Source organism: Peromyscus maniculatus, chromosome 21, assembly GCF_049852395.1.
Source record: "Peromyscus maniculatus bairdii isolate BWxNUB_F1_BW_parent chromosome 21, HU_Pman_BW_mat_3.1, whole genome shotgun sequence".
Taxonomy (NCBI): Eukaryota; Metazoa; Chordata; class Mammalia; order Rodentia; family Cricetidae; genus Peromyscus; species Peromyscus maniculatus.
The window spans coordinates 35877901-36007828 of NC_134872.1; the positions used below are offsets into that span (position 1 = coordinate 35877901).

General features: G+C 42.3%; 2 protein-coding genes across 18 annotated transcripts; both read right to left on the reverse strand.

Annotated features, from left to right (window-relative positions):
- Nucleotides 1-8164: 8164 nt before the first annotated feature.
- Nucleotides 8165-43060, reverse strand: Il18r1 (interleukin 18 receptor 1). 4 transcript variants are annotated; one of them, XM_015998921.3, is made up of 12 exons: nucleotides 42535-43058; nucleotides 42061-42172; nucleotides 36125-36210; nucleotides 33122-33368; nucleotides 29479-29644; nucleotides 26866-27010; nucleotides 22594-22656; nucleotides 20054-20171; nucleotides 18465-18604; nucleotides 16492-16650; nucleotides 11964-12122; nucleotides 8165-10477 (listed from the first exon to the last, which is right to left on the reverse strand). In XM_015998921.3, the coding sequence occupies exons 3-12, from the start codon at nucleotides 36180-36182 to the stop codon at nucleotides 10122-10124; spliced, it is 1611 nt and encodes a 536-aa protein (XP_015854407.1). In that variant the 5' UTR covers nucleotides 36183-36210; nucleotides 42061-42172; nucleotides 42535-43058; the 3' UTR covers nucleotides 8165-10121. The 4 variants fall into 4 exon arrangements, with proteins under 4 accessions (XP_015854407.1, XP_042122095.1, XP_076413474.1 ...); XM_042266161.2 differs by lacking the exon at nucleotides 42061-42172 and having other exon boundaries at nucleotides 42535-43060; XM_076557359.1 differs by lacking the exons at nucleotides 42061-42172; nucleotides 42535-43058 and adding an exon at nucleotides 36893-37382.
- A 2665-nt stretch (nucleotides 43061-45725) lies between these two features.
- Nucleotides 45726-95537, reverse strand: Il1rl1 (interleukin 1 receptor like 1). Of its 14 annotated transcripts, none has more exons than XM_076557349.1 (13): nucleotides 95346-95537; nucleotides 82053-82102; nucleotides 77863-78081; nucleotides 61441-61644; nucleotides 60716-60926; nucleotides 59562-59736; nucleotides 59289-59451; nucleotides 57749-57817; nucleotides 56274-56415; nucleotides 55457-55602; nucleotides 51991-52137; nucleotides 50400-50567; nucleotides 45726-46739 (listed from the first exon to the last, which is right to left on the reverse strand). In XM_076557349.1, exons 4-13 carry the CDS (start codon nucleotides 61499-61501, stop codon nucleotides 46336-46338), a joined length of 1686 nt encoding a protein of 561 aa, XP_076413464.1. In that variant the 5' UTR covers nucleotides 61502-61644; nucleotides 77863-78081; nucleotides 82053-82102; nucleotides 95346-95537; the 3' UTR covers nucleotides 45726-46335. The 14 variants fall into 14 exon arrangements, with proteins under 14 accessions (XP_076413464.1, XP_076413463.1, XP_076413466.1 ...); XM_076557348.1 differs by having other exon boundaries at nucleotides 82053-82163; XM_076557351.1 differs by lacking the exon at nucleotides 95346-95537 and adding an exon at nucleotides 85434-85586.
- Nucleotides 95538-129928: the final 34391 nt, after the last annotated feature.

The following is a 129928-nucleotide window of genomic DNA, read 5'->3' on the forward strand; positions in this document are numbered from 1 at the left end:
TTTACTTTCAAACCTAAAGGCTTTCTTCTAACTTTTTAAGTGTCCATCTCACCAATATCACTTATATGAAGTAACAATTCATTGATTAAAAAAAAGTGAAATAATCTTAAAATTGAAAGTCATTGGAGCTAATTTATGTACTTGTGCATTAAAAGGAAACCTTGGAATGCATAATTAAGAACTCCACTGTAATTAGAACAATGTGGAGCACCAAGAGACCACACTAGTCACAAGGAACACTATCTGTAACGCATCTTAATTAACCGCATTATCATTCTCCCTCAAGAGACTACTATCGCCATGAAGATAAAGCTGAAGCAGCCGAGCACAGCAAGGCACAAGGGTTATTTCTGTACGAGACTGGAGAAGAGCACTGAATATAAACAGAGACAAAGCTCATGTCAGAGTGAGAGCAAAGGGAGTGCTGACCTGCAGTGAGAGTGCAAGGCCTCAAGAGGAATCAGCAACTGAAAACAGGTCTAAGCCTCCAAAGACATGTGTCCTTGTTAGTCATGGACCTATCTAGAATTCCATGAGGATGTGAGATTTTCACGCAGCCTACTGCAGTGTGTAACAGTTTCAGCAGAAAAAAGACAGGAGGGCACATGAGCTCTAGGCTCACAGGGTTCTGCAGAGACAGTACCAGGAATAAAAACCTAGAAGGGCTTGAAAGAGGAATGGAGAGGATAAAGGGAAGAGGAAAAAATAGGACATTGTTCATGATGGGTGTTTAGTAAATGTTGAAGTACATTAGAGATACCCGGGGATCAGGGAGTGTCCTCATCAAATCTCAGAGACCCTGACATAGACCTTAAAGTTGAGTCTGAAGTTATTGTCCGAAGGGTCTTCTAAAGTGAATCTATCAACAGCTCTTTTCCCAAAGTTTAACATATCATTCATAAATTGCATTTGGAAGAGAAAAGCAGGAAATCACTGACAATAGGAGATTTGAGAAGAGATGAAGGGTTAGTCACTACAGGAAATTCAAATATGTTTAACACGTTGTACAATTGAAACACTGTGGTGCTATCTCATGGGTAGAAAAATGCCCATGGAACAGAAGAGATGGTGCAGAAACACGAACTATACATGGAAATTTAGTAAAAATAGAAAAGGGCATCACAAATTAGATGACCTTTGATAGCTATAGTGTGGGTAATGGGGCAGCATTATGGAAAACTAAGCAATGAATCTTTTCCTCACACTACACAACAGACTGTGTTCCAAATGGACTGGGATTTAAAGTGTGAAAAAGTTAATCTACACAACTATTAGAAGCATAGTTTAATTCTTTATGACCTGGGAATAAGTAAATACAAAAATAAAGTAAAAGGATAAATGATAAACTCTGGGAAATAATTGTAACTTACATTACAAAACCTTGACATCTCTAATGTGGTAAGATCTTCCAGCAGTGGAAATAAGATGAAACCTCTCCACAAAATGTTGGCAGAAGGCAAAGAACATGTTCCTTACATTGTTGTTGGGAATGGGAGATGGCACAGTCTCTGTGGGGAGAAATAAGGCAATATTGACCAAAATCACATATGTGTGTTTGCTGGCACAGCAATGCTGCATCTTGGACATGACTTCAAAAAATATTCAAGCAAAAAATGCAAAGAGGTGTTTGAATAATATTGTCTTCATAATGTCACACGTAAGAGCAAAATACTAGGAACCCTTAGGACTGGTTGAATAAACAATAACATAAGAATGTTTCAGGTACTTGCATGAAGTAGTGAAAACTAGTTTCATATATAATTATGGAGTAGTTACTAAAATAGTTTCAAGAATATTAAGTTGGAAAACTGGTTGTTATCATTACCATTTATCTGAAAAAGATAAAAGATATGAATATCCATACATATTTATTTATATTAAAATACAGAAATGTAAGTCAATGTCAATTTTTTAAATGTTTACTATCAGGTACAGCATAAACAGGTAATGGAGAGAGGAATAAAAAGTGGACTTTATTTTGCAGATTTTCTCTTAAAAGAATGCAAGTATTTTTTCATACAAAATAAAATTTTAAGAAACAATCCCTACAAATAAAAATATAAAGAATGAAACTAACACATTGAGTCAACAAAACACTATCTAAAGGTAATTTCAAATGACTTGAGAACACAATGCTTGACTTTATCTTTTAATGAAATATTCTCAAGGGGGAAAACATCTTTAAAAAAATCTCAAATTGCTTTTAGTTAAAAAAACTATTGTTGAATTATTAAGTTGAAGTATTGAAATTATTCTGAGGCTATTATATCTACTCTACATTAAAGGAAATTAATAATTATATTAAGATCATCAAGAACTGGAATCTTCTGCATGCAAATGATACAATATAAAATTGATGACTAAAACTTTCAGTCTTGAATGAAATTGTCCTTTCAGTGTTGATTCAAGATTCAAAAATTAATTTCTCTCTCTCTCTCTCTCTCTCTCTCTCTCTCTCTCTCTCTCTCTCTCTCGTGTGTCCTTGCTCTGTCTACTTTAGAAAAAATTTGGTGAACTAAGACTCACTAAATCTAAGGCTGGTTTAAATCTAAGGCTGGTTCCTGGACTCTGAATATGATTTTCCCCCTGGAAAGAGATACAGCTTCAGAGAGAGCTGTCTAAGAAAAAGGCTAGAACAACGTAAGCCCAGAGCATCTTCTGGTGTCAGTAAACTACAATAACAGAAAAAGGAAGTGATCGAAATACCAAAGGACACAGACATCAACTTGAAAATGGCCGAAGATGGACAATTTGAGTGTCAGCAGACTATTGTCAATTTGTAAAGTGTTGTGTGTTGACAAACACTCATTTCTTATGATGATGTTGTGATGTGCATGGTGATATCATAATATAAAAAGACAGAGCAAAAACAGCCCAGGATACACTGGGAGACAGGCTAAGCACAGGAAGTTATTTACATTTTGAATCTGGATTTTAGATATTTGGGTATTTGTTGCATGTTCCTCCTGCTATTTATATTTGAACTGTTTTGTAATCAGCCTTTAATAAATAAAGGTAAAAGCTAGGTTCCTTTTGTTGCTCTTCTCTAACCTAAGTATGGGTTTCATTTTTGCCATATTTTACTTTGCTAATTTCATGATTTGAATGAATTGCAGTAACCGTGAATACAAAGAGAAACACTTTAGAAACTGTAACAGGCTTTTTCCTTTTTGGGCTACCAAACAGCTCCCAAATCATGACATGGAGACTTCTTATTAGTTAGGAATGTTTGGCTTTATCGTATGTTTGTCCCAGCAGCTCTTACAAGTTAACTGGTTTCTCTTCATCTACATTTTGCCTCAAGGCTGTTCACCTTTCTTTCCGTCCATATACCTTGCTTCACTGCTTCTTGAATCCGGCTAGACAGCAGCTGCCTGGCTTCTCACCCTGGGCATGTCCCTTCCTTTCTCCCTTGTTCTCTCTTCTCCTCTCATCCTCTCCTATTTATTTTCTCCGCCCACCAGCCCCGCCTATCCCTCTCCTGCCTAGCTATTGGTCATCCAGCTTTTTATTAGACCAATCAGGTGCCTTAAGCAAGGAGGTTAAAAACAAATGCAGGACGTCTTTACATAACAAATGCAACACAAACAAGTGTAACACATCTTTACCTCGTGAACCAAGGCAACAGAAATAAATGGCACGCCCTCCCATCGTTAAAGTAATATTCCACAGCACAAACCAATGTAACACATCTTTGCCTAGTTAAAGTAATAGTCCACACCAAGAAACCATTTTAGAAAGTGGGTGATCTGCTTAGGCAGGTAGTTTGAATGAGACAGCCCCTACCCCAAAATACATTTTGTGTGTGTTTGTCAAAAACTCAGCTTAGGATGTCCACATGAAGGTGGCTGGAGCAGCAGCTGCCTTTACGAGCACGGAACTTCATGTGGTGATGTTGTGTCCCCAATATACTGTGCACCTTAAGAAACTTATCTGGGGTCAGAGAAGAGACCAGCCGCTAGATAGACACAGAGGCCAGAAAAATGGTGGCACACACACCTTTAATCCTAGCATTCTGGAGGCAGAGATCCATCCAGATCTCTGAGTCCAAAGCCACACTGGAAATAGCCAGGCATGGTGACACACACCTCTAATCCCAGGAAGTAATTACAGGAAGCAGAAAAGCAGAAAGGCATATAAGGCATGGAAGCCAGGAACTAGAGTCTGTTAAGCTTTTAGGCTTTTGAGCAGCAGTTCAGCTGAGATCCATTCTGATGAGGACACCGAGGCTTCCAGTTTGAGGAAACGAAATCAGCTGAGGAATTGGCGAGGTGAGGTTAGCTGTGGCTGGTTCTGCTTCTCTGATCTTTTCAGCATTCACCCCTATACCTGGCTCTGGGTTTGTTTTTTTTTTATTAATAATACCTTTTAAGATTCATGCTACAACTTCAGCTTTTCCTGGTGATGGTATTCAGGTTGGTCCACAGTGAGGACTCTGCAGGCCTGCTGGCATGCAGAGCAAGAAATTAAAGCTACAGAGTACCACAGGGCTGCTGCTCAGCTTTCAGACTTTGTACATCCTGAGGGTATTGGCAGGTGTTTTAGGAGTTCATCCCGGTTACTGGTCAGTGTTATTTAGATATCTACATTGAAGGAAAGGACTACCTTTCCTTCATCCAATGTACAACAGCATGGTCTCTTCCCAATCAATCTTCAAACTAGTGTTAATAGGCTTGATCATTGTTGTCTAAGATCCCTTTGCTTTCTCCAGCATGGAAGCTCCCAGCATCTGGCAGTGGGTCCAAGCAAATAAGGTCTGGGCCTTTATATGATACTTTTCTTTCTGAGTAACACAATTAAGAATCAGTGTAATGTCATCAGGTGCAAATTGAGAACACTATAAATGATGTACCCATGTGGCTTTAGGTGGCTGTAGGTGGAGTCTGGTCATCTTTCATCATGGAACAATGGTTTAACTAGCATGTGGTGCACTTGCATGAGTGAGTGTGTGTGTGTGTTTTCACAGATACCAATGCATGTGTATATGGCTAACATCAGGTGTCTTTTACAAAGCCTATTGACATGTATATGATCCATTACTGAGCTCACACACACCACGTTGTAGCAATTACATAAGCAAGGAGCAGTATTCTCTGAGTATACATGTCAGCCACAAGAGACAGCAGAAATATATTACAAAAAAACACAGGTGTTGCCTGGAAGCTCCCAGCCCAGGTGTTTTGATTGCTATCACTGTGGCATGCAGATGCAGCAGAAGGGGCCCCTGTCCTTCACACAGAACACACGTATATCATTTCCTGTTAGCTCTGTGGCTTGGTCACTCTGAAGAGTCCCCCTCCCCCAGCCTGCCCTGCTGCACTAGAGATCTCACACTCAGGGAAGTTTCTCCCTGAAAATATGACTTTTTCTGGCTTTGGTCTCTTCTTCAGAGACACACTTCAGGAGATAGCGATAGGTCCTCCTTACCACCCTCTGCACTGGAACATTAAAAAGTACAATTCAACTCAGCTTTGTTAACGTTCCTGTTCTGACATGTCACTGCCTGCCCCTTCTCACACTTTTTCAAAGCACCTTGGCCAGTCCACCTGGCTTGCCACTGAGCATCTGTACAGAACCTCTCTGGTCTTCCCTCCTTGTATATTGGAGAAGATATATATACGGTCATGCCTCAGCCAAAGGTGTGCTTCCATCTGGCTTTGTATTTGTGCCCCAGTCTGAATGCCTTAGAAGGCATCCTGAATACGCCTTTGCTCTTTCCCAACTCTGAGCCGTTCCTAAGCAGCCAGCTTCCTATTTGTGAAGCCTGCTTTGTGCATTTGTGGCATATGCTGCCTTCCCAGAAAAGTGCCCAAAGCCTTCAAAATGTTCACCTACAGCCTCACTTTCCAACAAGCAATGCTGAAGAGTAAACATGTCCCTTTCTGTCTTGGCCTCATGGGAGAGTCGGGCATGGTACTGTGATAATGTTCCTGGACGTAACAGGTCTCAAGTTCCATGAAATATGTGGGTCATGGAACTTCAGGATTCTTTGAGTGACTGTCATTCTAATTTAATAAATACTTCTAACAGCAATAGGTGCTCCTTGAAAGAGAGGGTCATTCTGATAGTTTAAAATTGATTTCTCAGATTAAGGACATCAGAAATTATGGAAGAGAAAGACGCTCAAATACCTAAATTAATTTTAAAAGATGAACATTTCTTAACTGGCATGTGAGGGCCAACTATGTTTAAGTTCTTGAATTTAATATTGTGTGGCCTAGGGAGGAATGGGATAGAATTCTGTCCTTACTCTGCATGAAAGTTAAAAGTTAAAGTTACACACTCATATTCCACATTATAGGTATAGAAATGTCAAAGATTTGAATCCGAGATCTGTATATGAGAAAAAACACAAAGCATTTATCTTTCTAGATCTGAGTTATTCTTCCTCCCTACTGACCAGTGTTCATGGTGAATGGTGCTATGCAGACTGATGTAAAAGAAAAAACATAAATACTCTTACCCAGTACTGGAGCCTACATGCTAAAATACTGACATACCATGCAAAGTCTGACTACTGGTGCATTAGTGGTGTAAGTGTATGGAGTAACCAACCACTTTCAGAATGTATGTGAAGATCACTCCACAAGAGGGAATTCATACCTGGTATTACCAACATGGTCAAAAGCCCATGGCTGGGGAGGGCATAGTACTTGAGTGGAACCAATTATTGTTGTGGTGACATTTTATTTGTACTGAAATGTGATTTCATTTGTATGTTAATAAATAAAGTTGCCTGGGGGTCAGAGCTAATAGCAAGCCATAGCAAAGAACTGGGCGGTGGTGGTGGTGGTGGTGGTGGTGGTGGTGGTGGTGGTGGTGGTGCACACCTTTAATCCCAGCTCTTGGGAGGCAGAGCTAGGCAGATCTCTGTGTGTTCAAGGATACAGCCAGCATGGAGACACGCCTTTAACCTCAATACCAACAATAGAAGACCTGGAGGTCTGTACAGACAGGCAGTGGCGAGGAGGTCATGTGATTGGGTTTACAACCAATGAGAAGGCAGAATAGAAAGTCTATAAAAAAGACAGACAGGAAGTAGCTCTCTCTTGCTGAAGAAGACAATAGCAGCAGTGAAGGGTAAAGTTTTTAGCTCTGACCTCTTGGGCTTTTATTTCTGCATTGGCTCTATGTTTCTTATTTAACAAGACCGTTCATCTACATATTGTCATTGCTAAATGGCTATATTGTCAAAATTTCTTCTAAATATCTATGTTTATGCATATAGATCTGGGCTTCTCTCAACCTTGATCAAAGACGCTTGTTTTGTTGTTGTTGTTGTTGTTTGTTTTTTGTTTTAGTGAGTGACAATCAATTCAAAGACTCATAATGGTCCTTACAATAGATGACTAAAAGTGCTCAGCCCTAAATAAGACATCTTTAACTCCTCCCTGCCTCCTGCCAAGGCCCAGGAGACATACTGGAAGAGGAAGCAGAAATAACGTAAGAGGTGGAGGATGGGAGAGAGGCCAGACATGACATGGCCATTGCACTCTGAATTCACTGCAGCTGTGGATACCTGCACAAGACATGCATAAGATCGAACCAGCGAAAATTCCAGCATGGATCATGGAGGAGGTTGTGAGGATTTAGCCCTAAGTGAAGAGCTGTTGGCAGTTGATAGCTGCTAGATGAGAAAGGATTGTTCTTCTTTGGGGATGTGCTTACTAGTAAGCTTGCACACTTTCTAGTGGATGGCCCAATTCATGTGTAGCACTGACTGAACTTCGTGGGTTATTTTTAAAATGAGGACAAGTATTGCATGGGAAATGTGCTGGAGAATAGGAGGAGGTAGAAGAAGCAAATGATATTTCATTGTGTACACATATGAAACATTTAAAGAATAAATTTTTCAAAAACATACACACAACATAACTGGCATTAAAACATGATAGCCGGCCAGGTGGTGGTGGTGGTGGTGCACAGCTTTAATCCTAGCACTCGGGAGGGAGAGGCTGGAAGATTTCTCTGAGTTTGAGGCCAACCTGGTCTACAGAGTGAGTTCCAAGACAGCCAGGACTACACAGAGAAACCTTGTGTGAAAAAAAAGATAGCTGTGGGAGGGCCATGTTGAATTTCCCTTGCCGCCTTAAAACCAGGGGGAATCTATGTTGTGAATGAAGGAGTGGAGTCTTAAAATAAATGAAAAGGAGTCAAGAGACAGTTCACATCTAATGAATGTATTTAGCAAATTTAATGTAAAATATATTTCATATGAAATAAACTTCATGTGTCAGAGCATGAGTAATAAAAAAAATGAAACAATGCAATTTTATTTACCAAACATTCTCAAAACAACAAAATTTCTTCTGATTCTGTACTTTAACACATAGGACATAAAGCATTTGTTGAATCTATCTTTTTTTTTTTGCCAGCCAATTAGCATGTGAAGTCATGAGATACAAAAATTACTTGAGAATCCCCATTCTTTTTGTTTTTTTTTTCCTTTCTTTCAAAATCTACTATATCTGTTCTAAACAGTCTTTGCTCTAGACTTTTCTAGAACATTCCTGCTGTACTCTGGCATTAGCAAGCTTGCAAACAGACAGCTTTGGACTTCCCTGAATCTTCTTTGTATCTTCCCATGCAAGGTCAGCATCCACACACAAATACACACACACACACACACACACAGAGAGAGAGAGAGAGAGAGAGAGAGAGAGAGAGAGAGAGAGAGAGAGAGAAATAATTCCCACAGACCCATTGTTTTGAACCATGAGAAGGCCCCAAGATGACAGGTCCCTTTAGAGAGAAGTGTCTTTCAGTGCCCAAGAGATGTGCATTCCAATAGAGAGATGGTGTGTGTGTGTGTGTGTGTGTGTGTTGTTTTGCTATGCTTCTCCTGTGCCCTTCTCTCAATTTGCTACTGAAGCCAAAGAAGCTTCCCTCCTCAGTCCTGTTTTCCCACCTTAACTCTGGCTCCCAGTTGCTCCAATGTTAAATCTTGAAGCCAAGCATGAATGAGGGCAGTTACTGCCACCAACAAGAAGAGCCACATTTACAGAGTGCTTGGTAGTCCCCTTGTGAAGTAGGAATACTTACTTTCAACTCTGATTTTAGAGATGAGGAAACTCCAGTATGAGAAGTTGGGTAAAAGTCCAGAACTCATAAAAGAAGCAGAAAACCCAAGATTGTCACTCAAGTTTGGCTGAAAAGGCCAGGTCACACTCTCACCCACCATGCTGAACTGCCCCCCACTTGAAAGAGCTGATAAACAACAAGCAATTATTGTTTGTTTGTTGCAGCTTCATAGCTTATATGATCCTATATATGAATACCTACATAAAGTCAACAGAAGCCTTAGGCCACTAACGTTGGACGTGCCACTGAGTTCCCTGAATTGAAATCTTTGTCTGACACGGATGATAAAAAGGTGTTTAAGGTTCCCCTTTCAAAGGTTTCATAAAAGGTCTAAATAAGAAGTGAGACATCTTGACTGATGTCTCACTGAACTTCTAAGAAATACCTTGAAACACTAAACTTGTCCTGAAGCCAAGTCCACCTTGTTTACCTGTGTCTGCATACGGCTCTCCCACCACCTCCATCCACCTCCCAAGCCTGGTAGGGAGCTGTGTAGCCTTGAGCTGTAATAAAGGCTGGTTCATAGAAAATGCCTTGTTCTGGGCATAAATCAGTTTGGGTGTCTAGCCCCCACCCTTGCTGAATATGGGGTTAAGTGTGTAGGTAGCTCTAGGGCAGTGGTTCTTAACCTTCCTAAAGCTGCGACCTTTTAATATAGTTCCTCATCTGTGGCGACCTCGAACCATAAAATTATTTTCATTGCTACTTCATAACTGAAAATTTGCCACTGCTATGAATCATTAATGTAAATAGTTTTGAAGACAGAGGTTTGCTAAAGGGTTCTGGACCCACAGGTTGAGAACCACTGCTCTAAGGGAAGGAAGAATAATAGAATGATTTCGTGCGAATCCCACGGTCTTCTGGGAGCTTAGGTTTTGTTTCATCTATTATGACCCAATGACAAATCTTATCTTCTAACTGCAAATGGGAGGGATGATCATGGAATTCAGTATTTCGCACAACAGCCCCTGTTGTGAAAAGGCACATGCTCGGCCTCAAATGGTGCCTCAGTTCCTTTTGACACTCAGCTTTGCTGAAGATCAAGGTTCCGAAAGAACTGGCAATGCTTCAGATTCTTCTCTCCATGGCTTGATGGCCTTGGCCGGCATCAAGTAAAGAAGATTCTTCCAGAACCTCGAGTTGTAAGAACGGGACTTGTCAGCTTTCCATTTCAGAACTCTGTAAGGCTTTAGGAGCTTCAGTGATGGGGGCAGGAAAGTGCAGCTGTTGGTTGGAGTAAATTCGATTAAGATGATTTTAATCTTCCTCTCCACCAGCGCTTCGTGGAGTCCACTCTCAAGTTCGAGCCTGGTCTGGTTAGTCAGGTAGCTTTGGCTGAGGATGATGATGAGCCTCCGGCTTTTCTCTATCAGTGAATGGATCTCATCAACAACAGCTGGAAGAGCAAGATTGGCGTCAGTTCAGCCAACTATAGGGTGGGCATGGAGGAAAAACTATTACACACTCTTATTTAGCAATGTTTATCTTTTGGCTGCACTAACAAGGTTTTCTTTAAAATAAGCCATTTTTTGGTCTGTTATAGACACCCAGCAAAATAATCATCTAAATAGCAATAATTATGAGCACCCGATTAGCACTTACTGACACTATAACGTCTTTAAAGTTTTGTCTATGTTGATTCATTTCACCATGACAACCACCTCATAGAAAGGTATTGTTGTGGCCCCCATTTTGCCAAAGCACAGAACAGTGAAGAATTTGCTGGCATCACACAGCTGGTGAGTGACAGGCAGACTTAACCCAGATGAAAACAAAACAATAACCTAAGCTAGCCAAAAACACCCATTATTTTAGACCAGAGGCAGGTCTTCCCCCTAAAGGGGTGGGAAGCAAACACTCAGGCACATTCTTCTTTCCTACCCCAACAGCTCACAGAGACAATGCACAAATGGCTTTATGTGGCTGCGACTAGGTAAATATGGCTAACCATACATGCCAAAGCTTGCTCTAGACCCCAGGGAGTTCAACCAAGCCTCATGACAGTTCACCATAAAAACAAAACAAACAAAAATTTGTATTTTTCTTTCCTTAGGAACTTAAAAGAAATCAAAAGAAATACAATAAAATGCTAGTAAAACTATGGGCCCATACTTTTGAAATAATGATGTACCTTCTAGATCCCAACACATCAGTGTGGCCTGTGTCTCACCTAGGAAGAAGTCGTTTACCACTACACTCATCTAACCTGTGCCTACACTTCTCACTTAAAGACATTTTCCCTTTCCGAGTTGTGGTGTGAGGGGAAAGGAAAGCTATTTCTTATTTACTGCCCTATTTTCTTCCTGGTCTAACTGAATATAGGCATGGCACACAATAAATATGGGATGGATAGTGACATAATGACATTTGTGTTCTCCTTCCCTCTTCCTCCTCCTCCTTGTGGCCCCCCTGCTTCTCCTTCTTTTCTTCCTCCTCCTTTCCTCTACTTCCTGTCTTCCTCATCATCATCATCATCAGTTAATGTTTTAACATGCATATGTGCCACACATGTATGTGTGTACATGTACATGGAGGTCAGAGTTGGACACTGGGTGCCTTCCTCCATTGCCTTCTACTTTGTTTATTGAGGCAGGGTCTCAGAAAAGGAGATGCCTGTGCCTTTCCTCGGGTGTCAGACCTGCGACGCAAAATGAAATGGGTCCAAAAGGAAAGGCTAGAGTTATTTTCTCAATATTTCTTACTGTGACAGTGAAAAGTTGGTTAACCAGACTGACACAATTAACTAATAACTAGCCATCGACTGACTGGCCTCTGCTGCCTTAACAGACTTTGGCCATTTGTACATTTTTAAGGCAAAATGATCAATCATCTCATTAAAAACTTCTCTTCATTAAATGTCTGTCCAGGATTCCCTTTCTTACCTCCACCAGGCACCACATCTCTTTCAAATATGCATAACTTATACCCAAATTGTTTCTCGAGGACCCTGGGTAACGTCTCCACAGCAAAAGTGTATTCTTCTCCATTCTTGGGATGGCACTCTTTCAGGTAAGACACAAAAGCATCGTATGTTTTGCCATCTAGGAGATAAGGTAGACTCTTAATTCATGATTGAGAAAAAAATTTTAAGTAAAAATTTGTGTCAAAGTCATATATAAAGAGAGTGAAATTATTGGTTTTCAAATCTCAGATGCACACCAAGCAAACAATTTTCTCAACATCTATTCTAAGCATCGGCTTTGAGATTCTCACCATGGAGAGGGGTGGGGGATAGTGATCAGTACATTGAGGGATATAAACACAATAAGATATTACAGAGCCCAGAAGACCCTCATTCCAGGATTGGGAAGTAAGTCATACTTTGGATCGTTCATTTCATTCAACTCTATCACACCACAACCTTGGGTTTTACTCTTTAAAGACCTTTAAAAAGTAAAGTCAAAACAAAGTAAAGTAAAGCAAGAGACACAAATAAAACAGAGACCATACCCCAGAGAGGGGAAGAAATCATAAGGATCCTTGGAACAAGATGCTAGCAACAATGAAAAAAGAGACTATGGATTTAAAAGAGAGCATTGAGAAGTATATGGGAGAGTCTGAAATTGTAATTATATCAAAGTCTAACACACACACACACACACACACACACACATACACACACACCCTAGGGTATCAAATATCAAAAGGAAAACCTATGATACATTGAAAGCTTGGCAGTGATCCTCAAACACACACACACAAACATACACACACACACACACACACACACACACACACACACACACACACGCCCCTAGGGTATCACATGTCAAAAGGAAAACCTATGATCCATTGAAAGCTTGGCAGTGATCCTCAAGTGTGCTCCCATCGAATTCTTGATACAGGAGAAATATTTAGATGGCTGAGAGAACAACAAAGAAGAAAACAAGTTGCCTAGCTAACAAAGACAATTCCTTCTCCCCACTGGGTAACCAAAATATGTATGTGACATCCTTTTAGCTTCATGCAATCCGTTGAGGAGACAGGAAACAAATACAACTTGAGAAGAATTGAAAGCGACACATTAACAGATGAAAAATCCTACCATGCAGACAAAGATGGACGAAATAGCCTGGCTAGTGGAAGGGGAGGGACCTCAATGGTTATACTTTCTGAACGAGGGAAGTTTTGAGTGATGTCTTCAATAATGCAGTTGTTATAGATGGGGGAGCAGGGTGGTGGTAGTGGATGGTTTATCTCTATCACATGAAAACTTAGTAGTTGGCCAAGGAGTTGGAGCTGTAGTGACTGAATTGAAGGGTAGACATAGTTGGGTCTTTTATTTAAATGAGATGGGATGGAACAGCTCTGGGTCTATGCTCTTATATGCCATGCCCAGTGGCCCAGTCCTATTTCTTCACGTTCAAGTTCTCAAAACAATGCTTTCTCTTTGTGGCAAAAGCTTTCTCAACTCTTTTCACAGTACCCTGCTCCACCGATTTAAGTCAGGACCTATAGCTGATATAAAGCAATTGTTTGTGCAGAAATGCATGAATTACATGGATGAGAAAACCTGATAAAGACTACAGAATCATATGCTCATCAAAGATATCTTACTGTGTTTATATGCCTCAGTGTCCTGATCACTAAACCCCCCCGCCCCCACGCCTCTGTATGGTGAGAGTCTCAAAGCAGATGCTTAAAATAAATGTTTAGAAAATTTCCCTTTTCCCTGCAGGTATCAATTGCAAGCAGCACCTTGGTTAGGGGTGGGACTTTGTGTCCACTTCCCCTTCTCAGTGCTGGGATTTTGCCTGTTTTGAGCCCATGCAGGTCTTATGTGTGCTGTTGCAGTCTCTGTGAACTCATATATGGGACAGTCCTATTATGTCTGGAAGACACTAATAATGGAATAGTATTTTTGATCTCTAATTAATGAAACTATCATTATGTAAATGGCTATTTAGAATAATAATGAGTCAGCTGGACAAACTATGTCCATCAACTGGCTGTGTTTTACACTCTTCAGCTGATGGGTTCTTTCCATGTCTGTTCCCTTAGAGACCAACACCAAGCATACTCTGGCAACTACAGTGCTGTAACTGCTAAAAGGTTTTATTTTCTAGACACTTCTTCATGTCCATCCTTGCCATGGACTGTACCTCTTCATGGACTTCATTCTGAGTAAAACTGCTTAGAGCATGTTCCTGAATGTTTCTGTGTGCTGCCACACTAACTGTTAAGAGCATGATTTGAAAAAATTACTGGGGCTGAAAAGATGGCTTAGTGACTGTGAGTTCTCATTGTTCTTGGTGAAAACCCGGGTTCAAGTCCCAGCACTCAAATGGTGATTTACAACCATCTATAGCTCCAGTTCCAAGGGATCTGATGCCCTCTTCTGACTTCTGCAGGCTCTTGCACACATGTGGTGCACATATATACACCCAGGAGCACACATATAAAACAAAACCAATGAGCTTGAGCAATTAAAAAAAGAATGTGTAAGCTGGGTCAAAATATTACAGAAAATCAAAAGGAAAAGGGGTATTCAATGTCCAATCAAATACAAATATTAGTCTTTCTGAGCAAAGACCATTCAGAAAATACCGCATACAGACTTTCCACTTCTCTGCCTCATGTCTTCTCAAAGCAAGTTGATACACCCAGACGGACAGCCAAATTCCCTGTGCCTGCTAGCTATTAATATTAAAAGCTGTAAGCATAAAAATGATGATGTAATTCTATTATGATCTAAAAACTAAATAAATAAGTTTTAAAAATCCCAGAAGAACTGATGTGAGAATCACTTTGTATCATGAGATTAATGGGGGAGTCATTTGTATTTACAATCCCAAAATTAGGTACCAAAAAAATAAAGATATATTCGGCTCTCCCACATGAGCACACCACACCAAAGACAGAAGACAACATGGGGATACTTACCTTTCACATTATAGATACTAGGGTAATCCCACCTAAGACATAAATAATGCCAGCAAATGAGAAGGAAAAAAAGAAAGCCCAGTGACAAAATGGACCAAGAGTGGATGTGTTGAAAAAGGAGACACAAATAAATTTTAAATGAATGGAAAGGTTGCTTGTGTTTTGCAACATCACAAAATGAAATACAAATTAAAACCACTCAAATCCTCATCTATCAAACTGGCAGGAATCCAAAAGTGTGAGGGTGAGGCTATGAGGAAAAGTCTATGTTGTCTTTCGTAGGTGGCATGGAATATAGCAGTGTGGACGGCAAAAAACAGCAACACCTATGGAAGCAGCAGCTGCACCGCCCCGCTGTGCATTACCAAAATTCCATTGAGAAAAACTTCCCTCTGGCAATACAGCATGAGTAGGAATCCATGAATGGTTGGCTTCATTCATCACAGCATCCCCATAAAAGCAAAATAAGCAAGATTCCCCAACACCCATCGGAAGGAGGGCAAATAAAGAGTAACGCTTACACAGACATGAGTTACTGAGGACCACTGAGTGTGAGAGCACATACCTGGAACCTCTGCACTTGGGAGACGGAGGAAGGATGATAACACAATTATAGAGAGGCCAGCTGGGACAACATGAGACTCTGCCTCAAAGACAGACAGGCAGGCAGGCAGGCAGATGACATGGACAGACACACAAGAAATCATAAAGCAAACCTGAAAACAGTGACATAGGGAAACTAAACCAAGATCTGTTTTTTGAAGGCAATATGAAGGAAGAATCCATGTCAAGAGTCTATTGGATGTAGTAGTAGGTGGGGACATTATGGGAATCAGAGACATGGACAGGATGGGAGAAGGTCTCCCGCTATATATTTATAAGTTTTGAATTTTATCACTATAAAGGTTGTTATTTTCCCCCTATAAACACTCACAACACATGCACACATAAACAAAAGCAATGATTTAGGTTAACCTTTTAAGGACATAAGTTTATCTTGAAATTTGGAGATTTCTCATCACATTTCTCATCAAAATATTGATAAAAAAAATCCCAATAGACACAGTAGCAGCTAATAGCTGGTGGGCCTAGCAGACTAAAATTGAGATTATTTGGCTTCCAGAGTTCTGCCAGGTACAGTATACGGCCTCATTTTCCCAGTTAAAATAATGAACAAGGATGACAGAAAATTCAATGTAAACCAACTTTATTGAGTGTGTGGGGGATATAAAGTATGCAGCAGTGTGTGTATAAACACAACCAGATCGATAGCACCGGGTGTTTAGGAGAAGACAGTGCACAAACACGAAACACCAAAAGAAAAACATCTGGAACATCACAAACAAGCACAAGATTGCACAGCACCCATGTTACCTACAGAGTAACCCCCGCCCCCAGACTGGGAGCCTATCCCACAGATTGTTAGCAGTGTGTCGTCAAAATTAGACGAAGATTCATGTTTCCTTTATTGGATTTAGGCATGAACACGTAACACAGGATGGATGCCCCAGTTTCACAGTATGTTACCTGTTAATGTCTCGTCTCTTTCCACCAAGCGTCTATAGAATAGAACCAAGTCGACTTTATAAATGACACACAAAATCACCCCACAGACAACTGCCACAGAGATGAAAACTGCCACGAATATTCCTCTCCTGAAGACATGGCCAGGGATATCAACCATTTCTGCAGGGAAAAAGAGAGGAGGGAGAGAGAAATAGGAAATCATGAATCAAAGCAATGTGGCTAGCATTTCCCACTATCGCTTTGTCAGTTTTGCCCTGAACTCCAATTTGAATATCTGTCTCCCCATGTGCTTCCATATTCCCCCTAGTCCCCCACACTCCTTCTGGTAGTCTGCAGTGGGGGTCTTTCTACTCCAACTTATAAATGTATGCAAGGATACCCAGAGACATGAAGTAAAAGCATGGCCACTCAGCCCAGCTGTATCTGCAGAATTTCGATTTCTGAAGCAATAAGATGCTAGGGTAGGACACAAAGGACTTCAACATGAATCACAGTTCGTGGAATGAGCAAACAGTACATGATCTTCAGCTGGGATGCACTGGACAGAGATGTCTGGGTTTCCACTGGCTCCATCAGATCTTTGAGGCTTCTAATTCCTAATATCTTCATGTGCAAAGTGAAAATAATAAATGAACCTCCTGCTTCATTTACAGTTGCTGATGAAAAAGACACTCCACAGAGTGCTTACCAGTGCCTTGTACACAGCAATCAGGGTTTTAGAAAAATTCTAGGCAATATGCCCTTCAAGACAAGTATATCTATCCCCTGGATTGATTCAGTTTGTATTCACCATAGATAAACATGAAAGACCACAGAAGAGTGTAAAGAATAAAATAGTTCTTAGCAGCCCTCCAAGAAGGTGGTAATGGCCTTACAGTATCAAAACTTTCTGGGGAGGCTGGAGAGCTGACTCAGTGGTTAAGGGGACTTGGTACTCTTGCAGAAGACCTGGATTTGGTTCCCAACGTCTCCATGGAGGCTCACAACCATCTGTAACTCTAGTTCCAGGTAATCTGACTCCCTTGTCTGGCTTCTGTGGACACCAGGCTCAGGTATGGTGAACATGTTTACCACTCATACACATAAAAAAAAAATCAATCAATCAATTTTGACCCTGAAATTTTTATTTAACTGAGATTATATAGTAATCACACTTTATTTCCTCATTAGATCAAAATCATTTTACTGATTCACAATATACATCTTTATAATGATTCTAAGTATTTACGTTTACACAATGCTACAGTGACTATCTATATATACATTACCTTATTACCTTTTTTCCTTTTTCTCTTTCTTTTCTTTCTTTGCTTCTTCTCAAGAAGGGATACCAACAATGTGGGAATTTCCACACCAGACAGTATAAGCATGACTGAAGCTTTTGCCCTCTTATGTAGTATACTTTTTAAGAGATCATTTTTTTTCCAGTAAAACCAGCCATTCTATTAAGTATGCAATTATGTATATTTAATTAGCTAACTCTCGGAAGCCATGCACTGGGGGTCCTCCATCTTTGAAAGATCTATGGATTCCTGATGCACCAGACATAGGGAGATCTCATTTTCCAGGTGACATTTGTGAATTAAGAGGGACAATGCGGGGGGGGGGGGGGGGGGGGGGGGGGGCAGAAGCTTCAGAGGCGGGACAGACTGGTCACAAGGATGTCTGGTGTTGAGCAGTGCCCAGGAAATACAAACATAGCATCAGATAACCAAAGCAGCAGGTTGGAGTGCCTCTGCTTCATAAACACACAGACCAAATAATTGATGCTCAGGTGACTAGAGGGAAAACGGAGGCAATCCCCATGAAAAGGAAGCACGTGGGTCCAGACCTACAAGCTGAGAGATTCATCACCTTCTCTTGCTTTGTGACCTTGGATGGGTTTCTTCACCCATGAAAGCTTCTTGTGGAGACTGGGTGACATCCAAGAGAGAGCTAGCAGAAGCTGCCAAGAAGAGCAATGTATTCCTTACCTTTCCTCACCAACCTGAAGCTTTTGGTGTCTGTGGCTTCTTCATTAGCCACTGTGCAATTATATAAAACACTGAGATATTTTTCAGTAATATTCCCAATTCTCAATATTTTATAAGCATGCAGTTTGCCTTCAAAAGTCCTGTAATGTAAGCAAATAATTGATCAACAGGCTTAGTTTGTGACTGCAAATCTACTGAGGAGATTTATATGTCTAAAATAGTTAAAGGAAGCATCAGCTGTTTCTTCTGCTTCTGGTATGAATTAGAATTAGCTTTCCCAGTCCCCCTAGGAGCAACAGAACTCACAGGAGCAACAGAACTCACAGGAAGGCACTCCCCCCTCCCCCGCCTCTTCTGTTTCTCCCTCCTAACTACTTGGAATTCATTCCACACTGTCACCTCTTCTAACTATGGCCAGCCAGTTTTGTATTCAGAATCTTTCATTGTTATAAGTGAATTCTTGGACAGCCAGACTCTATGAAAAAAAGAGGTTTATGACATAGGCTTTGGCAGGGCCCCTGAGCTACACCATATCATAGCAGCAGCAACTATGTATTTGTGGATGGTCTCTCTCTCTCTCCCATGCTATAAAGCCATCAGAATTCAATCACAGGAACTCCACTGTTGTGGTGGTTTGAATAAGAATGGTCCCAATGGGCTCATAGATTTGAATAGTTGGTCACCAGGTAGTGGCACTATTTGAAAGGATTAGGAGGTGTGGCCTTGTGGGAGGAAGTGTGTCATTGGGGATGGGTTTTTAGGTTTCAAAGAGCCCATTCCAAACCCAGAGTTTCTCTCTTCCTGCTGCCTGAGGATCCAGATGTAGAACTTTCAACTACTTCTCCAAAACTATGTCTCCCTGTATGCCCCTGTACTCCCTGCCATGGAGATAATTGCCTAAGCCTTTGAAACTGTAAGCAAGCCTCAATTAAATGCTGGTTTTTTTTATATGAGTTTTCATGATCATAGTGTCTTTTCACATCAATAAAACACTAAGACAACTATATAACCCAATCAAACTACATTTTGAAGGACTCACCCTCTTAATGACACAGTTGGTTTAATCCTCCATTCTCAATACATTTGAAAGACACTGGGGGTCACACTCCTGAAGGAGTTCAAGTTATAACAAATCACATCCAAACAGCACCAACTGTGCATTGCTCGGTGGTTAGGAGAAGGGACTGCTCTTACAGATGACCTGAGTTTGATCATGTGTGCCATTTGTACTTTTGTGACACATTAATAAGAATAAAGCACTTGACATCATTTTCAAAACTCAAGAAACGATGGCCCCATTTGATTGCCCTTTTAGAAGAAGCTTGGTGACTTAGATCATGACTAAGCAGTACCTTGATAAAGTGATGCTAAAAATTTTCACTAACATTCGCATGAGTCTTCTTTTTCAAGCTTAGATCCTAACAGTAAATGTCTGCATGCTCTGTCACCTTGTAACATGGTGATGATAATGATAAGCTAACTGAAATATCCCAGCAGCCACACAGAATCCCAGCCTCTCTTCTGTTGTATGCACACGAGAGTTTTTACAGCATGCACCACCACATCTCTTACATGTCACATACACATACCAAGCTGTCTTGTTCACATCTTCATGCACATTAGGGTCTGAATTGTTGCTCAGGAAGTTCCAATAAAACATATCATTTTCATTCAGTAAAGCGGTGCAGTTAAGTGCCACATCTTTTCCTAGGTAGAAATGGACAATCTCAGTTTCGAATTTAGAAATACAATAAAAGTTTCAAATACAGTCAATGTATGATAATTGAGTGTAAAAATAACACCACATCCAGAAAAAATGGAAGAGATGCTTCATTTTAGATTTTTAAAAATTACAATTAAGGAGAAGAATTATGTAGCAATGACAAGTCTTCATCAAGCAATAAACTAACTTCTATTTAAATATTCACTATTAGATCAATGATTAAAATTTAGGGGGTCAGTAGATTTTTTTCAATCTTCAATTTAGTAGACAGTGTCAAACTAATGTCTCTCTTGAACTACTAAGAAAACAAAATGGGTATAGCATCCAAACCAACTACTTAAAAAAGGAAAGGGATTGCAGCCCAGGGAAAAGAATGAGAAATGTCGAAACTAAAAGTGTGGTTAGGAAGGATCCCTTCCATGTCAGTAAACATGAGCAGTCATCGTATTTCCACGGAGTATCCTGGAATTGAAATGAGGAGCAGTCTCATAAAGCATAGTCCAGTCCTGGAGGGTCTGGGGGCAGCTGCCCAGCTCACAGGAATATCAGGAAGAGCTTGGCTAGCATGAAGCTGCAGAGACTTGGTGACATTTCCCATGGGCCCATAGACCACATGAGAGCAAGCATTGCTCTATCAGGATGTCCTAAACTTCCTCCATTCACTGCTCCCTTGCAGCCAACACATTTTTGTGGTGACTTGAGTGTACAAGTCTAGTATATAAATTAAGCATTGACTGAAAGTAAGACATGAGGAAATTTATTTTAAAGTGATTCTTTGTTATGCACATAATTTTACCATTTATTAAAGACAAAAGCATGCTAATGAATGGTATGCTTGTTTTGTTTTTATGTAAGGAATTAAATATTGGCTGAATGATTGGTAATTTGTGATGTGAAAAATCTTCAACATTATTTTGAAATGTTCAAATTTTGATTTTATAACCATCAAAGCTGAGACCATTTTACATAAATATGTAATACAAATGACAGAAGTATATTTAGGGTCATTCCAGCAATTCTATCCTGATCCTAAACTAAAATTTAAAATTCCTCCGACAATTTTTTTAAAATAAAATTCAAGTCTGCAACTCAAACAGCCAATTTTAAAACAAAACACTCTGACACAATATACCCCAAAGGTTCAGCAGTGTGATACAAGCTGAGAAATATCAAGAGGGAAACACTAAAGACTTTTGTCTTCTGTAATTAAGACCAGAAACTTTTATATGCACAGTAAAAAGATTGTGCCTCCTAACACATGCAAGGCTTGAACCTGGGACAAGGTATTTCAGTCCTCTTCCATGCGGTCATGCACAGTGTGCACATTGTGTGTTCAGAGCTGAGGCTGCAGTGGAGTTGTACAAAACAACTCTGGTGATCGCTCCTGGAAACGATTGGCTCCTTCATGCCTTTGATTTCAAATTTTCTTCCATTGTGTATTCAGAAACCTATTACTTTTGTCAAGATTTTCAGGGGCCCTACATTCCCTTATACAGTCTCATATGTGGTCTCAACTCATGTGTTCTAGCAGCAAAGCAAGTCTGCATTCAACATAACTGCAGTATTCTCTCCAAGCCCAGTTATTTAAATGCAAGGTGCATTGGATATAGCACATCCAGCCACCCCAGCTAAGTTCTCAGCAGACTGAGATAATTATGGGTACTTGACCTGTGTGACAGTTATTCCACCCATACCATGGAGACACTATCCCTCTACCTTGGTTGGAGAATGCATCTCAAAATTCTCAAACCACTTAGCTCAATATCTGGTTTAGAATATGCAAATTTATTTCATTCCTTTTTGCTTTTATTTTTGAAAGAAATTACCTAATTGTGCACACTGATTCTTAAGATCTGTCTAGACCAGTGGTTCTCAATCTATGGGTCATGACTCCTTCGGACCATCCTGTACATTAGATAACAGTAGAAAAATTGTAGTTATGAAGCAACAATGAAAGCAGTTTTATGGTTCAGTGGTAACCACAACATGAGGAACTGTATTAAAGGGTCATGGCATTAGGAAGGTTGAGAACCAGTTGCCTAGACAAATCCTAAAAGTACAGCCAATTCCATCCATGGCCAAATATTCAAACTATGGAACAAGTTTGAATCATACCTCCACAAAATTTTCCTACCTTGAAAGGTCAATAAAGAAAATTAGAAAAGACACGGCAGAGACCCTAGTCTACAAACCACAGACAGTCCCACTGACTTTTGAACGGAAATGTAATTTAACTAGTCTAAAAGTAGCAATAGTCAAACAATGACATGCTTTTCCTCATTTTGTAATATTCTCCAATAGGTATATAATGGGCTGTATCAAACAACCCAGGGAGCAGATTCAGTCCTTGAAAATTCAATAATGGCTCCATTTACAAATTCAGAAAACACACATTGTAAAACATACCTAGTTCTACTTCCACAGTCTCAAACTTTCGTCCCAAAATAGCCGGAGTTATTTTACTGTTCCCTAAAATCAAAGCAAAGCAAACAAATGAACAAAACATTACAATTACCTTGAGTTTATCTAGGACACACATACATTGTAACATGGTCATTTCATGTGATAAAGATTCCAACATAGCACCTCTCACTTACCCATGATTATATTTTCTTCAGTTTAAGTTACTGTAAGCCAACTGTGGCCCCAAAATGTTAAATAGGAAAATAAACTTTAAAATAATCAACTTGTAATTTTTAAATTGCACACTATTCTTAAGTTTTTACATCCCACTCCATCCAAACCAGGCCATGAATTACCCCCTTGCTCACTGCATTCATTCATTATATACTACCAGCCCAATTATCATGGTATTGTGATATTTAGGTTCAAGTATCAGTTACTCTTTCATCATGGCCACAAAGCAAGTAGTGATACTGACAATTTTGTTGCAGCATATTGTTAAGTTTTATTATTAATTATTGTTGCTAATGTCTTGTTGTGTCTAATTATAAACTGAATTTTACTATAGGCATGTATGTATACAGAAACAGAGCACACATCAGGTTTGGTTGCACTCATGATGGCAAGTACCCGCCAAGTCGAGTTGTATCTGTGGGCAACTGCAGTCTTTGCTATATATTTACTTGTGGCATGCTTTGATTAACCCAGCTTCATTTTCCGTGACTTGTATCTTCACAGCACTGTTGAAAGCCCCTTCCATCTAGTATCTTTTGAAGTCGAACATTGACTTCTGCCCAGTGAAGATGAAGTCAGAAAAACATGCTCATCCAGGGAGACTGCTGCCAGGTACTGAGAGGACCAAATGTTTAGGACATTGAAGAGGGACAGGCACTGAGATGGACCTTCCTACTCTACATCACTTCCCTCCATCTGCCTTCCTCGATCTCTCACTGATGGATTTAACAGAATATGGTAAGACTAGGATGAGTGATGTGAGGCATCTCTCCCAGGCACCAGTCCTACCCTTGAGGATGTAGGAGTCTCTAGCCATAACCATGCCCTGGATGCTTTACCTGACTCTATCCGCCCCTGCTGTACAAACCTGTAGGCCCAGAACCATTACTATTCCTAGTGATTTCTGGTCCTAACCAAAAGTATACAAGCTTCTCCTTAGTCTCCTTACTTAGGAAGGAAAGCTTTTCCCAGAAGCTTACACACTTGTCAGGAGCATTGCATGAAATCCTTGTACCCACTGATCTCCAGAGAAACTAGGAATGTTAAGCATACAGGATTGTCTTTCCAATAGGAAAGATGAAAAAAATAAAATAAAATAAAATAAAATAAAAAAAATAAAAAAAAACATGTTCTTCTATTCAGAAAGCTGAGAATTTTAAGTGATTAACAGCCTAGTGATATATGTTATCTGTTGGGCCAGGCCATATCAAGCTCTTACAACCAAGACCGGAGGTGGCTAGTAACCTAACTGGCCCTGAGAGCCAGAGGCTTAAATACATTGGGGAAAAAAAAACAAAAAAAGCAAAAAACAAAAAATGCCTGTTATTAACCTCTCTGAAGAACTGAAGAAGTTTGATACAGGTTGAAGTCAATCTGCACCAAGTTTTCATTCTTATCTCTTCCTGGGGTTCACTTCCCTGTATGACACTTGCAGGAGCCCCCTCATACATTGTGTTAATGTGCACAGCCTACTGCAGATGATAACCAGAGAGCACCAAAAGCCACCATTGACCCATGGACTGAGGGAACCCAAGGCAGAAAGAAGCTAGATAATAATTTGCCCAAGGTCAAAACATCACAGAAACAATGAGGAAGAATGTATGAGATGTTCCTACTAGAGCAGAAAGAAGGTGCCGTCCCTGGAGAGTGTGTATGTTAATGATGAAGATTCTTATCATTTCTTCAAGGAACAAAAGTGAGTGGGAGAACTTAATGCACTAGAATAGGACCTGGGTTTGAATCTCTAAAACCCATGTAGCAAGCTGAGCATGAGTGTAGATACCTGTAACCCCAGCACTTGGGGAAGAGACAGGCAGATCTTAGAAGCTCCCCAGCCAGTTAGTCTAGCCATATTAGTAAACTCCTTGTTTGGCTAAAGATCCTATCTCAAAGCAATGGGCAGGGTAATAGAGAAAGACATCCAGTGTCCTGAACCACACAGCACATCATAGATATACACTCATGGGTGGCCCTTTGATCTGAGATTTTCCAGAATGGCCAGCCAAATAAACTTCTATGGTTTCTAATTTACTCAGTCCATGACACTCTATTCTAGCAGAAGAATATGGCCAAAAGAATTTTGTAGCTGTGATTACTTAAGGACTTGGAGAAAGGGAAATTATCTTGTACTATATAAGTGGGCTGTTAATGTGTTCTCAAAGAAAGTCAGAAAGGTCAGACTCAGGGAAATGCATGTAATGATGGAATGGGTGTGGGGATTTGGGGGAGAAGAAGAATGAGAAGAAGGAAAAAAAGAGAAAGGCTGGCAGAGAGTGTGTGTTTGGTTTTGAAGATGAAGTATCAAAAACCATCTTGGGATGGTTTGCTGTAATCACAGCACATGGGCAGCAATGCAAGCTTAAGGTGAAGTGCTGAAGAAAGACGTCACTGGAGTAGACGTGTTGGAGCATCTGTGAGCCTCTGGATCTGGTTAAATGTGTCATCGACACTGGTTTTCTGGTTTAGGGGGGTGATGGTGGAGAAGGTCATAATTATGGTCATGGTCATACCACAGATCTTCGAACAACTGGAGGAACTTTCATACAGGAAGGGAACAGATAATCTGTGAAGTTTTTGACAGTAAATGAAAAGCAGTCAGTAAAAGCTAAAGAAGGCAAAATGGACTCTAGGGAAAAAAACAAATATTGTCCCACGCTCATATATTGAAATCTGTACTTAGCTGTGTTGTGATTTTGATACTTTCCCTGTAAGTTCCCAAGAAGGGACTGATGTTGAGTTATTGTCTGTGCCATTGAAGGATATCTCCATGGGGTGTGGTTCAATTAAACTACCTCTCGGGTCACTACTACAATAGAATTCTAGCTCTTTCTTTGGTCTCTGGGCTCAGGGCAAATCAGGCTACATACAATACTCCCCCTCCAACTACCACTCTGTGACCTTGCTTTGCCACTGGGACAGCTGTTCTGTCTGTGTGCTCTGCCCCTTCATGATGCTGTCCCTCCCAGATCCAGATCTGACAAAGTCTTCACCATTTGTCTTTCTTTCAACTACACATCACATCCTAAGCTTCTCTGACAATCTCATTCATATAGTTGCAGCTTTTGTGCTTACTGTCTCTCCAGATCCTTATAAAACTTCTTGAGTACACTGTATTCCTCACTGTAGGACATTTCTTGTGTCCTTTGCCCCTGGATACTAAGTACAGCTTATTGAATATAGCCACCAATAAATATTTGTAATCACAATAAATATTTGTTAAGCGAAAATGTAAGCTTAACAAGACTCTACAGTTTACTCTAATTCTAAACAAGAACAAGCTGACTTATGAAAGGTTCACCCATGTAAATTTTCATCTGCTCCTAAAGAGAATATGTTTTTAGCCAGTTTGGTGGGAGCCCAATAAAGATTTTAAACCTAAGATTTGAAGTAGTGTTGTATTCTGCCGGGAGATATTCAACCACACTGTGAACCCTGAGTTTGTATTTGCATTAATTAAATAAAATTAATCTTGGGTCAAGAGGCTTCATTAGCAACTAGTTGATAGAGAGTAATCATAGAGCCTCAGAGGGCATCTGGGAGAGACAGAGAGACACAGGAAATAGTAGGATGGGATTTGGAGTGGTATAGGTTTTTCTGGTTTGGTAAAATGGAAGGAAGGGTCTTCTGTGGATACCAGCAAGCAGAGAGGGTTAGCTAGCTAGTTGTAACTCAGCCTCTCTGAGCTCACAGGTTTTCACCCCAGCCTTCAAATCTCAAGTCTTATTCGTAAGAAGAATGAAAGAGATTTAGTTAAAGCTACCTTTAGCAGCAGCGATAGGGTCGGTACCTGCAGGAGCAGAATTCTTGCCAGGTTGCCACCTGAGCAGCCAGGCCACTGCTAGAGAAGCAGGCTGGTAACTGCGGAGTTGCAATTGCTGACTGAGATAGCAATAGATTAGGACACAGCCACTGTGCCAAAGTTAAAACAACGATATTCTCAACCCCAAGGAGATACCCTCTCCATCCCCAAGTAACTTCACAATGAAAGAAAGCTTCTGCTTTTCTCATATGCACTTATCTCTTCCAAAAACTTTCTCTTACCTTGAATAACTGTTATATTGGTGGTCTTGGTGATGTTGTACTGTTTCCCATTATGAAGGACAGAAAACACACAAGAGTAATAACCCGCATCTCCAAATTCAGCATCCTTCTGGATCATTGGGGGATTGATGACTTCCTTGCAGTTCTGGTTTTTTAAAGGCAAGTGAAAAATACTTTAAGTTAGGAAGGGCAGTATTCTTATCAAAATCATTCACATTTCCAAGATCTTTAGAGATAAAGGGAAACAAAACAGAAAACCAGAGACCCAGAAGCACATGTCCCAGCAACTCGTCCTCCTTCTACTGGAGCAGTGATGTGCTCTGTTATCATCATTACCACTAATGAAGAGAGGGGCCTTACCACCGCTATTATCATTTTATCTTGATCTATTGTTCACACACATACAAAGAGAGAGACAGACAAACAGAAACAGAGACAGAGACTCGAATAACAAAGTCCTGCTTAGGTGAAAGGTGTTCTATGAAATGCAACTATACTGCATGATCACTCTGGGTCCAATTCTGTATTGAAGGGGTTGGACCATGGAAACGTGGACAGAATGACCCAGAGGGCTGAGTAGAAGTTGCCCACTCTGGATTCTTGATGTCCTGTACCAAAGGGCATAGATGACCAAATCCTTAGGCATACTTCAATCTTTCCACATTTCTTTCCACATATATCACAGGAATCAATAATAACAATAGTAAAGCCACTGTCTACAAACTAGCCTTCAGTCATCCACTGGTAGATTCTGACAAGTGTAGACGCTGTGAGAAAAGGAAATCTAACTGGCTAACTTTGACCATGTGACACTGTTCCTCCACATGCCTAACAAGGAGAATCTAATGCCCACAGACTTTGCCTCATGCTGACCACTGCTGGTGGCCTCTGAAGCTAGGCCCAAGCCATCAGCCAAATGTCATGCAAAGTGCTCATGTGTACCTCATATCAGCAAAGTGTTTCTGAATATAAGTAGAATCCTTTAAACCTAAGCAAATTGTTTCCAATGTAGACAAAACGCCAGAAGGTCTTCATTTGCAGTCCCAACCAGACCTTTTCTGATTCGCCTGTCCTGCACCATTCCCCTCAATAAGGTCAGGGACAGCCCACAAGCTGAGCATGCTTGGTCTTGTGGTCAGCTCTTCAGCCGTAAATAGACCCAGAACATACATCTTCTAAATTTAGGTATCTGTATATTGGGGTTTCCTAAAACCCAGCAATCAAGCCTCCCTAATTTACATGTACCGCAAAGTGTGTATATTTGACAGGAAAAGAAGGCAAGTCAACCCAAGACTGAATTGTATGTTTAGAAAACATTTCAGATAAGAAGTCTGCTTGACAACTCACACATTAACACTGTTACGGCAAGAGCTACCAGCACACTTCAAGGAAATCATCAATGGCTCAGCTTGCTGGAGTTCCCCTGTCCAGATTTTTGATGGGGTCAGCAGCTCAGATTTGCTCTTCTACACACACAATATAGATCATGTTGCATGTGTTCATGTATGTGAATACATACACAATTTTATATGTGATATATATGAGACACAAGTATGAATAGCTCCCCCATGGCACCTTTTCAAAGAGCTCTTACAACCCAATAAGGAAAAGGCCCATCAATTAAGCAAACAGAAAACACACAGGCTATCCACAAAAGAAGTCCTACTATAATTTAGTTCACACACTTATCATTTCTAAGAGAATGACAGGAATAAATGCTGAGTTTCTGAAACGTTTGCTGTCAGATTTTTAACTTTCTGAAAGTATTGTTTCCCATGTTGGGATAGTGTAAGGGAGAGGGGAAGCAGAGTTAGGTAATGTATATCAAAAGCCAATCAATTAACTTCTCCCTGGTCCTGTAATCCTACATCTAGTGATTTTCATGAAGGGTTAATCAAATAAGCACCCAAAAATTTATATAAATATCATTCATTGTGATATGCAAATAACAGTAGGACACAGGAAACTTGCACATGTCTATAACAATAAGATCAGTTAGTTTAAATCAAATCCATACAAAATGCAGTTCCCTGTTTGAAAGGTATGGGTGAATAACCACATCATTTCAATCAGGAAAAAAAAAAGACCATCAAACAAGTCACTTTTACAGAAAGATGTTTATCTAGGTCACGAAACAAATACAGCTGTGGGACTAGGGGTGATTTTTCACTTTTTTTTTCATTTTCTGTCTTCCAGCTTTATAAAATGAACTCATATATTCAGAAAACATGCAATTGTGTTTGAATGGATGTAGCAAAACAAAATGAAAAACGCTAAACTAACATTCCCAGAAATGTTTTGGGTTTTTTTTGTTTTTGTTTTTGTTTTTGTTTTTTTAATAGAAGGAAAATGAAGGAAGAGCCGTAGAGAAGAAGCTGTCGTCGTCGTGTACTGAAGACCTACTACAATACGGGGTGGCTACCATGCTACACACATTGCACAAATCGGCACTTTACAGCAAACTTATGGGACAGTTTCTCCCACAGGTAAAGCCATGGGGAGTTGGACCACTTGCTTTTGATGAGGGCAAAGTGGTCCACAGTCTTCCTATCCTCTGTGTGGATTGCTATATTTCCTATGGAGTCTTAAGTGGAAGTGCTTTCAACTTGTTACCTTATATAGTGATGTGTGGTTGATCAGCTCACTGTAGTTAGGATTTTCACATGTTACTTTCAAAGCTTTCTTGACTTCCACTTTTTTATTTGTCACAAGTTTTTCAGAAAAACAGCTGTGTTCTTTTCTTTGGATGACAGTTAGGGTCCAACTTTGATTATCATTTCTATGAAACAAAGGTACAGAGAGACTTGATAATTACTAGAGAAGTTTTGCAACTACTTCCAATCTTCTAGTTTTACCCTAATTTCTATATGAAGAGATTTATTCACTGATGTATAAACTTTTCTCTGCCACCCCTTAGCTCAGATCAGAAAGTTTACAATTGGCACGGAGTGAAAGATTACACTCCAGAGCAGTCTAGACATACACTCACCATCACAACACACACACACACATATGCATATGACATACACACACCACACATACATACCAAACATACTACATACAGCCATCCATATGACATGGATAGTAGAGCAACAAATGATTTAAACTTTATATTCAGTGGACAAATTCAGAGAATCACAGACCAGGCTAGAAGGGTAACCTGAGTTTCAACAGAACTGCTGACCTGGTCTCCTCAATGTGTGTGCATAGGCACTGTGTGTTCCTTTTCTCAGGGTAGTATATTCTGTGGTCTTTCTCCTTACCATTGAATAAACTGGAGGCTGGCACAGCCCTTGCCCAACTGAGCAAGGTGAACTTCAGTTTCTCTTTTGCCTCTGATTTCTCATCTCAGAAATCAGCCATCTTGAAGATGGTAATAAATGGCATATTTTTAAACAACAGTCTTAAAAAGTTAAAACATTGGCAATTTTGTGTTCGTTCACACCATGCATAGGATATATCAGTGCACATCCTAAAAACAGCAATCACGCTGTTAAAGTGTCCTGTGACCTGGAAAACATGTACCCCTGGGCTTTCCCAGGTCCCCTTTACAACTATGACAAGCTGGATAGAAGAGAATGAAGTAGTCTGTTACTCACCGACTCCCAGATATTTTACAATGTGTGTATGCAGGGGAGACTGACCATTTCCCTCATGTTCAGATGAGAAAGGCAAGTCTTCAAGGAACCAAGTAACTTGCCCATGGTCATACAGGTGTGTGTGTGTGTGTGTGTGTGTGTGTGTGTGTGTGTGTGTGTGTGTGTGTGTGTTGTACTGGATGGGACAAGGATGTAAAATGCACATTGGTTTAACCCTAAGAGGCAGGAGAGGTTGGCATAATACTACATTTTCCCACTCCATGAAGACTTAGTCTTTACCTTATGTTGAACATAGAGGAAACCAGCCAGGGCTAGAGAGGGTAACTGACTGGCATATGCTGAAAAGCAGTGAGTGAGTGGGTGGCCATAGAGCACAACAGAGCTTGGCCTTTAAAGGGGTTCACATTCCCCTTGGCAGAGTCCTCTTCTTAAGATTCCTCTTGGCAGACCACATTGTTTTCTACCTCTGTGATTCTCAATTCCTAACACTCAGCAAACCTTGACAGTACCTGCTGGGCTCAGGAAGCCCTTAGTAATGCAGAACCAAGCAACACTCTGCACTTGCTGGCAAAGAGTGAGCACAAAGACCAGCGGGCGTGAAGTTGAGACCAGGGGAGTCAAAATCTAGGATCCCCGCTTCCCTGTAGCCATTCTGATTACAGTGGCCCCTCTGTTTGAGTGCTGTGTGGGTAAAAAAAGCTTAAAGACTGATTGCTTAGTTGTAGAACACTTGCCTAACGTACATAATATTGAGTACCCACAGCAGCAAGCTAAAACAAGATGAAAGAAGAAAATAAAGGAGAGGGAGAGATAAAAGAGAGGAGAGAGAGAGAGAGAGAGAGAGAGAGAGAGAGAGAGAGAGAGAGAGAGAGAGAGAGAGAGAGACTGCTATTTTCTTCTCTCTGGCTCCAAGATAGGCTTTTTGTGCCTCAGTCTCAGGCTCCTTCCTTCATTTACCCACCTCTATCACAGAAAATTGTCTCTTCCGTATGACCTTCCTTCTTAGTTGATTTTCTTCCCTTTTTAAAAGCTTTCAATTTTTAAAATTCTATGTGTAGGCAAGCATGTATGCCTGTGCATATAGAGGTATCAGTGCCTGCACAGCCCAGAAGAGGGTGTTGGTGCCTAGATCTGGAGTTACAGGTGGTTAGGAGTCACCCAACATGGGTGCTGGAAACTGAACTCAGGTCTTCTCCAACAGCAATGCATTTTCTTAACCACTAAGCTCCCTCTCTCCAGCCTCCAGTGCTCTCAAACACACCGGGCCATCTCGTCTGCACTGATTTCCTTCTTTGATTGTCGCACAGACATGGGGTTCGTCTTCTTCTTGCATTGTATCTGAAGATGCTCAAGGCTTCTGCTTGCACGTGGAAGCTCGATTACCCTCAAAGCCATTGTCAAAGCCTCTTCCTTGTCATGAGGTCGTGCTCATCTGACTCACCACCTTCCAACATACTTCAGGGGTTGTCTCTCAACTCTTCTTGTGTCTCCATGATGCTCTCTCATCCTTCTGTTGCTTCCTAGCCCAGACTGTGCTCTCTGCCCTCCACATCAGAAAAATGGAGAGCAAACTCCCTCTGTCTCAATCTACTCCCCATGATGACCATAGATGCCTCTTCCCCTCAAATGGCTCCTTCCACCTTATCCAGGATACCTGTGTCTTTAAGTCATGTTTATGCAACTAAAACAGGGAGGACATGAGTTGTTTTGCTTCTCCGTTCATCTTTTTAGCTTGCTCTAGAAAGATCCAGTTGCAACCAATTTATTGTAATTATCTCTCTTAAAATGTCATATGAACTGCACTGTTTAAAAAACAACAATTCTACAACTTATTTCTGAGGCTAGGAGGCTTCTGTGTCTAATAAACATCTATGACCTCATTTTGTGAAAAACCACAGGAGTGAAAAAGAGACTTTGCTGTGAAATCTCACTTCTCTCTAAGGAGCACTGATAATGATCAGGACTCACCCTAGACTAAAGAGAGCTTTCTCGAAGAAATCTTCGACATCTCACAGCACAGTGGGTACCACCCAGCTAGCCCTCAGTGAGTTTTTACAGGACAATGTCACATCTTTATAAATAAAAGATGTTTACCTACCCATGTGTGCATGTGTCTCTACATGCATAAATATGTACAGGCATTCTCTCTCTCTCTCTCTCTCTCTCTCTCTCTCTCTCTCTCTCTCTCTCTCTCTCTCTCTCTCACTGACTTTGGCTATTAGCTTGTGGCTGGGTAACAATGATACCTTTTCCCCAATAACCCTGCTTCTTTTTTCCCAGTAACCTCTGAAAACTAGACAAGGGTTATTCCATAAATCCTGCCCTTTCTCTAAAGTCTCATGAGCCCATGTGGGAGGCTGCCCCTGCTGCTCCTTTCTTAAGTGCCGTATCATCCTGAAATCCTTGCTACAGAACTTTAAAACATGCCTGAATCCCACCTCTACTTATCATTAATTGGGATCCCCTAAAAGGATTAATCATTAATATAATCATTCACTAAGGTCACTAAGAAGATAAATGCAAAGTGATTGGCTCAATTTTTCTACAATGAAATGTTTGTTTCCTGTTGAAGTAAGAGCAGAGCAATGTGTGTTTGGGTTGCTGAGCCAAAGCCAAGAGTGCTAGAAAATAATGTTGAAACAAAATGGTTTACTCACCTCACTTGGGAACTGTATGTTCCCTTGTCCTCCAGCTCAACTGGCCAGAATTCCAAATCATAACCATTGAAAGTAATTCTGGATGAACTTTCAGTGTTCAGCTCCACACGTTGATGGAAAGCATCATGTTTGAACCATCTTATAGTGGCTGTTTCATTCTTGTACACGGGTGAAGATGTTTCACAGAACTTCAAATAAAAAGGTTCTCCCTCCATTGCATGAACTTGGGGGCGGCTAATGCAATCTTCTACAGCAGGTTAGTCAAGGAAAGGGAGACAAAACAGGACAGATGTGATTTTTTCACCCTTCCAGGAAATGTAAGATGAGTGAGAAAGCTACAAGGAATCTCAGCATCACATGCCTGTGCTGGCATTTGTCTGAAAGAAGACTTCCTAGAGATAAGACACTTTCAGAAGAGGAATGAAGATAAAACAGATGCCTCCCTAGACAGCAAGCTAGCTGTGAGATCGTAGCCAGCCTTCCTCCCTCAAGACAATGCGCTGTGGCCACATCTTAAAAGCATGATGCTTTACAACTTACTGTTAAAGAAAGACACAGAAGTCAGCGTCACCACATTGCCCCCAAATGTCACCACTGGGGACTCTCCATGGAAAAGACAAGAAATCTATGTGTGCATTCTTCATCTATGTCACAACAAGTCTCATGTCCCTTGTGCCCAACCAGTCTGTCTACTCGATTTTAGGAAGGTTCGGGAGACATAACAAGAGCTCTTGGGTAGCGGAGTCCCTGTAACATGTTTCCATGTAACTAACCAAGAACTGATTAATGTAGACCGCTCCTGATACTGGATCTCTTTCTCTTTCCATCACCCTGTTTCTCAGCTCAGATACGGTCTTTAAAATTTTAACTATTTTTTTTCCATCTACACAGAATGGACCTCCATTCTAAATTGGAATTAATAAACAGTTCTCAAGCCTGTACCCTTGTGGCTTGGAATGCCCTTAATCTTCATTTAGAAAATTACAATCTCTTAAGTAAATGGACTATTTCCTTCAGACCATATACAAAATGTTGTCTCAGTAGTTAGAGTTTATTGCTCTGAGCAACATTCTGGCTTTAACACGACACTAACCACAGTAGAAGGAGGAAGTGTCTCAAATGTCAGATCTACTTCAAAGCACATGAACAACACAGAACAGCTTCTTGCTGGTGGTTGTAACATCATCTATTTTACATTTCAATTCCCCAATGCAGTTTTTCCTTGACAGTCAAAACAAGAGTAAGTCCTTAACACGTCAGTAACTTTCCTGCTTTACAGAGTCATGTGTAATCAAGTGTACAGCTCATACAGTACTCTCCTGTGCTTCTCTCCTTTTTCACGGCAACTCTACATTGGCCATTCAGTTTCCTACATGTAGCAGTAATGTGTTCTTTCCTCATTCTTATGTGGTGCTCAGCCATACTGTGGTCTAACTATTCATTGTATGCATGTTGGGAATTTGGATTATTGTAAAAGAATCTATTGGATATCTGAAGCTACTTTAGGTGTCCAAGTGTTGATTCACTAAAAGAAAAAAAAAACTTCTATAAACATAAATACTTGTGCTTAGATTGATAAATTCATGAATTCCTCTTTCAGATGAACTTGATTTGAAAAACAAAATAATGGGTGGTGGGGAGTTGAAAATCTATAATTACAAGGAACCTCATGTCTTTAAGATGCCTTTTCTTACGTTTAGCATTACAGACTTGCCTTGTTGATTAATATGATGCTCTTTAGAAATGGTCTTTGGTTATATAAATGGACAGAGGTCAAAGTATGTGGACTGTGAACAGACAGTTCAGTTCTTCCATGGCCAAAGTCAGTGGTTTATAGTGTCCGAAGTGGACAACTGTGTAAGGCCAGCACCAACAAGTCAGATGAATTACACATATAAATATTGCTGCATATGGCTACAATTCCCATTCCTGAAAGGTGTTCTCTAAGCCCCCAGAGGAACAGGGAGCTAGAACCTGAGCTCCAGACCAGACCGGCTGCAGAGCTGGTTTTGTGCCAAGGTTGTTTCATGGCAATTAGCATTAAATGACATTTATCTATGGAGCATGGAATACATGACACATATCTTCCTGTACTTGGCCGTTTTTCTCAGTACTCCCCAACAAATCATTTCATACTGAAAAAAAGAAGGATGAACAGTCTTCAACATCTGGGTAGCACTGCACTGGGTGGTAGGTAGCATTCCAACAATGCTTGGGTCCATTCACAAGCACACCTCCAGAATAGACTTGTAGTATGTGACAGCATCAAAAGCTAATCTCTGTTTTCTTTTCACAGTGGTTCCCAAAGTAAGGGATATGAGCCCCAGTGTTCCCTTTGGTGGGTAACATTCTGAAATAAATTAACTGGCTTGCTCCCTTTCTCCTCCAAGTCCTGTGCAAATGGTCCTCAGCTGTGGAACTTCTCTCTAAGAATAGGACCTTCAAGCCCTTCACCATGAGGAGAAGAGCACCAAATGACTACAGCTAATAAATGAAAGTTGACATTTGGTCTGCTCTCAGGCCTGCTGTAGCTTCTAATCCAGCCTGTCTATTTCTTATATTTTCTAGCACTTGGTGAAGGATTTTTCTATTTACTTTCTTTTGAATTTCCTTTTAAAGATGAATGAATCCTTGCTATCCTCTCCGGAAAGAGAAAATGTGTAAAATTGCCCAAAACCCATAAAAAAGACAATTGTTTTCTTCTTCTATTTCAAATGAAATGAAGCAATTTTCTTCTAAAGAGTCGTTGATACGCCCCTGCCTCTCTGTAGTGTGCTCTGCACACCTTTAGTTGGCCCATTCCTGACACTCTTCCATTCTCTAGCCCAGGAACACCAAATATTTCCCAATCTTCTAAAGTAAAATTTGAAGTCATGAAATGTTAAATAAATTCAACATTTTCAGTAACCGTATCAGCTATAAAGGAAAAAAAAAAAAAAAACTCCACAATTTCCCTCTAGCTTTCTAATGGAGTCTATTTGCAAATGTTTATAAATCACTTACTTGAGGCACTTGTAACAGTGAGAACAAAGAATACTAAGAGTAATTCTCCACGATGCATGGTTAGGTTTCTGCTTCAACTGGTGTCCCTAGACAAAGAATAATACAAATTTAAACTTAAGCCCTCAAACAAACCAATTCCACCTTTCAAAGAAAGTTTTAAAACTCTCCTACACATAAACAAAAAGCAGACTAGCCATGTTTCATATCTCTTAAAATAGTCACCAATTTGCCAAACTTCAATGCCATATAATGAATAAATTTTAAGGCAACAAATTTTAGCTCCCATAAAACATAATTATTTAACATTTGTAATAGAATAGAGCCCTTGACATTTAGCTTGATGCACCAAATCTTGCCCATGGAGTCAAAGTCAAAGTCTGGGGGGGAAAAATCTATGATTCTACAGATTAAACAATCCATGGCGTATAGAGGAATTCAGTTCCACCTATGCCAGCACATGTACATTCGTGCATGCGTGCATGCATCTGTGTTTGTTCATGTGTGCTTATGTGTGCGTGTATGAGAGAGAGAGAGAGAGAGAGAGAGAGAGAGAGAGAGAGAGAGAGAGAGAGAGAGAGAGAGATTCCATAACTGTTCTAAGTAGGTGAGATAGTTACCACATAAAGAGAAAATCCTCACTTTGACTCAGTTTCAGAGATTTCTGGCAAGTCTCACAAGTCTAAGAACTATATTTTCCTGCCCGTCAGTAAAGCTTGCACAATGCCCGGCACACAGTAACCACTGTCATCGAAAAAGAGGTGTACGTACCTGCGGCATGAGTCAGCATCGGCTACCCTGGTGCTGTGTTTCCGTTAGGGAAATGGAGAAAGTGAGTGGCAGGTCCCCTAGTTACTCTGACCCTCCTTACACTGACTGTGACCCCAGGTCCCTGGTCTTGCTGCTTTGAATTCCGATGCTAGAACATCCCAACCTTTACTTTTCTGATTACGAGCAACAAGAGTGGAGTGGACGAAGCCTCTTCCTTGGTGGAGTCCTGCATTAAGTCCAGACATTTCGCAAACAATCCCACATCTCTTGTTTACTGAAAAGCCTACTGCCCCCACCCTACTGCCTCAAAGGAACACCGATCACACAGAACTCAGCTGGACATGAAGAGGTTGGTTTCTTTTCAGAGACACACAAAACTGACTAGAATCCCAGTCAGGGAGCTGTGGTCCTTGGGCAAATAAAATAAGTAGCTCATTGCCAAAACATCAAGGGCAAACCAGTTTCCTCCAGAATCTTGAGGAGTCACAGTACTTAATGCTTACAAAGATTTCTGAGGGCATGAAAGACTTGGAACCTAGGGCAATACCCCAAGTGCCACTCACCTCCCATCCTAACTAGCCAACCTGGGAGAAGGCTTTTATGATACAGCTACCAAAAACCACCTACCAATCTGCAAGAGATGATACCGCATAGTCTAAAAACCAAAAGGATGTCTGTTCATGGAAAGTACCAACCATTCAGAGTCAAATTCAAACCTCCAGTCACCCACTCCCACGCCTTCTATCACTGTCTAATATTTCTGTCTCGAACGAAATGTGATGTGTGATTTCCTCTGTACCGTTTCTGCAACTAAGGCTATCACAGACTTGCAAGAGGAACGAATTTTTCTTTTTCTTTTTCAATTTTAAGCCCTCACAAGAAATAAAATCACTGGCCGGGCGGTGGTGGCGCACGCCTTTAATCCCAGCACTCGGGAGGCAGAGCCAGGCGGATCTCTGTGAGTTCGAGGCCAGCCTGGGCTACTAAGTGAGTTCCAGGAAAGGCGCAAAGCTACACAGAGAAACCCTGTCTCAAAAAAACAAAAAACAAAAAAAAAAAAAAAAAAAAAAGAAATAAAATCACATAGTTATTCAGCATTCCAATAAGGTATGATTTTTCAATGTGAGTCAAGTTAAGATCTCAGTATTAAAAAAAAAAGATGCTATCCACACAGTTGTATGAGTGGAGGAGTGTATAATACTTTAATATTCTACTGTACTTTTTTTTTTTTAGATACAGGGTTTCTCTGTGTAGTTTTGATGCCTGTCCTAGCTCGGTAGACCTAGTCTTGAACTCACAGAGATCCACCTGGCTCTACTTCCCAAGTGCTGGGATTAAAGGCATGTGCCACAACCACACAGCTTCTTAAATTGCATATGTAAATTGAAGAAAGTGGTGTTTTACTACTAAATTCATTTGCAAATAAAGAGCTATTGTTGTGAGAAGTGTTGTTATGACCTGTCACAAGCCAGCTAGCAGAGCAATGATAAAGCAGATGTGGGAGGAAAGGGACATTACAATCCTTGCGTGTAAGGGTTGTTCGCTTTTGTGTCCCTTGTTCCTGAGTTTTTTGTTTTGTTTTGCTTTTGCTTCCCAGTAACCTTGAAGCATCTTCCCTTCCTTCTTCAATCTGTTTCTTTTTTTTTCTAATTTGCAAAGCAATGTCTGTCCAACATAGACTATTTCCAAAACAAAGACTGAGGAAAAAGAAGCTATTCTCAACATGCCTAATATTTTCACATTCTTCTGGTACTTTTTGTACTACATTTACAATCATGGAATGATGTCTAATTAGTTTCGCATCTTGTCCTTCCTCTTGATAATTAAGCCCTGAAGGTTTTTCTACCTTACACTTTTCTCTGTTCTTGCTGTTCTCATTGCTACCTCAGACTCCCTCCTGTGCCTGTCCTATCACTTCCAGAACGAACTGTATGACGCAATAACCTGTGGCCGTCTTCGTTCATAAGGCAGTATAGCTCAGTTTTACAGAGCCCAACTGCTGGCACCAGCTTGGCTGGATCCGAATCTCCACTCTTCCCTTTGCCAGCTTAGCAAGCATGGGCACCACCTAGAGAGCTGTGCTCTGAGTCCTTGATCCACAGAAGGGAATGGCAGTTCTACCTCCCAGAGCTGATAGGGTGCTACCCAAAATGGTAACCCAAGTGGTCCTACCCAAAATGTCCAGAGAATAGTAAGTGTCATCTACATATTGGCTATTACCATTGTTTTTATTTCTTGTCGTTTTATTGGTGTTGTGATATGGCGAGACAGGGGAGGAGTCTAAGGCAAGAGGAGTGCATGCTGCCCAACCACATTCCAGAAACCTCTCAGCAGCTTCTATTTCCTCACTCACGGGTACAAAGCACTTTCTACCACACCTAGGACAGCACACCTGGCCTTGATTTTTCAAATCTGTTTAAGTGGGACAGGGCCTCTTATTTATTTGAATCCATGTTTTCTTTATTTTTATAAACAAAGCAAATAATCACATGATGCTAGCTGTTTTTATTTCATGCTTATAAATCTTTTCATAGCAAAATATTTGGAATTTTATCCAACTTGTTTAGTTTATTTTTAATTTCTCCTTTACTACATGAGCATTTGGAAATTTTTATATCAATACACTCAAGCCAAGACTCTTTTGTGTGTGTGTGTGTGTGTGTGTGTGTGTGTGTGTGTGTATGTTTTCCATTACTTTTTAAGTAGAGATCATTCTGGGTTTTTCTCAGAGGTAAACAAATGCTTACTGATATTTTCTTCACTTTTATGGCTTCATTATTATTTTTACATTTGACTTACTTTTAAATTTACAAGTATTAATTTAGCTTACCATGAAAACAGAACCTAAATAAATTTCCACTTCCAAAATAACTATGAATTATTTCTCTGTCTAGTCAAGTAGTTCCCACATTCTCTTGAAGTTTGTTGATATCTACTTACAATGTACAGGCTCTCTCAGAGTATCTGTGGAAAATCCAGCACAGGATGCTTGCCCAGGGGCAAATGTGTGCAAGCATGCACATACCCACTTTCTCTCTGCTCTTACTTTGCTTATCTATCCCTAGTAATTGCTACTAACTGGCCACTTTATGTCTGCTTGCTGGGTTATTTGCTAAATTGATGAATGAACCAAATCCATAAAATACAGACAGATGGGAGTCCTGAGTGATCATTCAGCTCATTCCATACCTGAACCATCTTCTATATTTTAAAGTATGACATCTTCAAAAGCTGGTTTTGACAAGTGATGCCCAATAAGCATAGCATGGAGCTTTTAAAAAAATAAAGAAGCCTGGGCTCCACACAACTGTCAGGGGACAGCCTGGGTCCCTGGATCTTCCACACACCCTGCTGATTCCAGTGTGCAAACAAATGGAAAGCCACCAATCTAGAGGACTTACTTGTTCACTCAGAAAAGTACATTTCATAATAGATACATTCATTTCAAAGTTAATGTAATATGAAAATATAAAATTAATACATGTGCAAGTATGTTTGTGTGTACCCATGAATACAAAGTGTAGTTACCAACTCAATTACCCAATGATATAAAATTTTCATTCTAGACTAAAGAGATTCTCTTCCAAAAGTTATTCAACCTGGTGGCATAGATGAAGGCCAGATGCAAGGTGACCAGTATCTTTGTCCCCCGCACCCCTCCCAGGCAAGGGTGCGCTTTCAGAATAACCATTTAAGGGTTTCAAAATGGTCATGTCCTAAGTTCCTGATTCTGTCCCATCCCCTTTTGGGGCCTCACCATGAGGAAACAGACCATATTCTAGAAAAATGGTCCATCCAAATACCTAGATGTTAAGCCCCTTCAAAACCTCCCAGTGAGGAACCTGTTTTCCAGAGTAGAAAACAGCCAAGCTCGTGACAGTGAGTTTCACTGACTCACAGGTAAACAAACATATTGCCTCAATGTCGCCCATTCATTAGCAGAACCTAGCACCGACGGATCCCTAACACAGAGTGCCTTGACGAAAGTTGCAACACCCCATGAAGTTTTTCTTTTTCTCCACGCTGAGAACTGGAGATAGGCTAGGCAAGCCCTCCAGCACTGAGCTGGGCTATGCGTGATTTAAACACACACACACACACACACACACACACACACACACACACACACACTCCTTTTTCTATAGCTTCAAATGCTTAAGTGTTTGACTTCCTCTGCAAAGAGGCGAAACAGCCAGGTGTAACTAGCAAACGTGATCTTGAACACACCCAGAAAATCACTGCCACCTCACAGTGCTTGACCTAAAAATTATCTGCTCCTATTATCTCCACACTTTTCCCAAGTGTGGATCCAGACACACAGACCATGTTCCTTACCCCTCCTCTTCTCCAGGACCCCTGTAGTCCTTGCAAAGTGTTTGGCTTCCCCAGGAATTTGCCAGTCCAAGCCTACCCTCCCTCATGACATATCCATCCCTCCCTCCCGGACCAACTTCCACTTTCCTCTTTCTGCAGAGGTCCCTGGTGTGTGTGTGTGTGTGTGTGTGTGTGTGTGTGTGTGTGTGTGTGCAAATACACATGAATGCATTCATGGGCTTGCTATCCCCAAGGCCTGCATACATCAGCTCTCCCCCTCACCTCCCTACCCCCTCCCATCCCGTCATTAATTGATGTGATAACTGTGATGTAACCTGCTAGGACTTCTCACCTCTGGAAGGCCCTTGATTAAACACAAAGATTTGGGAATCAAGAAAATATAATGTGTATCTCCAATCTATTATTAGATGGATGTCCTTTAGGTAAATTCCTGAATCTCTCTACCGCCCTGCCCTCATTTTTTAAGCCTGATGATACTGCCTATTTTATTCCTTTCCTACAAGGATTAAGCAACTGTAATACAGCCTAAGAAAGGCTTTGTACACTGTCAGTAGGGGGTAAACACTAAGTAAAATCAACTGTTGCTGTATTTCAGCTCTTCACATCTCTCTGCAAAGGAACTATAAACCCGTACTCTAATTATCCGTGTACACACACACACACACACACACACACACACACACACACACACACACACACACACACACACACACACACACACGGCTCACAATTGATCTTGTTTTCAGGATCCTTGCCCCCTGAGAGTGGGCGGCCCCTTCCCCTTGCTCCAGGCAGCAGCAAGGAGTGAGGAAGGGCATCAGAGTCGTCCTTACCTTCAGAGAGGTGTCTCACAGGCAGGGCTGGGCAGTGGTAGGTCCTTCACTTACATTTGAGAAGCAGAATTCACACAGCAGGTGAGAAAGAGTGATCCCTCCCCGTCTACAACTGTGAAACCAAAAAGAGATGGGGGGTTGCGGGTGTGCAGTGAGGCTGGGCTAGGAGAGCTTGACTAAAGAGATCAAACAACCGGGATGGCTGGGGGTTGGGGGGGAGCCAAAGATACGGGGGTGGGGAAGAACAGAACAGTGAAAAGAAAAGAAAAGCTAAGGCCGTAGGTGGGCACCGCCCGGGGTGGAAGGTGCTCCAGGCTCCGAGTTGTGAGCTGGAGACTGAAGTCCAGGGCGCTCCCAAAAGTGGGCTGCTCCACTCAGGAGCTCTTGAGGTTTCCAGTCTGGGATGCCCTGCGCCCACCCGCTCCCCGCTCCCCGCCCAAGCCTGTGCTGATTTCTCCCCTCGCCCCCGCTCACCTGCCTATAAGCTCCCCAGTTCCCGGAGCTCAAGCCCTCAAGGCGATAGACCGTGCCGTGCCGTGGGAAAGCCCGTGGAGCGTCCTGGTCTCCGCGGACTCTCCGCCGTCCCGGACCTCCCGAAGACGCATGGCTTCCAGCTTCCTGGGACCTGCGCAGCTCCATCTACTCTCTACCGGTGGTAGAGCCCATAGCAGGGCGGTGACCACTCCTTTAATCCCAGCACTCGGGAGGTAGAGGCAGGTGGATCTCTGTGAGTTCGAGGTCAGCCTGGTCTACAGAGTGAGTTCCAGGATAACCTGAGCTATTACACAGAAAAACCCTGTCTTGTAAAACAAAACAAAAACAAAACAAAACAAACAAAAAAGAACCACCTGTGCACACCGCACCCTTCTGGTAGAGGGCGCTAAGAACCCAGGACTCCTGCACTGAGGGAGGGAGGTGAGGGCTGGAGAGAAGAGAGGGAGGAGGCCCTTGGAAGAGAGTCCTTAAGACTGCCAGGCTCCCAGAGCCAACAGGGAACCAGTACCAGCCCAGGATGCCCAGCCTCTGGAATGAGTCGGAATTCACAATTGGGACGTAATGGAGAAATTTTAAATTGGTCAAAAAAAAAAAAAAAAGGAAAACGAACGGTATTTCTAGATTTTTATAGTTACCCTAGAACTCTTCAAACACACACGAAGAGAATGCTCACAGAGTCAATGACACAATTATTTTTGCCCAATCAAAAATAATTCAGCATATCATAAATAGGAAAAGCATAATTTTGCTGGGATAAATGGAAAACATGTCTTTAACAAACTTTAACACTCCTACGACACACAAATTGGACACAGAAAGGTTCATTATTCTCTTTCTAATCTGATAAAGAATGTTTACAAGCAGCCGCATGGAGAAATGTTTTGTTTTCCTGTGACTGGTAACCAGAAAATGATGTCTGCTCTCACCTGCACAAGCACTTTGAAGAAAAAGTTTGTAATTATAAGGGTAGGAAAGGGTAAAATGGAAGTAATGGCTTCCACAAAAGCTATTTTTAGGTGGGTCACCCTTTAAACCTATCAAAACAAGGCAATGAAACTACTATCTTGAGTTTAGCAAAATCGTCAGATACAGGTTCACCTCAGAAATATCAATTATAGGTTTCTATATTAGTGATACAGCTGAAGCAGGAAATCTGGCAAGGGAGCCAATTACAGTAGCATTAAACAAAAGCATTAATCCTTTGAAAGACTCATGCTCTGTACTTGGGCAACTGAAGAGCATGCGAGAGCAATGAAAAAGCCACACAGATGGAGGTGGATACCAAGCGCATGGACTGAAAGGCATTTCTGTCTGGTTATCTACTTTTCAATGCTGTGGGATAATCCTTCTGTACAATATGAAGATGTGTTGCTCTCATTGTTAGTAAAGAAGTGACTGGCCAATAGCTAGGCAGGATTTTCAGGGCAGAGAGAATGCTGGGAAGAAGAGTGGAGTCCTTGAAGATGAACTTGCCTTACTGAGATAAGATGCCAAGTCACGTGGTAGAACACAGAATTATGGGTTAATTAAAGTTGTAAGAGATAGTTAGTAACAAGCCCAAGCTATTGGTCAAGCATTTATAATTAATAATAAGTCTCAGTGTGGTTATTTAGGAGCTGGCTGATGGTACAGAGCTGACTGCCTGGACACAGAGAAACTCTGCCCACACAGCTCAATTGGTAGAGAACATACTTTAGACTCTATATTATGGGTTCTATATACATTAATATCCAAATCTTAGGTGGAATTTTCTAAGAAACTAAGAGTATGTCTCTAAAACGTATATATGAAAATGCAAATAGTTTAAAATTGTCAGAATAGTCTTGAAAAGAAACAAACAATAGTTTTCTTGGGTCATTTTAGGTGGGTGAGGTAGCAGGGATAATGAATCATCTATTCCCAGAGAGGAGACTGGAGAGAATTTTATTTTTAGAGGTCTTCATTAAGATAAATCATGAAATACAGTCAACTCACATGGTATACAATGAGATTTTATAATTCCAAATATGAGTATTTACTGAATTGTTTCTGAAGTCCAAATTCTTCTATTTTCTATTAGCAAAAGAATCTAGTGTGGTATTGCATTTCATCTGAGCTAAGAAAACTTTTAATAGAGGGCATTAAGGAACTTACTCACAGTCATGGAGCTGGTTATCCAAAGCAAGGATTCCTTCCTGGTCCCACATTCTACTGTATGAACTAGTTATATACACAGCATGCCTTTCATGGGTCAGTTTTGGGCAAGTCAATAAAAGTAGATAATGCTATGTAAGAACACAACACTCTACTACAATAGGGCAAGTGGTTATAGCATGGGCAACCACAGCATAGATGCAGGGTAAATTTGAATTCCAGATCATCTTCAGCTAAAACTTCAGCCTTTATAATTGAACTTTATGAAATGTTTACCTAGCAAGCCAACTTAAGGTTACAGATTAAGAGTATGGGATCCCTAGAAAGAAGGGTTTCTAGATCCTTTACACAGACTTCTGGGTATATGATTTCTCTGCAGCCAGGACTCTGAAATATATGTTGACTGTGAGTTCAAAATTGTTCTCCATTTCAAGAGTCTATATATTCTGTTTCCATTGTCATTTCAGTGTGGAATCCCATCACTTAGTGAGTAACCCAACTAAGGAAGGCCTCATCTCCATCAGCATAACTCGAGGTACCAATAAGATATCTGCCTTGGCTCTGGATCCACTCCTGGGTGTCTATGACCCCGAAGTATGTGTGTTCTCCTGAAGAAGACTTTCCAGAGGACCTTTGACTACAGATTGTTCTGTCCAAATTCCCTACACGTGTCATAGAAATATCACAAAAAGTAAGTTGTCTCATGGTGAAAAATGTATTTGAGTTGTTAGGTAGAAGATGTGATCATGTAGCATGGCAGACTTGTTTCTCATAGTGGCCACTTTAGCTGGAGTTTGCAGCACAAGCTAAGATGAGACATTCTGAATATCTGTGATGTTAAAGAAACTCAGTGATGCGCCACAGATTTTCATTATGGTGAGAAATAGGAAAAATGCAAAGTCAGTATTGTACAATCCCAGCTATACAAATCATATATATATATATATATATATATATATATATATATATATATATATATTTTAATCATATTCTAAAATACAGACTTACTTGCCAAAATTAATCTTAAGATGACAGGGTTATAATTGCTTTTTATTATATTTTCTTTCATACCTTCTGTTTTCAAATATACCTTTATTACTTTTTTAGTGAGAAAATATTTCTAAAGAGAATAAAAACAGATGAAAGACATTTAGAACTGAAAAAAAAAAACATGATTTTAATGGTGATTTGGACGAGGTATTCTAACAAATTTGGCGATATTGACATGACAAAACTGTGTAACTGCCAAAAAAGATAAGACAGAAATTCTGGTGTGTTGGGAATGTGATTTCCTACTGGTGTTCTCCATCTGGACATGAGAATGCTCTTTGAAATGAATCAGAATTCTATGCAAGAACATCAGCTTGATACTCAGAAAGTAGATTACTGATGGGGATTAAAAAGAAGGAATAAAGAGAGAAATGGAAAAAAAGGCACAGGGGATGATGTTGTGCCACAAACGGATGACATGGACAAAGGAAAGCACAGAGAAGGGAGGTATGGCCCCATCCACAAATAGGAAAATGAGCTAGCATAGTTTGTTAGCTGGGACCTGAGGCTGCGACCCTTGACATTCCAAGTCTTCACAGCTCTACTCCACTGCCTGCTCCTGGGACACACCCAGCTCTGGCTGGTCAGGCCCACAACTCAGAAGTGTTTCAGGTCCAAGCATGTCTTGTCACTCAGAGGAGCCGCACCAGATGCCAACTTGGGGAGTCTGTTTGGCACTGGCATTTGGTACCTCACATGCTTCCAAAATTTGGAGCTTAGAGACTGCTTGTTGGCCACGTGGTCTTCCCTCCACTTGATGGTCCCCTGCATTTTCACAAGGTGCTGGAGTGAATCTTGAAGGTCCCCAACCTGCAGTCGGCTGGCTTTACCCAGAGGCTCCATTTCAATAAGAATCACCTTGGAGTTGTTCTGGATGAGGGCGCTGTGCAGGGCAACCTCCTGTTCATAAGCAAACTCTTTGCTGTGCATCATGCGAGGGGCCAGGACAAACATCTGTCTTCTGCTGCTCTGGATACTGCTTTCCACTACAGTGGCTGCATCTACAGTCAGGAGATGGATAGAGACCTCCTATCATTCCTTTTGTACATTTAATGTCTGAATCGTGAACATTCTGGATATTTAAAAGTTCTTTTTGTTGTAATCTGATGGGAGATTCTAAGCTGATGGAGTCATATTCAGAAATTAGAAATGACATTACTGATTTTTACTACAAGAATATCTGTCCAAGGGCCTTTCATGGGGGGCTTAGAATTCATTCATTAGAATTTAATTCTTAGTCTCTTATCATCTTAAGCTGACTATTGGCATGTATTCAAGATGGTCAACATTTTAATTCATACACCGTAGGGTGCAAACTCTGCAAGTATTGATCCTCTCAACTGACCAATGCTACAAGAGAAGTCCTGGGTCCCTTTACCCCACAATGATCTCTGTTTGGAGAGCTGATTCAATTCATGCTTTAAAAAATAATCCTAAGAAAAGTCATATCCCCTTTCAAAGTCAATCTTTGTGCCTGTGCCAAAGCCAAGGTGATGGATGCAATTAGCTCTGAGTAGACTTTAAAAAAAAAAAAAAAGTCCCGCCTAGCACTCACTGCAGAGGGTGAAAGTACATGAAAGCAGTGAAGCTGTGAACAACTCAAGATCTTCTTAGAGAGCTGTGGTTACTTCTAATCAGCTGGAATGAGAAAATATTGTGAAATGGTGACAGATGGATCCTTGTGTTGGTTGGAATTTTTTGGATGGAAAGAGATGCAGAGTGGACATCAAAGGAGAGTGGAAGATATCTAGCAAGAACCTAAGCACAGTGCACTGGACAGCTACCAACTTTCTCTAAGGGACGAGTGGTGTTCTGTGGGCTTTGCTGTCCCTGGGTTGAGGAAAGATCAGGGTTCATGCACTGAGGGAGGGGAAGAGGAAACCATCCAAAGGACAGTGCTGCCATCCGACAAGAACAATACAAGCTGGATCCCCAGAGAGCATCCATCCAAGCTTCTGAGTTTGGTTGATAAGAAAGTGTTAATAGAAATTAGCTGGATGAAGAGGAAAGAAGAGATGAAGATCGGGCAGCTAGGCATACCGCCATAGACAGGTAGAGGTCCTACAGGTCCTTGAACAGATGTGAGACATGGAAAGGACACCAGTGGCCATTGCCCACTATTTTCTATCCATGCAACAGTCTGCAGCAGAGCTGGCAAAGCAGGGAGGAGCCCCTAAGAAGATTGAGATTGCACCCTCATAACTTCAGGTCTCTTATAACAGTGTCAGCATTGATCAGATATTTGAGAAGAAATCAGATTGCTCTGTGCACGTGCCTGTTAATCTACTCTACTTAAGCTCCTCTCCTTTAGTAGACACCGTAATTTAAAAAGTTAGTAAATGTGAATTTCACTAGGCAATATGCTTACGATTTTCTGTCCCCATTCTCACTCCAAACCATGGTGGACCTCTGAGGAATCAAAGAAAAGTTGTCAGGGAAAATTAGAAAACTCTTGGCCTAAACCTATAGAGGGAGGGGAAAAACAGTCTGTTGAAATGGCTGGCATTGTGATAAAACAATCAAAAGTATGTGAGATTTCGCTAAGAACACTAAGAAACAGAAGCCATTGTTCCGCTGCCCTGAGAATACAAATTTGCAAACTGTTTCATCAGCTTAAGGAAAACCAGCAGGACTTTCTCAGCTCTTTCAAATATCTTCGCTATAGGCTATGGATATCAGAGTCAAAATCTTTCCCTTGATTTTTTTGTTAGGTCTCTTGGAGAGAGCAGAAAGTTTCAGAGATGGCTGTGCCCAACAGTAAAAGACTGTGACCTTCTCCCCACCTCATAACTCTCGAGACTCCAGACCCTTCCTGCCAGAGACCCTCTAGCTAGCCCATGGGACACAGAAACGTAGTTGGAGACTATTATAGGAAATTACAACTAGTCAAAAAAACAGAGAGCAAACAAGTGTGGGGCACCAAGCCACAGTTGGGAGTCTACATCAAGACTCTTTCCCCTAAGGCTCAGAGGATATAAGGGAAGAGGGGTGGAAAGATTGTAAGAGCCCGAAGACCAGGTCAGCTGCTGTGAGGTGTGTCTTCTAGAAATGACAGGACAGCTTCTTCACCCATGATACCTCAACAATATGTCTGCCTAAACAAGACCTGAAAATGTACAACGTGAATAGATATACTAGCACAGAAGGGGAAATCTCATGGGGTCCCAGCCATAGACAAAAACAAAAACAAAAAACAAACAAACAAAAAGAAAAACCCAAATGGCAACTAAGGAATGTTGAGAGTAGAAAAGCTCTTTGGGATGAGCCCTCTGATTGATTACACTATACCAAGTGGTCAACCCTGAAATTATTTACATACAAGTAACATGAAATGAGACGAGACGAGTTATTCTCTCTCTCTCTCTCTCTCTCTCTCTCTCTCTCTCTCTCTCTCTCTCTCTCTCTCTCTGTGTGTGTGTGTGTGTGTGTGTGTGTGTGTGTGTGTGTGTGTGTGTGTGTGTGTATAAGTATTTATGGGTGTGTGTGCAGCAATAACAAAGAAAAAAAGGCCATGATTTCAAGAAAGAGCAAGGGGGAAGGATTGGAAGGCAGGCGGAAAGGGAGGATGATGTAATGTTTCAATTGTGAAAGTTTCAGTGTTATTCTAGTGGAATGCAAAGGAACGAAGCTGGGGCAATGACAGCTAGTGTACCGGTGAGGGCCCTGACTGATCCCACCATGTTCCATCCACACTGCTGTGAACATCTCACTGTCAGGAGAGGGCTGGGATGAGAAGAGTAAATGATGAGCATCTCCCAAAAAACAGTCTAAAAGCTCTGGTCTTGGCCCAGCAAGGTAGCTCAGTAAGTAAAAGTGCTTGACATCAAGTTTCAGGACCCGAGTTTGATCCCCAAGACCCACATGGTAGGAGGGAGAACTGGCCCTTTGCAAGTTGACCTCTGGCTGTCATACACATGTGTGGCACACACAAAATTAATGTAATTAATAAATATCTCTGGTCTTAGCCAAGTATGGTAGTTCATAAGTCATAACACATGTCATGTATTTGAAGCCAGCCTGTGCTACATGGTGAGTTCTAGGCCAGCCAGGGGAACCAGGAAAGACCCTGTCTTAAAATAATTCATCAATCAATGAAAGTCCTTCACCAATCACCAAGAAGGACAAGTCTCTTTGTGTGAATTCTTTTTGTTCATGTATTTGTTTATTACAAAGTAAATAGTCTAAGCTAAATTCCCTATTACAACTCACACATTATGAAAATGAGAATTACCTCTGCTTGTTACTATGAAATGATCTTCAAAACAGAATGCTAAGTATAAAAATGCAGCGTAGGAAATGGTGCATATAGTTCACCTGATAAATTAAAATGCTAATGCAAACATATAACTCTCACTACATACATCATATAAAGTTTTTTATACTTAAAATTTTTAAACTGTTGTGTAATATGTCAGATGCCATAACAACATTTTTTAACGAAGTGTGTTTCTGTGGCTCTCTCTCTTTTCCTCATCTCTCCCACCCCTTTGTGTCCTCACACCCCTTATATCTGTCCCAGGTTCTTCTCCTCTTTTCCATTCCATGTGCCCTTTCCCCCACCCCCATCCTTCCTCACTACCTAACATTACCCTCTCTTGGTCTCCTTTCCAGAATTTTATTTTCAGTGAGTTTCAATCCTTGACCTGTGGTGGCAGCTTTACCTTGTCCGGGCAGCAGGTCTCTCCCATAAATGCATAACTTGTAGCCACATTTATTTTCAAGAACATCGGGCAGAGTGTGATGAACAAAATATTCCACAGAGCTGGTTCCTGCTGAGCCGCCCCTGAAGGCCCGTGGGTAAATGACGTAAGCATCATAGATCTTGCCATCTGAGAATGAAACCAAGAAGTACCATTTCATTAGTGGTTCTAAAAGCTCTCATCTGGCTGTTGAGAGACAGTTCTCACCAAGTTATATGGCTGTTACTGAATATGCTTCATTTTCCAAAATACTCTTAAAATCAAGAGATACCAAAAATCCACAGTTATAAAATGTGACCAGGAAATAATAGACCTAGGCCAAAGGTTTCTTTGTCTGGTTGGTTGGTTGGTTGGTTGGTTGGTTGGTTGGTTGGTTGGATGGTTGGTTGGTTGATTGGTTGGTTGGTTGGTTGGTTGGATGAATGGATGGATGGATGGATGGTTTTTAACATCTTAGTTTGAATGATAGAGAATGGAGAGTCTGTTCAGGATACTTCAAGATTGTTTATAAGCTATTAGTATTTATCATCATGGATGGCACCTTCTGTGCCTGTTACATTTTCCCCACATAGCATTTTCCACATTAAGCACATGGCCCAGGTTCAAAGGCCTCCAGTGGATACCCGAAGCCATGGATAGTACTAAGCCCTCTATTCCACATTGTCTCCTACACACACATACCTAAGACTAATTTATAAACTTGGCACAGTAAGAGTTTAACAGCCATAACTAGTAACCAAAATGGAACAATGGACTACAACAAAATTGGCAGAATCACTGGTCTAGCACTTTATGGCCCTTATCTCAAAGGAAAACAACTGAAGCACTGTGGTACTTCAATAGTAAACCTGTCAACTAATACAGTCACTGAGTACTGGGTGGTAACTGAAACCCCAGAAATCAAAATCAAGGACATATGGAAACCACAATACTTCATCAGAAGAAGTTCATATGCTCAAGCTAATATTGACAAGGAAGTAAAATTTCAAAAGGGGTCTGGATTTCCCACAAATCAAACAAGCACGAGCTAATTGATTGCTTCATCACAAATACCTAATATATTAACGTTCAAATGAAGGCAAATGTTTCCGTTTCACCAGAACTCTTTTTGCATGTATAAGTTTGTGCAGCTGTGTATGCATGGAATTCATGGGAAAATCAACATGTGCTTTGTGCTCATCTATAACTTGCTCATATCTGAAAAGCAGGGATGATTTTATTGTTGTCCTTTCATAAAATTTTCTCAATACATATTTCCCAAAACATTGAAACCTATCTGGGTCTCGGCAGAGTCTGTTATCAGGAACTCACTAAGAATAGTAATTCTACTAAGGAGAATATTTAGGATGAATGTCAAGAATATTTGAGATGAATATCAAGAGTACAAGGAGTGACAGGAGAAACATGGAAAATGACCTGTGTAGATGCCAAGATCTTGCTGATGAGGTTACAAAGAAAACAGAAATTGAGTTAAGCAGCATAACATCAATAGACAAATAATAGTCACTGCAGGACTTTCTCTTGCAAAGAGAATCTTGAACTTGATACTCACCATTTTGAGTTTTGTAAGGTGTTGCTATGTCCCTCCAGAACAGAGCAATCTCAATCCAGAATACTTTTAAGACTATCACCAAGACATTGACAAGTATTAGCAATACACTACATCCCGCAACTATGTAGTAGGTGCTTTGATGATCAGCTATCAAGAGATGGGGAGATGAGAAAAACTATCATTAGTATTAGTAAAATAAGATAGAATGGATGGATGCATGAATGTTGATATTTCTTGAAACCACGAGACATTCTCACCCAATAAACCAACATGGAGTTTTTATGAATACTTTCAAAATCAACAAATCAATTTTTTTAGCCTATACTCTGTGAAAATCTTGAGGCTCGGTAGCATGGTGTAAGGGAGACATACAGACACTTGTGAACCCAAGTAAGATAGGAGATAAAAAGGGATTTCAGCTGACAGAGACATTTTGAAGTGAGCTTGCTCTATGCTAGCATAAGTAAAGAAGGCTTCCTGAAGAATGAGACCACTAAAGGATGGAGAGGATTCAGAAAGATCTAGAAAAGGCAAACCCCTCTAGTCCAGAGAGGATGCTGAGGCCATATGCAGAGGTGGGAGTGTGTGTGTTCTGAGAACTATAGCAATTCAGTTTGGGGAATCAGTGGAAGATGTGGTCAGGCCTGTGTTTGATCAGAAACTCTTGCTATGAAATTTGTCATAATATGAAGGAATGGAGGATTGAAGATGAAAGTTCTTTTTACCAAGATTAAACTGATAGTAGTGGAAGGCTTGTTCTTATGGGAAGAGATGGCACACTGAACGAATACAATAGAGTGAGTACATGACGGGAAGATGAATATCTGAACTCATGAAATAATGAGAAGGGAATTGGCAAGGTCAGTATTCGTTGGCAGTGCTAAGGAGCGTGAGTCAGTAGGTCCGGGGTTTATTGCATCTAGGGGGTGGGGGATATAGAAAACAGGGCTGCAGGTCACTGACTATCTGTAATGGAGAAGTCAGATGGCTGGGTTCTATCATGCTGGGGACTTCCCTTGTTGAGACTTTCCTTCGGCTCTCTCTGAGCTTGGTCCCACATTTCTTGTTTCACAAAACACACAAGCAACATGGCTTCCAACTTCAGGAACTTGTAAGACACGTGTACAAGTTACCATTCATGGTACTCTTGGCAGTTTTAACTTTATGATCCTCATAGACTTATTAGAAGTGGTGTGGTGCTACTTACACCTGATTAGAATAGAATCTCAAGTTTGACCTAGTCAGTGTTTTTTTTTTTGTTTTGTTTTTGTTTTTGTTTTTGTTTTTAATCTTATTTGCAAGTCCCCACGCAGAGGCTCCAAGATCTGACATGAACATCTTTACTAATAGTTGCCAATCCTCTACCACCTCTCCTAGTTCACCATCTGTGTGTATCTAGAACAATGAACTCAAGACACCAAAGTCTGGTGATCCAAAGATGCGGAGAGAGCTCAAAACAGGCCAGAGGTTGCTGTATTTATTTCTCTAGACTTAAGTAAGAACTTCCCAAGGAGCTCATTTGGAAGAACTGTCTAAAAGTCCAGCTGGATAGGTGCTAAGAAAGGGTGGACTATTGTTGGCAAAGTATCTATGTGGATACCTGAACATATTCAACAAGAGGCAAGCCTTTAATTCAAGATGTCCCTGAAAGTTGATGTTCAACATTTGTCCAAGTGCTTCCGAATTTGTAACATCATCATCAATTTTCTCATCAATGACTAGACACAAATGCTTCTTGTCAGTGTTTATAAACAGGAAAATGTCATCTGTGTTGAGTCTTGGGTCTAGGATACTTGGCAATCCCTTGGGGTCACTCTACCCTCGCTTCCTCACTTAGTGAGTGAAGTTAACAAATTGTATAGGTCTGGTGCTGAGAAGATAAACGATAACTTCAAGGGAAAGTAATTAGATCCGGCCTGAACACAGGAAACACTGAATATGTGCATGTACTATTGTTATCACAGACCCTAAATTTGCACCGAACAGTGTTTAGGAATATGCAGAGGGAGGCTTTTTAAGCTTTTGTTATTTAAATTTAAGAAATATCAGAATTTTAGAAACAAAGGATCAATATGATAATTCAACAACAGTAGAGACAATTTTTATTTAATATGCTGATTTGTCGAAACAGTATAAACACGTTGATTTGAATGTTAACAGGTGAATTAAAAATAAACTAGAGAGTACAAAATCACACATAAACAAAACAAATATAAAACTCCAGATAGCACAAATATAATTCCAATAGAAACGTAACTAGAAAAGATTCAGAAATCTAGAGGAGAGCACAAGGGACATAAGGTCTTGCTGGGTGAGGGCAGGGATGTGGTTTCCCTTTCCCTGTGGAATTCACTGTTCCCACAACCATCCTCTAACACAGTGCTATGGTCCATGGTCATCCTGAGCAGCACCATTATGGAGGCAGATGCGTAACGTCTTGCTGAACAAGATAGCACTAAGAGTTACCTATGAGTCTGGTCATCACAACTCTGGTCACCTATGAATCACAACTCTTTTCTTTTTTTTAATTTACAAGTCAGAGGCTAAAATCAAAACCAAAACAAGAAAAATTCTGATTGAGTACAGTGACACATATTTTAATCCCAGCACTTGGGAGGCAAAGGCAGGTAGAACTCTATGAGTCCCAGGCCAGATTGGTCTCCATAGGAAACCAACAAAAATCCCAAGTACTCCATCAGGCAGAGACACAACATGACTATATCAAATTGGTACCCCCACCCTATCCTTTTAATCAATATATTCATCCAAACGAATGCTCCACATATTGCTATGAGCTTAGAGCAAATATCTCTCTCCCTCCCCTACCCTCTTGATATTTTTTTACCTTAGTTGTATTACCATTAAGGGAGTGGTAAGTATCATAAAAGAGAGTGATAAGGGTAAAAATGTTTTCTCTCCACTCTTAAGGAATCAAACTGGTCATCTACCCATCAGGATGACTATAGGTGTAAACTCAAAGACCAAGCAAAGAAATTGATAAGTGCTCTGGATGAAAAGTTTGTAAGTTATTTTCTGTGACAAGATTACACAAAGAGACACAACAGATTTATTCCTTTGAACCCAATAGAAGCACTGGTGTCCCTTGCAGACTGTGCAAAGGATGACTGAGGAAGCCACTGATAGGTGAAAAGGAGCCTAGAGAGAAGGGGAGGAAAGAGGGAGGGAGAACATGCAAAGAAAGGGGAGGAGAGGAAGAGGACTTGAGAAAACGGAGGAGGGGGAATACAGTGGCCCAGAGTCCTCCTGGGAGACAGAAACATCCTGGAAAGACCAGATTTAAAGAGCATCTTCAACAGGAGAAGCACATCTCATGACACTAGCCAACTAGTCCTGTGATCGTGATGGATTCCCCAGGACCAAACTGCAACACACAGTCCTCTGAGAACTGCAGTTTACACTTGATTCAGGCAATTTAGTCCAGCTAAGTGTGAGCAACATTCCTTACTTGTCTGTTTTCTTCTCAGTCTCACAGTGTGCCTTATGATGCCATGATGGTTCAGGGCCATACAGTCATATTTCAGGGACAAATCCTTGTCTGTCACATCAGTTATTCTTAACACTGAGGTTAAACAATCCATGTCATTGCTGGAACTGAGAAGGCAGTGTGTTACTGATAATGTTTTCCTGGCAAGTGCCAACCGTGAGGAGGGAGCAGGGGATTTTCAATTCCAATATAGAATTAACTGGGCATGGTGATACAAGCCTCTAACCCCATCTTTCAAGAAGCAGAAGGATCTCTGTGAGTTTGAGGCTAGCCTGGTCTAAACAGTAAGCTCCAGGATAGCCAGAACTACATAGTAAAATCTTGTCTCAATAGATGGATGGATGGATGGATGGATGGATGGATGGATGGATGGATGGATGGATGGATGGATGGATGGATGGGAGAATGGGTGGATGGATGGATGGATGGATGGATGGATGGATGGATGGATGGATGGATGGATGGATGGGTGGATGGATGGATGGATGGATGGATGGATGGATGGATGGATGGATGGATGGATGGATGGATGGATGGGAGAATGGGTGGATGGATGGATGGATGGATGGATGGATGGATGGATGGATGGATGGATGGATGGATGGGTGGATGGATGGATGGGTGGGTGGGTGGGTGGGTGGGTGGGTGGGTGGGTGGATGGGTGGGTGGATGGGTGGATGGATGGATGGATGGATGGATGGATGGATGGATGGATGGATGGATGGATGGATGGATGGATGGAGGGAGAGAGAGAGAAAGAGACAGACAGATTAAATACCTTTGATTTTGTTCTTTCTCCTCTTGAATTCTTTCTTCACCAAAATTTTTAACATTCCTTTTATTAATCTGCCACAGGACATCAGTCAAGAACTGAGAGCCTTTACCAAAGCAAGCTGAGCAGGTGATGTTCACTGTTTTTCCTAGATGTGAAGTGAAGAGATTCACAAGGAAAATGAAATTCTGCAAGTGGCATCAGTTTCACCAAATGTAATAACCTTCTGCAGTTCTGCTCACTTCTCTTCCTCAACTCCTTCCGGTGCCTCCTTTCCTCCTTTGCTCTCTACCCACCCCTTCCCCCCGCCCCCCGCTAGCATCTCCATTTTTCTCATAGCCCCCACCACCCTCTCACCTCAGGGAACACTAAGCTTGTTCTGCCTTCACAGCCTCACATCATCATGAAGGAGTTGCTGATAGTTGAAATGTGAGTTTCTTTTTTTTCCACTGGTCCCTTCCATGTCTTTCTCTTCCTATAGAATTCCCCTTGTCTCTCTGTGAGCTGCCGTTGGAGATAAAACTGCTCTACCTATCCCAACTATTATCCTGGATGTAAACATTCACAAAGAGTACTCTCCGGTATTCCATCCCAAGCCCTTCAACTCAAGATGTTCTTTCGGAAGTGAAAACATCAGAGCTGATTTTGGCCACAGTTACACATCCAGCCCTCCCTCCCTGAACTACAGGTTCCCACCAGGAGCTTGTCTAAAATGACGCATATAATGGACATGAGGACCTGAAAGTCTCTGGAACAGCAAAACTATGGAGAAAAGACAAGAGGCTACCACACTATAGATGGAAATGGTGGTAGCCAAGACTTGAGCTGAGGATACAGAGTCAAATGTTGTTCTTTGGCCAGGAAGAGGGTGGCAGGAAGGATTACAAACAGGAGGTTTTATATGATCTTACTCTCCAGAAATGAGGAATAACAGTGTGGGCATAATAAGGAAGAATGCAAAAACCATCGCTCATCGGAGAGTGATACACTGAGGCCAGGAGTGTGGTTACTTATAGTTAGAGGTTACAGATGTGTGATGAGAGAGGTATGACTCATCATGGTGTTTCAGGCACCAAGTGGCTGTCATTGTATCCAGCTTCGAACGGAAACCAACAAGAGACGAGACATAAAGACTCAGACATCTGTATTCATATTCTTTTGCTGTCACTCATCTACAACCTACGGGGTGCCTTTGAGCATCTCTGAACCTAAGTTACACAAAAGTAAGTGAGCACATCTGCCTGTTGGGTAGACGTGACCATAACAAGAGATGTTTAAGCATGAGCCATGAACTCCAAGACTCAATACAAATGCAGTGTTGCATTTTGCTATGACAGGCACAGGTGTTTCTATACTGCCATGTCACATGACCCCCAGGTTCCCTTCTGCTAATTACATGACCCTTCTGCCATAGGAAACCAGACCCCACATCATAAGGAAGTATTTTCCATGTTAACAGGGAGTTTTTTAAAATTTCTTACCCATTTCCACTTCTATTGTTTTGTTGTGTGGAGGAGCAGTAATTACTGGAAACACAGAAAAGCCTTTGTCTTGAAATTAAAAACAGAAATAAAATATAAGTATTATTAATACATTGATTGGTCATCAATATAAAGCTAGTCTTTTTTATATTTCTATTTCGTTTCACAGCATTGTGTCAACCATTTTGAAAATAACCTTTGGCAATGCGTGTGCACACACGCAAATCAAACAAATGATTTAAGCAACACTTTTTCTGATTGCTATGATCCTTTTTGATGTCTTCTATATCATGAAGACAAATACTGGTCTAACCCACTAATTGTGTGACTTAACAATTATGTGTAAACCATGATTCTGTAGAATAGGCATGAACGTACAGAGAAGAGGAAGCCAATAGACTCGTGGAAGCGACACATTCATGAGCCCACAGGTCTGCTGCTCACCACCCTCCACCAGTGTTCATCCTCAGGAGGTCTCCTTCCTATGACCACTGAGGCTGAGACAGAGGGAAGCAGGAGGTCTCTTGGAGCATGGATGAATCCTTCATCCCTGGGTGCTCATTTATTTCTGGGCACTGAGATTAAGAAACATTGCCGGAGTTGACATTAAACAATGAGAGACAAACACAACTGTGGTCTGATGACGCTTATGCTCCCGCAATGGAGTACTGAAAAGGCTCTAAACAAAATGTTTCCTTCAGTGTTGCTTAGTCCTTTTCCTGTTCATTACCACTTGGATGGTGAGACCCTCATCTCTTCTGTAAAGGAAACTGTGCGTAAAAGACCTCAATTCTGGAAATTCCCTCAGACGTGATTAGGAAATCCTCCCCTCAAATGGCTTCTATAATACTGACAATATATTGGGGAACAGTTCTTTTCTAAACAAATGGCCTGCTTCGTAGATGCTAATGATATCAAAAGCATCGTAAGCCATGACTGAAATCCACTCAGCACCGTGTATAAAGGTCACTGTGCCTGTTATACTCAGGCCTCTGTCTGTGGCTTCTACATCCATGAACTCAACCAGCTATGCACAGACATGAGTCACGTCTTTGCTAAATGTTGTGCAAATCTTCCCCCTTGTCATTAATCCCTCTCAGGCAGTACACCTGTTTATGCAGCATTACACGGGTTATTGCCAGCAATCTAGAGATGAGGTAGAGCTTAGGAGGTGAGTAACTTCTGAGAAAATGTATAAAACTGGAGCATCCAGTATTTAGTTACATCCACATTCTGGAAATCAGTCCAAAAAAAAAAAAAAAAAAAAAAAAGGAAATTTAGACTGGGTTGCCCTTGAAAATCAATCTCAAAAAAAAAAAAATAGCTATGCATGGCTTTGGTTCAATAATATCATATCTTTCCCTGGAGTTCTCAAATCTTTTGTGTAGCAGCAACTTCCTGTCACAGTAGAGTATGTGGACGGGAAACAGAAAGGAGTGGAATAGGGATAGTGGATAGGAAAGGCAACGGGAAGGAAGTACTCAGTTCTTCCTTCTTGTTTTTGTTTGAATCTTGAACCTGGTTGAAGCCAGGAGCTTACCTTCCACTGTGAATGATCTGGTTGCCGTCACAACGTAAGTGGTTCCATTCTCAGTGTGCGTGAATTTACACGTGTAATCTCCTTCATCATCCTGCCTCACGTTGTTAATGAACAAGTATGCTCCATGCGCCCTGTACCTCGGGCCTTGCAGGGCTCTGCAGTTCTGAGGCAATGACAAGAAAAACAGTCCACTCCTCTTCCCCTGACCTTTTCACTTTCAACTACATCGATTGTGCAAATTCTGTATTTTCTCCCCAAATTTCAAACTTTTACCTTAAACCACTGAACAGGTGCTGTCCTGTTATAGAGTCTAATCGTTGGACAAGTTATCTTGGAGTTTTTTTCTGATCCAGCTACTGTTGAGTACATCAAATAATCGGGAATGTTGCAGTCTGGTGGCTGTCTGTGTATGGTGACATTCATGTATCCAGTCGTATTCAAGTTGGGACTATTGAAAGAAGGCAAACATTTAGAAAGGAATACTTACTACCGTGAGATAGTTTCATCCAACCCTATCCCTTGCACAATCTTGCTCGGGCCAAAAATGATGTATACAGTTCTTCTCTTACTGAAAAGTAATCATTAAAATCTCGAGCCTTCAAAGACTTCTTTTGTTACCCTTGAGATGAAGCAAAGCTCTGGAAACAGCTTCACCAGGTCCTCATGCGTCACACCTACTGTAACTCTGGGATCCTAACTCAAATATATGTTAGTGTTTCTTGAACCACATGCAGAGTTAAGCTTCATGGATTTCATCATGTTATTCTTATAGCAATGTTTTTGGGATCATACTGATACAACTGTATGAATTTTAGAGATGAGACCCTGAGAGACAGGGAAGTCACATGGTGGCACCACACAACAAACTGGGATAAGGGCATAGACTGGAAACTGTAGTCTCTAAGCCGAGGCATCAAACTATACCTAGGCTATTCTGACACTGTGTGGGTACCAAAGATAGTGTGAAATCTAAGCATGGGGCAATTACAGTTCAGACTGAGGGATTTACCTAGACCCTGGGTCTCTGCAGTCTACCTCTTTGTCTTGGGATCTGGCATCTACACCTTTTCACCCAACACAGATATTTGTGATGCCAAATGTCTGGGCTTCCTTCCATTTGTTATGTTAGTTTGTTCTTACTCCCAGACAACAGTCAGTGATTATTCATTGTTCTTGGGTCACTAGAAAAGCCAGGCCTTTTTCTAATTAGGTTATATACATATATATGCCCTGGCTGTGGTATATTCAATAGCTCATCATCCGTCAGGCTGCTGGTCTTCTCAGGTGTACTTTCTTGTTCAAATCACTTTATAGATTTAACCATTCCACTGAGGGGCAGAGCAGAGAGAAAGCAAGGACAGCTGGGCTGTCAATCATTAATGAAAAAGGAGCAGGCACAAGGCTGATAATGGTTTCCTGCACAATACCTTCTGATAATGCAAGCATAAATCCCAGAGTCCTCCACTCTGGCTGGTAGGAACTTCAGACGATCTCTTGAGACAAAGATCCGATTCCTTTTTTGAGTAGGAATACTTTCATTTGTATTTAAGTAATACCATTCCACGGGATAAAGGGAACCGCTGCTTGCGGGGCATCTCATAATTAAAGCCTCATTTTCCAGACCCCAGAATGGTTTACCTACAGATAAAGTATGAACATGATCCTGAAGTGACCGTGTGAAAAGACCACAGTTCCTTTATCCAACTTAATGCTTTCATTCATGATTAGATTATTAAATAGATCATCTGTTGTGATGCTTCGAGAAATAATAAGTCAACAATTAAAAGCCTTTACTAAATGTGCTACATGGTACAATAAACTAAGGAATCAATTTCAGGTTATGTTCCCTTTTGTTCCCAGAAGAAAGCATCTATATGTACCTGATCATATTGTCAGTCAATAAATGCCCATAATGCCTCCCACAAGCAGGTACTGTGTTAAATCTTGATTTATGTAACTCAAATATTACGACCCACTCACCATAGGGAATTCCTTCTGAGAGATTTATGATAAATACTGAATGAAGAGGAAATCACTTTGGAGCACACAATTCAGCCCCAAATGACCTAAGGCAAGCAACTGAAATGCAGCAAATGTGCCCAGAATTACTTAAGTTCAAAAACGTACAACTTCTCTGAGAATCAGTACTTACTGCTCTTTGTCACTGTGAAATACGTGGGAACTGTCAGGATCGCCAACGCCCAAAGCCCCATTCTCCGTTTCTCAGTCGCGGGCTGGTGACTGATGGCGGAGGTCCCTCGGACGGGTCAGTGACACAGAATGGAAATGCTGTCTTCACGGCGGGTTTGGTGAGTGTTGTCTGAGTTAGGGTCCAGAAGAGAAGTCAGCGTAGCTACTGAAAAGAAATCATATACAGCCACAGTAAAATATTTATCTTGCCCTGTTTTTTTACTTACTTAAGACCATAAAGGAGAATCAATTAACAGATATTTGTTAAGTTCACTTATGAATACGAGTAGGTTTCAGGTATATGGTGTTACATTTATTCCTACTGAACTTGGAACAAGAGAGCAGATTATTTCACAATTGTATCTTACCAGTCTCTTGAGCATTCCCAGAAAGAAGCTAAATTAAGAGGAAAGAAAACAAATTTTTACATTTGAAAAAAATCAGAACCATAAGATTGAGTAGCTGCTAGAAAACACAGCGTTATGCAAAACCACAGGCATGTAGCAGGCTGGAGGCAAGGTGCACACGTCTGTTGTTTTACACTTCAGTACACACAGATAGCCATCACCAAAGCATGAAGAAAGGAAAACTTCAGTCAAAAAGCCATCCAAGACTGTCCTCCAAAACTCTGAAAAACTTGTCACTGGCCCAGCTTGTTCTGGAGCCCCAGAGGTTTGCTGGAGGTCTAAAAACAGCAATTAAACCCCTTGCTTTTGCTTTTGGACAAAAGAATCGATTAATGTAGCTTTTCTCTTCAGACACCAGGAGAGGGATACAGGTAGGAATAAATATGAGAATCTTCAGTAATTTCCAAAGAACACATTTCTTTCAATAGCAGGACCCTTTTTCTTTTACAGACTTCAGATAGTTATCAATCCTTACCCCAAATGAAGGGCTGGGGAGAGTGAGTTCAGGGCACTGAGACTACCTCCCAGCCCTTGGAGCTCTGCTGTCTTGTTTCTGTAGAGAACCCATGTAGACACACTCCCTCTTTCATTTTTAAATACACCAGCATCTTGTAATTTTCTACCCCACCCACCATGAAATTTGAATTACAGCCAAAATCCATGACTTGTCCAAAACTGCTGCTGTATCACTCACTAAGAATTCTTAAACTTACCACATAAATATTTAACTGTAAGGACATTTATAATCCATTTCAGGAGAACTGCTTGAATTACTTCCCCCTGTTTTAGCTAGCATGGTCGTTCCAGATGAGATAAACAATGCTGTTTCTTTCCTTGATGTCTCAACATTCAGTCCAAATGACACACACACACACCAGACTGTCCTTCACATACTCCCTGACATGACCTCTGTCTGACACCAGTCAGGGGGGCACAGTCAGCTTTTGTGGTGTGGGCAATTTCACAAACCACCACAGGTGACAGGTAGGGGAGGGCAGGGGCGGGAGGTAAGCCCTGAGATGAAGGAGGACTTCATGCTTCATGGGTGCTTAGAAACGTTCTCTAAGAGCCGGGCAGTGGTAGCACATGCCTTTAATTCCAGCACTTGGGAGGCAGTGGAAGATAGATCTCTGTGAGCTTGAGGCTAGCCTGGTCTACAAAATAAGTTCCAGGACAGCCGGGGCTCTTACACACAGAGAAACTTTGTCTTGAAGAAAGAAAGAAAGAAAGAAAGAAAGAAAGAAAGAAAGAAAGAAAGAAAGAAAGAAAGAAAGAAAGAAAGAAAGGAGGGAGGGAGGGAGGGAGGGAGGGAGGGAGGGAGGGAGGGAGGGAGGGAGGGAGGGAGGGAGGGAGGGAGGGAAGGAAGGAAGGAAGGAAGGAAGGAAGGAAGGAAGGAAGGAAGGAAGGAAGGAAGGAAGGAAGGAAGGAAGGAAGGAAGGAAGGAAGGAAAATGTTCTATAATGGAGAGAGTACCTTGGGCTCAGCCCAAAGCATGGTCTAGCACCTCAGATTTCAGTTCATGACTCTCAGCTGAGATATAAATAACCAAGCTTCAAGGAGGTCATCACCTTTGGGGGCTTCACATAAAACAAAAATTGCTGGTTGATTTTGATTTTTACTCTGCATCATTGCCTTGGCTTTACTATGAGGCTTCCTTTGAAGTCTTCATACAAAGGAAAGATTAGAAGACCATCCCCAGACCAGTCCACCAATAGAAAAATAATTCAAATCTTTATATGGAACCTCGCTTATGCCTTATGCAGCTGTTTGTGACTCGCCTGCATCATCAACTCCATTCCCCAAGGCAGCCAGTGCCACACTGTCGATCTCACCACAGTACAAATGGTGACGCTGAGGCACTAAGATTAGGTAAGGGGTCCCAAAAACACAGTGTTAAGAGAATTAAAACCCAGGCAGTCTGGCTCCAAAGACTAGACCCAAATCGAACTGAGCTAGGTGCTGATTGTGGAGGTGCTGTTAGCTATGAGTCACTCTTCTGTGGTTCATCATGGTGACTGGAACTACCTGCCCCTGACCTCTCTTCTCTGCCCAGGGGCTTAGTCAGCTCTTAGGCACTGGTGACACACTCTGCAAGGCGGAGATCCAAGCCTTTTGATGGCTGGGAGACTGACCTTGAACCTCATCTGCTCTTTGCTACACTTGAGTCTTATTATCAGGATCGCACCATGAGTCTGGGAAAATCCAAGACTGTATTATTTGGTACTGAAAGGACCAAGCAGGTGCCATAACAGGCTGCTCAGTTTTCTCTCAGAGATCAAGCCTCAATTTCAGTTTCCTGAGATTTGAGCAAGCAGTTCCTGGGAGGGCCATGAACAAAAGACATAGTCTTTGCAGTATCTCCCTTTCTGCATGTACTCTGACTGCTCAAGGTGCAGCCAATTGTTTACTGTCTGGGACCCCTCACCAATTTAGAACTACGAGCATGGGTCAATGTGAAAGCCTGGGCCACTGAGTCAGCCCCCACAGTCTAGGCCAGTCAGCCTCCACAGCAGCTCAAGGACAAAGGCACGTGTAAATGAGGAGGGTCTCCAATCAATAAACCAAACAGGATAGTTCAAGTAGCCAAGTTCATCAGAATCGGTCCAGCATCCGTCAACTTTTCTGGGGGAAAAAATGCCCACTTACGAAGCCTGCAAACTATCTTGCTTTCAAAATCAACCTAGTAAAAATCTTACATGATTTTGCACTAATTCCTTTGATTTGGGGTTACAGTTTTGAAACCACATGTTTTGAAACTGTTTGTGATCTGCTTCCCTGATGTTTCTGCTATGAAGCAAATTAAAACAAATCACTCCGATATTGCTGGGGGAGCAGTCAGTCTCTTCCATTTAAACTGTGGCATGGGCACGTTTTGTCATGGGATGTTATGAAAAGCTTATTCATTTGACTTGCCCAACAGTGCAGCTAAGTTTAAACTACAAATGTTGTGATCCCCCTGAGCCGGCTACATGTACCCTGATCTTATTGTAGAACTACTGTAGGAGCTGGGAACTTTTTTTTGTCATGTTAAGCATTTCCATTTTTTTTTTTCTTTTCCCAATGAAATTATATGGAGCTGTCAGCAGCCAGCCATGGAGCCTATATCACCTGGACTGGCTTGGTCAGCTGCCATCACGGTCAGTACGCATTCTCTCCTGGATCCCTTGGTTCACCTTCCCCAGGGCCACTCAGTCTCTGGTGCTTCCTGCCCTTCTTTGTGCCATAGCTGGCACTCTGCTTCAACAGCCAGAAGAACAAACTGGAGGAGTAAAGGCTTCCTGTCTGTAGAACCTAATACCCTATGTCTCCCAGCCTTGTCTCCTGCCCCGGTGAAAACTGGCTTCTCCATAGCTTCTCCTATATCAGCAATGAGCACACCATCATTGGCTCAGGCAAAATTGCTCATACATGATCCACCTTTCCCCACATACCTGGTGGACAGTCAGCTCATGTGCATGAGTCATTCGTTTTACCTGTGAAGTCTAGCCTACCTACACTGGTCCCCTACCTCCATTGTCACCTTTCTCATCCACAACATCATCTGTTGTGGGATGGTCTGTATGTCAAATTGTTCTGATTGGTCAATAAATAAAACACTGATTGGCCACTGGCTAGGCAGGAAGTATAGGTGGGACTAACGGAGAGGAAAAAAGAAAGAACAGGAAGGCGGAAGGAGTCATTGCCAGCCACAACCATAACAAGCAGCATGTGAAGATGCTGGTAAGCCACGAGCCATGTGGCAAGGTATAGATTTATGGAAATGGATTAATTTAAGCTATAAGAACAGTTAGCAAAAAGCCTGCCACGGCCATACAGTTTGTAAGCAATATAAGTCTCTGTGTTTACTTGGTTGGGTCTGAGCGGCTGTGGGACTGGTGGGTGACAGAGATTTGTCCTGACTGTGGGCAAGGCAGGAAAACTCTAGCTACAATCATCTTGCATTTGGGTTTTGTTGATAGCTTTGTGAGGGTTTTCTGGTGCCTCATCAGGCAATTCTGAATGCACAGACCCCAGAGAACCCCTAAGAACCTAAGTCAAATCATGCAGGATCTCTGGTACCCTTCTACTTTAGCAAGAGGAAAAGCCACTGTCCTACAGTGGCCATGTGGAACCATTGATAGGATGCTGTCACCTCTCTGGCCCTGTGTCTTTTGGCCCTTATTACTGTTTGTTAAAGGTATAAGGCAGACCCTTCTGTCCCCATTGCTCCTTCTCCCTGGACACCTCACTGAAGCTACCCAGGGACTAACTCTTCTCCTCCAACCTGGGTCTAAGACAGACCTTATCAACAAGACTCAGCCTGACATCCTAATGTGATTTCTGTTGCTGTGACAGAACTCTCTGGCTTGGGGGAAGGAATAGGTTTATTTGGCTCACAGGTTACAATCCATCATTGAGGGAAGCCCCAGAAAGAGCTCAAAGCAGGAACCTGAAAGTAGAAGCATTAGCAGAGTCTATAGAGGAGTGCTTCTGCCTGGCTTGCTTTTCCTGGCTTGCTCAGCTATTCTTATACAGTCCTAGCCCACCTGCCCCAGGTGGTGCCCACAGTGAGTAGGGGCTCTCTTGCATCAAATATCAATTAAAATATCCCACAGGCCAGTCTGATGGAGGCAATTTCATAATTAAGGTTCCTTCTTTCCAGGTGACTCTAGTTTGTATCAAGTCAATAAAAACTAACCACTATACCTAGAGACTCCATTTCTTCCCTTTTATTCTCTTTTCTCTTCTGTTCTTCATTTCCTTTGCTTCTAGTTTTCTTGTATATTTATTTATTTATTCATGTACGTATGTATGTATGTATACATGCATGCATGCATGTTTGAGGAAGCATGAATGCCATGAAACACATGTGGCAGTCACAGAACCTCACCCAGAAGTCAGTTCTTTCATTCCAACATGTGCATATTCTAGGGATCAAACTCAGGTTGTCAGGCATGGCAGCAAGAGCCTTTCCCTGCTGGGCCACCTCACCAACCCTTCTGGTATTTTTAATTCTTTAGTTTTCTTTTCTTTTGTTGCTCCTGATTTTGAGGTGGATTCACATAACATGAAATGCAGTGCTTAAAATGCACTACCCCCGGGCACTGCCCTCACGGCGTTGTACGATCATCAACACTAACTCCAATCCCTTTTCGTCTCCTCCCAAGTAAACCTTGTACCTGTAACAGTCATTCCCTGTCCCTCCCTCCTCATCCTTCAGGACAAGCACTAATCCTTCATGTATCTGCATGCATTTGACTGGTCTGAATATGTCCTATTAACAGAGTGATACAATATATCTTCATCTGTCTGTCTGGTTTCTTTCCACTTAACATGACGGTTTCAAGATTCCCCCATGATGAACATGGATTAGCTGTCATTCCTTTTAATGGATAGATAACATTCAATTGGGCTTATGTAACACATTTGATCACCTATATATCCAGTTATGACATTTGGACTATTTCTGCTTCGTGGAAACTCTGAAAGCATTGTCCCAGTGTCCTTTTGAGTACCTGGCCCACCAACTTTAAATTGTCATATCCCCTTCATATTTCCTATCTCCTGACCCACTTTAGACTTTCTCTGGGGCATTTGTCACATTCTAACTACCCATGTATGAGCTGTATTGGTTCATTTTCTGATTACCTTCCCCTGGAATATGAGCTCTAGAAGGCAAAGTATTTTGACATTTACATTACTGTGGTGTGTGTGTGTGTGTGTGTGTGTGTGTGTGTGTGTGTGTGTGTGTGTAAAGGGCTTATCACACACAAAAAAATATTGGTCAACTGAACCAAGATAGCTAAGGAGAGAGAGTTTGGGGTCTGAGCACTCAAGCGTTGGTGTGTAGATCACAGCAGGAAAGTGGTACCTGATGGGTGATGCCATTCTGTATGCTGTGAACATGTGTTGCTCTGATTGGTTGGTAAATAAAGCTGTTTGGCCAATGGTGAGGCAGAATAAGGTTAGGCGGGACATTCTAACTAGAGAGAGAAGAAGGAGAAAGACAGAGCAGAGGAGACGCTGCCAGCTGCCACAAGGAAAAGCAAGATGTAAAGATACCGGTAAGCCACAAGCCATATGGCAAAGTATAGATTTATATAAATGGGTTAATTTAAGATGTAAGAGCTAGCTAGCAAGAAGCCTGAGCCATTAAGCCATACAGTTCATAATTAATATAAGCCTCTGTGTGTTCATTTGGGTCTGAGGGTCCGCAGGACTATGGGTCCACAGGAGCCAGGCAGGACCAAGAAAACATTCAGTTCTAGGTACCTCTGCCCAGCAATCTCAGCTCTCCTGGAACACTGTCTTTTCTATTCTCTCTCATGTTATGTCAGACCCGAGTCATGCTGGGAAGATCCATCAGGAAATCTTGGCAAAGAGAAGAGTCATCAGCAAGAAAGATCTCTGTGGATTGAATGGAGTTGGGGTGGCAGTCATGTGAAAAACTACCAGCAGTCTTAAGTGTTTGCACGTGTGCAGTGACTAAGACATAAATAAGAGCCTTGCAGACCTCAGGGCAGTCAAAGCCTCACGTAGCTCTCACCATCTGTCACCAGGATATGAATTTGTCATACCCTAATTGAGTTCAGGTGTCTCTTCCTTTGAAAAAAGGTTATTATGGCTTTGATTTTTCCCAGCATCTGAACTGATTTTTTTATTTTTTATAGTTTTTAGGGAAAATAGTTTTCATAAAAAGTCTAAGTATTTAGAATGTCTAAAATACTGTCTCAAAAGAAAAGGAACACAGTTGGAGAACATGAACAACCTGACATTAAGAGCTGAAATAACTGACGCAGTGTGGTGTTGGCACAGAGTTAGAATAGTGGCCAATGAGTAGGAAAGGATCACCTAGAAATAGACTCAAGTGGCGGGTGAACTGGCATTTGATGAAAGTATACAAATAAGTGTACGGGAAAAAAAAATGTTTCCAACATGTGACAATAGAAAAATTGGCTATGTGGAAAAATTTAATGCAGAAAATAAAATCAATAGTATTTTATAACATAAAATCTCCATAACTTAGTATAAGAAAAAAAATTAAACCAACACATAAATGGTTTCACTAATCATGAAAGAAAAAATGAGTCACTTGGACCTCGCCAAAAGTTAGATTGTCTGTTCTTCAAAAGATATTGAAACAAATATGCTAACCCAAAGTTTCTGATAAATTAAAATCCACACATCTAAAGAAGGACTTGTATACCCTGTAATTCATAAAATTCTCTTTTAAGCCAATATGAAGGACATGAAAAAGTCAATTCAAACATGAGAAAAAGATCTAAAGTGAATTTAACAAAAGAAAAACCTCATCATTTGACAACCAACTCCCGAAAACAAGTTTTCGGAGTTGTCAGTTGTTACAGACATAACGTAAGTAAAATACTATATAATTCTATTTCAAGTGCAACATGTAAGAAAACAACAGGCAAGACCAAGTGTTGGCAAGGCTAGAAGCAATCACAGCTCTCAGACACGGCACCTGTACTACTGATGCGAGTGTAAAGTCACACAGTGGCTGCAATACAATTCAGTCATTTATGGATGAGCATTTGCTGTAGAACCCGGGAATCCCCCCATGCACTGACCTAAGAAAAAATAAAATGTATGCACACAAAAAGACGGCTCTGTGAATGCTCAGAGTGGCTTGATTTTATATAGCAAATACCAGACGCGCGGCAATGGCCACCAATATGTACATGAGCAACCTTCTGTGTTCATGGAACACTGCTTAGCAGTAAGAAAGAACAAATCACCACTTTGTGCAACAGGAATTAATCCAAGAAACATTATACTGGATGAAAGAAATCGCACCTATGCTGTGCAGCCCATGGATACAGTGTTTCAAATTTACAAAAGATTAGGTGGTGTGTAATTCAAGATTACGAAAGATGAGAGGGTCTGATTATCTATAAAGGAGGATGTGAGAAATACATGGGGTGACATCTTAATTGATATGAGGCTCATAGCTAGACATTTGTGGAAACTTATCAGACGTCAAGCGTAAAGTGTATATATTTTGCATATTAGATGAACTAAGATGAACAAGATAATACTGCTAACAAAACCATCTGCCACGTTTCTCAGCACTTTAATTCCTAGAAAATGAAATCACATGTCCACAAATGAGCCCCATCCATAACACCAAATCTGAAAACGACTCCGAAATCTATCAACAGAATTGGTAAGGAAAAATTATAAATAATAATAGAAGGAAGGAATTACTGGTGTAAGGAGATGATGGACTGATGAATCTTAAAGACAGCATGTTCTAAAAATATGGAATTGTTTCAGAGTAAAAAAAAAAGAGGGGGAGGGACTTCTTTCCACAGATATCCCAAGCATAGTACAAGTACTATCCCAAGAATAGTACGTGCTATCTTTATGTGATTCTGAGCAATGCGGATGACAGATTATTATGATGGAAACTAGAGACTGCATGGACATTTCACTGGAACACAGGGGTGGGGGACAAGGGTCTGTTTCCTGGGAAGAAGAAATATAGCCTGTACTGGATGTGAGCTCAGTGGATAGAGGTAGGGTCAAATTTCATTCAACTGGATGTTTTACTTGATTGGAGACGTTCTTCCCCACATGTGACAGGAGGTCATAGTACTGAAGTCATTTCTGGGATCTGTCACAGCATGAGAAAACCCCAAGGGTGATCTCAGCAGCACTTTACCTCCTCTCTTCACAGTTTCAGGAGGAAATGGGGGTGACTCTTTTCATAAAAATTCCACAAACAAGTTGTTCTAGGATGAATGCTCTTGACTCATGTTTTTAATTGATTATTATTGTTGTTGTGTATGATGTGACAGCATACAGGAGGTCATCAAAGGATAACTTTTATGGAGTCAATTTATTTTCTCCACCTTTACCTGGGGACTGGGAATTGAACTCAGGCCATCAGGTTGGGACAACAAGTGCCCTCACCTTTGGAGCCATCTCGCCAGCCCCTCTTGATCTGTATTTTCCCTCTTCAAACCTTTGGGTAAGTTTCTCCTTACATTTTTTTTTTTCAGTTTTCTCCTTAAAATTAAGAGCAATCAGCCAGACTTGTTCCCAGGCCTTGTATGAAAGTAAAGATGACCTTTAAAATACTCACCAGGTCCACCAGATAAGTACTGAGAATCCAGAATGACAATTCTCCAGGGTAAAGGACAGATCTCATCCATCATTTGACATCCAGAAGGGCACAGATGAGACTCCTGAAGAGCACACTGTGCATTTACTGTGATAGAATCCTGCCTTGTTTTTCAACCTGCTGCTCTTTAGGATCAGATTTAAGACGGTCATATCAATTCCTCAGGTTGAAGGCCACCAGACTGACTTATGGATTCTGTACTTGCAAGATCCCATATTCATATTAGTCAATTTGGAAAGAAAAGGAGGGCACAAAGTGGGCGATGCTAGGTAGACAGATGTGTTTCTATCAGTTCTGCTGCTCCAGAGGCTACTAACACAGCATGTGTCAGTAACCAAACGAATCTGACTGGAGTTGTTTGGTCTCAGACTATTAATGTAACTGGTAAATCATAGACTAATTACTTTGAGCACCTGATAATAATGTAATTTTCTTCCAAGTCTTCATTTCCATACTATACTGTTGAAAAGAATACATGCTTATTTTCTACGCATGCTGATGTTTCGATGGCCCAGGTTGACTTTGATTTCTATAAGTTACTTCATTTGAGAGATGTAATACTTGAGGGATCTGTGATTCTAAATAGGGCATGACTGGTTTAAGAGAGTGACTCCTCTATTTCCACCATGCCACCTTCCTATGTTGGTGCCCCTCAGCGTTGTGGTGGCTAATGACTGCTAACATTAGAAGAGCTAGAGCTAGCTAAGAGATGAGCCTCGAGGTACAATCTGGATACTTCCTAAATTAGATTAATTGAGGTGAGAAGACCTAATGGAAACAAGCATCCACTTTTAGTGACTCCACATATTTAAAAGTCAAATATGTTGAAATAAACGTTATGGGATAATAAGGGATGGAAGGAGATATCAGCCATTATAAGGGAGTCAGATCAAGCCATACCTATAGCTCCCAGATTTTGATGTAGTCCCAAGGGAGGATCTTGGGGAGTGTTCAGAGACTGAGCAGGACTAGTGACTCAGGGGTAAGTCAGGGTTTCCACACCTTAGCCTTTTGTACAATGAAATACACCAACTCTGCATCAAACAAGCTTTCAACCTCAACATGTTCAACCTCAGACTGCTATGGAGGTTATAAAAGGGTTATTGTTTCAGATACTGCAATGTATCAGGCAGAACAGAGGAATACAAAACCTCACGCTGTTATAAAGTTTATGCCCTAGAAAAAAAGAGATAATAAACAACTAAGTAAGTAAAAGGTACTTACGAAAGATTTAGCTCATGGTACATTTAGGGGGAAAGAGAAAGGGCCAGAGGAGTGGAATTTGGAGACAGATGACCTGAGAAGAGGCTACCTAGAGAAGTGTGCTTCAGAAAACAACTGAAACATAGCCCAGACGGGAGGACCAGGCCAACCTGGAGCCCTGCTGAAGAAGGATGTCCCAGACTTGGGAGTCAGAGAGGCCCCAGTGAAGCAAGGAATGATGGAGACGTGACAGCAAGTCAGGAAAAAAAAAATACCAGTGATGAATTCTGACATCACTTAGTGTTCGCTGTTAGCACAACACTAAGGATTGTTTGTCTTTAGAACCCCACTTTGTCTTTAGAAACCACCCACTGAGCTTGGTGCTAGCACCAACATGCTCGCTTTCTAGAGAAGGAACCCAAGAATTGACAAAGAGAATCAAGTTGCCTGGAGTCCTACAGCAAGTAAGTACAAGAACAGGGGTTAAACACTGACGTGTGGAGTGGCCCAGTGACAGAGCACTTGACCGACATGCATGAGGTCCTAGGTTTACCCCATACACACACAAAGTGGACAAAAATAAATAAATAAACAAATAAACAAACAAACAAATAAATAAATTATTAAAAAACAGGAATTAAATGCAGGTTGTCAGAAGTGTCTGTGTCAGCTACTATCCATAGATAATGGCCAAGGTTGGATCCAGATGTGCATATGGGGACTCCCATAGTCTGGCTTGAAGATCTGGTAAGAGACTTGCAGATGCAGAGAGGTGCACTTCCTATCTGGTTTCTTGTTTGTTTTCAGTGTTTAAAAAAAATCGCAATGGAAAATAAATGTCCAATGGGAAAGTTATAGGACCAGTTCAGACATATTTTTTTCTGTACACACACTTCCCAACACTCTCAGCAAAACAAGATGGGGGCCTGTCAACCAGGGTGTCAAAGCAGGCACAAGGGATTCCTCGGTGAGTCCAAGACTCCCAGACAGACTGGTCCACACCATCCCACCTCCTCACCATCCCTTGCTGTCCCTCTTACATCCATCCTCCTTACCCCACAGCCTCTCACACAACGCTGTCAGACAGGAACACTTCATCACTTCATTGCTAGAATGATGTGGGTTCCAGGGGTGATTCAGGAACCCATGCATACTCTAGATGCACGCTCGAAAGTTTCCTAGCCTTTCACAACTTCGTCCCAGCCCTCCTCGCTACTTTAGAACAAAATCTTATCTCAAATACTAGAGTTCAGGATCTCAATCAAGTTACTCTGTAACTTGGGGTTCCCCCCCCCCATTAATAATACTGTTTTTCTCACAAGCAAATGGCCCTTTCCCTTTGAGATAAGCCTATTTTTTTTTATTTTAAAAAACACCTCCAAGGCACTCACCTTTAGCCAGAGATTCTAGACATCTTTCTTCCTCAGCTTCCCACCACCAAAACGTCTCCACTCTAAAAGGTAATTTCTCTAGTAGCTTTATGCAAATCTGGTAGCCACCCTATCTTTTAAAACCTCCCAGTTTTCTTATCAGTTAAGATACAGGAACCCAGTTACTGAAAGGCAGAAACTGACTCCGGTAACTAGGAAATAGCTGTTACCATCCTCGCTGGTTCTCCTGCTTTAGAGAGATTTGACCCAATGTACTTCCGCTTTTAACCTTATCTCCATGGACGTTCACGTATCATCGCAACTGTATATCTGCATTCCTTAGTGAGGACTCAGGAAAACCAGGCCAGTTCCTGCTAGGTGGTATAGGTCTCTCGATGTCTTTCGAGAGCAGGTAGATAGACACGAATTCCCTACAGTTGTGCTCTGAGAGTGACAGAGCACATTTCTGCAGCTGGTTTTACCGTTGACACTTTTGTGTCAAGGTTTTGAAGACTCTGGCACATGTCAGATGGAACTTCGGTGTGTGCAGCCAGCTCTTTGCCAGCTGACTGGGCTCATGCGATCCCTGGCCATTGCCACAGGATACGCAGAGGGTAATTATCTTACCCAGGCCATTGGCTTGCACAAGCAGAGACAGAATCTGAAGCCCCCATAACTGGGTTCTTTCCACCTGTTCCAAAGTAGCCTCTCAAATCCTTCTAGTAAAAATTTTACGGATTCACTTTAATGGTTCTAGAATACTGGATAGGCAGACTTCAATTATCTAGACTACTGTTTTTTTTGTTTTTGGTTTTGGTTTTTTCTGAAACAATAGTAGCTTTTAAGCCATTGGGATGTATAATTAACCAAAGTCCTCCATGTGGAGAAAGAATGTGAGCTTTAGGTACAACCTGGCTTTTCTTTTACTTTATTGTGTAATTCGGGGCAAAAACAAAACAAAACATAACAAAAAAAACACCTTTTCAATCTCTCAAAAAAATCTCTTATACAAAGGGTATTGTTGCTATTAAATAACTTGTGTAAATGTAATCTACATTAATAAATATTAAAGGTTTTCTGCCTTGTACATGTATATTCCACATGGCACAACTACATTAAAAAAAATGAAACACATGGACAAAATAAAAACCCTTCGAACTTATTTGACCAGGCCGAGCTCTTGAAAACTCAGCAGATGTCACGTCTGGTCAGGTCAGTAACAAGTCTGGGGTAGAGCCTGGGTTTTGATCTCACTCAATTCTTTTGCCCTTGTGTGGAGAAACCAGTTACCCCCATTTCAGCCAAATCACCTCTGCAGTTAAGGGCATCATAAGTAAAAGCTGAAAAGGCAGGAAGCGAATGATGGCAGAACCCTACTGCTTACCCCATGTCTCCACGTGCAGTGTGACCTACTGTTTGTGGCATCACCTACCATTTATTCTCCACTGCTGGAGAAATGGAGAAATCACACACAAGAAATTGACCACATACCACCCACTAACTGATACGCCCAACATTGTGCCAGACATTCAAAGATACACAAGGATGAGACACATGCTTCACCGTAGAATTGTGTGTGGAGAGGAATATTTCATAGGTATGAAAATTTAGGGTTCAAACTAAGATATTCACAATAATCAAATCTTTTTAAAATTTAGAATGGCTTGTTGTAAAACTATGGTTGTGTTGGATAGTTTTTGTTTTGTTTTGATTTGTTTTTCTCAACTTGACACAAGCTAGAGCCATCTGGAAAGAAGAGACCTCAAACGAGAAATGCCCCCATCATAGTGGCCTGTGGACAAGTCTTTGGGGTATCTTTTCGTTTAATGATTGATATGGGAATATTTCGCCACCGTGAGTGGCATCCATCACCCCTGGACAGGCAGTCCTGGGTTGTATAAGAAAGCAGTCTGAGCAAATATGGAGGAGCCAATAAGCAGCATTTCTCCATGGCCTCTACTTCAGTTCTTGCCTCCAGGCTCCTGATTGACTTCTTGTCCTGACTTGCCTCAATAATGGACTGTGACAGAGAAGTAGAAGATGAAATAAACCCTTTTCTCCCCAAGATTTCTCTTTGCCGTGGTGTTTACCACAGCAACAGAGAGCAAGCTAATATGATAGTCTTTCCTGGTGAGGGGAACTTTACCCCACCTGCTGATGTGGTTCACCTATGGTTCTACCCTAATTCTAGGTCTCTTTATATCATTTACTATCATAAGAGTATGATAGTAACAGTGTTTAAAAACCTGGTCCATCTCTGCTGTGGTCATTTATCTTCAGAACAGTCTTTATTAATCCTTCACACTTACGTGTTGAGTACTGTCTACATGAGTAGTGGTATTTTAAATGCCCTCATCAAAATCCAGAGAGAACAATGTTGAGGTCCCCTAGGACTAGCAATAAAAGGTCATATTGGAAAAAAAATATATTAGAAATCTAAGTATCCCTGTGTGGCTTCGGTTTGGCTATTTGTAAAGGCTATGAAAAGTGTAGATCTCAGAGACTACTGAATCATATCCACCTCACAAGGAGGGTCTAGCCCAGCCACCTTGGAAAATTATCTAAGACCAGAAGGTCTTAGATACCCCCACCCAGTCTGATATATCTCATTTTTCCATCCAGTAGAAAGAACTGTACCTCTTAAAGCTAGCTCTCCTTAATGAAAACAGAAACAATCAAAGACATTTCTGAGGATGGCCAGATGGCTCAGTGGACGAAGGCACTTGTCCCTAAGCCTGACAACCTGAGTTTTATCCCCACGATGGACATGGCAGAAGAAAAGAACTGACTCCTCCATACGCTGTCCTCTGGCCTCCCTAGGTATTCTGTTGTATGTGTGCATGCATAGGCACACACACACACACACACACACACACACACACACACCATCTTAGCATCGAAAACAAACAATCGAAGACACAATCTGGCAAAAAAAAAAAAAAAAAAAAAAAGCACAGACGTAATAAGTGTCTCAAGACCAAATATCCTCACGTCAAAGATAAGCCAGGAGTTTCGGGGGTTGAGGGAGCAAAAACACACATGAAAGCAAAGCAGAGAAGCATCTGTAACAAATCACCAATTAATGACACCCTCTCCAAGAATGTCCCGCAGAGAATCAAACCTTGGCTCTATTTTGTGCTTACAGCATAGTAGTAAATTTATCTGGAACTATTACAATTCCACAGTAGGGGGAAATCTCCCCGTGTTCAGGACTTGAACTGGCTTTCCTTGCCTTTGATGGAGTCCTTCCTTGCTTTAGTGAACTCTAGTTTGCTAACCCGATCTTCAAGAGGAAAAGAATGCTCTGCAGTAACTCCTTCCCCCATCTTTAAAGAGTTATAGCTTACAACCAGGCAAGTAGTCTAGGGCTCCACCCTCCACTCAAACTCCTGCTCGAAAGTTCAGAAGAAATCCTGTTGAATGTGAGTTAACGTAAGTACTTCTTGTGAGTTTTGAAGGATGGGAATCATGCCCAAAGGACATGCTCACTTAGGAAAAGATAATCTCAATCTGAAATTTTTATTTTTACATTCTCTATCTCGAAGAGAAACAGAGAGAGATGGGGAGATAGAGAGGGTGGAGGGGAGGGGAGGGGAGAGGAAGGAAACATATGGACCTCTTCAAGTTATGAAGATTCTATGAATCTTGCAAAAATCTTTCCACATTTTAATAAGATCCTCATCTCTGCCTATTCTTAGATTAAGGAAAGAATGAGCACTTGGGAAGCTAAGCATGTGCTCTCTAGGAAAGGCGCCCTTAACAGGTGTGTTAGCAAGCTTCTAAGAAGGTTCCAGATGAATTCTCCTGTTTACTCCTTCTAGCCACCTCCCCACACTGTACCACAGCGTGTTAGTGTGACCAATATGAACTAAAATGCTTGACCATCACAAAGCTGGCTTGCAACAATCACACGACACCATCTAGTCTCTCTCCTATGGCACGCGCTCACTCTCAGAGATGCTCCATCTTGAGCTCTCAGCCGAGTGCTTGGACAGGCAGGTACAAGAGCTTCTGAGCTACAAGCTTCTCTGTGAGCATAGATGTGAATTCTCCAGGTCCTCTCAAGCCTTCAGAGATGGGCCCTGAGGCAGAAACACCACCTAATTCACTCTAATTCCAGACTCTCAGGAACCGTGTGAAATAGTAATGTTTGCTGTCTAAGCTGCTACATTTTAAAGTAGTCGTCGCTGATGCAAGAGACAAGTAATGAATCCTTGTTACCATGGAAAACCACAGCTGGTTTCCTTGTGGATCACCAAGGATATAGAAGCCAAGGGTACCTGCTAGGATGGAATGACTTGCCTCCTCTTTCCTTCTTGCTTTTTTTTTTTTTTTTTTTTACTCTATTACCCTGACAACGAGGTCAAAAGCTCAACTTCTACTCAGCGGGCCTTGTGACATCTGCAGCCTCAGGAAGCTGGCAGCTTTGGGGTTTCTATTATCAGAGGCTTCCGTTCTCGGCGGTTGTTCCACCCCTCTTCAAAGGCATCTGGCCCATTCTGATGAGATAAAGCATGTTCTTGTTACGTGTTTGTTCTACATATTTGACAGAAACAAATTCATTTCATCATGGAAAGAAGTATTGTATCATGTGTCCTCTACCACCTGCCGTACCCTTCCAAGTGCTGGAATTGCAAGCTTGAGCCCTCACACTTGGCTACTATATTCATTTTTCTCAAAGTAAATTGTGTGTGTGTGTGTGTGTGTATGTGTGTGTGTGTGTGTGTGTGTGTGTGTGTGTGTGTGTGTGTTCTGGAATAAAGAGAGCTACTAAATAACGATAAAGAGTCAATCTATCTAAGACTATAATAAACATACATATTTTGGTCCTAATCTCAGAGCTTCGAAATAGGAGTAGAAAACTCGAAAAGTCAAAGGAAGATACAAGAATCTTGAATCACAGCCAGACATTTTAACATTCTTCTTTCAATAGTTGGTAGACTATATAGAAAACCAGTATGAATACAGAAGATTTAAAAACACCCAAGGTTGCATAACTGACATTGAGAGAACAAAATAGACAAAGAATTCTCCATCCAATAATTGCAAAAGATGTCATGTGACAATAGTCAAATTAAGTCATAAAATCAGCAACATAAGGTATACACAAACAGAAATATTCATAAATTAAATAACATATCTTTAGCCAATAAGCAAAAAGATGTCACATGGCGATAGTCAAATCATAAACTCAGTAACAGAAATGTATATACAAATGGAAGCATTAATCAAACTAAATAATATAGCTTTAGCCAATATGCAACTCGGAGAATGAAGATACATTTTGAATTAAATTGAAACAAAATCTATACAGATATCAAAAATGACAAGATACAATGAGGAGGAAGTCACAGCACTGACTTCTGGGATTAGGAGAGAATGGGGGATGCAAATGAAGGATACTGATTACCACTTAAGACACAAAGAAAAAAACGTGAATGAAGAAATTTCAAAAACATTAGAAGAGAGGAAATAGTATCAGGACAGAAAAAAAAAATCAAAGCGCAAAGCGGACACAGGAAAACAATCAATACAAATCAATGACGCCCAGAACTGGCTTGTTTTGAGATCACAAAAGTTGATCAGTCCCCCTCTAGCCCATGGTGGTCAAAGAGAAAAAAAGGAGGAAGACACAAGTGTCCTGCGTCAGGAGGAAAACCATCGCCAATATTCCGTTGCTAGGGGTGTTGAAAAGAGACTACCACAAACAGTAAAGAGAACAGAGAGACACACTGATGCATGCAACACAATGGGTAAATTTAAAAAACAGCGATGGGGAATGAAAGAACCAAATGAGACAGAGAACATGCTGGTGTGGTCCCTTCCATAAAGCTCTGCGAAATCCCTACTGACTTACAACGACAAACGTAGGTGCTCTCAGTGGGAGACAAGAGGGACTGAGTTCTTCACAAAAGTGTGTGGAAACATCAAAGCAATTTGTCTCCATCATGGTGATAGTTTCACAAGAATGTCTATTTGTGTCAAGACTTGCCAGATTGTACAACTTAAGAATGTGCAACTTAATCATGTCAGTTATACCTCAATAAAGCTTTATAACCTACAAATATTTTTAAAGGTAGCTTATGCCATGACCTTAATGCATACAATACATACACAGGTCAACAAATGCATATGTACAGCATATGCACACTTACATGGTAGAAAATGTCTAAAAACCAAGAATCCCAAATTGATGGCAATGTCCATCTACAAGGGTAAGATGGTAGGTGGATTTTTCGCTTGATTTCACTGCTCTGGATTTACTATTTCCAAAAATGGCATGTTCAGTGTATAAACATGATTCCAGCAAATGTGTTTATGCCATCAATTTGCTGGCATTTGCTGTAACACTCACATTTCTATATTAGTTCTGTAGAATGGTAATGATGATCACTTCTAATCTCCAGTGTGGAAAAACAGATCTCTATTACTGTGTCAAGGCAGAGTCTAGAGCACAGAAGAAACCCACAGTTAACACTTCTCAAGTAGAGTGTCTGGGGGGATGCTCCACAGCAGAGTGCTGCCGCATGGGTGAGACCCTGAGGGGGGGTTCCCAGAATCCAAAGCAAGGATGCTTCCCTGCAAACACAGCACAGACTGCAAGACCAATGTCCTAAAGCCAGAGATAGGACAGAGGGAAGAGACAGACAGACAGACAGACAGACAGGCAGACAGACAGACAGACACAGAGAGACAGAGTCAAACAGAGAGACAGAGAAACAGAGGCACAGAGACAGACATTGACAGAGACAAAGAGAGAGAGAGAGACAGAGAAGGACTGACAGAGAGAGGGAGAAGAGAGATTTTTGAGACAGGCTCAATGAGACTTATTATTGACAAGATTCTAAATTTGGTTCCAGGATTTCAAGGTGAACAGATAGCCATGTTCCAGATAATTCCAGGGACTGACAGGTTTATCTAGCACTGCCTCTTGAGTGATGAGGTCACAGGCATGTACCATATTTCTGGCCAATCTTTTTCCTTAGTAATGTTTAGTGTAATTCAGTGTCTCTGGGTCTTTAAATAGACATGGAGAAGAACTATGGCATAATGTGTGCCTCAGTACACACTCAAACATCTATTCTTCCTAGGACAGACGTGCTTTCCCTGGCAATGTCTTATGACCATTCATGAGAATTCCGTAGATGTGATCTCCAGTTTCTCGGTGTAACTTTAACACTGACTGTCCATTGCCAGTAGTCTGCATCCCAGATGGTTCAAACCTCCATTTGCAGAGTGCAGGTATGAACATTGATCCTAATTAATCAGGGCATGCAACATCTAATCAGCACATTTGCTCCTCACATGCTCTTTATACTGTAAACTCTGTGTGTGTGTGTGTGTGTGTGTGTGTGTGTGTGTGTGTGTGTGTGTGTGTACATGTGTGTGTACGTGTGTGTGTATGTGTGTGTGTGTGTGTGTGTGTGTGTGTGTGTGTGTGTGTGTGTGTGTGTACATGTGTGTATGCATATATATTGAGGCCAGATGAGGTCAGAGATCAACTTCAGATGTTGTTCCTCAGGACACTGTCCACATTGGTTTTGAGACAAGGTCTCTTTGTGGCCTGGAACTAGCCAAGTAGGCTAAGAGAGGCTGGCCAGTGAGCCCAGGAATCTACCTGCTTCTCCTCCTCAGTACTGGATGACAAAGGTAGGCTACAACTGCAGATTTCGAGGTGGCTAACTCAGAGTCCCATGCTTGCTTTACCACTGAGCTATCTCCCATGATGGTGTGTTGCTGTTTTTTGTTGGAGAAACAGTTATAAGCATGTTGTGCATTTCAAGTCGTGTGCCTGAGATTAAGATAGTGATGTGAAAATAGCACATAATTCCTGTCTTCATGGCACTAGGCACCTAGACAAAGAAATGTGATAAAATATACAAGAAATCATCAAAGAAAACATATAGTCTTTCCACATGATAGTTTTAAACGCTGTAGGTTAATAAAAATCTTACGAATGGAAATCTCCCTCCTAGAATGACTTAAATAAATTCTTACACAAATTAAAGCTTCTATGACATCTGGAGAGAAGTTCCTGACCTGTGTCAACTTTTAATACCCCTAACAAATTAAGAGATTTGTGTCAGTCAATAAAAAAAAATGTAATGATAAAAAACACAATATACAAAATAAAAATCACAAATGGCCCAAAACACATAAATAGTCTGTATACTCTGCACCCTTATAATAAAAATGCATTTTAGACTCTTACTCTATTTTCTACCAAACTGATAAAAAAAACCAGAAGGACTTCATGTTCAGCTGCTGAGCAAATGAATTCATTTTCCAGGTCCTGTATTTGGTTAGAAGGTGAAATTGGAGAGGAATTCTGAGGCTCCTTCGCCGAAGCCCCACCGGCCGAGGAGCACCCGCTAAGAGCATCTGTACTTCCTGCACATCTCCTGGCACAGGAGGCCAAAGGCCAGTATCAAATAGCAGCCTGTCGATAAAAAGTAACTACAATACTTACTTTTTGAAAATCGGCCAATGTCTTGCCAGATCAGATAAGTTTCTCGGTAACTGGTGAGGAAGGTTAGATCAGTTAGTGCAATGTTTGCAGCAGAAGTCAAAGTTGAGAGACCTAAAGGGCAAACGTGAAAGGAAAGAGCCGCATAAGAACACGTCCATCTCTAGCTCCTTCATTCCGTCAGGGCAGATACTGATGCCTGAGAAAGCGGGATGGGGCATGTCCAAAGCCACACGGATAATTCACAAGCCACTCAGACACAGCCCAGAGATAAGAAGGGACCTTTACATAAAGTTGCTCATTTTGTCTTTCAACCCGTTTTCCTCCTGGAACCACTATTTCACCAGGCAGACTTCTGTCCAGTCTTTGGGGAAAATCACATAAATTCTAAATATGCCATGGGTGCTTTATCTGCAGAAAAAGATCTATGAAGTTTTTGAGTGGTGTGCACACAATCACACTGTGACAAGCACTGACAATGTTGGGCAGTAATAGATCCTTTAATAAGAAATCAGCCCCAAATAACTGTGTGCTAACCATTCTGAAACTTAGATTATAGAGTCAAGCTGATGACTTCCTATAGTCCCTCCATAGAAGACAAAAAGAAAACGTTGGGAAATAGGTTCTTTTAATCCTGATTGTCAACTTGATTGGATTACTAAGAAATGCCTAAATTTGTGAAGCACAGCTCTGAGTGTGTTGATGAGGGCCTTCCCAACAATAGTAAAATGACAAGGACTCTGGCCTCATTGACAGTTAAATCCTGCTTCCATTCATAGTATGATGGCCTTATTGGAAAGATGGTAAAAACTCACACACAGCGACTTTGGAGGAGGTGGGTCCTTGGAGTATGTCTCTGGCGCTACTTTTTGCTTGAGGCCTTTCCTGTAAGTCCCTCTGTCTGTGTCCTACAATGAGGTGAAGTAGCATCTCTACCACATACTCTCATCACCATGATTTTCTGCCCAAGCACATGGGGCCAAACACCCATGGACTGAACCCTTAATGAACTATAAGCCAAAATAAGTGTTTGTCCCTTTCCATTGCTCAAGAGACAGAGACGTAACAAATGCATGCAAGTTGAACAGACTGTTAGTGGTAAAAAGGAAGATGAGTATTTTAAGGAAAAGCTCCCTTGGCATCCACTGCAACAATAGCACATGGACCTTACCTCTGGCCAGGCACAGGATAATTGCTCATTCAGCAGGCAAAATCTTTGTCCTAGTCATGGAGCTATACAAGAAGCACATCTTGACTGAATGTATTCTCCTCTTGAACACTGTAGCATACTGACCTTGCCAGGCCAGTTTCAACCACAACAATAAGGGCCACACTCCAAAGGAATGAGAGCTAGCAGGACCTGGAAGTCTGAGTGACCTCATGATCCAGCTCCATCTACTATTCCACAAGCACCTGCCTACCCAGGCCTAAGAGAAGAAAGTTAGATTGAAATCTTGTTTAAGCCAATGGCTTTGGACTGTCTTTTTCAGCCCAGACTAATGCACAAGGTACCATGCAGACACAGTGACTTGAGATTGCTGGTCAAGATTGACAATATGAAGGACAGTTTTCCCAGCCACTGTGTAGACTCTTCTCCCGACTTATGTGTGCTAGAGGAAAGGAAATGATTGTGACTTAGGAGATGAAAAGAGTGATTTATTCCATAATGTCTCATTCTCCTTCCCACCTAGTTTGAGGGTTTGTTGTCGTTTTGTTTTGCTTTACCTGGCTTCGTTGAACATGGGCTTAGCTATGTGCTTCAGTCCTCAAACTCAGGATGCCCCTTCCTCAGCTTCCTGAGTGCTGAGGTTACAGGCAAATGCCTCCAGGACAGATACAAGCTACCTCTGTGAGCATTTGGTTTTTGTGGAAACTTTGCAAGACCACATTAGAGGCAGTGCTACTTCAGCTTCTAACACCCCAAGGCATGCTGCATGAGGGTGGTCTGCAACCTCATTTTGCTTGTTCTGTGCTAACATCTTGATTCTAAGGTCACATGGTGTTCTGAAGATCTCTGAATACCTTGAAGATAGTAGTCAGTATCCCAGTGCACTAGCTGGGCCTTTTCTAACTCAAGCTATTATGTAGGATTCAAAAGGATCCATTAACAAAGTCTGAAAATGTGCTAAAAATAAACAGTATGGGAATATGATGTATGCTTTGTGAAGTTTTTCAATAGGATTATCTTGGTATTTTTTAACTGGTTTCATTTTTATTTATGTGTGTGAACCTGTGTGTGTTTATATACACCACAAGAAGGGGCCTTCAGAGGCCAGAGAGGGCACTGAATCCCTCTTGGAAGTAGAATTACAGATGGCTGTGGACTACCACATGTGTGTGGGGACTTAAAGTTGGGTCCCTTGCTAGAAAAGCAACATGAGAGCTATCTCACAATCCCAGAATTGCCTTGTTTTATAACAACAGTGAAAAAACATCAAGAAAAATCCATCCCTGTCTCCTTCAAATCTTCCTTTTTTAACAGTGTAATTAGATTTGCAGTTTTAAGTAAAATCCTTACTAACTTTATATATAATTTCTAAGCCTATCTGTATCATTGAAATTCCCAAGGAAAAGTAACCTTGTAAGAATTAATTCATAACCTGAGAGGGTTTTGGTCAAAGTACTTAAGAAGGAAAAATCAGATACATTAAATTAATAAGCAGTGTTTAAATTAGTTAGAGATGTTTGGCCTGATAAACTTGTAAATGGGATAACCATGTGTTATAAGTTTTGTTAAATATGCTAGACTTAAAATTGTCATATTATTACTATTATTTTTGGTTTTTTGAGACAGGGATTCTCTGTCTAACAGTACTGGCTGTCTTAGAACTCACTCTGTAGATCAGGTTGGCCTGGAACTCACAGTGATCTGCCTGCCTCTGACTCCCGAGTGCTGGGATTGAAGGTGTATGCCACCACTGCCCAGTTGCTATATTATTTTGTGATCTTCTGCTTGAAAATTTAACTTTGAAAACTTGAATATTAATGTTGAAACTAAGATAAATCCATGTTTTCTACCTCTAGGTCTGTTCTCAAAGGAACTTATAATATTTATGTACTTATTTATTTGTATTATGTGCCTGAGTATGTATGTATGTATGTATGTATGTATGTGCTCCACATGTGTGCAGTAACCCTCAGAGATCAGAAGACAATGTCCATTTCCTTGGAACTGGATTTACAGACAGTTGTGGGACAATATGTGGATACCAGGGATCGAACCAGGATCCTCTGGAAGAGGAACCAGTGCTCTTTACCCCTGAGCCATCTCTCCAGCCCTCAAAGGAACTGAAAGCTAATCTGACTGGGCTATCATGGATAAGCCCAGGGTCTGTCTGCTCCCCATTTCCCAACACTGTGAAGTCGGAGTCAAACATAACTCACCAAAGCTCGGCCTCTTTGCTCCTCCCATCAATGGCTCTGGCCCTGCGGGGCATTTTCTATTGCCCTGCAGAGAGGGCAGGCACTGCTTTTCAGAGCAAATGCTCTTCACATCCAGCAGCAGGGGTCGGCTTTGATACCAAACCCTCCAAGAGAAAAGCTTGAAGCTTCAACGGACAGGAAGTGCCTCTCCCTGATGATATCAAAGCACTTCCCATGCAGCACACACCACAGGACTACTTCCTCTAAGAAGTCAGTGGTTGGCTTAGAATTCTTCAGCTCAAACACCGCTTTGTAACCTGGGGATTGCAGGACCTCCCGCCACTCTGCTGGAAGGTTTCCATCCACAGCTCACCTCGGCTCCCAAGCTGGCTCTCAACTCCTCTCTCACTACATCTGTTCCTCTCTTCCCTCCTAGATGGCTATTATCATCGCCTACACACACTCCCACCCCTCCAGCTGCAATGTCTGGCTCCCTTTCTTCTATCCCTTATCTCATTTTTTCAAAGTTGCTAAAAAAAAAAACAGCTGTCGTTTCTCTCCGTCATACCTTTCCCCAATAAAAACAAAGTCATCTTTCTCGGCATGAATTTAGACCTATACTACAAATCTAGCTGGGTACATGAGATAGAGCATAACACTTGAGATCATGATCTCCACAGAGGAGAAAATGCCTGGGGGGTTAAACATGGTGGTTCTTAAAGCAGGAGGAGGAAGGATGAGTCTAAAGAAGTTTTACCAAGTAGGTAACCAAGTCCTCGGAAACAGAAGATACCGAAAGACTTAGTTCAGAGAAGAAATGACTGGGGCTGCCATCCTGGCTCTGCCAAACAGCAGAGCAAACGACTCTTTCCAAACCAGGATCTGCAGTAGAAATATGATAGAGGTATCCCGAAGAGGATGGAGACAGGTGTAGTGACACCCTGCACAAAGAACACTTCATGAAATTAGAGTTGTGTGGTCATGGGTGTGGCTACTACCTCACTGCCTTGAAAGAAATCCAAATTGATGAACGATGCTGGGATTTTAACAAATGGGGGGAGAAGGTGAGCTTTAACCAAAACAACCTTTTCCTGTTGGAGATAACAGTTCCCCATCCCATACAGAGCACAAGTTGTGCTTTCCTCTGTCACTTGGGAACCCCACCAGTTCCTCAAACATGAATTCCTGCACAAATGGAGCTAGGCATTGTGATGTTATCAGGATCTGTTCACATTCACATGCTAGTATGAATTGCTCTGCCCGACACATTCTTCGTCTAGATGAAAGAAGTGTTGGTGGAATGGACTCTTGGAGCAGTATTTCTCAAGAAAATATTCTCAGGCCAAGTGAGATCATGTGTAAGCAAAAGCTTCTTGAAAAGCTTCTATTCCACAATTCTGCCTCAAGCCTGTCCCACACTAGCATTTCCAGGAAAAGAAAGATCTCATCAGTGGCAAAAGCAAAATGCAGCCAGAGGAGGCGTCACACTCCTCAGCCCCAAAGTTACTTTGAAGACAACACTGAGCTGAGCCAACTTTCTTCCACAAACCCCCAAGGCCTCAGTCAGCCCATAGCAGGCCACTGGCAAGCACCATCCTCTTCCCTGCTTGGACTGGTATATACGTGGGGTTCAGGACCTAGGGAGTCGTACACGCCACAGATCTCGGTTTCTAGCATCATTGATCACAGGAACTTCGTGTTCTCCACTTGGGGAGGCATTTCATCTGAGCAGAGACAAACCAGAAGGAACTGTGATGAAATAAAGTGTCCCTAGGATCTTGGCAGGCCCTCCAGGGCTTATCTATGCACACACAGAGCATGGGTTGGGGGTAGTTGTAGCAACTGGTTTTAAAGTCTCTCAGAATGCCTGTGTCAAGGTGGGTCCTTGGAGATCTGCAGGAGGGTGGGTGCTGACCCACCCGCCTACTTCCCTCCTAGTGCCTCGGGCCTTAGCTGCTTTGTACTGGTTATCTCCATCAACCAGCCACCACGTCTGACTCTGTTTTATCTCTAGATGGAATCCTCATCCACGTTTCTTCTATCATGCTCGAGCACCAAGCCACACCCTATCAGCAGGACCAGCCTGCATCTGCTTCTATGGGATTAAAAGAAATGCACATTTCACTGCATTTTCAACTCAATTGCCTCTTTACCTGCTTCCTCTTTTTCATAAGGCACTTTTCTCTCTTCTCAGAGGTTCAGGCCCACCTGCCACTGCGCGTATGTGAGACTGTTCAGTACTGTGTCATAAATCCCCGACTGCGTTGTCTCAGTTTTTCAGCCTTTCTCCCTATCTCTACTATGGCTTCTTAATCTCTATTACCATATCTTCAAGTCCCCTGGGTTTTTTGTTCTGTGTAATCTAACTGTTGGTTATCTTACCCTGTCTTCCAGGCCCTTAATATTTTTCTTCTACTTAGTTTCACTGCTGTTTCCCCAATCCAATCACTTTTTCAATACAGATACTATATTTTTTTTGGTTATGCAAGTTTTCATTTGTTTTTGGGGTTTATTTACTTCCATGTCTGTTGGATGCCTTACATGAACCTTACTATCATTTCTTTGACTCATCAACAGAATTAAAATACATAATACAATTTTTGTCTCCAGATTCCATTATCTCTGTGATCTGTGTTTGTTTTCACTTAATGGTTCCCCTCTCGACATAGGAATCATTCTCCTGCCTCTGACTGTCTAGTGATCAAAATTGCATGTTGAGTATTTTGGATGTTGGAGTTACTGTATTTCTGAATTCTGTTGTTTTCTTTGCATTTTAAATCTTAGTCTAGTAAAGACCACTCATCACGGTCCTCTGAAAGCTTTTGAACATGGCTGCTCCAGGGTCTAGAGTACTCTGCCTTGTTACCCATTACCTTACCCTGTGAACATCCCTATTCAATTTTCCAAACGTTTACAGTAACGGGTCAAATGTAATATCAGTTGATCTCCTCTAGGCACTGAGGGCTTCATTTTAATCATGCTGTTCTGAAGATTATTTAGGCGATTACTGCTGCTTACAAACAAGGAAAACTGCAAGCCCTGAAAAGGTAATCCAATACCTGATTTCTGTCCCCTATTTTTCCACTCGCAATCAGGTATTGCATTTTTTCCATTTTCATTTGTGTGTGAATTTTTAATATAAAATGCAAGATGTAAAGCGTTAATGCAAGCAAAATGTTTCAGTGAACACATTTTAACAGTTCAACTTTATAAAATTAAAAATATTACAACTGTCAAAATTTTCTGGACAAGGCCAGCATTTGGATTTTTTTTTAAATAAGTAAATTTCTTATTGATGGCAACAAAATGGTGTTTGCAGCATTTTTATCATACAGTTGATTCCATCCATTAGCTATACTTTTCTAACTGAGTTGTCCCAAATACAAGTACATGTTTTAATGTTGTCTGTCTTCTGTGCTGTTCCTGTAAGTTTGCTATTAAAATACATTAAACTATATTAAAAAAGTAATCCAATCTGCTTCATTTCCTACTTCTCCTCTTCCCAAAACATGGCATGCAAAAAACATCACCCTGTTCTCATGCCAGTTATTCCAATAAAAGTCCATGGTTCAAATCATGCCCAGCCACTTAGTAACTATAGAATCCTGGTCTAGCTATCTGATCTCTGTAAACCTCAGTTCTTTCATTGAAAAATAAGAATTATAGGCTGGTCAGTGGTGGCGTACAACTTTAATCCCAGCACTTCGGGAGACAGAGCCAGGTGGATCTTTGTGAGTTGGAGGCCAGCCTGGTCTACAGAGCAAGATCCAGGAGAGGCACCAAAATTACACAGAGAAACCCTGTCTTGAGAAACCAAAAAAAGAAAGAAAGAAAAAAGAAAAAAGAAAGGAAAAGAAAGAGAAGAATTATAACAGTTCTTGTCTGGTTGGGATTCGGAGAGCAAACCGGAAGAGTGGAAGTACCCACATCACAGTGACTATCAGAACAGAAGCTTAGCTAGCCTGGAGGGCTATTTAAAAATCTGTCTTATTTCTCCAACGAGACAGCAATTTCCTCAAGAGAATACTTATAGTTGCTTCATCTTTCTGTCTTCCCCATTCCTCAAGCTACTAAATATAGCTCATTAGTTAAGAAGTCCTTTTAAGGAAGGGCCCTTTCAGTTGGCTGCTAAGGCTTGTTTATTCCTACAAATACATTCTGTTATGTGTAACTACAAGAACATTGCTGGAAACAACACAAAATAGCCATGGCCTCTTCCCTAGAGATGCTGACTGCCTATTGTGGGAAACAGAGTCAATCAATCAATCAATCAGACAAACAAACAAGCACCTGCTATTGTAAGATAACGGATCCATGTGTTAAAGGTTTGGTCACTAGTTGGCTGGCAGCATGATAAGGAGGTACTGGAACCTTTTTAAAGGTATTGACTGGAGGGAGGGAGTCATATCATGGAAGACATGCCCCCAATGGAACTGTGGGATGCTGATATACTACCCATTTCTTACTTTGTTTCCCAGGAAAATGGCCAGATGTGTGATTATATACTGACTCATGAGCTGTAACCAGTTGTTTGTGGCTTAGAAGAACGATTGGAAAATTGATGAGCCATACATATGGAGGAAAGGTCCAAGGGTAGCAAATGGTCAAAGGATCTAAAGTTACTTGCATTTCATACGAATGCTATCAGCCTCTTTCCCTGACCATCCCTGTCATTTCCCAGTGGACCTAGGAACAAGTAGCCATGGTGGCAAAGTTGGAAGTTATATGTAGAACCAACAACATGGCCTTTCACTTCCCAAGGCTTACCAGGCTACAACCAGATCTACCAACAGCAGAGACCAGTACTCAGCTGCCAATATGGCATCATTTTACACAGTGCCTTGTCAGAAACTTGGTGTCAGGTTGACAAACTTAGCCCACTTCCACCAAGGAAAGTGCAATATTTTGTCTTCCCTGGCACACTCATTCTTGGTATGGTTTTGCCTCTCCTGGGTGTAATGCTGCAGTCAAAATAACCATCCCTGGACTTTACAGAATGCCTTATCCCCCCTAGTGCTTTTCCTTACAGCATTACTCCTGAAAAAGGAACTTGTTTCACAGAGAAGTACAACGGTGGACCCATGCTCACAGAATCCACTGGCCATCCTGGAGCAGACTGTCTGAAAGCATGGTGAAGTGGACTTTTAAAGATGTAGTTACAGTACTGATAAGTGGCGAAAGCCTGGAGGCCTGGGGCAGATTCTCCAAAAGGCTATGTATATTCTACATCATCGTCCTACACATGGTACATATGGTCCGGTTTCTCCTACAGCCAGGAGTGAAAATGAGAATAATACAGCCCATCATCATCCTTAGTTACCCACGCTTGCATCCTGTTCCTGTTGGTATATGCTTTGCTGATGGGGAACTTCTGTCAGGGGTACAACAAATATTCCATTGAACTAAAATATAAGACTTCAGACTTCCTCTAGCCATTTCAGGCTCCTAATAGCCAAGAGTCAACCAGTTAAGAAAGGAGTTACATTGCTCCCAGGAGTGACTGATTCTAACTACTGGTGGCAGGAGGAGGAGGGAGGAAATTGGACTGCATCTCCACAAAAGAATATCTGGAGTGTAACAGATTCTTCAGGGTTTTTCCATGTCCTGTGATTAAGAGCAACAGGAAAACCACAACAACCCAATCTAGGCAGGATAATTAATGCCCTAGACTCCCCAGAATGAATGTGTGAGCCACTCTGCCAGGCAGAGAACCAAGACCTGCTGAGGTGCTTACTAAAGGTGGAAGAAATATACAATATGCAGTAGAGGGAGGGTATTATAGATACCAGCTAACGCCATATGACCAGTTACAAGAAGGAGGATTATAATCACCCCTTTTGTTGTGTCTATGCTTTTTTTATACAAACATTAAGCAAATGTGTGTTTTCTTTCCCCTAGTTCTTTATCATGTAATGTGGCATCAACTGAGATATCGATAGTTAACTGCTATGAATCTATTTCCTCAAGAGTCATGAGGACTAGAGAGATAGATCAGTGGTTAACAGTGCTTATTGCTGTTGCAGAGGACCCAAGTTCAGTTTCCGGTATCTACTCTTCAGTGCTATCTGTGGCTCTAGTTCTGGGGGATCTGATACCTCTTCTGATCTCCTTGGGCTCCTGGACATATGTGGTGCACATGCAATACACTCAGGCACATACATATGCACATAAAAATAACTGTTTTTGAAAGAGACTTTGTCATCTGTTCTAGAAGAAGAATTGTGCATCTTTTGGTTACTTAAGGTAGTGTTATTATATTATATTAGGCAGAATGATGACCTGATTTTTTTTTCATTTGAAAATTAAGCAAAACACATGGAGATGTTGCTGGGTATCAAGCTGACCTGGGAGTGGACTTACAATGGCTAATTTTAGTTGCTAGTTTTATTGGATATGGTATCTGGGAGGTATTTCCTGGAAGGATTAACTGAGAAGTGAAAACCTTCCCTCAAATGGACAGCACCTTCCAGCAGATATACAGAGGTCTGAGGGAAGAGCTCCTTTGCTCCTTACTACTCAGTCCATCTACACTGCTGCTTTGCCATTCTTTGTTGCCATGGGAACCCAGCTTTTTCAGTCTCCCAATGGAGAAGGAAAACCACTGGCTCTCCAGAAATCCTCGAAGTCGGTGGTTCTCAACCTACGGGTCTCAATCCCTTTGGGGTCACATATCAGATATTCTGCATATCAGATATTTACATTACATTTCATAATAGTAGCAAAACTACTGTTATGAAGTAGCAATGAAATAATTGGATGGTTGGGGGCCAACCCAATGTGAAGAACTGTATTAAAGGGTTGCAGCCTTGGGAAAGTTGAGAACCAGTGCTCTAGGTCTTCAACCCCAAATTGGCACTGATGAGTCATCCATCCTGGTAGGCTCCTGAGTATGTTACATCTCCACTCTGTAGAGCATCCTTATTAGACTACTCAGCCTGTATCACATAAGCCAATCAAATCCATCTCTTTTGTAATATATGTCCTTTCTATTGGTTCTTTCTCTCTAGAAAACACCAATCACCATGACGTAAGTATCTTCTCCAACATTCTCCCCACCACAATGTACTCCCTCACCACAGTCCAAAAGCAATAGCACAAGCAGTTATAGCTCAAATCCTTGCACAATAATAAACCTTTCCTCCATAGAAACTGATGATTCAGGTGTTTGTTACAGAAACAGAACGCTGAGTAACAAGAACCCCCAACATGTAAAAATGTATTCATGATTCTCAATTCAATCTATTTTATATCCTTCCACTAGATTAATACAACAGATGTTGAATACAAGCCATTCTGTGTCTTGTTCTAGCCTTCAGGGAGAAGTATAAAGTCCCTGCAACAGTGACATACTGGAAGAGTCATACTGGAAATGCACAAGGGACCATGAGGGAAAGTGACAGGGACATCTGACCTTACGTGTGTGGTCAAACGGCCTCTATGCGGAAGCCTGACTGATCTGGGATGATCTGTGATGGATGGACTGTCATGAAAGGTGAGCACGGGGGCATGAGGAGAGTGACTCACAAAGGAATCATCATGGCAAAAAGGAGCAGAGCCAGTTCAGAGAACTGAAGGAAAGCCAGCGTGGCCGGAGAACTGAGCAAAGGCCGAGTGTGTGCTGCAAGACGAGGGTGGAGACACACTGCAGTGTCCTGGGTGTCGCATTCAGAATTCTGGTCCTGCCAGGTGGCGGTGGTGCACATCTTTAATCCCAGCACTCAGGAAGCAGAGGCAGGCAGATCTCTGTGAATTTGAGGCCAGCCTGGTCTACAGAGCGAGTTCCAGGACATCCCAGGTTACACAAAGACACCGAGTCTCAGGAAAAAAGAAAAAGAATTCTGATCCTTAGCCAAGAGCAGTAGAGCAATGAGATGGACTTAGAAGTTTTAAATAAGGAGGTTACTCTAGTAGTTTAAAAATATGTGAAATATATAAATGAGCTATGTCCACGAGTCAGTTACTACTGCTGCATACCAAACTGCCTCCAAGTCACCAGATTAGAGTAATTTTTTTTTAATATTGTGCCAAAGGAGTAAGTCTTCCTGGGATGTAGACAGGCATTCGGGGCTGGAACATAGGAAAAGAGAGTGAATGACTTAGGGCCACTGTATAAGGTTAGGAGCTTTAGGTGGGAAGAATGGAATGAATGGCTGGTTAAAGGATAGAATCACTGTCTTGCTCACTGCTTGTGCCTTGGTGACTCAGTGGCTAGAACTACCACCTAGGTTGTCCACACACTGTTCCCCTATATGGCTGGGCTGTCATGGAGCCCAACCTGAGTAGCCCAGCAAACAAAGCAAGGCTGCCTTGCCTTGGTGACCTTGCTCCAAAGACACCTGGGGCCACTTCAATAATGCTTCTTTGGCCAGCACACTTGGATTCTCTGAGATTCAAGAGAAATGGGCTACAGACCACTATTCAGTGGGAAATGCATTGGAGCCCGTGAGGCACTGTTTGAAATAATAAAATCCCTTGCCATGGAGATGGTAATAAGTGAGAGAAGCTTGAACTAAGACAGGTGGTAGCAGAGTTTGGGAAAGGGGACTAGGTACATAAAAGTAGCAGGACTTTCTGATTAAGTTGATGGCAGAGAAAGGGTGGATGGTAAGGATGGACAACGCCTGTATTCTAGGCTTTAACTACAGAAGGAATGGGCATGCTTGGTGCTACAGAATGGGGAAGAGGGTCTGATTTGCCATCTGTAATTGGTGGGAAGGCTAATCTGAACTTTGCCTGAGAACTGTTGAATGGAAATGTATTTAAGACATCCGAGCCAAAAGTCTAGTAGGCGGCTGAACATAGGACCTCAAAAATAAGTGTTATAGATGTCAATGTGGACATCATTACTGTTTAAAACCGTGTCGGAGAAAAAATATAAAGGGAGAGAAAAATAAATAAATAAAAACACATATAAGATTCAGCCCAACTCTTTCAGTCACGGGGAAGCAGGTGAAGAGGAGAGGTAGAGTAGAGGTGGCAGAGAGATTGATGAAGGGGTTCAGAGAGATGCAAGGGTAGCGTTAGATTTCACCTCAAGCCAAGGGACAGACAGTTAAAGAAGAAGATCGGTGCCTTGCTGATGCTCAGCCAGCCGGAGAAGTCCGAGGATAGAGCACTGTGAGGTGATCCCGGCATTGCTCCTGTAATGTGTGTATCATAGCAAGTGAGAAACGGAGGAAGCCTGTGTGCAGGGGACCTAGAAAGATCCTCAACGCTTTCATCCTATGATGACCAGTGGATGAAAAAATAAATAAATAAAAAGGAAAGGACATGACTGCTCTTACATATGGTGAAGGAGGAGGTTTATTGTCCATGAAAGGAAGAGAGTGGCCAGAGGCAGGGACATGTGGGAGAGTCCTGAGTGAACAGCACCAGACTGAGCTGCACCATGTGGGAGGGGGGGGAGGGGGAGAAACAGGTGCAGCAGCTAGAAGGCCAAAGGTCCCAAAGGGGCGGATAACCAAAATGTCTAGATTATATAGGGAAGAGCCTCTAGAGGAAGGGCAGCCCAGCCCCTGGCCTGGAGAGTTCAGGGTAGAGGGCAGGGCCATACCTTGTAACAGGGAGAGACTGGAGGATGCTGGGAGAACCCGAAGGTCAGGTCAACTTTGATATGTTAAATAGGGAACTCAGCCTTTTGTCCCAGGTTTGAAACTTCATAACCAGTGACCCCAACTCGGCCAAATCCACTGAGTGATATATCTACTGTCTTCTTATTTTACCCACCCTGCCTTCACTAAAGACTGTAACTCTGTTCTACCCTTCATAGGTCTCTACAACCAAATATTTCCCAGGCAATTTTCATCCATTTCGTTTCCTGCTTTTCCTCTACCTTCTGTTAACCTGTGAGTAAACCTTGGGGCTCCATCAGTTTGGTATCCACTCTGCAGCCCCGTTCCCTCCTGCACATGCCCCAGGCATGGCCACACTTACCTTGGAATTTCACACCTGCCTGGTAGACACTGTCCTGAGCACACTTCTTCATCCCAGGTACTTCTCCCTCTTCCCAAGCCTCCATTTCTAGTTTAAAGATCCCACACACAGTTGCCTGCTGGAGCTGGCAAGTTAGCACAACCCATGCTAACTTAAATCATTCCTGCACACTGATCAGGGTTCTCTATTTCTAGTTCCCTATAGATCAGAATCTGATGTCATCTTCTACTTCCTGTTACCTCCCTGCTTCCTGACTCACCCATCCTGCTTCTTTTCCTGTGTGCCCACACAGGGAAGCTTCCTGTATGACCCTACTATTCTATGGTCTTAGTTGCCACATCCAATGTCTCACACATAATGCAATGTTAAGAGCCACAAGCAAGGCTCCCTGTGGTACTTTCTTGTGTTACTGTACTGCAGTGTGGTAGGTTGCTTCAAATGGAAAGAGAAGACTAAGGAAAATAATGACTAATGCAATCCCGCTGTTGCCGACTCTGATCACTTGGTGATGATGCTCTGGGATTAATGCCTAGAGCACTGTACTGAGAAAGCTTCAGGAATCTGTGACTTCAGAGCATCATGATTGGCCAGCGCTGTTTGCAGTATGTCAGGAAGAATGACCAGAAACCCAAATAGTAGGTCAAGTTCATTCCTTGGGAACAGAATTGGATTATCAACAGGTCTGTGGTTTAATTCCACAGAAAAAGCCACGTCATCCATGCTAATCTAGAGAGTTCTATGATGCACAATTTTCCCAAATGTGTATTAAAAAGTACTCTGGTTAATGTTTCCTTTTTTTGTATATTATTATTTTGGTGTTCCTTTTCAGAGTTATTTCTGTTACAAAGAGCTCTTTAAAGGAATGCCCAAACCGTAAAAACATCTTAATCTGTATGAACCAATTGTCATTCAGCAATACCTCTTCTGGTTGTTCCAGTGCTTTGCCTGATTTTATATCTACATGTTAACTTGGAAAGCTGAAAGTCAACTTAGAGTCATGTGCCAACCATTGGTCTGTGTGACATTCAAACTGGAGAACTGCACTGCTTGGTCTTAATTTTCCATTGAGCTGTTCACATAGAGACCAAATTTTCATCTCCCTCTAAAAACTTTAGACCCCAAATTTTAAGTTTCTATTACCCAAGAAATGTATCAAAGTATCATGCCATTGCTACTTTCTGTAATATCCCAGTTGTTTTATTAATTAAATTTTTCCTGAATATAAAATGATTCATACAATATATAGAAATAAGATATGGATGTTAGCCATGTAACATAAAACATAACATAACATAACATGTGACACTTATGAATTCCATATAAAAGAGAAAATAAAAACCCATTGATCACCAGGGCAGTGGTGGTGCACTCCTTTAATCCCAGCACCCAGGAGGCAGAGGCTGGCAGATCTCTGAGTTTGAGACCAGCCTGGTCAACAAAGTGAGCAGACCTTCCTGCCTCTGTCCTTAAACACAAGCCTGGAATTCTGAACCCCTTCCTGATCCATGGGAGTGATTAGATTCACAAGGCGGGAGTTAGGAAAAAGAGTATAATAGCCCTACCACTTCAGTAAGGAGATGTTCATCCGATCTCATGAATAACAGGAGCCTCCGTGGGATCCAAGAAGAAACAGATATGAGGTCCTGACAGTCCTTCAAGGCTAGTTCTCTTAACTCATTGGGCTTAATAGCCCAGATTCTCACTGTCTTGGCTATGATTGTCCTTCCTGGGAGAAGAAGGCAGCAGCTAATTAGAAAGTCATACTCCCTGCTTTGAGGCCAGAGAAGCTCCTGCTTCACCCTTGTTCCAAAAGAGAAGAATCCAGGTTTGTTCCACAAATGGCTCAACTAGCAATTGGCACAGGACAAATCAACTATATCCCTACAACTGAGACAGCCCAATCTCTTTCTAATCTCCAATGGTGCCCAATTCCAGTCTACAGATGAACCAAAAGAAACTGAGCCACAAATCCAATGATGGTATAATACTACCCTCTTCCCCTAAGACAGTCCAACTTAAATGATTTACACCATTAAAATATGAAGGGGAAATTAAAGTTGTAACTGAATTAAAATTACAAAGACCAAAGTTCTCTTCTACTTGGGTATCATTGTGAAACTTGGCCAGATGAGCCTTGAATGTCTTCAGTCTGTCTTATCCCTGCTAAGGTTATTTGCTGCAATCCCATTCTTTGTGTATTCCGTTTTCCCCAGATGTCCCGAGCATTACGTCATTAAGCCCACTCATTTCCAGAGAAGTCAGAAAATAAATTTAGAAAACTCTTCTCCCAGTCAAGGCCAGACGTTAGTCACAGTAGTTGTGTACATAAGTTGCCATAGGCACCAAATGATTGAATGCTGTACCACAACACCAAGGAGGCATGCCGTATTAGGTGACTCTGAACCTCTTCACCAGATGTTGACTAAGTGGTCAGTGTCTACACCTGTTATAGTTCTTATATATTGTTGATTTCTCAGCATTGGATTTGAAGCCAGCCGAACTACGTAGTCTCTCCATGAGGCCAGTTGTTGCTTAGGAACATGAGACAGCACTTGATGCTACTTGAACAGTTAAACCACCACCACCAACAACAACAACAGAAAAAAATGCAACTAAAGTAAAACAAAGTGGGCATGAGAAGGAGTTGTTGACTCCATAAAGTTGAAACAAGGGTCAGGAATTTCCCCAACCTAGGCTGAGAACGAGCGTAGTTGATCAGCTCAGATTGCTTGCCTTTCTCTTTGCTTATGCGTAGCCATAGAAAGCCCTGATTTATGGGCTGTAATAGAATTTCCACACTTGTAAATATGGAAGCCATGAATAAAGAGGATCAAGTGTAAGACCCCAGAGCCAGGGGCCCACACATTTCCAAACACACACCTTCCAAAAGCCCTAGAAAATGGCTCACTCGAAGGAAGGAGCGTTGAAAGAAAACGCTAAGAAAAAGTGACCATCTCTTGTCAAGACACCAGTGTTAGGTACCCTTATTCGCTGTCATCAGCCTCTGAGCTCCACTTTAGGGGGAAGTCCTTTCCATAGAGGGTGATGATGACATGGCACTTACCACAATCTGGAGGGGAGAACAGGTCCAAATGTGTTCCTTACCTTTGAACTCAGAGAGCTCTTTTTAAAACTCTATCAGTCATATAGATCATAAACTATGTCAACCAAAAAATAAAACTGATAAACAAGTGACAGATGAGACATTGGAGAGACAAAAACCTTCTGGAGACAGCATGGCCTGTGTATGTAGACCCCTAGGAATCCACACCTCATGGGTGTCACCTTTAAACTTCTTTCTGTGAGGCCACACATTCCAAAATCAGTAGGATGTATTTCCTGCAAGTGCCTCAAAATGTTGTTGCCTGCTCTGCCACCTAGGAATCATAGGAGAAAGCCTAGGGTCACCAGTGTGAGAAACATGGGGCAGGAACCTATTTAATTTCTCCTTACTCTGGGTCTCATGAATGCGTTGTTGTAAGTGCCAGAGGGCGCCAGTCCTTCCGCTCCATCCTGGCAGTGGGTGGGACAGGAGATGAGCACAGGCAGTGCTGGGTGTCCTGCCCATACTCTGGGCCTCTTTTTTTTGTGGGGGGGGGGGTTGTAATTCTTTATTGGAATATATATTTTCAATTGTGTTTGCAAACATTGAACACAAGGGAAAAACAAACGGTCCTTCTCCATTCTTCCAACTTCCAGGGCGAAAACAATCAGAAAAAGATGTCTGGAGACTTCAGCAGGGATTAAAGATCACTGCCTCAATTCATCCCAGACTAGGCTGAAACTAAGGATCCCCTGCCTCTGCCTCTGCCTCCTGGTGCTGGGATTAGAGGTGTGTACATTTATCCTGGCTGAGTCACCTTTATAAGGTGGTAACTGGTTTCCAGGCAGCCTTTGGAGGCTCATACTAAAATCCAAAGACTTCTGGGCTCCAGTCTCATGGTTCTCCACTAGACAACTCTAGATACTCTCCCCAGGTACATCCCCCTACCCCCACCCCAGCCAAGAACCACATCAGAGAACTCCACAGAGTGCTGCTAGGGGGGTGGCAGCCTCACAGACTTCAATGGGAGACTGCTTAGTGACATCCTGATGGACCTCGCCTGAAGTGTGCATGGTGGTACCTTCACTAGCCTCCTCATGGACCGCCACAGGACCCAGCTGGGTGACGGCATCACCATCCTCCACAAGAGTTAGCTGGGTGGAAGCATGGGCCTCTTTATAATAGAAAAGGAGGGCTTCCTGTTGGGAGAGGACTTCCGGTTTCAGTGTCTGCACACAAGGCCCTACTGAGAGGAGTGCTCTCTGCCTTACAACCTGGTGTTGTTCTAGACCACCAAATGCGTAATTTCTGGTAAAGATTGGTTTCAGGAACCCAACCTGTGGGCTCCGCCCCTGGAGGCGGTTGTTCTTTTATCTCAGAACAGATAAAGAGTTTGATGACATTATCGCATAATAAGTCAACTATCTTTTGGGGTCAAACAAAAGAAACATACAAAAGGAAAGAAACATCAGCAAGAACTCTAAAGGAAATAATAAAGGATGTACACTGTTTCTTCTAATGTCGCTAGCCTAGAGACTAAGAAACAATGGCACTTGGTAAGCAAAGTCAAAATCAATAAATAAGGTGGGTGACATCACTTATTTGGTAGAGTGCTTGCCTTTCCAGGACAAGGACCTGAGCTAGATACCCAGAATCCATGTTAAAAGAAAAAAAAAAAAGGTTTGCTAGCACAGACTTATAATTCCATAACTCAAAAGACAGAAACATGTAGAGCACTGGCGCTCATGACCAGCCAGCCTAACCAGTTAACTGGCTACAGGCTAATGAGAAATCCTGTATCAAAAAACATGGACATCCCCTGATGAAAGACACCTGAGGCTGTCCTTTGCTTTTCACGTGCATGTTGGTATGTACACCCAACTCCATGCCCACCAATACACAAACGTGTAATATATATATTTATATATGTATATAAACAATAGGTAGCATTGGAAAAAGGGTTATGGCCCTGTGGTCAGTAGAGGTATAGATAGCATGACACATTATTTTTCTTTTTAAGTAATGCAGGTCTCGTGGATATGCTGTTAAAAAAACAGACATGTGTGAAATTTGTTAAAGGGGAGGGTTAATTTTTATAGAAGATAGAGGAAGATGCATCAGACCTAACTAATCAGGACCTTGTGCCCAAGAAAATGAAGAAAGGGAGAAAAGAAAATTCCAGAAAGACATGAGTTGACTGCCACACAAAGACCACAACACCAAGAATGACAGGAGACTCACTCCTTAACCAAATACAGATTCGGCATACTGTGTCTGGGAAATTTCTGCTTGAAGCTATAGCAGGTGACTACAGTACCTGCGATGATCTTGTGCCTAAGGGGTGGAAGAGAACTTCTTCCATCAGCTTTCATGCTCTCCAAGACATCTGCAGAATTGATCATGTACTCTGAACATGCCCAGAAATTGTGAAGATTTTCAAAACCCCTAGGGAAGAGAAACAAATCCCCGAGCTTCAAGGAGAACATCCAGCCCTGAACCACAAAGGTGAGATTGTTGCCTTTGAGGTTGTATATTTAGCAAAAAAAAAAAAAAAAAAAAAAGAAGGTGGATATGTTTCAACACTGTAGATATTTTTGTAAAATACAAAACATAATAACAACAAAGTATGGAACAAAATTTTTGAAAAAGGAAACATAACCAGGAATTCCTTAAGCCATGCTCTTGGTTCCTGTAAGTACAGGAATGACAGGGAACATGTGCACTAAAGATGAGACATGGACTTCAAGTTCCATTAGCTCCACTTCACTGGAAACAGATAAATGTACACATGTTGATATGGATTCACTTTAGTACAGGCAGCTTTCACAATACTAGTTGGAAAAAATACTTAGAGAAGTTGAGCTCATGTACTTAAATTCTGTCACTGCCCCTTAGAATGGAGCAAAGCCTTTGGTAGACCAAAATGTCCTCTTGAAAATCTGGAGATGCTCCGACTTTGTATGTGCCCGGTGGTACCAATACCCCGATGAAGCACCAGTTACCTCCACCTACTGACATTTCTGTGGTTGTTTTTGGAAACCCAAGGTAGCTGTTTTACCGATGTAGATCAAAGCATTTTATTTTAGCTTTTTTTTTTTTTCTTTTCAGATCTGATATCCTTTAGGCTGGCCACAACTATGCAAATTCTATTACATCATCTTCAGTTCTCTGACCTATCTCTGAGTTAACCTGCAAGAAGGGAATCTCCTGCAGATTAAAACAGGAAATGTCAAAGAACAGGAAAGTCTAAAGGAGCTTGAGCTTGAGCTCTTGGCCACACTCAGCAGGAGCTAGCAAGCCAGTCAGCCAGGTGACCTGTGCTAGAATCTCACCAGGGTTTACCAGAAGTTTAATCTCTGTTTACAGCCATTCAGCTGTCATTTCAGCTGTTTCATTCAGTTATTCAGCTAACTAAACCTCTCTTTCCTTAACTGTAAAACGGACATCACCATTATGGCTTTGCAAGATTACCATAGTGATACATGAAGAAATGTGTGCAAAATGTTTGGTCCATAATGAAAGGTCCACCAAGAGGAACTACCCTTTTTGATGCAACAGGAAAACTGTTAATCCTGAGATGTCTTCAATAAGTCTTCATCCCAATACCTGAGGCCAAGTAATTTATAAAGTATTAATGTTTATTTAGCTCAAGTTTTTGAGGTTCAAGAGTATGCACAATACTGGTAAGTGTCTACAGAAGAGGGATTCAACACTGATGATGAGCGGGCTTCAGAAAACAGTACTTAAAGTATACTTGGGCATGCTAAACATTTTGGATGAAAAGAAACTAGAAAGCCTTGGAAACTACCTTAGAATCCAGGAATCCCGGCCTCTCTAACCTCGTCTTGTTTCTCTCCTATCCCAGCCTCCAAGCACAGAGAGGGGTTGGTTCCGAAACTACTTCATGTGTCCTATGAAATTCTGGAAGAGAGGGAGGGGTACAGAGAGAAGGAGAGTAAAAGAGGAAGAGAAGAGATGTGGAGGGATGGAGGGAGACAAACGGGGATGGGGGGAGAAGAGATGGGAAAAATAGAAGAAAAGAAAAAGGGAAAGGGAAAAATGTAAAACCATATCTTTCATTAAACACCAGTAAAGAAATGTTGAGTGGCCAGACAGGTCTAGTCTAGTCTTCAAACCTATTCACTGCCTCCCCAGTAATTCCCTGTATTTCGAATGCCTGCAGTCACTCACTTCCCTCTTGCCTGTCCTTTGGGTAAGATGAGCAGAAGATGAATAATAAAGAAGCATAGCAGGAACCATCTAAAAGGCTCCAGGCCTTCTCTGTATTGTCTCTCCATCTGTTTCAGTCTGGAACTGGAAAGAAATGTTATGGTTCTCGGCTGTTGTGGTTCCCGATAGCCTGTTCTGCATTGTCCTGGGACTTTCTGAGCAGGAATTTAGTCCTCTCTGCTTCACTTCTGGGAACATCACGAATGAGGAGCCAGCTCTGGTGATCTACAGACTCTCATAGTTAGTGCTTTGTCTCCGCTGTCTATTACAGTAAGCATGTTCAGCCTTTGACTGTGACTGTTTTCCATTGCTGTGGTAAAAATGCTGACCAAAACCAATGACTGACCTGGGGGAGAAATGGTTTTATTTGGCTTACAGCTTACAGCCCATCATGGAAGGAAGCCAGAGCAGGAACTCCAGGCAGGAGCCTGGAGGCAAAAACTGAAACAAAGGTCATGAATGAATGATGCTTATTGGCTTTCTCTACACAGTTCAATTGACTTTCTTTTTTCTTTTCTTTTTTTCCAAGACAGGGTTTCTCTGTATAACAGCCCTGAATGTCCTGATACTCACTCTGTAGACCAGGCTGGCCTTGAATTCACAGAGTTCCACCTGACTCTGCCTCCCCAGTGCTGGGATTAAAGGCATATGCCACTACCACCTGGCTCAACTGACTTTCTTATACCCAAAATCACCTGTACAGGGTGGTACTGCCCACAGTGAGCAGGGTCCTTCCACATCAATCATTAGTCAAGAAATGCCCCCATTTTCTTGACCATGGACCATGAGAGCATTCCTCAGTCAAGGTTCCCTCTTCCCAGGTGTCTCCAGTTTGTGTCAAGTTGACAAAATTAATCATCACACCCTTCCTTTAGTGACTAAAAGCTGCCCTTCACTCCTTGTCACTTGTGAATCAAACTAGACCCATCAGTTAAGTCACCCAGCTGAGTAGCTGTGATGCTCTCTGTAATTGGCCCACACAAGAAAGCAATAACAGGGATCTTTAAGTGTGCTAGTGCTGTCCTCATAACTCATTCTTCTATCGATGGGCAGGGGCACATTTTCTGCACCATCCCATGCTGCAAGAGTGGGTTTGCATGACTGATCCACACTCACTCCAATTTTCCTGAGATTTATTTATTCATTCATTCATTCATTTGATATAGGGTCTCATCATGTAGCTCTGACTGGCCTGGAACTCACTATGTACATCAGACCAGCCTTGAACTTACAAACATCCACTTGCCTCTGCTTCCCAAGTGATAGGATTAAAGATGGGTACCACTGTACCAATACACAGTTTATCACCATCATCACCATCATCATCATCATCATCATCAGGGTGCTCCCATAACATGTCCATCCCAAGATACAGGATCCTGCTCTCCCACCCAGTGTCCTCACTTTAACTGCAGACAGGCCCTAAGGCTGAGTTTTAAATTACATTGTAAGTCAGCCAAGCATATGATGATGAGGCCGGCAGGAGAAAAGATTCTCCCCTAGAGCGCACTTGGAGATTTTAAGGAGTTCCTGTGTATCTACACCTGGAAAATTGCATCTCTGAATTCCTTCTTTTTCTTTATCACTTTACTCAAAGATGCTAGAAGCAACCATCCAACAGCTTTATATGCCATGGTTTTCTAGAAATGTTCAAGAAGTGTTATATAGAGTAGTGAATGCATTCATCTTGTGAAATGCTTTCAACAGCTCATATCATGGCTTACCAGTCGTCTCCATATTATTGGGAAAATCTACAGGACCTGTAAGTATAAATAAGAGAGCCAGATCCAGATACCACAAGGCCACTAGGACTAAAAAAATCATCCTTAAAATTCTGTTTCTCTAGAAATACTGCTGATATCAAAATCAGTATTAGACAGCGCTCTCTGGAAGAAATGAACTAGTAGTGTGTGTGTGTGTGTGTGTGTGTGTGTGTGTGTGTGTGTGTGTTTATGTGTGTGCTCATATGTGTGCATTAAAGGGGGGTTTATTAGACTGACTTCCACAATAAGAACTGGGTAGTTCAAACATGGTCATTTGTGTACTAAGGAAGATGGGAAGCCCAGAGCTTCTCCATCCACAAAGCTGGATGCCTCAACACCCCCAATCCAGCACTTAAGACTCAGAGCCTCCTGGACTGCTGCTGTTATTCAGCCCAAGTCGAAAGTAGAAGCTGGAGTCTGGTATCTTTAGAGGGTGGAGACAGCAATGAGGCAAGCATGCACTCAGAAAGTTGAGAAGGCAGGCTGAGGAGACACCACTGTTTCCTGGGGTCCCTTTAGATCTGGGCCTCCCACTGGAAAACAGCACACATGCAGGGGTGGGGATATTATCCCTGGAATTACTCCTCTCTGGACAAATATCATCACCAACTTGACCAGAGATGTATCTCCTAAATTGATTCCAAGTACATCCAAGTGAACAGTGAAGACAAGCCATCACAGTGATCTTTCTTCAATATTATCAGGGCTGTAGGGGTGATGGTTCCGGGGCCTACACAGATACCCAAATCTGTGGATTCTCAAGTTCCTTGTATAAAATAGCATATATATCTCCTGATGTACTTTAAACCATCTCTAGAGTATTTCTAAAATGATGTGCTGTGTTATTTAGGGAAAAATGACAAGACAAATTATTTTGATGTGTGTGTGTGTGTGTGTGTGTGTGTGTGTGTGTGTGTGTGTGTGTGTGTGTGTCACATACGCTTGTGTGTCCATGTGAGTTAGAGGCCAGGAGTCAGTATTTGGTGTCTTTCACTAAAACTGGGTTCATCTAAACTGGCTGACCAAGAACTGTGCTATCTCTGCCTCTCCAGTGCTGGGATTACAGGTACCAACCACAACATGCAGCTTTTCTCATATGGGTCTAGAAGATCAGGCGCAGGTCCTCGGGATTTGTGGCAAACACTTTGCCACCTGAGCCATCTCCCTAAGACCCAGGTGTATTTTTGTTCTAAGTATTTTATCCTGTGATGTCTGGAGACCTGCAGTCACTCTCTAGGTTTCCAAATAGAACGTAGGTGATTAAGTTCAGACTTTAGAACAGGGGAACGAGTTCACCCATCTATTCTATTCACTCATCTGCTATTCATCCATTCTTCTGTCTGTCCACTCATCTGTCCATTCTACCTACTCACTTTCGGTCCTTCTGTATCTCTGTCTGTCTGCTTCTCTGTCCATCCACCCACATGTCCATCCACCTATCCATTCACTCATCTGGCCACTCACCCCCTCAACCATTCCTCTAACTCACCATCTGCTGCTTCGCTTGTGTGTGTGTGTGTGTGTGTGTGTGTGTGTGTGTGTGTGTGTCCTGAGGATGACATGTTTAAAAAAAAAAGATCTATAAAAAGCCCCTAAGAAGAAGGAGATCTTTGAGCAGAACCAAAGACTGTAAGGGAGCACATTAGACTGTTCATGAGGTCAAGCACTTAGGCACCAGTGGCGAATGCAGAGGGTTGGCATCCCAGTCACTGGGATGCTCAAAGTGCAGAAAGGAGTCCCCAGAAGATGGAGGAATTTTTGTTCTAAGCATTTTAACAAGTGGTGGCTCGAATCTACAGATGTGAACCCTACACAGTCACTGTCTGAGTTTCCAGACAGAACATGTGTGATTGAGTTCAGACTTTAGACCAGGAGCTGGGGGGAGAAAAGGACTGCATCTGCATCTGGGATGGGTACAGTAGGGAAGCCCTTGCTGGTTCATAGAAGAACTGTATTAATTTTTGTTTCTGTTGGATGGGCACCTTTAGAGATTTGGGTAGTATGACCTAAAATCTTAAGTACTAAAAAGACCATGTTGATTTGACTATCAAGAGGTCAGTGAGGAGGGCCAAACTCTAACTTTAGGAGATATTATGATATTGATTCTCTAAGTCATATAACTACATGAGATCACCAGGATAGAGAAAGTGACAGAAATGGTCCCGGGGCTCTCAGATGGAAAACAGCAATGTAAAAAGAGACAGACCATTGAGATAGGAAGAAACCCAGAAATGTACAGAGTCTAGAAACCAAGTAAGGAATAGCATAAAGGGGAAGGGATGGCCAACCACAGCAGGCAATGCCAGGAATTCAAACAGACTTGAAACAACCTTTGAATTTATCAACATGGAAATGGTGGTAAACTTTGGGGATCCAGAGCTTGTGAGATGGTTGGTGTGAAACCCACCTAAACTAGTTTTCAGGGAAGTGGGAGAGTAATTCAAAACAGCAAGTCTGAGACCCACAGCCAAGGAGCTCCCAGGCCCCAGGTATGAACCTACTATCATTTAGCTAAATAAACATATTATCTAGTTGCCCTCTAAATTTCTCTCCCCCTGCCCCGCCCCGACACCCATAGATTAGTGCAGCTCTCAGATCTCATCAGAAAAAGTTTCTTTGGACAGTGAACAGTGGTTAATGCAGAAACACACAACCGGTCCAAGTGCAGAGAACAAGTTTCTGTGGAATTTTTAGCCACAAATGGGACATCTAGATTACCCCCATCCCACTTCCTGGCCTTGAAGTGAGCGATTCTGTGGGATGACACACTCCTGCAATGCTATACTGCCACATGCCCAAAGAAATGGGGACTAGCGTATCATGGGTGAAACCATCCAAACCGTGACGGAATAGTTTTGTAAGTTAATTACCTTAGGTATGTGCTAAAGGAACAAGGAGATAACACGTCAAACAACCCCTGTGTTACCTGCCAATGATGCCAACGAGCAAGAAGAGTGGCCTGGCAATTTGCATACACCTACAAGAGACTAGAAAGTGCTTCTTTGAAGAGAAATGTGAAAACGTTCAAGGAAGAAAGCAAACGCTGAGTTAGCGCTGATCTATGGTAAATTGTTCTTAATGTCCTATTGTGCCTAATTTGGAAATTTGGTAGTCACAAGAATATATTTATATGAGGGGCTAAGGCACTGGCTGTTCATGTAGAAGAAGTGGATTCAGTCCCTAGCACCCACATGGCATTTAAGAAACTCCTGTAACTCCAGTTCCAGGTATCCAATGTCCTATTCTGGTCTCCAAGGGATCTGTATGCATGTGTTGCACACAAACTCACACAGACACATGTGCACTTATTCGAGAAAAAATATTTTTCAGAAAGGATATATATATGAAAAAAACATAGTATATTCCAGGGAGCTTAGTACTATCCAGGTTCAGGAGCCCCTGGGGCCCTTGTGAGAGAAGGAGACCCTAGGGATGGGTACACACAATGGAGGCCACATGTTGACTCAGGAGAAGGCAGACACTTCCAAACAAAGATGAGGGGCCAGAAACAGCCTGTCCCTCAAAATCCTCAGGAGGAGCCGACCCTGTCTGCTCTTTGATCTTGAGCATCCATCCTCCAAGGCCAGGATTGAGCAATTCTGTTAGATAACTCACCCAGTCTTTGATGAGTCCTTCTAGCAACCCAAGAAGACAAGCAGATAGTCTCTATGTCAGCAGATGGGAACTCAGGTCATATTCTGGCCTCTCCCCAGTCTCCACCCCTTCCAAGCCTTAGCTGCAACAGAGAAGACAGTGTTGACTGCCCTCTACATTCATGTACATTTATAGGGAGGGATGCTCGTTTCAAGGCTGCCCTCAAAACAGGCACTGGATGACTTTTCAAAGCTTTGCTTCTACTGGGGCAGCATGGCAGCCATTGGCAACATGGCTTCCGTAGCTCCCAAGGCTTCCATGGCCCCACTCCTTCTTGTCACCACACCACCCAAGTTCTCATAAGCAGGGGTGCCACAAAAACATGCTCCATTAGTCATTGTGAATCATTTCTCTCCATCCTGCTGCCTTGGGGCAGGGGAGAGAGAGCACAAGCCTCTCAGAGAAAGTGACATGGCACAAGAAATGCAATTCTGTCACCTAGAAGGAAAGTCACCAGCCTCATGAAACTTGCAAGCAAGCCTCTCCAACCACAAATAGCAAGTGACGGTGTACTTCTCCACACTTGACCTCGTCGCTTGTAGGTGCCATGCTTATGATAAGTTTTGCTTTAGAAAAAAAAAAAGATGGAAAAATTGTGCCTCTGGGATGAACAAGAAAGCAGGATGCCTTGGGAGGAGTTCAGACACTTAGACAGGGCTGTAAGGTGGACTTGTGGGTTCAGAGGGAAATCTGGGGAGGACAGTAGCCTCCCCTTATCCAGACAGGAAATGACAGGACCCTACAACTGCTTACAGGAACCTCACTGGGTAAATCACATCCCCAAAAGGATCTTGGAAACATACAGCCAAATCCAGCAAACCAGAGCAAGGCTGAGATTGCCCCTTGCCAGGGAAGGAGATGTGTGTGTTCCCATGTCAGCTGAGCCCAGGAAAACATCAACTGCATTGGTGAGCCAGAGATTTTCAAAGCACAGATCCTGGGCAAGGTGGGTGTCATCATTCTTCAAAGACCAGAAGAGCATTGGAGGTGAATGAAGGCATAGTGACAAAATCTAGGGAGATACATAGGGAATTAGAGAGTAGAAATTAAAGGTGAACAAAAAACTAAAACAGGAAAGTCTTCTTAGCATAAAAGAGAGTCAAGAAGAAAGCTACAGTCCCTGCTGAAAGCTAGTCGACGCCCCACCACCACCATGGGAGACTATGAATGCCTCACACTTGCACCGTACTGATGGGAGGTCCCCTGCCCACAATCCATCCAAGTCCAAATGTCTGGTCATGCAAACCCCATCCCCAGTAATAGCAATAGTCTATGCAAACGGTGCTGTGCACAATATACAGACAGCTTAAAGAAAAAGAAAATAGACAACATGAATAGAGTTAAGATTGAGAGATTTCCCGCCTTCGTCTTTTGAGGCTAGCAGGGCGAGGTAATCAGCATCATTGCCCAAAGGGCCTTGCATTTATTAGTGGATCGGGGTAGTGTTCCCTTTTTGCCTATGTCTTGCCTTTCTCTGGCCTCATTTTCTCTATCATCTGCTAAATGAATACCCGGTAGACTTAATTTCTCTAGTCAACACAATTATGGAATGTATATATTGAGCAATTGCTGAGCAGAACTCTGAGCAAGTGCTTTATCCTGTCATGGAGAGGTGGTGTTAATGGAACAGCACACAAAATAACTCTGGTTTCTCCCGGAACAGAGTTTAAAGACACAGGTTATCCCGCTGTATTGAGGGAAAGGGGGTGTTGATGCGCCACAGAAAAACCCTTCTACCTATCATCGTCTTCTTTTCCATTATGAAGAATCTTCTCAGATGTTCTGTTCAGTGCAGATGTGAAAACTCAAGCCCCTTGCTAAAAGTCCCTGGCCTCCATTCCTAGCTGACAAAAAGGACGTTACTGGGCTTCTTATCATCCTCTCTTAGCCAGCATGTCCCATGATCCTCACCTATCTTTGCTCCCTCCCCACTGAGAGAGAGATGTCTCCCCCTTTCACATTAGCTCCTCCACTTGTATAATAGACTTGACCCCTCAATTTCCCAGACTGCAATGCGGTCTGACCTGTTAAATGAATCCTAGTGTTAGTGTCTATCTGCTTCCCACATGAGGTCTCTGTGCCTGGTCTAGTGCCAGTCCCCTGCCCACCATAACTTAAACTCTATCTGTCCTTCACTATCGAGTGACACTGTGACCTCCTCTGTACTTCCTTACTTGGCTTTTCACAGAGGAACTATGCCCCACGCAGCTGCCCTTTGGAACCTTCGGTCAGATTACTGTGGAAGAACTGAAAGAGTCACCCAAAAGACCAGAGCATTTCCTACCGAGTTACTAACAAAACATGGTGTTCTCGGTTCTCGCCTGGTGCCATTTGTCATGGTGACCACTTCCTCCCTGATGCTCCATTCTTGGAGCCCCACTCCACTCTTGTTTCCATCACCTCCACCCCTGTCCCCCCTGGTCGGGTTTCTTTCTCATCACTCTGGTGGCTCCCTGGGGCTTCCTCATCAGTTCCTCTTGTAAAGCCTTTTGCCAAGATCTGGGCCTGTTTCATTCTTGAGGGCTCTCGTAGATTCTCGCAGTTCCAACTACCAATAAACGTTGGTGGTTTAGACCCATTTCAGGTGGACCTTCTCCTCTCCACTCTTCAGCTTATCCCACCAGCAAACTCATTTATGCTACAAATGACTGCATCCTCTGCATCACGCTTTCTTCATCTTGTTAACTGCCTCATAGTCTCTCACCAGGACTCTAACAACAGCATCCTAATGATCCTCCATGTATATCCTCATCTCAGTGAAGTCAGTTTGACTTCCTTCTCGAAAATCAGCAGTTTGGTGGCTCACCCAGCCCCTAGAGAAATGCCCAGATTCGCTGCTTAAAACTCTTTACATGCTTGGCACTGCACCGGATGAGCCGAGTTTAGGGAAATGGTTTGCCTTCGTTGCGATTTTGTGTCTTTAGTTGTTCAGGTTACGTATGGATGGAGTATGGTGTGCCCAGCTGCTCCAGTAGGAATTAATATCCAACCCCTCCTCCAATCATTGTCAGCTCCGTCCTCTGGGCTGAGTGTGAGTTTGGTCAGAGCAGAAAGCACCTTTGCCTGCTTCGCACAAGGGCAGAGTAAGGGCTGGGACTCCTCCCAATTTCTCCCTAAACACATTGCTCCCATTATTTGTCACCCAAACCCAATTTATTTTTACCAAAATATGCCTTGTGCATTAACAACTCAGTGCACATGTTTCTGCTGGCTCTACCCAAAGAAATCTCTTATTCTCACTTTAGAAAACCCTTTTATTCTCCAGTGACTATTGGTCGGGCTCTGTACCTCTCTCTTGTTTAAAATATTTCCCCCATGTTTATTCTTACAGTGCTGGAGATGGGACCCAGGGTTCTAATCATATTAAGTGTGTGCTCCATCATGAAGGTTCATTTCCAGGCCTGCAATCATCCCCACCCGACCCCGCCACCCCACCCCGTGTCCCCCACCTTGGTTTCACATTTATGGAACATGTGTTCCTTCGGTTGGGTCTGTACTTTATATTTGTGGTGTGTTTCTTCCATTTGCTTTGGGTGGCCTGAAAGTAATTCCAGCTCAGAATTGCAAAGCACAGATTTGTAGCCAAGTTCTATCACTTGGAGTGTGGAAAAAAACGAATGATTCACAGGAAAGTCTAAAGAATAAGGATGATGAAGATCAAGTAATTGTTTTCTTCAACAAAAAAAAATTAGCCCAGCTGCGAATTAAAATACTTTTCAGTAGTTACAAAATGTTTTAACCTTCAGGCTCTCACATGCTTTAATAGAAGTTTTGTATTTGTTTGAGATGATACTCGAATCAGGCTGAAGATGAATCTAGAAGGAGCCAGACTACAAAATTATTTTTAAAATAAATATAATTAAAGCAATGTTACACAACGGCCTCTGAAAAATAAGATAAGCAAGTCAGGGAAAAATCAAAATGACTTCTCATTTTCCTACTGCAATAATGTTACATTGTCATTATTTTGCTTTATACCCCTACAAATGTGAGCTCATATATAATGGATTTTACCCCCCAAAAAAAAAATAATTATTTTACTTTGTGTTTTTCCTATAGTATTTTGTATTTTCCATGCATCCCCATGATGTAGCATGTTTTTCTTTGGCATTTTAATTTAATGATGGTATATAGTATGGCATTGCAATGTTTGTACCTCATTGTTTAGATATTTCCTGATTCTCATTTTCCCTACACATTCATATATTTCTGGGATCATCATCATAACTAAATATTTGACACAACATTACAATTATGTCTCTGTATCCATGAGAGATTTGTTCAAGGATCCCACAGCAGATATCAAATTATACCCATGCTCAAATCTTATACAACATAACCTAATACATGCCTATAACCTATGTGCATGTTCCCATATACTTCAAATCATCTCCAGATTTTTACAGTATTTAAGGAACTCAAATGATCTGCAAGCAGTTGTTTCTGTGGTAGTTGAAGATTAATGACAAGAAATAGTTTAGTGTCAACACGTTTTCCATGAATACTTTTATCCATAATTGGTGGGCTCCATCGACACATCACACAAATACAGAAAAACAGCTGTAATTAAAAATAGCTATGGAGCTGGAGAGATGGTTCAGCAGATAAGAGAACTTGTTGCTCTTGCAGAAGACCCAAGTTCACTTCCCAGCACCCACATGGTGGTTCATAACTGCCTGTAACTCCAGCTCCTGGGGGATCCCTAGCCATCTTCTGGCCTCTGTGGGCATTGTATGTACGTGGTGCATATACATACAGGCAAACACTTGTATACATAAAAAAATTAATATTTTTGAAAAAATAAATAGCTAGGGTAGAGGGTATAGTAATGAACTTGCATAAGTCTAGGACTTGTGAGGGTGAGACAAGATGATGCCAAACTTGAGGCCAGTCTGAGCTAACAACAAAATCCTATCTCAAAAGGCTATCATAAATGAATAAATTCTACAAATAAGACTTTTGGGTCAAAGGTTAGGTTAATGATATCTATAAATACACCATTTCTCAGAATCATCACACCAACCTCGACATTCCATTTGAGATCAGTGACTTGACAACATACTACCATCAGCTGCAGTTGCTGTCAGAACACACAATGTCAACCATGGAAATAACCTGGAAGATTGTCTATACCCAGAGTCTCAATACTTGCTGCCCTGGACCCAGCCCAGCCTCAGGTGTTTCCTTAAACTCTCCACATTATTCTGTGCAAACAGTCTCAAGAGCCCACAACACAGTCCATACACTTCAATCTAGAATTGGAAGAAACTACAGATTAGAAATGGTGACCAGTAGAAGAACAAAAACTGGAATACGCACAAAAGATAAAGGAAAAGAAAATTAGGAATTTAGATGAAAATTAAGCTGTATTTGTTTACAGTCAATTATCAGTGAGAAGACTGGGTATTAACGCTTAAAATTCTATTCTAACTATACAAACTCGAGACAGAAAAAAGGAAAGGAAGAAAGGAGGCAAACTTTATTCCATTCTGTGAAGCAATTGGTCTCAGAAAATCAATTCGTATCCATATGTTCATTTTTTAAATTCTATCTTTAAAAATATTTTTATTAGGAAGTTGGGTAAGGAAATCACACAGATCCATACATGGACCTAGCATTCGGACAATCGAAAGGAAAGCAAGCCCTGATGGTGTAGGCCCAACAGCTGCTCCTCTATGAGAAAAAGAAAAAGATAGCCCAGTTGCAAACTAAAATACTCTTTTGTGGGGAGTGGGCACAAAGTCCTTTACCTGGTAATGATAGCTACTGGGAAACAGGGGGTCTTTTCTTTAAGAGCATTGCCCCATGCCACACTCCAGAAGAAGGCCGTGCATCCAAGAATGTTTGGGCAGCACAAAATGGGCTTGATTGGTAAACAAAAAAGAGGACACAAAGTTGGATGGGTAGGGAAGAGGGGATGGATCTGGAAAGAGTAAAAAAGGTGAATATGACCAAAACACACTGTACAAAATTCTTAAAGAACAAACAAAAAATGCTGTCTTATAACAATATTGTATACCATCCTCTCTCTCTAAGACACTCTAGTGAGTGGGGAGTTTGGTATTTATCAGAAATGACACTCATTCTACATTAATGAAAAAAATCAATAATCCAAGCTTGAGCACATACACAATACACATGTATGTTCCCTCACTGTATGTGGGTGTGTATGCATATGTGTGTGATGCAGAGGAGTGTGGAGAAGCTGAGGAGCTGAGGGATCAATATTTACAGTTGCATGTCTTCTAGAGAGCCGCTGAATTAGCAGTTGTGACCAATGATTGTTTTTTTATTACCACTTTACAAGAAAAAGTGATTTTCATGCTTTTTTTTCTCAGAAGGGAAGTAAAAGCATTTCACCTTGTCCTTTGAAGCTTTGAGGAGATACACCCAATGTGGTTTTGAGAGTCTAACTGCCTGTCCCTAAATCTACCTTAGCACTGCCAGGTGTGAAAATGTGTAGTCATTTCTTTAGTCTTGGTGGATGGGTGGGGGATTCCGTAGGTGAGCTCTATAGCACAGGCTGTATCACCAAATGCTCGGAGTACAGAGAGAAGAAGCCATAGATGACTCTCTCCATAAAGTGTCTCCTATTCCAGGCAATGAGGTAGTCTCATAACCGTCCCTACTCCAGGCAATGAGGTAGTCTCATAACCGCCCTTTAAAGAGATTTCTTTTTTTTTTTTTTTTTTTTTTTTTTTTGGTTTTTCAAGACAGGGTTTCTCTGTGTAGCTTTGCTCCTTTTCCTGGAACTCACTCTGTAGCCCAGGCTGGCCTCGAACTCACAGAGATCCGCCTGGCTCTGCCTCCCAAGTGCTGGGATTAAAGGCATGCGCCACACCACCCGGCAAGAGATATCTTTAAAGTCATTTAACTACTGTGTCGCCAGGCTGGGTTCTGAACTCAGGCTATTTATATGCTTCCTGATGTTGTGACAAGGTGTAAGGACTAATAATAGGCAGAGACATTTTGAGCACAGTAGGACATGGAGGTTACAGAACAAGCCAAGATGAGTGGATTTCCTAAACTTTGAGCAAGAATGTGAAGTTTAGGGAAAGAGTATTCAAAGATGGTGTGGGGGGACCAACACGATTTTAAAGAATACTGAGTAGAAAAGCAGCTAAAGTCTAAGCTAGAAGCTCAAAGATGTGTAATTATTAAAAATAAAAAAAATTCTGGGATGTTTATTTATTATTATGTAATGAGTGACTCTACCAGAGAGACATCCAGCCAGAAAATGAACTTGAAGACCCCACCGTATAAGGATAAGGGATTGTTAGACGGTCTCTGAGGCTCCATCTTTGTTCATATTCCATTGAGTCATGGGAAGTAGCTTCCTTTAAAGAGTTGAGAGGAGGGAGATCAGAGCAGATATTGTCCAGTCAGGGGTTTACCTGAGGGGGAGTCCTCATAGAGGTTAAGGATAACAGCCAGGAAGCAAAGGCAGATGTGAGCACAAGCCTGGAGCTGGCCTGAGTTAGTGTTCATTATGGAAGCCAGAAAGGTATCATGAGCCTTATCCATGACATTCTGGGCATGCCCTCCTCCACATCTTTACTTATGTGGGTACCACATCATCTGCCTGAAAGTTAAACCTCACTCCCATTCTCTCCTTGTCTCTTTCCCCCAAGAGATTTAAATCACCACTACTTATACCTCAGGCTCTAATGTTGGTTCCCCAAATCCCAATCATCCTGTGGCCCTGAGGTGATCACACACTTGCTCCTCTTGAGTAGCCATGGGAACAGAGAAGTTAGGAGGTGAAGTTCCTGTTCACCTCTGCCTCCTGGAATCAGCCATGTGACCATACTCAGGACTGTGTTCCAGGTATGCTCAGCTCAACCCGGTCCTGTGTACTTAATTGTTGATTTAAGGACATGTAAATCATACATGAAGGGAACTTATATCTGGCTTCTAATGTTACTTGAATGACCACAACTGTGCCAAGATATTGTTTAACTTTGTATTATATTACGACTAGTAAAGGATTTATTTTCATTTCATGACACAATGAAGCTAGATAGAAATCATTTTTGAAGTTATACTCAAAGAAACCGAGCCAGGGGGACAAGCAAATGATATTGGCTGAAAATAAAATAAAATCAGAAATCAAATTAAATTGCACATGCTCCAATCTGATCCAACAAGAATATCTCACGTCAACTTAATGGTACCATTAGAGAGTCACTTAAGGGGAAGTTATTTCCTTCTGGTCAACGGCGTGGGATCTGTCTGGCTTGGTGGTGCCCTAACATTCTAAACTACACAAAACCTAAGAGTTAATGTAGGTGTGCGGGTCAACCGTCTAGCTAAACGATCAGCCTTTGGGAAAGGGAATTCACATAAGTAAGGCCACGCTGAAGAGCTGGGAGAAATAACTATCCCTTTGATGAGGTAAGTTTTTTTTTCTTTCCTTCCCACAAAGCCCACCCCAATGCAGTCACTACAGAATTACTCTCAGCTCTGTTAGGTGTGTTTGGCTTTCCAAGTACTGAATTCCAAAGACATCTATTTCTTTTGCATTTTTTCTGTCTCTTTCACATGCTGACTAAGTCCAAGTATGCTTTGTTTGACAGTTTGCCTAAGATTCCCAACTTTCACTATTTAAAAGATAACATCAAATGCATGCATATAAACCACAGATTGACTTAAAATATTCCCATATCCTAAATGTGATAAAGGATGACCCGCACCCCTTCCACCATGTGGCTCCTTGCTTGTGAACCTCCACTCCCTAACTCAAGAAGCACGGCTCTCTCTCTCTCCCTCTTCTCCATCACCCTCAGCCACAAGGGTTCACAGCTGGCCTGCCCTGTGAGTAGTCTTTCAAACTCTGAGAAAACTGTCCCCAAGCTCCCTCCTCAGTCCATTCTTAAATCATTTTATAATAAAAGCAAGACTAGGAATCCCGAGAGGGGAGCCTTAATTTCCCCAGTCACAAAACCTCCAGGATTCATCCAAATATTGTGCTGTAGAGCAATTTGAACACACACAAGTGAAGTATCTTAATAAGGTAATTAAGTACTTACCTGAGAACCCGGGAAACACTCAACAATCACAAATAAACAACAACGACAAACAGAAGCAGGGGCGACTCAAACACTAAAAAGGGAGTCGTCTGTGAGCAACTGTGCGTGGTGATGAGTCCAGGTAGAATAAGTACTGGGCAGTGGAACAGGGGCATTAACCTGATTAAACCACACAGAAGAAATGAAAGCAAAAGCCAATGAAGTTAGAGAACAATTGAGAACAAGACCATGAAATGCTTTCAGGATTGCTTTACATCTCAGTGTGGTGATGAACTGGAAAGTCATAATACATGCAGAGTTTCTAGATAGCTGTAAATGACTAAAGAAGCAAAAACCCAAGTCAATCACCAAGTGTGATAGAAATCATGAAAGTAATTTGAGAATCTAGGTGCCTGGCTTCTAACTTGGTTTTAGTGTTTATACCTATAGGGAAGAGCAGTGAGCGAGCAGCCTGTGTGGACACTTCCGACACAGCCCATTAGGACAGAAAGCTTCAGGGCTGGAGAGATGCCTCAGAACTTAAAAGGCTGTACTACTTTTCCAGAGGACCTGAGTTCGAATTCTACCACGTGCATCGCAGCTCACAACCATCTGTAAGTTGTGACAACCATCTGTAAGTTCTGACAACCCTAGCTTCACTGGGTGCACGCACTCTTAGTGTTTTCCCAACACTAAGAGAAGCCAAGGCCTGAATTCAAGCATGGCAGGAACCTGCAGGGAATCCATTTACTAGCTTGCTATCACGGCTTGCTAGCTTGCTTTTTTGTATAATCCAGGACCACCTGCACCAGGGGTAGCACTAACCACTGTGGGTGGGCCCTCCTGCGTCAATCATTCATCAAGAAAATGCACCAGTTGCCGGGCGGTGGTGGCGCACGCCTTTAATCCCAGCACTCGGGAGGCAGAGCCAGGCGGATCGCTGTGAGTTCGAGGCCAGCCTGGGCTACCAAGTGAGCTCCAGGAAAGGCGCAAAACTACGCAGAGAAACCCTGTCTCGAAAAAACCAAAAAAAAAAAAAAAAAAGAAAATGCACCAGAAACTCGCCAATCTGATGGGGACATTTTCTCAGTTGAGGTTCATTCTACCCAGATGACCTTAGTTTGTGTCTGGTTGACAAGAAAACTAACCAATACAGCCCCTCAACCCTCTGTCCCAGGGCTCAGGCTCATCCCAGCAGACGGTAAACAGATTTTCCTCTCCATCATCAGTCAAGCAATGCCTTCTAACCCTGTGGCCCATAGACAATATACACCACTAGAGTACATATCCACACCCCCATGGAAATGTAATAAAATTAGGTCTTATTTTTTAAGCTGCAACATACATGGTTTAATTCAGCAACAACAAAAATATGTAATAATCAAGTGAAAATAAACTGAACAATAAACTTTGTTCCTGGGGAGATTTCATTGCGTACTCCTTCCGGCTGGCTCACACAGAGCCAGACGTCACTCTTATGTATAAGCACACAGGTGAATAAAGAGGATTCCACCTGAATCCCACCCCAGCCTTCCCCACCCTCCAGCCTCCAGCTGCCGGCTGTGATTGAAGCCCTAGCAGGGTCTCTCTTCTTCATGCTGCTCAGCTTCCCTCAGAAAAGTAGCAAAGACCGTGCAGCGTACCCATACACCTTTAGTCCTCTTGAGTTGTGATTGAACACTAAGGTTCTCTTGAAAAAGATTTCATTCCCACAATGGGTGTGGTGACACCTGCCTACCATCTCTCAACTCTTTTGAGGCTGGAGCAGGAGGCTCACGAATTTGAGGCAAATCTAAGCTACACGGGGAGACCGGAGCTCAAACAACAAAAGTATATCCCTTCTAACACCAAACCATGGGGTAGCCCCCCACCCCAGATTCTGTGCTAGAGCTCGCGTGCATACGTGCACTTTGGAGTGAGTCAGTGGTCTCACACAAGCCATGCAAGCATGCTACCACACTACTGTCAAGCTGTATACTCCCACCGCCATACACACACACACACACACACACACACACACACACACACAAAGACCCAGGGCATATACTCACACAGACATACACATATACATATGATTAAAAATAAAATAAATCTTTTTTTTTTTTAGGCAGAAACTTCATGGCTCCTAATAAAGGAGCAACATATCTACAAGACATTTAGAAAGGTCAATTTCACTTGCAAATGAAATTAAAGTTACCAATAAAAACACATACGGGAAATATACAGAAAAACATGAGTATACTGTAAACACAGAGGTGTGTGGAAAATGTGGAGGAGGATAAGCTGGCCCTTGGTGAAGCTGGGGGTGGGACAGTTCAGAAGCCAAAGCCGGAAGTCAGGTGACCTGCTCTATCACTCTCCACCTCAGTCACTTGAGACAGGGTCTCTCACTGAACCTGGATCTAGGCTGATGGCCAACACACCCCAGCAATTCTTTGTTTCTGCACACACACACACCCCACCCTCCGAGTGCTGGGATTTCCGACAAGGACCTGGTCATACCTAGCCTTGTACATGGGTACTAGAGATTCAAATATTCTTGATGCCTGTGAGACGAGCGCTGTTGCCCACTGAACCATCTCTCCAGCACCTCGTTTTGTTTTCAACTTTTCGTCTTACTCCAGATATGGGAAGCCATCCAGCACAGCTTAGTGCAAGTCTTCTGGCTAGGATTCTGGTCACGGCACCTTCACTCTGGGTTTCTGTGTTTGGGGCATCAAAACTACAGTCATGCACAGCACAAGGGTGTTTCCGGCAAGACCTATCCCACACAGGTTGCATATCACATACCGTGAGAGGAATGTTAGGTTATGCCATGCGTGTTTATGGAAGGACATTCTATGAGGAACCCAAAGTCACAAAGCTCCTGGTGCTGTCCTCAGTGCAGCAGCCCAAGGCACTGTCACGTTGCCACCCCTGGTGGTATACAAACTTATCAGTGATTTGGAGTTTCTGTTCTCACGTGGTTCCTCCTCACTCTACCCCCACACCACACTCACCAGCCCCAGCTCATTCTAGCTTATACCAAAGTCTAGGTTCTTCAGAAAACTCTCTCTGTATTCCACGTCTCGCCTTCCTCACTCTTCCCGCATTATACAGAATTTCTACCAAAAGAAAAATGAGACCAAAGAAAATAAATTAGACTGAAGCTGGCATTTCACTGAGGAAGGGGACATGTTTTGTTTCGTTTTGTTTTATTGTTGCTGCTGTTGTTGTTGTTGTTGTTGTACTACTTATTTCTCCATCAGGTTATTTTCCAATGTTCTTGTCTTAATCATATTGAAATCTTAGATATAAAGCCAGGAGAGATGGCAGGAGGGATGGCCCAGAGCTTAAGAGCACACACTGCTTTTGCAGAGGACTTCAATTCCTCTCCTGCACTCATGTTAGGCAGGTCACAACTGCTTGGAAGCCCAGCCCTAGGGGACCTGATGCTTCTGGCCTCTGATGGCACCTGTATTCACATGCACATACTGTACACAAACACATTAGAAGTAAAACATTGAAGCAGTTTATCAGTTTCACATCAGGACATTTGAAATAAATCAGTCTAGTTTTGCAGTCAGATTTCAATCATTTGCAAACAAAAATGTCACTAAGTAACATGGGGGGGGGTGTAATATGGGAAGAGAGAAGGAGGGCCTGACATTCAAAGGTTGGCCTTTTGTTAAGGAAAAGCAATTCCCAGGAAGCTTATCACAGACCTCAAGGTGAAAGAGCCAACAGCAGCAGCATGGAGGTGGTTACTTCCACACAGTAGGATACACACCCTGACTACACATGAGCCTTATAGCCCCATTGAGTACAATAACTATATAAACTTTCATGGGGGCATTGCCAACCCTGTATTGGTAAGGGAAGGCCTGCATGCATGTGCCTACAGGTCTACAACCACACTCCTCACAGCACAGGTTGATGTTTCCCAAACTGCACACAAGACCCCCAGGGGGAGAGTGTACCCAAAAGCTCATGTCACCCTGACTCACCCTCATCTTTCACAAAAACTCAAGTGAACTCGAGGCTCAGGGTGACAGCTTCTCTGGGGTCTCAGCCTTTGCCCTGCAAGGTGTACCATTCTGTTTTCACATCAGTTAAGAGCTGGCTTAACCTTTCTTCTAGTCTCCTTCCCCAACCTTCTACCTGAAGGAACATCCTAACCTTGGCCACCTGACTCATGGACCAAGGTGGTAACACATTTAAAACAAATATTTTGTCAAGTGTTCCTAAGAAGGGCCTCTGTTGACATGTCTGGCGGAGATCTGGTGCCAACAGTGGCCTTCACTAAGCATGCTTGAATGTTCACAATCTCCTGTATGGGCCCTGCCACCCCAAACCCTCCCACCTCTCAGGTCTACAAGAGTTTCCTCTGACCTCTTCTAATGGTATCTTGTGGTATATTTGTTTCTCTTCCACAATGCCTTCTTATTGGTTTTATTTTGTTTACTTATTTGGCAAAGGAAAACACCTTACTGTGAGCCACGAAACCAAGGAAGTGAGAAAAAAAATAACAACCCTTTGTTTAGAAACCATGAGAAAGCAAACTCACCTTTGTGGTGTGTGAATTCACAGATGCTTATGGTGGTAAGGTCGGGGCTTCCTGGCCAGAAGAAAGACCAAGGGGGTGGAACTGGACATCAGGCATGACAACAGATACTGTAATAGTTTCAGATCTTTGTCAGGAGGGTTGGCCCTGAGTGTCCAGGTTCTCATGTCTCTTTATGATGAACTGTGGGGACACACGTGGATAGAAATGGGGAAGCAAATAGGTAGTTCACTAAAGGAAAGATACAGAGGTGTACCACATCTCACCCTGGCTCCAAGGTGGTAAAGAGGGGACAAAGGGGAAAATCAAGGAGGTCCCAGTGACCTTTTAAAGCCATTAGCATAGTACCGGTCTCCCCTGACTTGGTGTATTCGGGGCTTTTCTGATCATGCCCTCTTGACTGAATGGAACACAGGCAGACTAAGAACAGCCAGTCTTCCCAGGGATCTGCCCCTCACGTGTTAACCTCTGGAATTCCCTCTTCAGTCGTCTCCTAGTCTAATGTAATCCCAAAGCCCACTGACTTGCAAAGCTGCGGCAGAAGGTGAAGAGTTTGAGTCTAGCCTGGGCTACACAGTGAGACTGTGGAGGGCGCGGCTCTAAAGGAAGTATCTATATCACATGTCCTGCCTCAAGCTCAGGGATCATCACAGAAGGGGGCCTGAAAGACTCTAAGAGCCAGAGGAAGTCAATGTCTGCAGTGAAGCGGTATTGGCTGGACCTGACAGCACAGTTGCACACATGAAGAACTCCCAGCTGCTGGGACTGAGGCCCGAAACCCGCACAATATCAAGCCAGACAGACTCCCAGCATGGCACATGAAGTCCCACCTTTAGATGAGGTGTGAGTTAAAATGGATGGCTACTGGGAGAGGGAGAATCAGTGTTCTTCAAGGATGAGGGAGCTTTAGTAGATGTCTTACACCCACACTCAGGCAGGTAACACTAAGCCAAGTCAAGTTTACGCATTCTTCTTCTTTTTGTTGGTTAAGAATTTCATGCATCTATATTACATATCTGGCCCCCATTCTGTCACCTCCAAATCATCCCATTTCCAGCACTGTACCTCCTGAGATGATGCTGGAGGGCTCAGTGGACATGGACACCAAACTCTTAAACCATGGATGCTGAGTGTGCCACGTCAAACCTTGTGACCGTCCTCATGTGAAGATGGGTGGCAAAGGATGATGTCGTCAGTGTTTCCCTCTTGTCCCAGATTGTCAGAAGAGCTGAAGTTCAAGTTCAGCTCAGGCTCCAGGACATCCCATAAGAACTGATCCTACCCAGCAATGACCACCAGCCCCGCCCAATGGCCATCGCCACTCACCTGGGGGGGGATCGAGGGTTTTCCTCAGACCCTTCACCAGTGTTTAATTCACAACAGAACCGATCTCTTTCTCACCTAACCAGGCCAAACAAGGAAGAGGGATCCCTCAAAGAAGTTTTCCTGGAACTGGGTGCCAGGAAGAAAGAGGAACTGGGTAATTATGGCTTTGTGTCAACTCAACTGGTGGATTTGTTGGACAGGCCTGGTGCCTCCAAAATAGAGAACAGTAAACTTCAAAAGAAGCCGGTGCTGGAGCACTGCCCAGGGGATGGAACATGGGCATAGGCAACTGCTCACACCTGGGCATAACCTTCTTGGGTTTCTAAAATGGAAGGGAAAGGATTCTGAGTGTACTGGTGTATCTGAGAGTGGACCAATGCAGGAAGCAGGATCAGGAACCTCGAGTACATAGAACCACACAGCACTGCTACCATGAAAGCAAATACTAGGGTTGGAAGAGCAAGGCCAGAAAGAAGAGAAGAGGACTGGGGAAAGAAGAGAAGAGGACTCAGAGCGGGGCATGAGCTAGCCAAGCTAAGGAGCTGAGAGAAAGAAGAGGGTTTTAAGAAAGCAGCAAAGGCAGTCTCGGCAGGCTCGGGCTGCCCACCAGAAAGCCCTTTGCTCTAGCCGGCTTCTCAGCTCTACCGGCTGGTACGTCTTTACACACAGACGTTTATCGAATGAGCCTAATGGTAACCGATTGAAGGGTGGGTCAAAACGGCTTCTGAGAAAGCCTCTGCCTTTTCCAGGAAGGATACCTTCTCCGACTGTCTCAGAGGTGGGAAAGGGAAAGAGAGATGGCTGGCCAAGAATTATCAGTCCAGATCCTAGCAGCAGCTGGTTGCTATTGCCACAGCTCAGCCCACTCACCGTTCTGGAAGGTGCACATTCCACTTCAGCCTTCTTGCCTGCTCAAAGTAACTCTTGACTACTTGTTCACTCTACCTGTACCCTAAGTGAATTCTTCTCTTTGGGGAGCACAAGAACCAAGATGGCTGCTGCAGTTAGGACTGGGGGTGTCTCCTCTGCTGTAACCATAGGGCCACCCACAGCATGTCAGCCTAAGCATAGACATATCTCTCCAAGAACCGCCTCTGCTAGAGTTCTGTGCAGATGCCAATTCTTTGAAGGACACGAAGGTGTCATCAAAATCCACCTGACATCCTTGGCAATGAACTGGGGCAGCAGCTAAGAGTGCCCAAGAGACAGGGCTGACACCATGTGTAGTTGAGAACCCAGACTTCTTTCTGCTCTCCCATGGCTTTCCATGGAGAAGAAAAGAAGAAGGAAAAGGATTCAAGTATGTGAAACACCCCATCCACCTTCATTTCATGTACAGTGTCCCTGACAGTAGCTGGAAAGAGACAGCCCTGGATCAAATGACTGAAGTCTAAATATAGAGCAGAGTTGCAACCTCTGAACCCACACCCTCTCCCTCCTCTGAAAGTGGCTTCCAATCTACAAAACATAGATGAAATGTCACCAAGGGAACTTCTGCACATTGGGAAGGGGGTTGATACCAGGATTAGAAGCTTGCTTGTAACTGGCTGCATTCAGGTCAATCCCTTGACTACATTGTTGTTTTATTGTCGCCTTTTTTCTAACCTTGACTACCTATACCTAGAAAAGTCTGCAGAACTCATCCATCCAATCACTGGGGTTTAAAGCTATGTGCTGCATTGGGAGGATTTTTGAATGCCAAAGAGGCATGTAAAGTCAGTGTCAGCCAGCTGAGTGTGCGTGTCCCCTGCTTTCTGCCAAGTCAAGCTTACGTCTTCGTCTTCGTCTTCGTCTTGGTCTTCTTCTTCTTCTTCTTCTTCTTCTTCTTCTTCTTCTTCTTCTTCTTCTTCTTCTTCTTCTTCTTCTTCCTCTTCCTCTTCCTCTTCCTCTTCCTCTTCTTCTTTTTATTGGTTAAGAATTTCATGCACACATCCTATGCATTTTGATCAAATCTGGCCCCCATTCTGTCACCTCCAAATCATCCCCCAGGCCCCACAACTACTTTTCTATCCTAAATTCATGTGACCTTTCCTTTTAAAACCCACTAAGTCACCTTGCCGCTTCATGTATGTGCACGGGAGGAGGACTGTCTGCTACAGCATGGCTACAACAGTGGCCCCACAAAGGGCACATCCCAGAAGAAAAGAGGCTCTCCCTCTCCCAGCAGTCATCAATTGTTGATAGTTCTTTAGCTAGGGGTGGGGCTTCACAAGCTCCTCCTAATCTATGCTGGGATTTGGCTTGATCTTGTATGGGTTTTGTTCATCCACTCCCAGCCACTGTTTGTCAACAGCCCTACTATATCTGGAAAATACTGTTTCACTGCAGTTGTCCACCCCCTCTAGCTCTGAAGTTTTTCTGGCCCCTCTTCCATTATGATCCCTTGAGCCTTGGAGGAAGGAGCATGATGTAGATATTTCATTTAAGGTCAAACATTCCACAATCTCTTATTCTCTATATATCAACCAGTTGTGAGCTTCTGAATTTATCATCATCTGTTGCAGAAAGTAGCCTCTCTGGTGAGAGTTGACCAATGCACTAATCTATGGATATAAAGTGCTTAGAGGACGGCTTAACATCAGGATCATTTAGAAGAATAATAGTAATATATTCACCTCTAGGGGCCATGACCTGCCCAGCCACATGCTATTGGCCCACTTAAGTGTGCTGGGCATGAGTTCTGCCTTGTGGAGCGGGCCTTCAATCCATCCAGAAAGTGGGTGATTGCTCCTGTAATGTCCACGCCACTATTGCACCAGTATGCACCTTGCCAATCCACTCATTACTGTAGGTCATGGTTTCACAGTGGGGTAGGACAAAGGATTAGTTTTCTCCCCCAGAAGTATGCACACATGGCACCTTCCAATACCATGAAAGCTAGCCTAGCTCTAAACAGAGTCTATTCGAAGAAAAGCACCAGGGTGCCCCCTGCAGGACAAAAGAAACAACCCTGTGCACCAGGGAAGGGATGGGTTTGAAACCTACCAATTGCACTTCTGCTGGGGTTTTAAAGTCTAAGAGTTGACATTAAAATTAAACTTGAACATGACCCCCAAGCTACTACAGAAAGGTTCACAACATGGTGAACATACTCACATAGGTGAAGGGGAGAGGTGGTCACAACTGTCCAAAGGACAGGTCAGTATCCACCACTTACTATTCATTCTCAGGGATGCAGGAGCCTGAGCCCTAGGGAAGCCACCAAAAACCTGTTCCACAGGTGACCAGAAACCCCCAAACATGTTCCTTGTGCTCACCCTACACCCATTTCATCAGATGAAAAATTTTCCAACACCAAGGTGGAAAAAATGACTCTGAACTACTTACTTGGCATCATTGGAAATAAATGCTTTGGTGGAGTTGTGTTGGATATAACAGAAGCCAATAGCTTGCCAGAAAACAGAATATAACCTGTCATGGTGGGTCTTTCCCACGCTCTTACTTCATGAGTTGGGAAGCTGGGCCACCACCGGGCCCCTCTACCAAAACCACAGAGGTGCTGCTGGCCCTGACAAATGGAGGCCACATTTGAGTCAGTCACATCTGTGGGGCTATTGTGTTTTTTAAAGATGAGAGGGATAAACATTCTATTGTTTCTCTCCCATGGTCATCTCCAGTCCCCCCTCCTCCTCCTTTCTGCCCACGTGACTCAGTCTTGTCCCCTTTTATGTGGTGTTCTCAAGGTTGCTTCCAGTGGTACACACATCAGTGAAGCCTCCTTAGCTCCTCTTCCATCCAGGCAGGAGGGGCATCTGGTCAGTGGGTGTTAGAAGATCAGAGTGTCACTCAGAAGAGCCATTCGGGGGCATGTGTTGAAACATCACTAACCAATTGCCTTAGTTAGAGTTTCTATTGTTGTGAAGAGACACCATGACCACAGCATCTTTTACAAAGGAAAACATTTAATTGGGGCTGGCTTACAGTTCAGAAGTTTAGTCCATTACCATCGTGGTAGGAAACGTGGTGTACAGGCAGACATCATGCTGGAGAACGACCTGAGAGTTCTACATTCTGATTGGCAGGCACCAGAGAGATGGTCTACCACACTGGGCATAGCTTTAGCATATAAGACCTCAAAGCCAGCCGGGTGGTGGTGGCACACGCCTTTAATCCCAGTACTCGGGAGGCAGAGGCAGGTGGATCTCTGTGAGTTCGAGGCCAGCCTGGGCTACCAAGTGAGTTCCAGGAAAGGCACAAAGCTACACAGAGAAACCCTGTCTCAAAAAACCGAAACAAAAAAAAAAAAAACCCTCAAAGCCAACCCCCACAGTGGCTATTGCCCTTATTGACAAGGCCACACCTACTCCAACAAGGCCACACCTCCCAATAGTGCTACTCCCTATAGGCCAAACATTTAAACACCTGAGTCTATGGGAGCTATTCCTATCAAATCAGCACACTTATCACAAAAGGATGTCTCCTCACCTCCAGAGTGTATGAACTTTGGCCTCTTAAACTGTGGGTGGAGCCACTGAATGTGGAGGTCAGAAAATGTGGCAGCAGTAAGCGTCTGAATGTACGGGAACAAACTTCAGCCTCAGTTCTGAGCATGCAGCAGGCACACTCTGTACGGCCGTATGCCGTGTCCACTCACCAGAGCCACAGACCCTGCCCAGAGCACCTCAGCTCAGACTGCTGTGTTTTTAATGTCCACAGGAAGTGTCTACTCTTACAGGAGCAAAATGGCGGAATCCCAAGAAACACAGTTTTAGTATTTCCCTCCTACCATTCCCCAGCATGTATCAAATTAGTATCTCTTCAGAGTGTATTGTGTTAGAATAGCTCATTTTCTAAAAATGCTGTTTGAGTGTGTGACCTGAGTTTCATTTAAAAAGAAAAACAATCAAATGAATTTGACTTGCGATTAAGACAGAATTTCCAAACTTTTCTGAAATGGCCGTAAATATTCTTCCATTTTGTTCTCTGTGTTTATGCAAAGCAAAGTCCTCAGCATTTTTTAAAATTATAAAACCAAAGTATCAGTGTTGTGCCCAGATCGTGACCCCCAGAGAGACCACCAAAGACGAGCATGCTGGAATGCAAAAGCAAGGTTTAATTCTGGATATCCAAAAGCAATACAAGCCTAGGCAGGGACTTCGTCCAATACATCCAACGCAGTGGAGGCTGGAGGAAGTGACCACCTGTCTGCAAGCTCAGTTTTTAAAGGGAAAAGTCACAAGGTTACATCATTTAGGGGTGCTAGTACGGGTACAATTCTGATTGGCTCGCTTCTAGGGACTTCTAGAAATTACTTCTAAGGGAGTGGTTGCCCACTACCATTTCTCATTGGCTGCCCTCAGGTGGGGGCATTTCTGTGATCAGTTACCCTGGAAACCAGGGAGAGGACATTCCATAGTCTGGCAGGCATTACCTCGTGACTATCTTGTGACTCTGTACTTTTACACTTCCTGGTTTCTGGAATCTGAACTGACTGGTTTCAGTAACTAATGGCCTATTCCCAAAAGGAGAAATCTTAGGCCTTAGTTTTTGGGTGAAAGCATTTCTAAGATGGCTCATTTTGGTCTCACATCAGTCCACTGTGAGAAGCTCTGAAGATGCCCACGCCCTGTGCCCTACATATCAAACACTCAGCCAGGACTTAATTCTTAACATAAAGAGAAACCAGTATATTCATCCCATTCATATGCAATTTTGCTTTCATCTTTAGTAAATGGTGAAATTATATGTATGTCAATGGAATAATTTTGCAGTGAATTTCTTTATGGTTTATTAGTAGAAAATTCTTGATTTAGGTAATTCTTTTATGTACCTAAGTACTTAGGGTAGGGCAAAATTTCCCCAAGCCTAAAGAGGTCAAAGTAAGACAGAAAGAAAAAAAAAAAAAAAACCCCGTCTACATCACATGACACTTAGAGGGAGAAAGTGCAGGGTTCAGCTTTCAAAATCCCCAGCTGTCCTTTTGCAGAGGCAGAATTTCCAGGAACCCAAGCAGAAGGTGCATGTTGGAGTCTCCATCTCAAGCCACAGCCTTGAAAGCTGGAACAGACACCACATAATAGGGATGCACTCCCAAAGCCAAGCTGGGCTTCCTGCGATTCTGCCATTTTGCTCCTGTAAGAGCAGACACTTCGTGTGGACATTAAAAACACTTCAGTCTGAGCTGAGGTGCTCTGGGCAGGGTCCGTGGCTCTGGTGAGTGGACAAGACATACACAGCAGAGTATGCCTGCTGCATGCTCAGAACTGAGGCTAAAATTTGTTCCCCGTGAGTCTTCTCTGTCTCTTCTGAGTGACACTCTCATCTTCTAACACCCACTGACCAGATGCCCCTCCTACCTGGATGGAAGAGGAGTTGGGGAGACTTCACTGATGTGTGCACCAGGGAAAGCAACCTTGAGAATGCCAAATAAAAAAGGACAAGACTAAGTCACGTGGGCAGAGAGGAGGAGTGTGGGGGGGGGGAATGGAGATGACCATGGGAGAGAAACAATAGAATGTTTATCCCTCTCATCTTTAAAAAACACAACAGTAGCCACAGATGTGACTGACTCAAGTGTGGCCTCCATCTGTCAGGGCCAGCAGCACCTCTGTGGTTTTGGTAGAGGGGCCCGGTGGTGGCCGGACTCCCCAGCCCATGAAACAACAGCAGAGCGTGAGAAAGACCCACCACGACAGGTCATATTCTGTTTTCTGGTAAGGTGTTGGCTTCTGTTACACCCAACACAACTCCACCATCTCCCCCCCCCCTTCCCCCCCCCCCCCCCCCCCCCCCCCGGTGTTGGGAAAATTGTCACTGGATAAAATGGGTGAGCACAGGGAACATGTTTGGTGGTCCCTGGTCACCTGTGGAACAGGTTTTTGGTGGCTTCCCTAGGGCTGAGGCTCCTGCATTGACAAGAATAAAAACAAAGTGGTGAATATTGGCTTGTCCTTTGGACAGTTGTGACCACCTCTCCCCTTTAGCTCTTGTGGGTATGCTTGCCATGTTGTGAACCCTTCTGTAGTAGCTTTGGGGGTCACACACAAGTTTAATTTTAATGTGAGCTCTGACATCTA

What these genes read in the sequence shown, in the direction of transcription:
- Il18r1 (XM_042266161.2), bottom strand. Translation starts at nt 36,182, where the DNA reads ATGCATCGTGGAGAATTACTCTTAGTATTCTTTGTTCTCACTGTTACA. An exon ending in ACATACAGTTCCCAAGTGAG is followed by an intron (nt 29,645 to 33,121) that starts GTGAGTAAACCA and finishes TTTGTTTCATAG; the next exon opens with AAATGATAATCAAAGTTGGA. An exon ending in GACTGTGGAAGTAGAACTAG is followed by an intron (nt 20,172 to 22,593) that starts GTATGTTTTACA and finishes ATTTCTACCTAG; the next exon opens with GAAAAGATGTGGCACTTAAC.
- Il1rl1 (XM_076557354.1), bottom strand. Translation starts at nt 61,501, where the DNA reads ATGGGGCTTTGGGCGTTGGCGATCCTGACAGTTCCCACGTATTTCACA. An exon ending in CACCTGTTCAGTGGTTTAAG is followed by an intron (nt 59,452 to 59,561) that starts GTAAAAGTTTGA and finishes TCATTGCCTCAG; the next exon opens with AACTGCAGAGCCCTGCAAGG. An exon ending in GAGAAAGAACAAAATCAAAG is followed by an intron (nt 55,603 to 56,273) that starts GTATTTAATCTG and finishes CTGCCTTCTCAG; the next exon opens with TTCCAGCAATGACATGGATT.